At 47.4% G+C, this 144,179-nt stretch overlaps 1 protein-coding gene across 4 annotated transcripts; it reads right to left on the bottom strand.

The window, feature by feature from the left end:
* Positions 1 to 33,806: 33,806 nt before the first annotated feature.
* aadat (aminoadipate aminotransferase) lies at positions 33,807 to 119,496 on the bottom strand. 4 transcript variants are annotated; one of them, XM_078215122.1, is made up of 14 exons: positions 119,274 to 119,496; positions 105,194 to 105,265; positions 95,124 to 95,292; positions 92,627 to 92,759; positions 86,559 to 86,633; positions 83,615 to 83,824; positions 71,909 to 71,974; positions 69,186 to 69,268; positions 67,379 to 67,475; positions 55,425 to 55,486; positions 54,551 to 54,615; positions 44,031 to 44,137; positions 40,161 to 40,262; positions 33,807 to 34,036 (listed from the first exon to the last, which is right to left on the bottom strand). In XM_078215122.1, exons 1-14 carry the CDS (start codon positions 119,284 to 119,286, stop codon positions 33,995 to 33,997), a joined length of 1,296 nt encoding a protein of 431 aa, XP_078071248.1. In that variant the 5' UTR covers positions 119,287 to 119,496; the 3' UTR covers positions 33,807 to 33,994. The 4 variants fall into 4 exon arrangements, with proteins under 4 accessions (XP_078071248.1, XP_078071249.1, XP_078071250.1 ...); XM_078215123.1 differs by lacking the exon at positions 119,274 to 119,496 and adding an exon at positions 118,901 to 119,027; XM_078215124.1 differs by lacking the exon at positions 86,559 to 86,633 and having other exon boundaries at positions 119,274 to 119,427.
* Positions 119,497 to 144,179: the final 24,683 nt, after the last annotated feature.

Here is a 144,179-nt window from a genome sequence, read left to right as displayed (position 1 = left end):
TTCAGTTTCTATGTTTCTATGACTTTATTCGATAAAGGCAGATTATTTGGTCAGGATTTCAATCAATGTTTGTGAGATCTTGCTTTGTACCAATTGGCTTGGCATTTCCAACATTAAAGCAGTGACTACATTTCAAAAGTATTTATTTATCCCACAAAGCCTCGTTCAACAGCACTTTCCAAACTCATGACCACTACCACCTAGGAGGACAAGGGCAGCAGACATATGGGGAACACCACCACCTCGAAGTTCCCCTTCAAGTCACTCACCATCCTGACTTGGAAATATGTCGCCGTTCCTTCACTGTTGCTGGGTCAAACTCTTGGAATTCCCTCCCTAACAGTGCTGCAGGTGTACCTACATCACAGGGACTGCAGCAGGTTCAAGAAGGCGGCTCACCACCACCTCCTTCAGGGCAATTAGGGATGAGCAATAAAATGGCAGCCGAGCCAGTGACACTCATGACAGGCATGTGCCTGTAAAAAAGAAGGATAGGAAGGGTAGGATTCGAGAACCGTCGATAACCAGGGAAATTGAGGGATTGATCAAAAAGAAAAGAGTGGCGTACGTTAGGTCCAGGCAGCTAAAAACGGAGGGAGCTCTGAAGGAATACAAAGAAAGTAGGAAAGAACTCAAATGAGGAATTAGAAGGGCAAAAAGGGGTCACGAAATGTCCTTGGCAGACAGGATTAAGGAGAATCCCAAGGCATTTTATTCATACGTTAGGAACAAAAGGGTTGTCAGGGAAAAAATCGGACCTCTCAGGGACAAAAGTGGGGAATTATGCTTACAGCCCAAAGAAGTAGGGGAGATCCTAAATGAATACTTTGCATCGATATTCACAAAGGCGGGGGATGTGTTGACTGGGAGTGTCTCAGAGGGGAGTATTGACCCGTTAGAGAAAATCTCCATTACAAGGGAGGAAGTGTTAGGTTTTTTTTTAGGGAATATAAAGACTGACAAATCCCCAGGGCCTGATGGAATCTATCCCAGGATGCTCGGGGAGACGAGAGATGAAATCGCTGGGCCTCTGATGCAAACCTTTGTCTCGTCACTGGACACAGGTGAGGTCCCAGAGGATTGGAGGATAGCTAATGTGGTCCCGTTATTTAAGAAGGGTAGGAAGGATAACCCGGGAAATTATAGGCCGGTGAGCTTGACGTCCGTGGTTGGGAAGTTGTTGGAGAGCATTCTTAGAGATAGGATGTATGCGCATTTGGAAAGGAATAAACTCATTAACGATAGTCAGCATGGTTTTGTGAGAGGGAGGTCCTGCCTCACTAACCTGGTGGAGTTTTTTGAAGAAGTGACTAGAATGGTTGACGAGGGAAGGGCCGTGGATGTCATCTATGTGGACTTTAGTAAAGCGTTTGACAAAGTCCCTCATGATAGGCTGGTGCAAAAGGTTGGATCTCATGGGATAAAGGGGGAGGTGGCTAGATGGGTGGAGAACTGGCTTGGTCACAGAAGACAGAGGGTGGTAGTGGAAGGGTCTTTTTCCGGCTGGATGCCTGTGACTAGTGGTGTTCCGCAGGGCTCTGTATTGGGATCTCTGCTGTTTGTGATTTATATAAACGATCTGGAAGAAGGTGTAACTGGGGTGATCAGTAAGTTTGCGGACGACACAAAAATGGCTGGACTTGCAGATAGTGAGGAACATTGTCAGAGGCTGCAGAAGGATATAGATAGGCTGGAAATTTGGGCAAAGAAATGGCAGATGGAGTTCAATCCAGATAAATGCGAAGTGATGCATTTTGGTAGAACTAACGTAGGGGGGAGCTATACGATAAATGGCAGAACCATAAAGGATGTCGATAGGCAGAGGGACCTGAGTGTGCAAGTCCACAGATCCTTGAAGGTGACATCACAGGTGGAGAAGGTAGTGAATAAGGCATATGGCATGCTTGCCTTTATAGGATGGGGCATAGAGTATAAAAGTTGGGGTCTGATGTTGCAGTTGTATAGAACGTTGGTTCGGCCGCATTTGGAATACTGCGCCCAGTTCTGGTCGCCACACTACCAGAAGGACGTGGAGGCTTTAGAGAGAGTGCAGAGGAAGTTTACCAGGATGTTGCCTGGTATGGAGGGGCTTAGTTATGAGGAGAGATTGGGTAAAAACTGGGGTTGTTCTCACTGGAAAGACGGAGGATGAGGGGTGGCCTAATAGAGGTGTATAAAATTATGAAAGGCATAGATAGGGTGAACGGTGGGAAGCTTTTCCCCAGGTTGGTGGTGACGTTCACGAGGGGTCATCGGTTCAAAGTGAGGTGGGGGAGGTTTAACACGGATATCAGAAGGACGTATTTTACACAGAGGGTGGTGGGGGCCTGGAATGCGCTGCCGGGCAAGGTGGTGGAGGCAGACACACTGGGAACATTTAAGACTTATCTAGATAGCCACATGAACGGAGTGGGAATGGAGGGATACAAAAGAATGGTCTCGTTGGGACCAGGGAGCGGCACGGGCTTGGAGGGCCGAAGGGCCTGTTCCTGTGCTGTATTGTTCTTTGTTCTTTGAAAGAATGAAAGGCGATGTCTGTGAAATGTTTTGAGACATCCTGGGGATTTTAAAAAAAATGTCAAATTGCCTGGTTTTTTGACATTGACTTGAGTGGATACAAGAATTATTACAATTAAGATTATTCGGTGATTAGTAATGCTGGTTAGGAGAAGTCATAATAAGATTTTTAAGTCTATTTATTAGTGTCACAACTGGACTTGCATTAACACTGAAATGAAATTACTGTGAAAATCCCCCAGTCGCCACACTCCGGTGTCTGTTTGGGTACATGATGTGGAGATGCCGGCATTGGACTGAGGTGGGCGCAGTAAGAAGTCGCACAACACCAGGTTCAAGTCCAACAGGTTTATTTGGTAGCACGAGCTTTCGGAGCGCTGTTCCTTCATCAGATGAGTGGAGTCATGGTGTTGTGAGACTTACACTTTGGGTACACCGAGGGAGGATTTAGCATGGCCAGTCCACCTTAGCAGCACATTTTGTGGACTGCGGGAGGAAACCGGAGCACCCGGAGGAAACCCACGCAGACACGAGGAGAACGTGCAGACTCCGCACAGACAGTGACCCAAGCTGGGAATCGAACCCGGATCCCTGGCGCTGTGAGGCAGCAGTGCTCACCACTGTGCCACCGTGCCGCCCTCACAAGAGTTGTGAGGAGCAGAAAAATAGCATTTATTTTCATGGCGAGTGGTAATAATCATAGTAGGAGATGGTCGCAGCTGTCAGCAGTAATATTAGCATTTAGTAATATTGCCGTGGCTTCAAATTTAAAAAGAAGGAATGTGGGTTAAAGACAATGAATTGCTGCAGTTAAAAAAAGAGTTCAAAAGCTGAAAGAGATGCCTGTCAGTAGAAAGCAGTGCTGCAGCTTTAAGTGTAAGCAGAAATGAAACAGCTTGGAACTCTCAGTATCTGCAGTCATACGCTTGTTGCAAGATACAGCTGCAAAGGGAAGCTTACTGTATCATAGCAACGACAGCCTGAGTGGGAAAAAAATTACTACTACAGTCTTAAAATGGCAATACCCTTATGGTGCCAGGACACATGAAGCATCAAAGACAAAAAGAAACCCATGGCTGTAGTCAGGAATGTTAGATACAACCCCAGCTGGAGGGCAACTCTCAAAAAAGGTCCAGAGGCAACTAAAGACCTCAAACAAAAAGGCAGTGGGTGGCACAATGGCACAGTGGTTAGCACTGCTGTCTCACAGCGTCAGGGACCCAGGTTCGATTCCCGCCTTGGGTTACCGTCTGTGTGGAGTCTGCATGTTCTCCATGTGTCTGCGTGGGTTTCCTCCGGGTGCTCCGGTTTCCTCCCACAGTCTAAAGATATACGAGTTAGGTGGATTGGCCATGCTAAATTGCCCCTTAGTGTCCAAAGATGTGCAGGTTAGGTGGATTGGCCATGCTAAATTGCCACTTGGAGTCCAAAATGTGTAGGTTAGGTGGATTGGCCATGCTAAATTGCCACTTGGAGTCCAAAATGTGTAGGTTAGGTGGATTGGCCATGCTAAATTGCCCCTTAGTGTCCAAAGATGTGCAGGTTAGGTGGATTGGTCATGTTAAATTGCCCCTTAGAGTCCAAAATGCGTAGGTTAGGTGGATTGGCTATGGATTCGTGTGATAACCCCCAGGACTTGTATGGGGAATCACTGATTGCCATCCTGCAGGACCCGTTGAATACAATCTCCCTGGTGATTGGTAATTACCTTACCAGGTGGAGCTCGTTTACCGAGTACTGTATAAAGCAGGCCCCTGAGTGGGCCCATTATTGTGCTGTCCCAGTTGGGACCTGTTTGTGTTCGCCACAGGCTTGTGGTTTTTGCTTTACTTTACCTTGTGCAATAAAGCACTGTCCCTTTACAGCCGGCTCCTGGAGTTATTATAGTGAGTCACATGGGTACATTGAGAGTGCTTGATGCTGATGCGCGAGGCAGCTGAGAAAAAACGGTTCATTGTCCAAACCCTTTCAACTTGACAGCCTTCAAAAATTCTACAGATATGTGAAGAATGTTCCAGCAAATAGGTGGGCAGTCCAGCGACTGCGCAGTCCTGGGGCAATGAGGCAGTAATATATCTTGTCCTCTCTTTGTTTATGTACATCCTGTTTGTGTAACAGCATTAAACCCATCCATTCATGTCGACTTAAACTGAAAAGGGACCTGCTGATTGCAGGGAAAGAGAGATTGATGCTATTTATAGGAAGCTTTGATTACTGGTCTCCAATATTACTTCACTCTGTGTTGCATGAATAAGTTATTAATAGCAACTTGAATCAGACCAACAAGCTGCTGCCACTCAAGAGATCTGTAGGCACGCAATGAGGACGTGAACCTTCTCTAGCATATGTATATATATATATTATGACCAGCCACTATTGTGTTCGCATGGAGGGAAATGTCCATAGTGAATTAAAATTATTTCCCCACTACTAAACAAAATGATCTGCAGGCTGATGCGCGATTAATCCACTTGAGAGGCTAGATCGTACTCGGGAACTAAAGGCTTTTATTCGCAACAAGAATAGAGCACACTGCTTAACAGTACTATCCCAAACTAAGGGTCACTAGGAAGTGCAGTGACCTTTATACTCCTGTAAGAAGGCGGAGCCAAACGGAGTGTACCACAGAACAATGCTAACAGGTGGAACACCCCAACCCTAACCCCAACAGTAACAAGAGTAACATATGTACAAGTACCCATAGTGGTAACCATCTATGGTTCAGTACCCATAGTGATAACCATCTATGGTTCACCACGTTCACCCCTCCTTTAAAAACAAAGGCCGGTGGGGTGAAAAAAACCATACGAACTGTCCATATGTTCACAAGTTCAGTCGTATCGGAGGTCCGCACCGTCTCTGGCTCCAGTGCCGGTTCTGGTGACCGTGGTGTCCCTCTCTCCAAGGTGGTGTCCAGTGACTCCTCCAGTTCCTCATGCACCTGTGGACCTCGAGGTGGCGACAATCTCCTGGGCTCAGGCAAGCTGTACACGGGAGTAAGAGGATTAAGTGGAGGCCCCGATGCAGCCCGTGCCGTGTCAGGAGGGGAGAGAATGGGCAAAGGAATCCTAACCAGGGGTGCGGGAGTGACGGGGGTTTCCAGGTCCCCTGCAGGCGCCAGATCTCTGATAGAGACCGTGTCCACTTGCCCGTCAGGATATGCCACATAGGCATATTGAGGGTTGGCGTGGAGGAGATGGACCTGTTCAACCAAAGGGTCGGACTTGCGGGCCCTAACATGCCGCCGCAGGAGGACAGGTCCTGAGTACGTCAACCAAGATGGCAGTGAGGTCCCAGAGGAAGACATCCTAGGGAAGGTAAACATCCGCTCATGTGGGGTAGCATTGGTTGCCGTACACAGGAGGGACCGGATTGAATGGAGCGCATCAGAAAGTACCTCTTGCCAACGGGAGACTGGAAGACCCCTAGACCTTAACGCCAGTAAGACAGCCTTCCAGACTGTAGCGTTTTCTCTTTCGACCTGCCCGTTACCTCTGGGGTTGTAACTCGTAGTCCTACTTGAGGCAATTCCTTTAGAGAGCAGGTATTGCCTCAAGTCGTCGCTCATAAACGATGAACCCCTATCACTGTGGATATAACTGGGGTAACCGAACAGGGTAAAGAGACCCCGCAGGGCTTTGATGACCTTGGCAGCGGACATGTCAGAACAGGGGATGGCAAAGGAGAATCGGGAGTACTCGCCAACCACGTTGAGGAAATACACATTCCGATCTGTCGAAGGAAGGGGGCCCTTGAAATCGACCCTCAGTCGTTCAAAAGGGCGAGTGGCCTTAATGAGGTGTGCTCTGTCAGGCCGGTAGAAGTGCGGCTTGCACTCTGCACATACCTGGCAGCTCTGAGTTATCGACCTGACATCTTCTACGGAGTAGGGCAGATTCCGGGCCTTTACAAAATGGAAGAGCCGAGTGATCCCCGGATGGCAGAGATCATTGTGGAGGGCCTGTAGCCGGTCCTCCTGCACACTGGCACATGTTCCACGCGACAGGGCATCTGAGGGCTCATTGAGGTTCCCTGGACGGTACATGATATCATAGTTGTAGGTGGAGAGTTCGATTCTCCACCTCAAGATTTTATCATTCTTAATTTTTCCCCTTAACGTGTTGTTGAACATAAAGGCCACGGACCGCTGGTCCGTGAGCAGGGTAAATCGTTTTCCAGCCAAATAATGGCGCCAATGCCGTATGGCCTCCACAATGGCCTGAGCCTCTTTTTCCACAGAGGAGTGCCAAATTTCAGGGCCTTGGAGGGTGCGAGAGAAAAAGGCGACGGGCCTGCCCGCCTGGTTAAGTGTGGCGGCCAGGGCGAAATTAGATGCATCGCTCTCCACCTGGAAGGGGATGGACTCATCGACAGCGTGCATCGTGGCTTTCGCGATGTCGGCTTTTATCCCTTCAAAGGCTAGGCGAGCCTCTGCTGTCAGGGGAAAAGAGGTAGACTTTATGAGCGGACGGGCTTTGTCCGCGTAATTGGGAACCCACTGTGCATAATACGAGAAGAAGCCTAAGCATCTTCTCGCGGCTTTGATGCTAGTGGGTAGGGGAAGTTCAAGGAGGGGACGCATACGGTCTGGATCGGGGCCGATGACCCCGTTTTCCACCACGTATCCGAGGATTGCTAGGCGGTGCTTGCTGAATACGCACTTCTCCCTGTTATAGGTCATATTCAGGAGAGACGCAGTGTGTAAAAACTTCTGGAGGTTGGCGTCGTGGTCCTGCTGGTCATGGCCGCAGATAGTGACGTTGTCCAGGTACGGGAAGGTAACCCGTAGCCCGTTTTGGTCCACCATTCGGTCCATCTCACGCTGGAAGACCGAGACCCCATTAGTGACGCCGAAAGGGACTCTTAAGAAGTGGTAGAGACGGCCATCCGCCTCAAAGGCCGTGTATTTTCGGTCCTCTGGGCGAATGGGGAGCTGGTGGTAGGCTGACTTCAAGTCGATGGTGGAGAACACCCGGTACTGCGCAATCTGGTTGACCATGTCAGATATGTGCGGGAGAGGACACGCGTCCAGCTGCGTGCACCTATTAATGGTCTGACTATAGTCTATGACCATCCGGGGCTTGTCTCCAGTCTTGACCACCACGACTTGTGCTCTCCATGGACTAGTGCTAGGTTGAATGACCCCTTCCCTGAGGAGCCGCTGAACCTCAGATCGAATAAAGATCCGATCCTCAGCGCTGTAACGCCTGCTCTTAGTCGCGATGGGCTTGCAGCCTGGCACGAGATTTTCAAATAAGGAAGGCGGGGTAATTTTGAGTGTCGAGAGACTGCATGTGGAGCGCGCTGGGCAATTTGGAGGCTGCTGTTCTCCCACTGAAAGTGGAGGGAGTGGCCCATCATACTGCAGGGTCACACTCTTCAGGTGGACCATAAAGTCTAGCCCCAGGAGTACCTGAGTGCAAAGGTGCGGTAACACGAGGAGCCTGAAGTTCTTGTAAACTGTGCCCCACACCGTTAAGGTTACCACACAGCTCCCAAGACCAATAACAGATCGGGACCTCGACGCCATAGAGATTGTCTGCCTGACAGTTTGCACGCGGAGAGCGCACCGTTGCACTGTATCCGGATGGATGAAACTCTCCGTGCTCCCACTGTCAAACAGACAATGTGTCAGGCGCCCGTTTACCTCTATGTCCATCATGGACTTGTCGAGTCTGTGAGGCTTGGCCTGGTCCAGGATGATTGACGCCACTGTTGGATCCCGAGTGTAACTGCAGGCAGCTGAGATAGTCGACGATGAGGACCCCTGCTGGTCTGCTGCGGCCGGTGTCGACCAAAATGGCTGCGCCCACAGATCGCACGTGGTCGATGGCGTTGAAAATGGCGGCACCCGCAGGTCGCACGTGTCTTGCGTCGTCGTCATCCGAAATGGCGGCACCCATGAATCGCACGTGGTGGAAGACATCGACAAGGCCGGAGACGAGGAGACGGATCCTGGGGAGTCACATGCAGCACTACTTGGCTTGGAAGGGGTCTTTGCTTAGCACACTTTTGCATAATGCCCTTTCTTCCCACAGGCGGAGCAAAATACCGTCCTTGCTGGACACCTCTGACGAGGGTGCTTCGCCAATCCACAGAAATAGCACCGTGGGCCTCCTGGAGCTGCCGCAGCCGTCAGGTCTGACGTTGAGAGCATGATTGCGCAGTTCCGAGGAGCCGCCGGGTACAGTTGAGGCGGTGGCTGTACTTGCCACGATGTTCCCACGTGGTCGGTGGGGTAGGTTTCAAGACTTCTGGAGGCCATTTCCATCGCATGGCCAATTCTACCGTCTTGGCCAGGTCCAAGTTACCTTGCTCTAGCAGCCGCAGGCGAATATAGAATGAGCCGATTCCCGCCACGAACGCATCTCGGATCAGATCGTTGGTATATTGAGTAGCCAACACCTCCTTGCAATTGCAGGCTCTGGCTAGCTGTTGAAGTTCGCGCAGGTACTGTGCCGTCGTTTCGCCGGGCTGCCGCCGTCGAGTGGCTAATAGGTGACGAGCGTGGATTTCGTTTGGCGGTTTATGATACAGCTTCTTGAGTAATTCGATGGCTTCTTTGTAATTTTGGGAATCACGGATTGTTGCGTACACAGTGTCGCTCACCCTTGCGTGGAGGACCCGCAATCTGTCGGCGTCGGTCTGGACTGCTGTCGAGGCGTCGATGTAATCCTGGAAACACTTCAACCAATGGTCGAAAGTGTTCGACGCTCCCGCGGCACGCGGATCCAAGGTTAGCCGATCGGGTTTAAGCATCTGCTCCATTTTTTTTTGAACAAAATTTGTTGCGAATAAAATTGATGCGCGATTAATTCACTCGAGAGGCTAGATCGTACTCGGGAAATAAAGGCTTTTATTCGCAACAAGAATAGAGCATACAGCTTAACAATACTATCCCAGACTAAAGGGTCACTAGGAAGTGGCAGTGACCTTTATACTCCTATAAGAAGGCGGAGCCAAACGGAGTGTACCACAGAACAATGCTAACAGGTGGAACACCCCAACCCGAACCCCAACAGTAACAAGAGTAACATATGTACAAGTACCCATAGTGATAACCATCTATGGTTCAGTACCCATAGTGGTAACCATCTATGGTTCACCACACAGGCTAGGCGTGATCTTGATTTAGAAACAGTGCTGTTAACTGTATCTTTTTTGTTTATTCATTCATGGGACATGGGGGCGTCACTGGCTGGGCCAGCATTTATTGCCCATCCCAAGTTGCCCGAGGGCAGTTGAGAGCTAACCGCATTGCTGTGGCTCTGGAGTCACATGTAGGCCAGACCAGATAAGGATGGCAGATTTCCTTCCCTAAGGGACGTTAGTGAACCAGATGTGTTTTTCCAACTGGGATAAAAGCAAATTACTGCGGATGTCGGAATCTGAAACCAAAAGAGAAAATGCTGGAAAATCTCAGCAGGTCTGGCAGCATCTTTAAGGAGAGAAAAGAGCTGACGTTTCGAGTCCAGATGACCCTTTGTGACAAAGGGCTGGACTCAAAATGTCAGCTCTGTAAATGCTGATATGAGGGCCTGTAAATGACCCTTCCTGCTTTTCCTCAATTTAACTGAAAAGACAGGGTTCACAAAACTGCTGCAGCCTTTGTGACTCCAACCTTGAAATCCTCAAAACGAATTAGCGTGAAAAGCTGTATTATTAAGATGATACGCAAGTGAGGACTATTAGTTTTTTTAAAAAGTTTATTTATTGGTGTCACAAGTAGGCTTACATTAACACTACAACGAATTTACTGTGAAAATCCCCTAGTCGCCACACTCCGGCGCCTGTTCGGGTACACTGAGGGAGAATTTAGCATGGCCAATGCACCGAACCAGCACGTCTTTGCAACTGTGGGAGGAAACCGGAGCACCCGGAGGAAACCCACGCAGACACTGGGAGAATGTGCAGACTCCACACAGACAGTGACCCAAGCCGGGGGTCGAACCCAGGTCCCTGGGGATGTGAGGTAGCAGTGCTAACCACTGTGCCACTGTACCTAGAATCCCTACAGTACAGAAAGAGGCCATTCGGCCCATCGAGTCTGCACCGACCACAATCCCACCCAGGCCCTACCCCCATATCCCAACATGTTTATCCACTAATCCCTCTAACCTATGCATCTCAGGACACTAAGGGCAATTTTAGCATGGCCAATCAACCTAACCCGCACATCTTTGGACTGTGGGAGGAAACCGGAGCACCCGGAGGAAACCCACGCAGACACGAGGAGAATGTGCAAACTCCACACAGACAGTGACCCAAGCCGGGAATCGAACCCAGGTCCCTGGAGCTGTGAAGCAGCAGTGCTAACCACTGTGCTACCGCGCCGTCCCATTGTCAGACAATGGACTCCATTGTCTGACAATGGCCTAACCACCAGTAACTATTAATGAGGGCAAGGCGAAGAGATGTTCTGATCACATGACAGGGACAAGGTCACTGATAAGAGTTCTGATAAGGCATATTATGGTCAGACAGGCAGGAATATCTTGGTCAAAGAAGGGTAAAGACCCGAGCTAGAAACAGCTGCTCTTAAGCCATGTGCAGGCAGAGACACAAGTTGGCCTTCTCTACCTGAGGAACTGTATCAAGACATTGCTATTGTGCCTGCGCTGGAGTATAATAAGAGAAATCCACCACTGTGAACATAAAGCAACAGTGAATCCATCCTCATCTACTCTGGCTTCACTTCAGTGGACCACAAGGATTAGAACATAAGAACATAAGAACATAAGAAATAGGAGCAGGAGTAGGCCATCTAGCCCCTCGAGCCTGCCCCGCCATTCAATAAGATCATGGCTGATCTGACGTGGATCAGTACCACTTACCCGCCTGATCCCCATAACCCTTAATTCCCTTACCGATCAGGAATCCATCCATCCGCGCTTTAAACATATTCAGCGAGGTAGCCTCCACCACCTCAGTGGGCAGAGAATTCCAGAGATTCACCACCCTCTGGGAGAAGAAGTTCCTCCTCAACTCTGTCTTAAACCGACCCCCCTTTATTTTGAGGCTGTGTCCTCTAGTTTTAACTTCCTTACTAAGTGGAAAGAATCTCTCCGCCTCCACCCTATCCAGCCCCCGCATTATCTTATAAGTCTCCATAAGATCCCCCCTCATCCTTCTAAACTCCAACGAGTACAAACCCAATCTCCTCAGCCTCTCCTCATAATCCAAACCCCTCATCTCCGGTATCAACCTGGTGAACCTTCTCTGCACTCCCTCCAATGCCAATATATCCTTCCTCATATAAGGGGACCAATACTGCACACAGTATTCCAGCTGCGGCCTCACCAATGCCCTGTACAGGTGCATCAAGACATCCCTGCTTTTATATTCTATCCCCCTCGCGATATAGGCCAACATCCCATTTGCCTTCTCGATCACCTGTTGTACCTGCAGACTGGGCTTTTGCGTCTCATGCACAAGGACCCCCAGGGATTACAACCCTGCATCATTACACAGCTTCAAGCAGGGGAAAAGCAAATGTAGCAGCGAGCTCTTGACATCATAAAACGTTAACCTTTGCTACTTTCATAATTACAGTCTTTTCCTCAGTGTATGTGTATCTGTGCGAGTGTGGATGTGGTTGAACAATAAACATTGATCTTTCCTCCAAAAGTTGCAGAAACCTTTCACTTTCCTGTTAATGACAATGAAAGGATTCAGGAATTGAAACACCTTTTCAAAGCACCTTGACTTTGGATGGCACGGTGGCACAGTGGTTAGCATTGCTGCCTCACAGCGCCAGGGACCCGGGTTTGATTCCCAGCTTGGGTTACTGTCTGTGCGGAGTCTGCACCTTCTCCCTGTGTCTGCGTGGGTTTCCTCCAGGTGCTCCGGTTTCCTCCCACAGTCCAAAGATGTGTGGGTTAGGTGCATTGTCCATGCTAAATTGCCCCTTAGTGTCAGAGTGACTGGCTAGGCTTATGGGGGTAGGGGTTGGGTGGGATTGTGGTTGGTACAGATTTGATGGGCTGAATGGCTTCCTTCTGCACTGTAGGGTTCTATGAGTAGGTAGGTGAAAAGGGAAGAGGAGCCAGGCCCTCTTGACCTTGACACAGTGTGCCTACTAGAACGCTGAACACCCTTGTGTTCCTGCAGGCATTACAGCCATGCTAGTGTTTTCCCCAATCTCAGGAGCCCTAATGTTGTGTAATAATCTCATGTTGCACCTTATTGAATGCTTTCTTTGAGAATCCAAAATCCACTGGCTAACCGTCCCCTCAACACCCCCCTGCCCCCCTCCCTCCCATCTTCCCTGCTAGATCGAGACATCATGAGGCAGAGAGGTTTCAATAAGGAACATAGAACATAGAACAGTACAGCACAGAACAGGCCCTTCGGCCCATGATGTTGTGCCGAGCTTTATCAGAAACCAAGATCAAGCTATCCCACTCCCTACCATCCTGGTGTGCTCCATGTGCCTATCCAATAACCGCTTAAATGTTCCTAAAGTGTCTGACTCCACTATCACTGCAGGCAGTCCATTCCACACCCCAACCACTCTCTGCGTAAAGAATCTACCTCTGATATCCTTCCTATATTTCCCACCATGAACCCTATAGTTATGCCCCCTTGTAATAGCTCCATCCACCCGAGGAAATGGTCTTTGAACGTTCACTCTATCTATCCCCTTCATCATTTTATAAACCTCTATTAAGTCACCCTTCAGCCTCCTCCGCTCCAGAGAGAACAGCCCTAGCTCCCTCAACCTTTCCTCATAAGACCGACACTCCAAACCAGGCAGCATCCTGGTAAATCTCCTCTGCACTCTTTCCAGCGCTTCCACATCCTTCTTATAGTGAGGTGACCAGAACTGCACACAATATTCCAAATGTGGTCTCACCAAGGTCCTGTACAGTTGCAGCATAACCCCACGGCTCTTAAACTCCAACCCCCTGTTAATAAAAGGAACATTACCTGTTGGTTTCATATCAGTCTATTATTAATCTTGGGATGTGGGCATCACTGGCAAGGCCAACCTTTATTGCCCAACTCTAGTTGAGCCTAGAGGAGCTTTTGTTTATTTGTAGAACATGGGCGTCGCTATCTGGCCAGCATTTATTGCCCATCCCTAGTTGCCCGAGGGCAGTTGAGAGTCAACCACATTGCTGTGACTCTGCAGTCACATGTAGGACAGACCAGGTAAGGATGGCAGATTTCCTTCCCATAAGGACATTAGTGAACCAGATGGGTTTTTCTGACATTCAGAAAACAATACTAAAGCCTGAGGTCACATACTGACCGACTCAAGAACAGTGTTTTATTCTGCTAAATTTTTTTGGCGCATCCGTGGTGATTATGATGCATATATATGCTTATGCTGTATTTAATATGTGCTCAGACTCACAGACGCTCTTCCACCTTCTTCCGCCGGGAAAAAGATACAAAAGTCTGAGGTCACGAACCAACCGACTCAAGAACAGCTTCTTCCCTGCTGCTGTCAGACTTTGGAATGGACCTACCTCGCATTAAGTTGATCTTTCTCTACACACTAGCTATGACTGTAACACTACATTCTGCACCCTCTCGCTTCCTTCTCCCCTATGTACTCTATGAATGGTATTCTTTGTCTGTGTAGCGCGCAAGAAACAATACTTTTCACTGTATACTAATACGTGTGACAATAATAAATCAAATCACATGAAATCAATGGTTTCATGGTCATCAACAGGTCCTCTTCTGGAATCATTACAGTCTGTGCGGTGAGTTTTGTCAATGGTAGTTTAATGGACCACTGACTTGCACCTTTCCTGAGATATATTCTTGCTAAGAAAGAATTTTAAGTAGTAATTATGCTGACAGAATCACAAGGCTGGCTGCAAATTAAATGGAGGCGCACGTTTTGTCAGCCAGACAGTCTCCGTGCACTCCTCTGATGTGAGATTATTTTCAGTTCAAAGTGTGGCAAGTTAGCTGGAGCCGTTCACAGACACTGAGGAGGAAAATTTCCTGTCCCACCTGCTATGGGAATCATTGTGGGCGGGGGGTGGGTGGCGGACCATGTAAAAGGTCCATGACCTCGGGCGGGATTTTCCTGTTTTGGGGTGAGCACGGCCAGAATATCTCACCCCGAAAGGTGAAATGTATCACAGTTAAAAAAAAACTTAGCTCGAAATGTATCACAAGAGGCTCAGGATTTTGAGCCAGTTATGTGGGGCTAAAGGAAAAATAAACCGATTAAAGGATCACCCCGTGAAATGCCAATGATAGGCAGTCACAAGCTCTGGCAAAGTTAAAAACCTAAAAACCCGCCAGTGTGTGAAATATAGGCAGCAAATACACAGCAGCTCTGACAAAATGTGTGAGGTATCAGCTGGGCTGTGTTTCTCACCATGGTAACTACATTGCAAAATGCTTCATTGAATGCAAAGTGCTTTGGGACCTTCTGAGCCTCCGAACCTGGACTTGGGTTCGAATCCCGGCTTGGGTCACTATCTGTGTGGAGTCTGCACATTTTCCCAAGTCTGTGGGGGTTTCCTCCGCGTGCTCCGGTTTCCTCCCATAGTTTGAAAGATGTGCTGAGTAGGTGCATTGGCCATGCTAAATTCTCCCTCAGTGTACCCAAACAGGCGCCAGAGTATTTCGATGAGGGAATTTTCACAGTAACTTCATTGTAGTGTTAATGTAAGCCTACTGATATAGTAAATGGCAGAACCCTTAAGAGTATTGATAGGCAGAGGGATCTGGGTGTACAGGTACACAGGTCACTGAAAATGGCAATGCAGGTGGAAAAGGTAGTCAAGAAGGCATACGGCATGCTTACCTTCATCGGCCGGGGCATTGAGTTTAAAAATTGGCAAGTCATGTTGTAGCTTTATAGAACCTTCATTAGGCGGCATTTGGAATATAGTGTTCAATTCTGGTCACCACACTACCAGAAAATGTGGAGGCTTTGGAGAGGGTACAGAAAAGATTTACCAGGATGTTGCCTGGTATGGAGGGCATTAGTTATGAGGAGAGGTTGGAGAAACTTGATTTGTTCTCACTGGAACGACGGAAGTTGAGGGGCGACCTGATAGAAGTCTACAAGATTATGAGGGGCATGGACAGAGTGAATAGTTAGAAGCTTTTTCCCAGGGTGGAAGAGTCAATTACTCGGGGGCACAGGTTTAAGGTGCGAGGGGCAAGGTTTAAAGATGTACGAGACAGATTTTTTACACAGAGGGTGGTGGGTGCCTGGAACCCGTTGCCGGGGGAGGTAGTGGAAGCGGATACGATAGTGACTTTTAACGGGCGTCTTGACAAATACATGAATAGGATGGGAATAGAGGGATATGGTCCGTGGAAGGGTAGGGGGTTTTAGTTATGTCAGGCAGCATGGTCAGTGGAGGCTTGGAGGGCCGAAGGGCCTGTTCCTGTGCTGTAATTTTCTTTGTTCTTTGTTCTTTGTACTTGGTGACATGAATAAATTAACTTAAAGAAGGGAGTGGTATATCCTGAAAGTCCGACTTTTCGGCTAAATTGTCCTACCATCACGGTGTGGCAAGTTGGTACGTGACTGGAGGTACTCATCAGGCCTGAAATAGAATTAACCTTTAAGCAATGAACATGCAAATTAGGGGTAGGCCATTTGGCCCCTCCAGCCTCCTTCGCTATTTGATAAGCAGGTCTGATTGTGGTCTCTCTTTCCCTGTATATCCTTTGACTGCCTTGTTAGTCAAAAATCTATCGAACCCGCCCTTAAAATGATTCACTGACCCTGCCTCCGCGGTCTTTAACCTTTCGTGACGGACCTGAACCGTTAACACCAGCCCAGGTTTCCATCATGATAACAATCCAGGAAATGGATGGAAATCCTAAGTCCAGCCCCTGAACGGGCATTTTTCATTTTCCGACTGAAGCCGGGTTTGGGTTTGCACGGTGCGGAGACACCTGGACATTTAGAACACCAACTGGCATCACTGGAGAGGGAGCATAGAATCCCTACAGTACAGAAGGAGGTCATTCGGCCCATCGAGTCTGAACTGACTCTCCGACAAAACATCTTACCCAGGCTCTTTCCCCCACCCTATTCCCATAATCCCCACATCTCCCATGGCCAATCCATCTAACCTACACATCTTGGGGACACTAAGGGGCAATTTAGCATGGCCAATCCACCTACCCTGCACATCTTTGGGAAAGTCCGTTGACCTCAGGCGGGATTTTCCGGTCTCATGTCGAGCAAGGCTGTAAAATCCCGCCTATTGAGTCTGCACTGACAACAATTCCGCCTCGGCCCTATTCCAGTATTTACCCTGCTAATCCCCCTGACACTAAGGGGCAATTTTTCATGACCAATCCACCTAACCCATAGTAAAAATTTACTTATTAGTCACAAGTAAGGCTTACATTAACACTGCAATGAAGTTACTGTGAAATTCCCCTAGTCGCCACACTCTGGCGTCTGTTTGGGTCAATGCACCTAACCAGCATGTCTTTCGGACTGTGGGAGGAAACCGGAGCACCCGGAGGAAACCCATGCAGACATGGAGAGAACGTGCAGACTCCACACAAATAGTTACCCGAGGCTGGAATTGAACCCAGGTCCCTAGCCCGGTGAGGCAGCAGTGCTAATCACTGTGTCACCATGCCACCCGAATGGGGTGTTGGTGGGCCAGGAGTGTGAAACTTGGAGTGTGAAGATTAGATGAGGTAAGAGGAGGTCTGGACTTGGTGGATTTGTTCGGATAGCCAGGGAAACCCACTGGAGAGATAGGGACCCCTTTGGATCTGGTTCCAGGGCACCTTTAATGGGTGCCAAGGGACACTTTGTGGGAGGGAAGGTCATTTGATTCATTTTGTAATGGTTCAGGTCAGAAAACCGTCTGAATCATAAGTTTTGCATTTTGAATGTGGCTAGGATAAGCATGAGATGTCATTCAAAAGACCCACTGGGGAGCTTTTATCAAGCAAAGTTTATTTAAGAAAATAGTCAACATGTATAGTAAGAAAATTAGCAAGAACTTTTGTCAATTACAAGCGCAAACAAAACAAGTACAATAATGTATAATCCTTAAACCAATATATATCAGATGTTCCAATCAAAACCAAAATCCAATAGACAAAACCCTTTAAACAGATTTATCACTGCACAGGCTAAAACTCACATGATACTGGTATGCAGTTCCCTGGGTTGAATGCTGATTCCAAATGATCTTGAAAACTCAGAGCAGTTTGTGGTTGTATCAGCTCCACAAAACACAGATTCTTTACTGCAGCATGGCAGCAAGCCTTTCTCTCAGCTAAGTGGCAAAATTTTCAAAGCAAAACAGAGAGGGAAAGAGGCTTCTTTTTCAGCTTGCTTCTAAGACTGCCTCTAACACTGCATCCAAAACGAAACTGAAAGCTAAAAAACCTCGGTCATCTGACCTGCCAGCAATGACATCACCCAAGGCTGTGAACATAATTTAAAAAACCTTTTAATGGTACACTTACATCACAATTTTCACACGCCTTTGAGTCATGCTTCCATTTGTTAACAACTTTGGATGCTTTGGCTTTGTCTCATTCTTTCTGAGGGAAATGTGAACTCCATTCACTCCTTGAGTGGACTTGAATTTTCTTTTTTGTGGTGTCTGCCATTTTCTCCCTGGGCACATACATTTTGCAAAGGGAACCTTCATTTCTATTTGTTTCACAATCTCAGCCAAACATTTGCTGTTTTTTAAAATTCATTTGTGGGACATGGGCGTCGCTGGCTGGCCAGCATTTATTGCCCATCCCTAGTTGCCCTTGAGAAGGTGGTGGTGAGCTGCCTTCTTGAATCGCTGCAGTCCACGTGCTGTGGGTTGAGCCACAATGCCGTTAGGGAGGGAATTCCGGGATTTTGACCCAGCGACTGCGAAGGAACGGCGATATATTTCCAAGTCAGGATGGTGAGTTCATGTAAGTTCATCTAAGTTTCATTTGGGATTGTTAGAAGTAAACATGTTGTGTGTAGAATGTTCACAAACCGATTGGAACTGTCAGATGAAGGATCGATAGATGGTTCAGAGAATCCTACAGTGCAGAAGGAGGCCCATCGAGTCTGCACCGACCACAATCCCATCCAGGCCCCATCCCCACAATCCCATGCAGTTACCCCAGCCAGTCCCACTGACCCTAAAGGACAATTTAGCATGGCCAATCCACCTAATTCACACATCTTTGGACTGTGGGAGGAAACTGCAGCACCCGGAGGAAACCCACGCAGTCACGGGGAGAACATGCAGACCCCACACAGACAGTGACCCAGACCGGTCCCTGGCGCAGTGAGGCAGCAATGCTAACCACTGTGCCACCGTGCCACCCCCAAAGTAGATAGAAATTAAGATAGAAGGTTCAGAGGGGAGGTGAAAGAGGAAATGAGAAGCAATGAGGGAGCATGAAAACAGACTGGCAACTAACATAAGGCTATTCCAAAGTCTTCTATAGGTGTATAAATGTTAAACGGGCTGTAGAAGGTGTCGGGTGATGGGGACATGAAAGAGGATTTACACATTGGGGCGAATTTTCCCATCCGTCTGTCATGGGAATTGGAGTGGGCGAGGAGCGGACCATGGAAAGATCTGTTGACCTCGGGTGGGGTTTTCCAGTTTTGGAATGAGCGCAGCTGGAAAATCCCACCCAGAGAGGCAGAAGTATTAAATGAATACTTTACAATGGAAGGTTAAGGTTAACGTGTAGATTCAGCCGGCAGTTAGGAAGGCAAATTCAATGTTAGCATTCTTATCTAGAGGGCTAGAATACAAGAGAGCAGGGATATACTGCTGGGGCTGTATAAGGCTCTGGTCAGACCCCATTTGGAACATTGTGAGCAGTTTTGGACTCCATACCTAAGGAAGGATGTGCTGGACTTGCAGGGTGTCCAGAGGAGGTTCATAAGAATGAACCTCCAGGAATTAAGGGTTTGTCATATGTGGAACGATTGAGGACTCTGGGTCTGTACTCGATGGAGTTTAGAAGGATGAGGGGGGATCTAATTGAAACTTACAGAATACTGAGAAAGCTAGATAGAGTGGACGTGGAGAGGATGTTTCCACTAGTGGGAGAGACTAGAACCCGAGGGCACAACCTCAGAGTGAAGGGACGCTCCTTTAAAACTGAGATGAGGAGGAATTAATTCAACCAGAGGGTGGGGAATCTGTGGAACTCTTTGCCGCAGAAGGCTGTGGAGGCCAGGTCATTGAGTGTCTTTAAGGCAGAGGTAGATAAGTTCTTGATCAATAAGGGGATCAAGGGTTACGGGGACAAGACAGGAGAATGGGGATGAGAAAAATATCAGCCTTGATTGAATGGCAGAGCAGACTTGAGGTCCAAATGGCCTAATTCTGCTCCTATATCTCATGCTGTTATGGTCTTATGGAGATGCTACCCAGCCCATGGTAAAGAAGGAGAGACACTAGAAGGGTTTGAAAATGAAGAAGAGGAGGCATTGGAGAGGGTTAGATCTATCTGTACTTAAAGTTGATAAGGCACCGGGACCAGATAGGATGCACCCATTAACATGAGAAGTGAATGGAAATTGCAGAGGGCCTGGCTATAATTTTCAGTCTTCCTTAGTCTCAGCTGGTGGTGCCAGAGGACTGGAGAATTGCAAATGTTACACGCTTGTTCAAAGAAGGATATAAAGATAAGCACAGCAACTACAGGCCAATCAGTCTAACTTCAGTGGTGGGGAAACTTCTAGAATCAATGATTTGGGACAAACTTAACAGTCACATGGACGAATATGGATTAATTAAGGACAGGCAGCATGGATTTCTTCAGGGAAAACCATGTTTAACTAAGCTGCTGGAGTTCTTTGAAGAGGTGACAGAGAGGGTTGATGAGGGCAATGCAGATGATGTGGCGTACATGGACTTTCAAAAGGTGTTTGATACAGTCCCACGCAACAGACCTGTGAACAATGTTATAGCTCGTGGAATGAAATGGGATAGCAGGAACACGGATACAACATTGACTGAGAGGCAGGAAGCAGAGAGTCATGGTTAATGGATATTTCAAAAAAACATAAGCAAATTGGTTGAATGGGCAGATAGGTGGCAGATGAAGTTCAATGTGCAGAAATGTGAAGAGATTAATTTTGGTCAAAAGAATATGAAGAGACTGTATAAAATAGAGGGTATAATTTTAAAGGGGATGCAGGAGCAGAGTCAGTGCGTAAGTCATTGAAGATAGGAAAGGTTGAGAGAGCATTAATGAAGTGTACCTCGGTTTGGTCGCATTTGGAATATTGCGTGCAGTTCTGGTCGCCACACTACCAGAAGGATGTGGAAGCTTTGATTTGATTTGATTTATTATTGTTACATGTATTAGCATCCAGTGAAAAGTGTTGTTTCTTGGGCGCTATATAGACAAAGCATACCATTCATAGAGAAGGAAAGGAGAGAGTGCAGAATGTAGTGGTACAGTCATAGCTAGGGTATAGCGAAAAGATCAACTTAATGCAAGGTAGGTCCATTCAAAAGTCTGACAGCAGCAGCGAAGAAGCTGTTCTTGAGTCGGTTGTTATGTGACCTCAGATTTTTGTATTTTTTTCCCGAAGGAAGAACGTGGAATAGAGAATGTCTGGGGTTCGTGGGGTCCTTAATTATGCTGGCTGCTTTGCTGAGGCAGCGGGAAGTGTAGACAGAGTCAATGGATGGGAGGCTGATTTGCGTGATGGATTAGGTTACATTCACGACCTTTTGTAGTTTCTTGCGGTGTTGGGCAGAGCAGGAGCCATACCAAGCTGTGATATAACCAGAATGAATGCTTTCTATGGTGCATCTGTAAAAGTTGATGAGAGTCGTAGCTGATATGCCAAATTTCCTTAGTCTTCTGAGAAAGTAGAGGCGTTGGTGGGCTTTTGTAACTATAGTGGTGATGCGCGACAATTAAGCACGTGGAACCAAGGCTTCGATATTGAAGGCTTTTATTGTGTAACAATGGAACTACTAACACGAATACACCAGTTCAGACTGAAGGGGTCCTGCCGGAGCAGGGGGTCTTATACCTCGCCACCGGAGGCGGGACCCCACTGGAATGTGCCATGATAACTCTTATAACAGGTAAACACCCTAACCCAACAACATTGTACAACCCCCACAGTAACAACACCCTAGCCCAACAGTAACATAATAACAACCCCCAGTGGTGAACCAACGATGGTTCACCACAAGTGGCGGCATGGGGGGACCAGGACAGGTTGTTGGTGATCTGGACACCTAAAAACTTGAAGCTCGCGACCCTTTTTACTTTGTCTCCGTTGATGTAGACAGGGGCATGTTCTCCTTTACGCTTCCTGAAGTTGATGACAATCTCCTTCGTTTTGTTGACATTGATGGAGAGATTATTGTTGCCGCACCAGTTCACCAGATGCTCTATCTCATTCCTGTACTCTGTCTCGTCATTGTTTGAGATCTGTCTCACTATGGTGGTGTCGTCAGCAAACTTGAAAATCGAGTTTGAGGGGAATGTGGCCACACAGTCATAGGTGTATATGGAGTATAGTAGGGGGCTGAGAACATAGCCTTGTGGGGCACCGGTGTTGAGGATGATCGAGGAGGAGGTGTTGTTGCCTATCCTTACTGATTGTGGTCAGTGAGTTAGGAAGTTTAGGATCCAGTCGCAGAGGGAGGAGCCGAGGCCCAGGCCATGGAATTTGGAGATGAGTTTCGTGGGAATAATGGTGTTGAAGGCTGAGCTGTAGTCAACAAATAGGAGTCTGACATAGGTGTCTTTGTTATTCTAGGTGTTCCAGGGTTGAGTGCAGGGCCAGGGAGATGGCATCTGCTGTGAACCTGTTGCGGCGGTAGGCAAACTGTAGTGGATCCACGTAGTCCGGGAGGCTGGAATTGATTCGTGCCATGACTAACCTTTCGAAACACTTCATAATGATGGATGTCAGAGCCACCGGCCGATAGTCATTGAGGCACACTGCTTGGTTTTTCTCAGGTACCGAGATGATGGTCGTCTTCTTGAAGCAGATCGGAACTTCAGATTGTTGTAAAGACAAGTTGAAGATGTCTGCGAATACCCCCGCCAGCTGATCCACGCAGGATCTGAGTGCTCATCCGGGTACCCCATCCGGGACAGTCGCTTTCCGTGGGTTGACCTTCGAGAAAGCTGATCTGACATCTGCAATGGTGACTCCAGATACAGGTTCATCCAGGGCTTCCAGAGTGGAGGGCATGCTCTCGCTGACCTCTTGCTCAAAACGGGCGTAGAATGCATTGAGCTCATCAGGGAGGGGTGTATTGGAGCCGGCGATTTTACCTGCTTTCATCTTGTAGCCTGTTATGACTTGCAGACCTTGCCATAGCTGGTGGAGGTCTGTGTGGCTAGCCTGGGACTCTAGCTTGCTGCGGTACTGTCTTTTGGCATCTTTGATGGATCTCCTTAGATCGTTTCTGGCTTTCTTGTACAGGTCAGTGTCGCCTGACTTGAACTCCTCAGACCCGGACTTCAGCAAGCAGTGGATATTCCTGTTCATCCATAGTTCCGGTTGGGAAAGACGTGGATTTGCTCCTTGCTTTGGAGAGAGCGCAAAGAAGATTCACCAGGATGTTGCCTGGTCTCGAGGGCATTGGCTATGGGGAGAGGTTGAATAAACTAGGATTGTTCTCACTGGAAAGACGGAGGCTGAGGGGAGACCTGATAGAGGTCTACAAAATTATGAGAGGCATAGACAGGGTGGATAGTCAGAGGCTTTTTCCCAGGGTGGAAGTGTCGATTACAAGAGGGCAAAGGTTCAAGGTGAGAGGGGGAAAGTTTAAGGGGGATGTGCGGGTGGGGGAAGTTTTTCACATAGAGAGTGGTGGGTGCCTGGAATGTGCTGCCAGAGGAGCTGGTGGAAGCAGGTACATTAGCAACATTTAAGAGGCATCTGGATGGGTCCATGAATAGGGAGGGAATAGAGGGATATGGAGCGAGTAAAGGCAGAAGGATTTTTTTTAGTTAGTTAGGGCATCATGATCAGCACGGGTTTGGAGGGCCGAAGGGCCTGTTCCTGTGCTGTACCTTTCTTTGTTATTAATAGGGGCATGGAATACCAGAGCAAGAAGATTTTGTTGAACATGTATAAGTCATTAGTTTGGCCCCAACTGGAATACTGCATTCAGTTCTGGGCACCGCAGTTTAGAGAGGATGTTAAGCCTTAAGTGAGAGTCTAGAAAAGATTCACGAGAATGGTTCCTGGGATGAGGAATGACAGTTACGCAGAAACGTAAAATTCTAACAGGGTTAGACAGGGTAGATTCAGAAAGAATGTTCTCGATGGTGGGGGAGTCCAGAACTAGGGGTCATAGTTTGAGGATAAGGGGAAAACCTTTCAGAACTGAGGTGAGGAGAAATTTCTTCACCCAGAGGGTGGTGAGCGTGTGGAATTCACTACCACAGAATGTAGTTGAGGCCAAAATTTCAGGAAGAAATGAGATATAGCTCTTGGTGCTAAAGGGATCACGGATATTGGGGGGAAGGTGAGATCAGGATATTGAATTCGATGGTCAGCCATGATCCTAATGAATGGCGGAGCAGGCTCAAAGGGCCGAATGGGCTCTTCCTGCTTCCCGTTTCTACGTTAAGGTTGGAGAAAAGATGGCTGCAAGGAGATTTGATAGAGGTATTTAAAATCATGAGGTGGTTAGACAGATTGGCTTGCGAGAAACTGTTTCCACTCTTGAAGGGATGGAGAACAAGAGGGCAGATATCCGGAGTAATTATTAAGGGAAGCAAATATGATGTGAGGAAAAACACTTTCATACAGCAAGTTTTGATTTGATTTAATTTATTATTGTCACGTGTATTAGTATACAGTGATACATATTAGTATACACTCACTTGATGAAGGAGCAGTGCTCCGAAAGCTCGTGATTCCAAATAAACCTGAAAAGTATTTCTTGCGCGCCATATAAAGCATACCATACATAGAGAAGGAAAGGAGGAGGTGCAGAATGTAGTGTTACAGTCAAAACTAGGGTGTAGAGAAAGATCAACTTAATATAAGGTAGGTCCATTCAAAAGTCTGCTGGCTGCAGGGAAGAAGCTGTTCTTGAGTTGATTGGTACGTGACTTTAGAGTTTTGGATCTTTTTCCCAATGGAAGAAGGTGGAAGGGAGTATGTCCGGGGTGCATGAGGTCCTCAATTATGCTCACTGCTTTTCCGAGGCAGCAGGAAGCGTAGTCAGACTAAATGGTTGGGAGGCTGGTTTGTGTGATGGACTGGACTATGTTCACAACCCTTGTAGTTTCTTGCGGTCTTGGGCAGAGCAGGAGTCGTACCAATCTGTGATACAACCAGAAAGAATGCTTTCTATGGTACATCGGCACAAACTGGTGAGAGTTGTAGCAGATATGTCAAATTTCCTTCGCCTCCTGAGAAAGCAGAGGTGTTGGTGGGCTTTCTTATCTATAGCATTGGTATGGAGGGATCAGGACAGGTTGTTGGTGATTTGGACACCTAGAAACCTGAAGCTCTTGACCACTTCCACTTCATCCCCATTGGTGTAGTCAGGGTCATGTCTTCCACTACTCTTCCTGACGTCGATGACTATCTCCTTCATTTTACCAACATTGAGGGAGAGATGATTGTCCCCACACCAGTTCACCAGATTCTCTATCTCATTCTTGTACTCAATGTTGTCATTGTTTGAGATCTGACCCACTACAGTGGTGTCATCAGCAAACCTGAAAATGGAGTTGGAGGGGAATTTGGCCGCACAGTCAGAGGTGTATAAGGAGTATAGGAGGGGGCTGAGGACACAGCCTTGTGAGGCACCGGTGTTGAGGATGATCGTGGAGGAGGTGTTGTTGCCTATCCTTACTGATTGTGGTTTGTGGGTTAGGAAGTTCAGACTCCAGTCGCAGAGGGAGGAGCTGAGCCCCAGGCCACAGAGTTTGAAGATGAGTTTTGTCGGTATAGTGGTGTTGAAGGCTGAGCTGTAGTCAATAAGTCTGACATTCGGGTTTGGATTCTCTGCTGATGGTCTGGTGGAGGCAGGTTCAACTAAAGCTCTGAGATGGAAACTAGATTGTTATCTGAAAAGGAAAAAATATACAGGGTAAAGGAAAAAGGTGGGAGAATGGTTCGGGGTTGCGCAGGTGGGTGAGTGTATGCATGTGGCTAGCTAGTAGAAAACAGGGATTTGGCATAAATGGGTCTTTTCCTGGTTAGCAGGACGTGACCAGTGTCATTCCACAGGGATCAGGGCTGAGGTCTCAACCTTCTACAATTTATATAAATGACTTGGACGAAGGGGCTGCAGGTATGGCTGCTAAAACTGCTGACAGCACAGAAATGAGAGTAGGCAATTCAACCCTTTGAGTCCGCTCTGCCACTCTGTATGATTTCTGAGCTCCATCTCACCCTAACTCCACTTCCCTGACTTTTCCCCTTTATCCCGCTTTTGATCAAATATTTATCTATCTCTTTCTTGAATCCATTGATTGATGCTGCATCCACTGCACTCCGGGGCAGTGAGCTCCATAGATTCACAACCCTCTGTGAGAAGTAGCTCTGCATGTTCTCCCCGTGTCTGCGGTTCTATCGAGCCTCCCATGTTCTGACCTCCATAAACCTGAGGTTATCCAAATCTCTGCTGCCTGGCTCAAAGGTCGCCAAGTCCTTTCAGAAGGGTAAAGCTCCTGGAAGCGACGGCTTACCTGCTGAGTTTTACTCGGGGTCGTGGGAGTTGACTGGCCCAGACCCACTGGAAGTATAGGAGAATATGCTTCGGGAAGGCAGCATGTCAGAATCCATGAGGAAAGGCATCATTACCTTCATCTACAAGAATAAGGGGGAAAGGGAAGAAATTAGAAATTGGCGACCCATTTCACTGTTGAACGTGGATTACAAAATTCTAGCCAAGGTCATCGCCAACCGGGTCAAGTCTTCTCTGGGGTCAGTGATCCATCCTGTTCAAACCTGTGCTGTACCCGGCAGGAAGATTTCTGATGGCCTTGCGCTACTCAGGGATACGATTGCCTACATGTAGGACAGGCAGGTGGACACCTGACTCATCAGCCTAGACCAGGAGAAGGCGTTTGACAGAATATCGCACAGCTACATGATGGATGTGCTCTCCAAAATGGGCTTTGGGGAGGGAATCCGTAATTGGATCCAACTGCTCTACACAGACATCAGGAGCACAGTCTCAATCAATGGGTGGGGATCAGATAGGTTTCAGATCAGGTCTGGAGTCACACAGGGCTGCCCTCTCTCCTCCGTCCTTTTTTTTTTGTTGCATTGAACCCTTTGCCGAGTCCATCAGAAAGGACCCAGGTATTAAAGGGGTTACCATCCCAGGTAGCAGAGGCACGCAGGTCAAAGTGTCCCTGTACATGGATGACGTGGCTGTCTTCTGCTCGGACCCGTCGTCTTTTCGGAGGCTCCTCCAAGTCTGTGAGCAGTTCGAGCTGGCCTCAGGAGCCAAAGTCAACCGGAGCAAGAGCAAAGCTATAGTCTTCGGGAACTGGGCTGACTGATCCAGTGTCCCTTTCACCATCAGGGCAGATTACCTTGAGGTGCTGGGGATATGGTTTGGAGCGGTGGGGGCGTGCGCCAAAAACTGGGAAGAGCGCATCGCCAAAGTAAGGCAGAAACTGGGCTTGTGGGAGCAACGCTCCCTCTCTACCACTGGCAAAAACCTGGTCATCCGGTGCGAGGTACTGTCCGTGTTGTTGTAGGTGGCGCAGGTCTGGCCCATCCTCAAATCCTGCGCAGCAGCAGCCATCTTCAAATTTATCTGGAGATCTAAGATGGATCGTGTCTGGAGGGAAGCGATGCATAAATCTCTGGAGAATGGAGAGAAAAATGTTCCCAACGCCGCCCTCATCCTGATGGCCACCTTTGTGTGCGGCTGCATCAAGCTGTGTGGAGATTCTTGGGACGCTAACACCAAGTGCCACTGCTTTTTGAGGCTCTACCTGTCCCAAGTGTTGCAGAGGATGGGTCTAGCCACACTGCCGCTCCAAGTAGTTGGACCGTACCGCAGCACCTATACTTCGTGGAGAAATCTTTCCGGAAACACACCTTTGACCACATGGCGATCAAGCAGTGGTCAGCGCGTAATGTCCTCGAGGCCCTGAGGGGAAAGGAGATGGCGGATCCTGTCGGATGGTTCCCTGAGCGGACTGTCAGTATCATCTGGCAGAATGCCTCATCATCAGAGCTCACAAACAAGCACCAAGACCTGGCTTGGCTGGTGGTGAGATCGGCACATCCCGTCAGATCCTTCATGCACGCTCGAGGTCTCAACACCACCGCACGCTGCCCTCGAAGCGGCTGCGAGGGTGACGAGACGGTCGCACACCTCCTTGTGGAATGTGCCTTTGCCAAGAAGGTCTGGAGTGAGATGCAGTGGTATTTGTCGCGGTTCGTCCCGAGCAGCTCGGTGACGCAGGACTCTGTGCTCTATGGGCTGTTTCCGGGGACGAACACCGAGACAATTATCAACTGCTGCTGGAGGGTCATCAACCCAGTGTAGGACGCACTTTGGTCCGCCCGAAATTGTTGATCTTCCAGTGCAAAGAATTGTCCTTGACCGAGTGTTGCAGACTTATGTAAGGATGAGACGTGAAGGCTCAGTTAGGGAGCTTGAAAGTTACAAGTTAGCCAGGAAGGATCTAAAGAAAGAGTTAAGGAGAGCCAGGAGGGGACATGAGAAGTCTTTGGCAGGTAGGATCAAGGAAAACCCTAAAGCTTTCTATAGGTATGTCAGGAGTAAAAGAATGACTAGGGTAAGATTCGGGCCAGTCAAGGACAGGAGTGGGAAGAGATAGGAGAGGCACTAAATGAATATTTTTCGTTAGTATTCACACTGGAGAGGGACAGTGTCGAGGGGAGTACTGAGATACAGGCTGTTGGACTGGATGGGATTGAGGTTCAGAGGGAGGAGGTGTTAGCAATTCCGGAAAGGGTAAAAATAGATAAGTCCGCTGGGCCGGATGGGATTTATCCTAGGATTCTCTGGGAGGCTAGAGAGGAGATTGCAGAGCCTTTGGCTTTGATCTTTGGGTCGTCATTGTCTACTGGAACAGTGCCAGAAGACTGGAGGATAGCAAATGTTGTCCCCTTGTTCAAAAAGGGGAGTAGGGACAGCCCTGGTAATTATAGACCGGTGAGCCTTACTTCTGTTGTGGGCAAAGTATTGGAAAGGATTATAAGAGATACACGGAGTTAGGGGTAAGGTGTTGGCGTGGATTGGGGATTGGCTATCTAACAGGAAGCAGAGAGTTGGGATAAATGGGTGCTTTTCTGGTTGGCAGTTGGTGACCAGTGGCGTGCCGCAGGGATCGGTGCTGGGGCCTCAATTGTTTACCATTTACATAGATGATCTGGAGGAAGGGACTGAATGTAGGGTATTCAAGTTTGCTGATGACACGAAGGTGAGTGGGAAAGCGAATTGCGTGGAGGACGCGGAAAGTCTGCAGAGAGATTTGGATAGGCTGAGCGAGTGGGCGAGGATCTGGCAGATGGAATATAATGTTAGCAAATGTGAGGTTATCCACTTTGGAAGAAATAATAGTAAATTGGAATATTATTTAAATGGAGAAAAATTACATCGTGCGACTGTGCAGAGGGACCTGGGGGTACTTGTGCACGAATCGCAAAAGCTCAGTCTGCAGGTGCAGCAGGTGATCAAGAAGGCGAATGGAATGTTGGCCTTTATCGTGAGGGGGATAGAATATAAAAGCAGGGAGGTCTTGCTGCAACTGTACAAGGCACTGGTGAGGCCGCAACTGGAGTACTGTGTGCAGTTTTGATCCCCTTATTTGCGAAAGGATATATTGGCCTTGGAGGGAGTGCAGAGAAGGTTCACCAGGTTGATACCGGAGATGAGGGGTGTAGCTTATGAGGAGAGATTAAACAGATTGGGTCTGTACTCGTTGGAGTTTAGAAGGATGAGGGGTGATCTTATAGAGACATATAAGATAATGAAGGGGCTGGATAGGGTAGAGGTGGAGAGATTCTTTCCACTTAGAAGGGAAACCAGAACTAGAGGGCACAGCCTCAAAATAAGGGGGGGCCGGTTCAGAACAGAGTTGAGGGGGAACTTCTTCTCTCAGAGGGTAGTGAATCTCTGGAATTCTCTGCCCATTGAAGTGGTGGAGGCTTCCTCGTTGAATATGTTTAAATCACGGGTAGATAGTTTTCTGATCGATAAGGTAATTAGGGGATATGGGGAGCAGGCGGGTAAGTGGAACTGATTCGCTTCAGATCAGCCATGATCTTGTTGAATGGCGGGGCAGGCTCGAAGGGCCAGATGGCCTACTCCTGCTCCTATTTCTTCTGTTCTTATGTTCTTATGAGATAGGATTTATAATCACCTGGAAAGGAATAATTTGATTAGGGATAGTCAGCACGGTTTTGTGAAGGGTAGGTCATGCCTCACAAACCTTATTGAGTTCTTTGAGAAGGTGACCAAAGAGGTGGATGAGGGTAAAGTGGTTGATGTGGTGTATATGGATTTCAGCAAAGCGTTTGATAAGATTCCCCATGGTAAGCTTTTGCAGAAAATACGGACACATGGGATTGAGGGTGATTTAGTGGTTTGGATCAGGAATTGGCTAGCTGTAAGAAAACAGAGGGTGGTGGTTGATGGGAAATATTCATCCTGGAGTTCAGTTACTAGTGGTGTACTGCAAGGATCTGTTTTAGGGCCACTGCTGTTTGTCATTTTTATTAATGACCTGGATGAGGGCATAGAAGGATGGGTTAGTAAATTTGCGGATGACACGAAAGTCGGTGGAGTTGTAGACAGTGTGGAGGGAAGTGGCAGGTTACAGAGGGATATAGATAAGCTGCAGAGCTGGGTTGAGAGGTGGCAAATGGAGTTTAATGTGGAAAAGTGCGAAGTGATTCACTTTGGAAGGAGTAACAGGAATACAGAGTACTGGGCTTATGGTAAGATACTTGGTAGTGTGGATGAACAGAGGGATCTGGGTGTCCATGTGCATAGATCCCTGAAAGTTGGCACCCAGGTTGATAGGGTTGTTAAGAAGGCGTACGGTGTGTTAGCTTTTATTGGTAGAGGGATTGAGTTTCGGAGCCAGGAGGTCATGTTGCAACTGTACAAAACTCTGGTGCGGCCGCACTTGGAGTATTGCATACAGTTCTGGTCGCCGCATTATAGGAAGGATGTGGAAGTGTTGGAAAGGGTGCAGAGGAGATTTACCAGGATGTTGCCTGGTATGGTGGGAAAATCGTATGAGGAAAGGCTGAGGGGCTTGAGGTTGGTTTCGTTAGAGAGAAGGTTAAGAGGTGACTTAATAGAGGCAAACAAGATGATCAGAGGATTAGATAGGGTGGATAGTGAGAGCCTTTTTCCTCGGATGGTGATGGCTAACACAAGGGGACATAGCTTTAAATTGAGGGGTGATAGATATAGGACAGATGTTAGAGGTAGGTTCTTTACTCAGAGAGTAGTAAGGGCGTGGAATGCCCTGCCTGCAGCAATAGTGGACTCGCCAACATTAAGAGCATTCAAATGGTTATTGGATAAACATATGGATGATATTGGAATAGTGTAGGCTAGATGGGCTTTAGATTGGTTTCACTGGTCGGCGCAACATCGAGGGCCGAAGGGCCTGTACTGCGCTGTAATGTTCTATGTTCTATGACTGGCACATTCCAAGGTCCAGGACTACGTGGTGAGGGACGCTCTCAAGATTGGGGCAGCCGCCGCAAAGGCACAATGGGGAAAGGCCACCGTTTAAAGTCTTTCAACCGAGGCAGACCGAGGGACCAGTAACTGTAAAAAACCCTCAGACTGCGTAACTGTGTGCAATTCTGTAAAAATAGCACACCGTGAAATGTGAGGAATGTATATAGTTTGTTGAAGAACTGAACTGTAATAAATGTAATGTCTTGGAACAGAGCACCGTATTGTAAATATGACTGATTTTTTTGCACTGTTTGTAATTATTGGAAATGTTGTTTTGCAATGGCTTATTTCAGGGTATTTTTAAATAAAATATATTTTTGAAATAAAAAAAAAAAATTTCTGCTGCCTGGCTCCAAACTGGAAGCTAGGCCCATTTCTGGGCTCTCACAACTACACTGACTCCCAGTTAAACAACACATTGATTTTTAAAGTGTGGCATTTGGGCTTCCAAAAGGCATTTGACAAGATGCTGACAACAGATTGCGAGCAAAATTAGAGTAATACGGATAAGAACCTTCCTGAGTGGCTGGAAACAGAGATGATGAACGGTTGTTTCTCAGACTGAAGAAAGCTTGACATTGGAGTTGCCAAGAGTTGGTGCTAGGCCCTTACTCTTTCTTATGTATTTATTAATTTGTGCAACAAGTAGGCTTACATTAACACTGCAATGAAGTTACTGTGAAAATCCCCTAGTCGCCACACTCCGGCGCCTATTTGGGTACACTGAGGGAGAATCTAGCATTGGCCAATGCACCAAACCAGCACATCTTTTGGACTATATTAATTACCAAGACTTTGGCGCACAATTTCAAAATTTTCAAACAACGTGAGCTGTGAGGGGGATAGTGCCACCTCTCCTCCCGCACGGTCCACCTACCCCACGTGTAACTGGTGTAATCAGCAAGTTTGCGGATGACACGAAGATGGCTGGACTTGCGGATAGTGATGAGCATTGTCGGGCAATACAGCAGGATATAGATAGGCTGGAAAATTGGGCGGAGAAATGGCAGATGGAATTTAATCCAGATAAATGCGAAGTGATGCATTTTGGAAGAAATAATGTAGGGAGGAGTTATACAATAAATGGCAGAGGCATCAAGAGTATAGAAACACAGAGGGACCGAGGTGTGCAAGTCCACAAATCCTTGAAGGTGGCAACACAGGTGGAGAAGCTGGTGAAGAAGGCATATGGTATGCTTGCCTTTATAGGATGGGGTATAGAGTATAAAAGCTGGAGTCTGATGATGCAGCTGTATAGAACGCTGGTTAGGCCACATTTGGAGTACTGCGTCCAGTTCTGGTCGCCGCACTACAGGAAGGACGTGGAGGCGTTAGAGAGAGTGCAGAGAAGGTTTACCAGGATGTTGCCTGGTATGGAGGGTCTTAGCTATGAGGAGAGATTGGGTAAACTGGGCTTGTTCTCCCTGGAAAGATGGAGAATGAGGGGAGATCTAATAGAGGTGTACAAGATTATGAAGGGGATAGATAGGGTGAACGGTGGGAAGCTTTTTCCCAGATCAGAAGTGACGATCACGAGGGGTCACAGGCTCAAGGTGAGAGGGGCGAAGTATAACTCAGATATTAGAGGGATGTTTTTTACACAGATGGTGCTGGGGGCCTGGAATGCGCTGCCAAGTAGGGTGGTAGAAGCAGACACGCTGACATCGTTTAAGACTTACCTGGATAGTCACATGAGCAGTCTGGGAATGGAGGGATACAAACGATTGGTGTAGTTGGACCAAGGAGCGGCACAGGCTTGGAGGACCGAAAGGTCTGTTTCCTGTGCTGTACTGTTCTTGGTTCTTATCCCCACTCCCCCGCCCCTTCCTGCGGCAGTATTCGAGCTGGCAAAGGCGACCCACCTTTGGTCGGTTGTGTGGTCTTCCTGTCTTGCCACTGTCAACAGGTTTTCCCATTGTTCTCACCCTCAGCTGCTGGGCTACTCATGGCGGGGCGTCGCTGCCGGCGGGACTGGAAGATCCCGTCAGCGGGAATGGCCAGAAACTTTGGCCAGGATTTGTGGGATGGCTGATAAACCCAGATGGCGCCGGAGGAAGGTGACTTCTTGCAAGCTGTGCCCAGCATACCTTCAAATTCTTTCTTTTACCCTCGTTCCATTCTTCTAAAACTTTATTCTAACACTTTTAAACTGCGACTGTAACACTACATTCTGCACCCTCTCCTTTCCTTCTCTATGAACGGCATGCGAATGAAACCCAGTTTACCACGCAAGCCAGCCTCCCATCCATTGACTCTGTTTACACTTCCCGCTGCATCGGAAAAGCAGCCGGCATAATCAAGGACCCCCCGGACATTCTCTCTTCCACCTTCTTCTGTCGGGGAAAAGATACAAAAGTCTGAGGTCACGTAACAACTGACTCGAGAACAGCTTCTTCCCTGCTGCTGTCAGACTTTTGAATGGTTCTATCCCGCAATAAGTTGATCTTTCTCTACACCCTAGCTATGATTGTAACACTATATTCTGCACTCTCTAGTTTCCTTCTCTATGAACGGTATGCTTTGTCTGTATGGGACGCAAGAAACAATACTTTTCACTGTATACTAATACATCTGACAATAATAAATCAAATCAAAGTGGCAGGTGGAATTTGATGCAGAGAAATGTGAAGTGTTTCGTTGCCGAGAAGAAAATGGAGAGACATTATGAAATAAAGGGCATAATTTGATAAACCTGCTTTTTTATTAAGGCCTTTATTTGTGGCTTAACTTGGAACAGCTATGCAAGAACATACAACACAACTCAGTTAATAAAATCATTTTAAAATAAAGAGGATGTTAATTGTTGATTCAGTCAGCTGAATGATCAATCTTGTGCGTATCCTATCCAGTCAGTGGTTCTACACAGATTCTTTGATAAGCATGGCCAGCCTTTGAAGACCCTGGAAGGAAGAAGAAAAACACCATTGAGAGAGGCTCACTCCATCAGTTTTTGGGATGACAGTGTACCCTCCGGTCTCTCACTGTCCTACTTTTATACCCTTGTGTCAGGAGCTGGTGTCCATGTTGCTGTCCTGTTTCACGGAGAAACAGGCCATTTGGCCCAACCGGTTTATGCTTCACATACAGACCCTCTAAAATTTGGCATGTTAGCTACGACTTTCACCAGCATTTACAGACGCACCATAGAAAGCATTTTCTGGTTGTATCACAGCTTGGTATGGCTCCTGCTCTGCCCAAGACCGCAAGAAACTACAAAAGGTCATGAATGTAGCCCAGTCCATCACGCAAACCAGCTTCCCATCCATTGACTCTGTCTATACTTCCCGCTGCCTCGGCAAAGCAGCCAGCATAATGAAGGACCCCACGCACCCTGGACATTCTCTCTTCCACCATCTTCTGTCGGGAAAAAGATGCAAAAGTCTGAGGTTACGTACCAACTGACTCAAGAACAGCTTCTTCCCTGCTGCCATCAGACTTTTGAATGGACTTACCTTGCATTAAGTTGATCTTTCTCTACACCCTAGCTATGACTGTAACACTACATTCTGCACTCTCTCCTTTCCTTCTATATGAATGGTATGTTTTGTCTGTATAGCGCGCAGGAACAATACTTTTCACTGCATACTAATACATGTAACAATAATAAATCAAATCAAATCTAACCCATCAGTAAATCTGCATATTCTCTTACTTCTGCGCCTGGAAATTCAAGACCCACTTTAGGATTTCAGTGCAAAAGAAATCAAAGCTGAAACTTCTTGAGTGCAGACCTGAGTGAGTGCTGGGAGGTGCTGTCACTCAGAGGAGACACTAAGTCCAGACCTTGCCCTCTCAGGTGGATATAAGAGATTCCATGGTACTCTATTCAAGATGTGGAGATGCTGGCGTTGGACTGGGGTAAACAGAGCAAACAGTCTCACAACATCAGGTTAAAGTCCAACAGGTTTATCTGGTAGCACAAGCCACTGGCTTTCAGAGCGCTGCCCCGTCATCAAGTGAGTGGGAGTTCTGTTCACAAACAGGGCATATAGAGACACAGACTCAATTTACAAAGTCTTGATTACCTGTAAAGACTCGCATTCCAACCATTATTTTGTAAATTGAGTTTGTGTCTTTATATGCCCTGTTTGTGAACAGAATTCCCACTCACCTGACGAAGGGGCAGCGCTCCGAAAGCTAGTGGCTTGTGCTACCAAATAAACCTGTTGGACTTTAACCTGGTGTTGTGAGACTTCTTACTCTGTTCAAGAACAGCAGGGGAATCAACTCTGATTTCTTGCCCAGAATGTATTCCATAGAACCATAGAATCCCTACAGTGCAAAACAAGGCCATCCGGCCCCTGAAGCCTGTGCTGACTCTCCGAAAGAGCATCCCTTCCACCCTATCCCGTAACCCCCACACATTTACATTGGCTAATCCACATCTTGCATATCTTGTGACACTAAGAACCAATTTAACATGGCCAATCCACTCAACCTGCACATCTTTGGACTATGGGAGGAAACCAAAGCATCCAGAGAAAACCCATGCAGATATGGGAAGAATGTGTAAACTCCACACAGACAGTGACCCGAGGCCGGAATTGAACCCGGGTCCCTGGTGCTGTGAGGCAGCAGTGCTAACCACTGTGCCACCGTGCCACCCTCAATCATAGGTATAGGTTGAGAGGTGGCAGATTTAAAACTGAGATGAGGAAGAAGTACTTCACGCAGAGGGTGGTGAATTTGTGGAACTCGCTGCCCCATAGCGCGGTGGAGTCGGAATCATTAAATGGTTTCAAGAAGGAGATAGATATATTTCTAATTTTAAAAAAGGGTTGAAGGGAAATGGGGAACAGGTGGGGAGGTGGATTTGAGGCCAGGAAGAGATCAGCCATGATCTGATTGAATGGCGGAGCAGGCTCGAAGGGCTGAATTGCCAACATCTGCTCCTAATTCCCATGTTCCTAACATTTCAAACACCAATTGGTTTGCTGGTCTCCCGATGGGAACACAGATTCCGAATTTTGCTCAGATTAGATGAGGTTATCTGCTGCACTTAATCATAGAATCCTACAGAGCAGAAGGAGGCCATTCGGCCCCTTGAGTCTGCCACCAACCACAATCCCACCCAGGCCTCATCTCTATGACCCCATGCATTTACCTTAGCTAATCCCCCTGACACAAAGGGGCAATTTAGCATGGCCAATCCACCTAACCAGCACATCTTTGGATTGTGGGAGTAAACCGGAGCACCCGGAGGAAACCCACGCAGACACGGGGGGAACTCCATACAGACAGTTACCCAAGCTGGGAATCGAACCCGGGTCCCTGGCGCTGTGAGGCAGCAGTGCTAACCACTGTGCCGTCTTCTTTTGATGGCTGATTAAGCCAATTGAAGTTGGCCACGAATGCCACATACGAAGTGGTCCCTGGCTGGCGCCTGCTTTGCAGCTTCTGAAACCACATCCTGGCAGTGGCAAATTCCAGCACACAGCTGGCGTCGCCAGTATGCTTGGTATGTTTGTCCTGGGAAGGACTGCTTCCCTGCTGACTTTGTCATTATCACACTGTGGGAGCTTGCTGTGTGAAAAATTGGAGACTAGTTTTAAAGTTTGTTTATTAGTGTCACAAGTAGGCTTACATTAACACTGCAATGAAGTTGCTGTGAAAATCCCCTTAGTTGCCACACTCCGGTGCCTGTTCGGACACACTGAGGGAGAATTTAGCATAGCCAATGCACCTAACCAGCACGTAGATTATTGTAAATTATTAGACACTCCAGCACTGATCCATGTGGCCCTCCACTAGTTATGACTTGCCAACCTGAGAAAGATCCATTTATCCCGATTCTTGCTTCCTGTTAACTAGCCAATCCTTTATCCAAACTAACATGTTATCCTGTTATACCATATGCTTTTGTCTAGAATCATAGAATCCTACAGTGGAGAGGGCGGCCATTTGACCCATCAAGTCTGCACCGACCACAATCCCACCCAGACCCTATCCCCATAACCCCATGTATTTACCCTAGCTAGTTCCCCTGACACTAAGTGGCAATTTAACATGGCCAATGCACCTAACTCGCACATCTTTGGACTGTGGGAGGAAACTGGAGCACCCGGAGGAAACCCACACAGACACAGGGAGAACATACAAACTCCACACAGACACTGACCCAAGCCGGGAATCGAACCTGGATCCCTGGCGCTGTGAAGCTGCAGTGTTAACCACTGTGCCGCCCGAGAAGGTGAGAAACGGCCCTTAAATGGCCATCAGCCAGGTAAGGGCCCCAATTGCGGAAAGGGCTGGTGGAGCGCCCGAGGCCTCGGTTGCCCAATGTATAATTGCGGACATGTTGTGAGTGGGTAGGAGGGCAGCAGGAAGGCCCTCTGGGAAATTCTGTGTCCCCCCCCCACCCACTCCCCCAGTTGGCAGGGGATCATAAAATTGTGGCCAGCCATTTTGAAATTAAATTTGAAGGGAGGAGCAGCATGGTGAGGTATTTGATGGTTGAACTGTGATGGGAAATTCAATAACGATTGTATTTCAAGAAGAAATGCGTTCTGCTGATAGAGTTTCTACACGATAACTGTGGCTACACTTCAAACTTACTTCATTGGCTGTAACCTGCTTCGGGAAGTCCTGTGGTCATGAAAGGTGCTATATAAATGCAAGTCTTTTTTCTTTATACTCACCTCAACTGCTCCACATAGCAGTGAGTTACAGATTCCCACCATCCCCTGGGTACATAAGAACATAAGAGCTCGGAGCAGGAGTAGGCCATCTGGCCCCTTGAGCCTGCTCCGCCATTCAATAAGATCATGACCCCGGGTTCTGGTCTCTCTCACAAGTGGAAACATCTTCTCTATATTGACCCTATCTAACACCTTCACAGTTCCAAAGGCCTCCATCGGTTCGCTGCACACTCGGTCTTCCTCTACCCTGAGCCTGTTCAGTCTTTCCTGATAGCTACACTTTCTCAGAATAGAACATAGAACATAGAAAGCCACAGCACAAACAGGCCCTTCGGCCCACAAGTTGCGCTGATCATATCCCTACCTCTAGGCCTATCTATAGCCCTCAATCCCATTAAATCCCATGTACTCATCCAGAAGTCTCTTAAAAGACCCCAACGAGTTTGCCTCCACCACCACCGACGTCAGCCGATTCCACTCACCCACCACCCTCTGAGTGAAAAACTTACCCCTGACATCTCCTCTGTACCTACCCCCCAGCACCTTAAACCTGTGTCCTCTCGTAGCAACCATTTCAGCCCTTGGAAATAGCCTCTGAGAGTCTACCCTATCCAGACCTCTCAACATCTTGTAAACCTCTATCAGGTCACCTCTCATCCTTCGTCTCTCCAGGGAGAAGAGACCAAGCTCCCTCAACCTATCCTCATAAGGCATGCCCCCCAATCCAGGCAACATCCTTGTAAATCTCCTCTGCACCCTTTCAATGGCTTCAACATCTTTCCTGTAATGAGGTGACCAGAACTGCGCGCAGTACTCCAAGTGGGGTCTAACCAGGGTCCTATAAAGCTGCAGCATTATCTCCCGACTCCTAAACTCAATCCCTCGATTAATGAAGGCTAGTACGCCGTACGCCTTCTTGACCGCATCCTCCACCTGCGAGGCCGATTTAAGAGTCCTATGGACCCGGACCCCAAGGTCCTTCTGATCCTCTACACTGCTAAGAATGGTACCCTTCATATTATACTGCTGCTTCATCCCATTGGATCTGCCAAAATGGATCACTACACACTTATCCGGGTTGAAGTCCATCTGCCACTTCTCCGCCCAGTCTTGCATTCTATCTCTGTCTCGCTGCAACTTCTGACATCCCTCCAAACTATCCACAACACCACCTACCTTGGTGTCGTCAGCAAACTTACCAACCCATCCCTCCACTTCCTCATCCAGGTCATTTATGAAAATGACAAACAGCAAGGGTCCCAGAACAGATCCCTGGGGCATTCCACTGGTCACTGACCTCCATGCAGAGAAAGACCCCTCCACAGCCACTCTCTGCCTTCTGCAGGCAAGCCAGTTCTGGATCCACAAGGCAACAGCCCCTTGGATCCCATGCCCTCTCACTTTCTCAAGAAGTCTTGCATGGGGGACCTTATCGAACGCCTTGCTGAAGTCCATATAGTCCACATCCACCGTTCTTCCTTCGTCAATGTGTTTGGTCACATTTTCAAAGAACTCAACCAGGCTCGTAAGGCACGACCTGCCCTTGACAAAGCCGTGCTGACTACTTTTGATCATACTAAACTTCTCTAGATGATCATAAATCCTGTCTCTCAGGATCCTCTCCATCAACTTACCAACCACTGAGGTTAGACTCACCGGTCGGTAATTTCCCGGGCTGTCCCTGTTCCCTTTCTTGAATATAGGGACCACATCTGCAATCCTCCAATCCTCCGGAGTAGAGATAGCTCTACTTTCTCAGAAGACTAAGGAAATTTGGCATGTCAGCTACGACTTTTCCCAACTTTTACAGATGCACCATAGAAAGCATTCTTTCTGGTTGTATCACAGCTTGGTATGGGCTCCTGCTCTGCCCAAGACCGCAAGGAACTACAAAAGGTCATGGATGTAGCCCAATCCATCACGCAAACCAGCCTCCCATCAATTGACTCTGTCTACACATCCCGCTGCCTCGGCAAAGCAGCCAGCTTAATTAAGGACCCCATGCACCCCGGACATTCTCTCTTCCACCTTCTTCCATCGGGAAAAAGATACAAAAGTCTGAGGTCACATACCAACCGACTCAAGAACAGCTTCTTCCCTGCTGCTGCCAGACTTTTGAATGGACTTACCTTGCATTAAGTTGATCTTTCTCTACACCCTAGCTATGACTGTAACACTACATTCTGCACTCTCTTGTTTCCTTCTCTATGAATGGTATGCTTTGTCTGTCTAGCGCGCAAGAAACGATACTTTTCACTGTGTGTTAAAACATGTGACAATAATAAATCAGATCAAATCAAAAACAAAAAAAAATCAAACAACCTCTCAGTTCTGGTGTTATCACTGTAAGCACAAAAATGGCTCAGTGAATGATGGAAGCATTTACCAGATCTATTTGTTCGGGTGTAGCAAGGGAAAAGGCAGCACGGATGTACGAAGAAGGAACCGAGCTGTCAGCTATGAATGCGTTTCCAGGAACGAACAGCACCTGAGGAGAGACAGACATACACACAGTTAGCCAGGGCTAACTTCCAGCACACTCAAAATACTATTAACTACATCTTCAAACCTGGACAAAGATGAAAAAGTGGGGACTGAGGGAGCAAAGAATAGACTTTTTGCACGTCGTCCCAGTCCTGGCCACTGCCACTGTTAGCCAGTCATATTGGCTATCAGCTGACCGGGCCTGGACTTCCAGGACGGCACGGTGGTTAGCACCGCTGCCTCACAGCGCCAGGGACCTGGGTTTGATTCCGGCCTCGGGTCACTGTCTGTGCCGAGTCAACATTCTTCCCGTGTCTGCGTGGGTTTCCTCCGGGTGCTCCGGTTTCCTCCCACAGTCCAAAGATGTGCAGGTTAGGTGGATTGGCCATGCTAAATTGCCCCTTAGTGTCAGAGGGACTGGCTAGGGTAAATACATGGGGTTATGCGGATAGGGCCTGGGTAGGATTGTGGTCAGTGCAGACTCGATGGGCCGAATGGCCTCTTTCTGCACTGTAGGGATTCTATGATTTAAACTTTAGAAGGATGAGAGGGGATCTGATCGAGGTATATACAAATTTGAAAAGAGATTGATAGAATAAATGGAGACCAAATGGAAGTGTAGACAGAGTCAATGGATGGGAGGTTGGTTTGCGTGATGGATTGGGCTACATTCATGACCTTTTGTAGTCTCTTGCGGTCTTGGGCAGAGCATAAGTTTTCTCTAATGGGCAATCTCGAACAGGAGGTCACAGGTATAGGCTGAGAGGCGGTAGAATTAAAACTGAGATGAGGAGGAACTACATCTCGGGTGGTAAATCTGTGGAACTCGCTGCCCCATAGCGCGGTGGAGTCTGAATTGTTGAATGGTTTCAAGAAGGAGATAGGCATATTTCTGAAAAAAAAGGGATAAAGGGATATGGGGAACAGGTGGGGAGGTGGATTTGAGACCAGGGAGAGATCAGCCATGATCTGATTGAATGGCGGAGCACGTTCGATGGGCTGAGTTTGCCGACTTCTGCTGCTAATTCCTATGTTCCTAAACACATGAGGCAGGATGTTTTGAATGGCGGGGTTTCCCGCGCTGCCCCCTTAAGAGTTGGTGGGGAATGCATCCTTGGCAAGCCCAGCAGCCCCGCTGCTGTTTAATTCTCCCTGGGGCATGAATTGGCCAGAGAGGGGGACTTCTGCCCTTCGATCAGGTGGATGTCCTGACCTGGTCAGCTGATAGCCAATTTGACTGGCTAGCAGTGGCAGTGGCCAGGACTGGGGCGACATGCCATCCCCGGGTTCCAGGTCCCAGAGTCCAGAAGCAGGCAGGAACAAGGAAATTCACCACCGGGAGGGGTGGTGAGGCCCGGGAGTGTGGGATTGGGGGTCTTGATGGAGAGGCGGCAGCTGGGAGGGAGCACCAACTGGGTGGCAGATCTTGGAGGGGAGTGGGGAGAGTGCCCAATGTGGTAGGGGATCCAATGAATGAGGTAACACCTTCGCCTACAAAACCTGAGCAGGATGACCTGTTGGGTCTCCTACTCCCTCTGAATTCTTCCCACTACTAATTGAAGTTAGGCGAGAAGTGGTCCTTAAAGTGATCAATAATTAGCCATTTAGGGTCTCAACTGGTGGGGTGGGGTGCCATAGGCCTCGGCTGCCCTTTGTATACTTGAGGACATGTTGGGGATGGGTTGGAGAGTAGGAGGAAGATTCTCTGGGAAATTCCCCCTTCCCCCCCCCGACATTGCTGGGCCTCTCTTTTGGCCCTCCCTTTTGTCCATAGAATCTTTGCAGAGTAAACATATAAGGACACACAGGCCTTTTAGAAATAGATAAATTAAGTCTGAAGGTAGGAACAGCACAATGAGGCATTTTAACAGGAACCTTCATGGTTAAACATTGGTGGGAAATTCAGCAACTGTAACATTTCCAGCAGATATGCCTCTCACAAGAAACTGGCGGTTGGCTGGGATAGAAATTGGTCCTCATCATAAGGGTTTTTCGGCATGTCCGCTACGACTCTCACCAACTTTTACAGATGCACCATAGAAAGCATTCTTTCTGGTTGTATCACAGCTTGGTATGGCTCCTGCTCTGCCCAAGACCGCAAGAAACTACAAAAGGTCGTGAATGTAGCCCAATCCATCACGCAAACCAGCCTCCCATCCATTGACTCTGTCTACACTTCCCGCTGCTTCGGCAAAGCAGCCAGCATAATCAAGGACCCCACGCACCCCGGACATTCTCTCTTCCACCTTCGGGAAAAAGATACAAAAGTCTGAGGACTCATACCAACCGACTCAAGAACAGCTTCTTCCCTGCTGCTGTCATCAGACTTTTGAATGGACTTATCTTGCATTAAGTTGATCTTTCTCTACACCCCAGCTATGACTGTAACACTACATTCTGCACTCTCTCATTTCCTTCTCTATGAACTGTATGCTCTGTCTATATAACGCGCAAGAAACAATACTATTCACTGTATGCTAATACCTGTGACAATAATAAATCAAATCAAATCAAAAATCAAAAAAGGGTTTGAACTTCTTGGAACTATATCCCAAGTTCAATGCTCCTGAAGGAATGGGCGATATTTAGACATGTCCCACAATCTCTTATCACAAACATTTGCCCCCTGGGTATGTCAATGGGGAGCCGAGTGACACTCTAAGGGCCGCTTCTGGAAGTCTGTTAGCATGCACCTTATCTAGCTTTTTTTGGCACTTTGGTAAAAAAGTCTATTTATCTGTTTTTTTCCAGGTGCACCTATAAATGGAGCCGGGATTGGGGTGGGTTTGGGTTGAGGGCAGGCTTTTGGACGTGTTCTTCTCGCCTCTGCAGCATTACTGTCAGCCTCTGCCAACCCTCCAATCTCCTCCTCCTGCGGGATCTACACTAAAGTAAGAAGTTTCACAACACCAGGTTAAAGTCCAACAGGTTTATTTGGTAGCAAAAGCCACACAAGCTTTCGGAGCCTTAAGCCCCTTCTTCAGGTGCTCTACACTAAACCAGGTCTCTTCAACAGTGGCACGCTGCCTCTGGATGCCTGATGAGGATGGAGGCCCAACTCAGGGAAGGAGCCTTGGGCCTCCAGCCTAGGACGAAGGGATGGAAAGGGTGAAGGAAGGAGGTGAGGATGAAGATGAAGCGGAGAATGTAAATAAAGCAAGGATGTAGAGGAGTGAACTGTGATGAGGAGGAGAGGGAGAATGAGGAGGGCGGAGTGATGAGAGAGAGAGAGAGTGTGAAGAGGGTAGAGTGATGAGGAGAGAGAGAGTGAGAGAGAGAGAGAGAGAGTGAAGAAGCAGGTGGAGTGATGAAGAGAAGAAGCTGAAATGGAGGAGAAAAATGAAGAAACCAGTAACAGTTTCTGTCCAGATTGTAATTAGTTTTCTTAATTCATTCGTGGGACATGGTTGTCACTGGCTGGCCAGCATTTATTGCCCATTCCTAGTTGCCCTTGGAGGGCAGTTGAGAGTCAACCACATTGCTGTGGCTCTGGAGTCCCATGTAGGCCAGACCTGGTAAGGATGACAGATTTCCTTCCCTGAAGGACATTAGTGAACCAGATGGGTTTTCCCAACAATCGACAATGGTTTCATGGTCATCAGTAGATTCTTAATGCCTGATAATTTTTATTGAATTCAAATTCCACCACCTGCCATGGCAGGATTTGAACCCAGGTCCCCAGAACATTAACTGAGTTTCTGGATTAATGGTCTAGCGATAATACCACTGGGCCATCGCCTCCCCGAGTTGCTTTCATCATTCACGCCATTACCTCTTTTTGCACGGCCTTCTCCGAGATTAATTGATGAGTGTCTGGGATTCCTTTCAGTTTCATCCAGAAGAACATACCAGCAGTGGGCACGTGCCATTCAACTAGACCTGGAACACAAGGAGCAAGGATTATGGAGACGTATTCATGAAATATTAACCAAAAACACATATTATAAAGCTGCCTCAATTTCAAGGGCAGTCACTCTCCCCGTGCCTCTGGCATTCAGCTCTTTTGTCCATGTTTGAACCAAGGCGGTAATGAGGTCAGGAGCTGAGTGACCCCGGCAGGGCCCAAACTGAGCATCCGTGAGCAGGTTATTGCTGAGTAAGTGCCGTTTGATAGCGCTGTTAACGACATTTTCCATCACTTTAGTGATGTTGGAGAGTAGGCTGATGGGACGGTAATTGGCCACTGTGTGCTCATTGTCTGTGCTTCTTCTTTACTCAGAAGCAGTCTTCAAAAGTGTTTCAGGGCTGCGATTCAGCTTGGGATGTCCTTGTGTTGCCAAAGACATATATCTGCTTCCTGGTGTGATGATACTGTGCCTTTAAGAAATGTATTTTTATCATGTTTCTTCTAAGGGGTATGTTTAAAATTCAGCTCAGGATTACACGGTGCCAATTTGTCTGCACCAGACAGCTCCAAACTGAGAATGCAGGAGAATAATTGATTTAAGAGAATGGGGTGTTTGCTTTAATCGGAGTTGATGCATTTTTGTTTATTTTGGTTTATCCCCAGGGTTTTGCTGTTGTAGTTTGATTCGGATGATTAACAGAGGCTGAGTGATGTGAATGGGTGGAGTTAAGCTGGCAGGGAAAACACACAGTTCTCTTTGATTTTTGAAACAGTCAGTTGCCGCCTGTTCCTGGAAGAAGCAAGGGATGTCTTCCTGTCTCTTTTTGGGGGCTGCTGTTTGGGTTGTCAGAAGACAGGTGTTTCTTTCTTTCCAGAGGTGTTCAAAGACTGTTAGCAAGTAAAAAAACACATAAGACCATAAGATATAAGACATAGGAGCAGAATTAGGCCACTCGGCCCATTGAGTCTGCTCCACCGTTCAATCATGGCTGATATTTTTCTCATCCCCATTCTCCTGCCTTTTCCCCATAACCCCTGATCCCCTTATTATTCAAGAACCTATCTATCTCTGTCTTAAAGACACCCAATGACCTGGCCTCCACAGCCTTCTGTGGCAAAGAATTCCACAGATTCACCACTCTCTGGCTGAAGAAATTCCTCTTCATCTCTGTTCTAAAGGATCAAATCTTTAGCCTGAGGTTGTGCCCTCTGGTTCAAGTTTTTCTTACTAGTGGAAACATCCTCTCCACATCCACTCTATCCAGGCCTCGCAGTATCCTGTAAGTTTCAATAAGATCCCCTCTCGTAAGCCTATGTTGTTTTCCAACTAGTTTTGAAGAGGAGTTTAAATCTATGAGGAATATTGCTTCAATTGGAACTAATAGAGATAGTTAAGCAGTTAAGATATGTATCTTGTTGTGTTAAAGTATTTCAATTGGTAACAGTTCAGCCAATTCATTCATTATAGTTAAACTGTGTTGGCAAAATAAAGTTTGTTTTGATAAAAGCATCGTAGTGTGTCAATAGAATCACACCTGGAGTGAAACACCTTACCCTCACACTAATGCCAAAATAGAAAAACTATTGAGGTCTTGTCGGGCTTCACAACATACCTTGGAGTTTCTGTTCTTGTACCTTAACTTTGGCAATTAGCAACTGAATGTGTTAGATTGTTGACTGTGGGATCTTGCTGTGTGAAAACTGGCTGCTGCATTATCCTACATTTCAATAATGACATCTCTTCAAATAGGAAAGGTACTTCATTGGCTATGCGAGACTTTGCGGCGTCCGGAGATAGCAGAAGATGTTACAAAAAGTGTAAGTCTTTGGACTGAATATTACAGGGTGAAGGGGGGAGGGGGAAGGGCAGATGACTCATCACCCCCCCTCCCTGCCCAGAGGCAAAGTCAGGTTGGTGTGGAGTTGACCCGTCTCCGCTTGTCTGCTTGCCAGCCACGGCGTGTTGCTGGTGGGCTCAACAAGTGCCGAGTGGGAATTCAGACAGGATCCTCACCAGGGATGAAGTCCCACCCTCGGGAGCACCAAGACTGTTTTAGTGGGCGATGCCAGGGCTGCAAGAGGATGAGGGAGAAGGCCTATGGATTTCGGAAACAGATAAGTCTGGGGTCTTGGCCAGGGAGCGTTTGTGGATATTGGGGAGGGGGATGGGTTTATGTCAGCTGGCAGGGTAGGAAGAAAGGTGGGGGGGTGGGGTGGTGCATCCTCCAATTGGTAAAGGGCAGCCTCCAAAGATAGAAACCTTCCCCTACCCCTCCCCGCCCCCACCTTCTTTTCTGCCCTTTGAAGAGATTATTTAAAACATCAGACTCTACACTCCTGCCCAACAGCGCATGCCAACTGTTCCATGGCACGGGCAGTGTATCATCGGGGTCAATCTGCTAGGTAACAACCCTGATTGACCCTTGATCATCTATTTAAATATGGCGGGCAGGCTTCCGAACTCGGCACCTGCCCACCCAGTTGCCACATGATGTGGATGGGCAGTGGTTGGGTGCCCAGTGCCCCCACCCCAACAAAAACACCTCTGGCAGTAAAATGCAGCCCTTTATTTTTAAAAAAAATTTTCTTGCTTCTGTTTAAGGGCAATTAGGGATGGGCAACAAATGTTGGACTTGGCAGCAACACCCATGTCCGATGAAGGAATAAAGAAGAAAAGTGCAATCCACATAGTGCTGGGGTGATACTGGTTAGGCAGGCCAGCATTCAACAACTCCAGAAGGTCGTGCCAGATTCTGCCACGCTAAGGGTGTCTTCTTGCTGCTTTTTTTTAGGGCCTAGGGGGAGGAAGTGGCGTAGTGGTATTGTCACTGGACTAGCAAGCCAGAGGCCCAGGGTAATGTCCTGGGGACCTGGGTTCAAATCGAATCTGAATGCAATAAAAAACATCTGGAATTAAAAAGGTCTACTGAGAACCAACCCATTGTCGATTGTTGTAAAAACCCATTTGGTTCACTATTGCCCCATAGGGAAGGAAATCTGCCATCCTTAGGTGGTACAGTGGTTAGCACTGCTGCCTCACAGCACCAGGGTCCCAGGTTCGATTCCCGGCTTGGGTCACTGTCTGTGCGGAGTCTGCATGTTCTCCCATGTCTGCGTGGGTTTCCTCCGGGTGCTCCGGTTTCCTCCCACAGTCTGAGAGATGTGCTGATTCAGTGCATTGGCCATGCTAAATCCTCCCTCAGTGTACCCGAACAGGTGCCGGAGTGTGGCGACTAGGGGAATTTCACAGTAGCTTAATTGCAGTGTTAATGTAAGCCTACTAGTGACACTAATAAATAAACTGGACCTGGTCTGTCTTGCACGTGACTCCAGAGCCACAGTAATGTGGTTGACTCTTACATTCCCTCAAATGATGTGGAGATGCCGGCGTTGGACTAGGGTAAGCACAGTAAGTAGTCTCACAACACCAGGCTAAAGTCCAACAGGTTTATTTGGTAGCACAAGCTTTCGGAGCGCTGCTCCTTCATCAGGTGAAAGGGCAATGCTCCGAAAGCTCGTGCTACCAAATAAACCTGCTGGACTTTAGCCTGATGTTGTGAGATTATTTACTGTGCCCTCAAATGGCCTAGCAAGCCAATCAGCTTTAAGGGCAATTAGGGATGGGCAATAAATTCTGGCCCAGCCAGCAAGACCCATATTCAGTAAATAAATTAAAAAGTCAATTTATGGGTTTTGAGAGCTGTTTTCTCTTGTCTAAAACAGAATTTGACCGCATGTCAATTATTCTGACTGATACAGTGGACAAAATGGGAGAAGTGACATTGGCAGTAACTGGTGGGCATGTTGGACATTATTCAAACTCCTCGACCTCAGACAAATGGTGAAAGCATGCATCAGGTCAGGTAACATCTAAGAAGATTGAAAGAAAAGGGAAGGTTGATATTTTGGATGAAGCGCACCACTTGGATGTGCTAGCCAGTCTTCATTATTTATTTATTAGTGTTACAAGTCGGCTGACATTGACACTGCAATGACTTTACTGTGAAAATCCCCCAGTCGCCACACTCCGCCGCCTGTTCGGGTACACTGAGGGAGAATTTAGCATGGCCAATGCACCTAACCAGCACGTCCTTCCGACTGTGGGAGGAAACCGGAGCACCCAGAGGAAACCCACGCTGACACGGGGAGAACATGCAGACTCTGCACAGACGGTGACCCAAGCTGGGAATCGAACCTGAGTCCCTGGCACTGAGAGGCAGCAGTGCTAAACACTGTGCTCCCGTACTGCCCAGCTGAAGTGTTAAACCTAAGACCTGCCTGCTTTCTCAAAATACCCCAAGGCACGATTAAACAAAGGGGTGTTCCTTTTGTGCTTTGACTCATCTTTAGCCCTTAACCAACTACTTTCTCAGAAGACGAAGGGAATTTGACATGTCAGCTACAACTCTCACCAACTTTTACAGATGCACCATAGAAAGCATTCTTTCTGGTTGTATCACAGCTTGGTATGGCTCCTGCTCTGCCCAAGACCGCAAGGAACTACAAAAGGTCGTGAATGTAGCCCAATCCATCACACAAACCAGCCTTCCATCCATTGACTCTGTCTACACTTCCCGCTGCCTCAGCAAAGCAGCCAGCATAATTAAGGACTCCACGCACCCCGGACATTCTCTCTTCCACCTTCTTCCGTTGGGAGAAAGATACAAAAGTCTGAGGTCACGTACCAACCGACTCAAGAACAGCTTCTTCTCTGCTGCTGTCAACCTTTTGAATGGACCTACCTTACATTAAGTTGATCTTTCTCTACACCTAAGCTATGACTGTAACACTACATTCTGCACTCTCTCGTTTCCTTCTCTATGAACGGTATGCTTTGTCTGTATAACGCGCAAGAAACAATATTTTTCACTGTATGTTAATACATGTCACAATAATAAATCAAATCAAACACCTACTCATTTTTTTATATTCGTCCAAAGGAACTTGGCTTAGACAGCATTTATAGCCCATCCGCAATTGCCTTTGAACTGAGTGGCTTGCTAGGCTGCTTCAGAGGGCACTTAAGAGTCAACCACATTGCTATGGCTCTGGAGTCACATGTAGGCCAGACCTGGTACGGACCTGGTTCCTTCCCTAAAGGGCATTAGTGAACCAGATGGGTTTTTCCGACAATCGACAATGGTTTCATGGTCATCAGTAGATTCTTAATTCCAGATTTTTAAAAATTGAATTCAAATTCCACCGCTTTGTCGACTTTTAATTGCAGATTTTTGATTTGATTTGACTTATTGCCACATGTATTGGCATACAGCGAAAAGTATTGTTTCTTGCACACTATACAAAGCATACCATTCATAGAGTACATAGGGGAGAAGGAAAGGAGAGGGTGCAGAATGTAGTGTTACAGTCATAGCTAGGGTGTCGAGAAAGATCAACTTAGTGTGAGGCAGGTCCATTCAAAAGTCTGATGGCAGCAGGGAAGAAACTGTTCTCGAGTCGGTTGGTATGTGACCAGCGGTGTGCCTCAGGGATCAGTGCTGGGTCCACTGTTATTTGTCATTTATATTAATGATTTGGATGAGAATATAGGAGGCATGGTTAGTAAGTTTGCAGATGACACCAAGATTGGTGGCATAGTAGACAGTGAAGAAAGTTATCTCCGATTGCAATGGGATATTGATCAATTGAGCCAGTGGGCTGACGAATGGCAGATGGAGTTTAATTTAGATAAATGCGAGGTGATGCATTTTGGTGGATTGAACCAGGGCAGAACTAACTCAGTTAATGGTAGTGCGTTGGGGAGAGTTGCAGAACAAAGAGATCTAGGGGTACATGTTCATAGCTCCTTGAAAGTGGAGTCACAGGTGGACAGAGTGGTGAAGAAGGCGTTTAACATACTTGGTTTCATTGGTCAGAACATTGAATACAGGAGTTGGGATGTCTTATTGAAGTTGTACAAGACATTGGTAAGGCCACACTTGGAATACTGTGTACAGTTTTGGTCACCCTATTATAGAAAGGATATTATTAAACTAGAAAGAGCGCAGAAAAGATTTACTAGGATGCTACCAGGACTTGATGGTTTGAGTTATAAGGAGAGGCTGGATAGACTTGGACTTTTTTCTCTGGAGCATAGAAGGCTGAGGGGTAATCTTATAAAAGTCTATAAAATAATGAGGAGCATAGATCAGCTAGATAGTCAATATCTTTTCCCAAAGATAGGGGAGTCTAAAACTAGAGGGCATAGGTTTAAGGTGAGAGGGGAGAGATACAAAAGTGTCCAGAGGGGCAATTCTTTCCACATAGAGGGTGGTAATTGGACCAAACTGCCAGAGGTAGTAGTGGAGGCGGGTACAATTTTGTCTTTTAAAAAGCATTTAGACAGTTACATGGGTAAGATGGATATAGAGGGATATGGGCCAAATGCAGGCAATTGGGATTAGCTTAGGGGTTTTTAAAAAAAAGGGCGGCATGGACAATTTGGGCCGAAGGACCTGTTTCCATGCTGTAAACGTCTGTGACTCTATGACCTCAGACATTTGCACTTTTTCCAGGTGGAAGAGAGTATGTCCAGGGTGAGTGGGGTCCTAGATTATGCTGGCTGCTTTTCTGAGGCAGCGGGAAGTGTAGTCAGAGTTAATGGATGGGAGGCTGGTTTGCGTGATGGACTGGGCTACATTCACGATCTTTTGTAGTTTCTTGCGGTCTTGAGCAGAGCAGGAGCCATACCAAGCTCTGATACAACCAGAAAGAATGCTTTCTGTGGTGCGTCTGTAGAAGTTGGTGAAATTTGTACCTGACATGCCAAATGTCATTAGTCTCCTGAGAAAGTGGAGGCGTTGGTGGGCTTTCTTAACTAAAGTGTCCACATAGATTGTTATGGAATTCAAATTTTACCATCTGCCATGGTGGGATTTGAACCATCTCTCCAGAGCATTACCCTGGGATTACTTGTCCAATGACAACATCACTATGCCACCACATTTGTGGGGTTTTCTTTAAGTTATTCATTCACGGGGTGTGGGTATCACTGGCTAGGTAGAAGCGACTTCTGGAGAACAGAAGAACCATTAAGAATTAAGGGTGGTTGCTGCTGCGAGGCCATTGCTGTGGAGGGGGAACCCTATCATTTGAAAGGAGGAATCCCACCCCTCGTTAATAAGCACCCTGAAGGTGCAGTCTGCTGAAACCGCCAACCCAGAGGTGGACGTGGAGATGTGGATATTGTAAATTCATTCCAGATTTGCCTGTTGCTAATTCCCATCATTCTCTTCTCCAGAAGATTAGAAGGAAGCCAGGAGACTGGAAATTATCCCTGTTTAAATAGCAGCTGGTTTCTGTTTTTAGTTACTGCTTATTTCCGCAGTCCAATAATCCAAGTTATAGACTTTGTCTGGTGTTCATTTGATTGGGTCAGTGTTCAGAATAGAAGGAAAAGGTTTGTTCAGGACGAAGACAGAAACAGGTCCATATATTCTCCGCAGCTCAAAAAGATCTGAGCAATGGGTAAACATAGAGTTATGTATAATTTACAGTGCAGAAGCAGATCCTCTCGCCCAATAATTCTGTCCCAGTGTTTATGCTCCACATGAGCCCCCACCCACCCCCTTGTCACCTCGCCCCATCAGCATTTCCTTCTGTTCCTGTCTGTCTTGTGTGTGTACCGACGGTGCAAAGATGTGCAGGTTAGGTGGATTGGCCATGTTAAATTGCCCCTTGGTGTCCCAAGATGCGAAGGATAGGTGAATTAGCAGGGTAAATACGTGGGGTTACGGGGATAGGGCCTGGGTAAATCAGCCCTAAACCTAAAACCATGGTGTAACCTAAGACTAGCCTCCCATCCATTGACTCTGTCTACACTTCCCACTGCCTCGGCAAAGCAGCCAGTAGCCAAAGGACCCCACGCATCCCGGACATTCTCTCTTCCACCTTCTTCCATCGGGAAAAAGATACAAAAGTCTGAGGTCACGTACCAACTGATTCAAGAACAGTTTCTTCCCTGCTGCCATCAGACTTTTGAATGGACTTACCTTGCATTGAGTTGATCTTTCTCTGCACCCGAGCTATGACTGTAACACTACATTCTGCACTCTCTTGTTTCCTTCTCTATGAACGGTATACTTTGTCTGTATAGCGCGCAAGAAACAATACCTTTCACTGTTTGCTAATACATGTGACAATAAATTAAATCAAATCAAATCAAAATGGGTAAGATGAACTGTTGGAGACTCAGTGCAGACTCAATGGGCCGAATGGCTTCCTTCTGCACTGTGGGGATTCAGTGAAAGACAAGAAATCAGACAGCGTTTAAAACAGGGCTTCCTAAACACTGGATTACGATCCTAGGGTGAGCAGTAAGGCTTGCGAGCTCTGAGGTTGCAATGGCAGCTGTGGGTTGCAGACTCAGATTTGACAATAAACATGCGTGACTTTTCCTTTGCCTGTGACCGTGGTCTAATCCGATGAGTTCTGAGGCCCGATCGCCGACAGCAACAGAGCCTGCAAAATAGTAAGTGACTTGGTGTCTTTTTAGCTCTCGCTGTCTCATTCGTACATTGGCAGCACACGCCTTCCCCGTGGAACCGCCAGCTCATCCACAGTCTCCGGTGATCTGACTGGCCCTCCTGTCTGTAGAACCCATCCCTTCATCTGTCCTTATCCCTGTGCTCTCTGACCGATATCGACTCTTGGCTAAAATCCTCATCCTTGTTCTGAACTCCTACTATGATCTTGCTTCTCTCCATCTCCCCAACCTCACAACCTCCCCAGTCATCTGCTTTTCTCTCATACTGGCCTCTTGCCTTCCCTAATTTTAATCACTCCACGATTGGTGGCAGTGTCTTCAGTCACCAAGATTCTGAAATTCCCTCCATAAATCTCTCTGCCTCCTCCTTTAACATACTCTTTAAAGCCTTTATCTATTCGAGTTCTTTGAGGTAGTAACAAGCAAGGTGGATAAAGGGGGACCAGAAGATGTGGTGTCCTTAGATTTGCGAAACACATTTCCTCAGGTACCACATCAAAGGTTACTAGGTGGCGCGGTGGCACAGTGGTTGGCACTGCTGCCTCACAGCGCCAGGGACATGGGTTCGATTCTTGGCTTGGGTCACTGTCTGTGTGGAGTTTGCACATTCTCCCCGTGAATGTGTGGGTTTCCTCCGGGTGCTCCGGTTTCCTCCCACAGTCCAAAGATGTGTAGGTTAGGTGGATTGGCCATGCTAAATTGCCTTTAGTGTCAGGGGGACTAGCTAGGGTAAATGCATGGGGTTGTGGGGATAGGGCCTGGATGGGATTGTGGTCGGTACAGACTTGATGGGTCAAATGGCCACCTTCTGAACTGTAGGATTCTATGATTCTAGACGAACGCATATGGTACAACAGGATAACATGTTTGTTTGGATAAAGGACTGGTTAACCAACAGGAAGCAAGAATAGGCATAAATGGATCTTTCTCAGGTTGGCAAGCCATAACTAGTGGAGGGCTACACGGATAAGTGCTGGAGTGTCTAATAATTTACAATCCATATCAATAACTTGGATGAAGGGATTTGCCGATGACACCAAGATAGGTGAGTTGTCAAGAGGAGGTAAAGCATCTGTAAAGGGTTGTGGATAGGTCAAGTAACTGGGTAAAAACTTTCGACCATAAAACCTTGAGAAATCGGAACACGAGTAGGCCATTCAGTCCTTCGAGACTGCCCGGCCATTTAATAAGATCAAGCAGATGGAGCATTATGTGGGAGAATTATGTGGTGGATTTGTCCACTTTGGCAGGAAGAATGGAAACGCAGTATGTTATTTAAACGGAGAGAGATTGCAGAACTTGGTGGTACAGTGGGTGCCCTGATTTAGAAAGGTGAATGGAAGGTTGGTGTTTATTGCAAGAGGAATGAAATATAAAAGGACTTTTTGCTGCAGCTGTACAGGATTGACCACACCTGGAGTACTGTGTAGAGTCTCAGTGTCCTGGGCTGGTCACGCTGTGGTCAGCCAGCAGTCGAGGTGGTTCTTTGGACCCAATTACTCCCCCCGCCTCCCCCCACCCCACCCTCACCTCCCCCCTTCATGGCGATGCTCAGACCTGTGTTTCCCTGAAGTGGGATCATGTCGTGCCTATGTGTCCGCCAGCCACTTTCCCTGCTGCGAGGGACTGCAGTTCATCATCGACATTCGCAACCAAATTCGAATTTAATTTGATGGAGATATCCGACTAATTCCGGTTTTATTGACGTTCAAGTGTTGGTGCCCCTTTCAGTAGGATGAAGTGCCCCCACCCCTCCCACCCCCCCCCTCCCATCCCCACTCTGCCAGTCATCCCGCCCTCCTGGGGGTTGGGGTCGGAGGAACCGGTTAAAGTGACAGCGATTGTTCAGATGTAACTCTGAATTCTCTACGGAGCACCATGGGGTGCTTTAGACATTAACGGAGTTGTGTCGATGTTCATGATATTTCGCGCGGTGGTCGTGTAACTTTGCAGGTTTTACCTTTCAGCCACCTTTCAGCAGACAACTGCATGGCATCTCGCTGCTTGGCATAAAACTCCACCACACTGTCGTAAAACAATGAGAAAAGGAACAATTCAAATCACTCAGTAACATGTTGGGTATTTTAAATTCTCACAAAAATAACCCTCAAATTATTCTACAGCACACACAACATACACACACACAAATGCACACACACAAATGCACACACACAACTCGCAACACACTCAACATGCAAACATGCACACAACGCACAAACATTCACACCATATTCACACACACTCGTGCGCTCACACACACACACGCACACTCGCTCACACACGCGCACTCACTCGCACACACTCTCTCTCAAACACACACACTCTCTCTCAAACACACACACTCTCTCTCAAACACACACACTCTCTCTCAAACACACACACTCTCTCTCAAACACACACACTCTCTCTCAAACACACACACTCTCTCTCAAACACACACACACTCTCTCACACTCACTCAGCTCCTCATTCAACTATTTCTTCAAAAAAATCTCCCTCATCTTTGCTTGAAACAAATCTCAGACTAACTATTCTTTCTGGAGTCTCGAGCGTAACTGATAACTCGCACTGACTAACCATAAACCAGCATCAATCTGTGTCCCCTAGTTACCAATCCCTCTGTCACTGGAATCAGTTTCTTCTGATTAATTCTATCAAAACTATTCATGATTCTGAAAACATCCATCAAATATTCTCTCAACCTTCTCTGTTCAAAAATTAACGTTTCTTTTGGCTTTTTGAAGCTGGAAGAAAGTGGAATGAAATATAAACCCCTGGCGAATTCACTGATCGTATCCCATCACCGAGAGAAACATTAACGCTGTCATTCTTACCTGTCAACATGCTTCAGGAAGCCATCCTGTCCCCACTGCTGAAGTAACTGCAGAACCATGAGCTAGAAATGGAGCACAGATTAATTGTACACACTCTGTCACACTTAACCAAGCAGAAACACCTAGAATTCAACATTATCATAGAATCCCTACAGTGCAGAAGGAGGCCATTCGGCCCATCATGTCTGCACCGACCACAATCCCACCCAGGCCCTATTCCCATAACCCCACATATTTACCCTGCTAATTCCCCCGACACTAAGGGTCAACTTAGCATGGCTAATCAACCTAACCCGCACATCTTTGGACTGTGGGAGGAAACCCACGCAGACACGAGGAGAACGTGCAGACTCCGCACAGGCAGTGACCCAAGTTGGGAATCAAACCCGGGTTCCTGGCGCTGAGAGGCAGCAGTGCTAATCATTGTGCCACTGTGCCGCCCTAATTCCAACTCCAACCTGAAAGGATAAGGCATTGCACCCCATCTTGGGCTTCCCATCCAGGCCCCATCTTTGATCTTAGCCAAAAGGCCAAGTTGGGAGATTTGCTGCTATGGATGCTGATTACATAAAATCCTGCAGTGCAGAAGGAGGCCATTCGGCCCATCGAATCTGCACCGACCACAATCCCACACAGGCCCTATCCCCATAACCCCAAGCATTTACCCTAGTTAGATCCCCTGACACTGATGGTCAATTTAGCATGGCCAATCCATTACCCATCTCCAACCCTACCTCATCTGCTGCTGAAGCCCTCATCCACGCCTTAGCTACTCCTAGACTCCACTACCCCAGCACACTCGAGGCTGACCTCCCAAATCCTCTACAAACTGGAGGCCATCCAAATCTCTGCTGCTGGTGTTTTAGCAAGTTCCCGTTCAACCCTCTCACCCTTGCGCTCGCTGACTTACACTGGCTCCTGATTTAAACATTTTCATCCTTCCTTTTCCCAAGTTCCTGCCTGACCTCAACCCTCCCCAAGCTCCGAATCTCTTCCAGTTCCACAATCCTCCGAGGTATCTGCGTCCTTTAATACTGACTCCCTGAGCATTGCCCAATTTCAATCACCCAGCCGTGGCTCACTGAGCTTCTGGTTGCCCAGGCTCTGAATTCCCTGTATCTCTCTCCCTCTCTTTCCTTTCCATTTCTTGAGACCTCCCTCTTTGACCAACCTTTGCCTTACAATCTCTTTATATGGCTTGATGCTAAATTGCCCCTTAGTGTCAAGGGGGCTAGCTTGAGTAAATACATAGGGTTATGGGGTTGGGTCTGGGTGGGATTGTAGTGGGTGCAGACTTGACGGGTCGAATTGCCTCCTTCTGCACGGTAGGATTCTATGATTCTATATGGTGTTCTGTAATGCCCCTGTGAAATGCCTTGGGATTATTTGAAATGCCTGTATTATTTGAAAGGTGCTATATAGATAGATGCTGTTGTTGTACGTCTGGTAGAGAAGGCGGGTGTCGACAACAAGACCTGATGTGATTGTGAAGAATCAATCCTTCAGCCTGGACATCTGCTTCTTTGAGAAAACTGATTTAAGTGTTTGACCTTCACACACGGACTCTGGAAATTTTCCAAATCTTCCCACCAATTCAACTGTTACAGAAGAGGTCTAGTCATAGCGATGTGTCGATATTATTGTCGATTATTGAAACAAGAAAAGTTTAAACGTTTATTTATTAGTGTCACAAGTAGGCTTACATTAACACTGCAATGAAGTTACTGTGAAAATCCCCTCGTTGCCACACTCCGGTGCCTGTTCGGGTACACTGAGGGAGAATTTAGCATGGCCAATGCACCTAACCAGCACGTCTTTCAGACTGAGGGAGGAAACCGGAGCACCCGGAGAAAACCCACGCAGACATGGGGAGAACATGCAAACTCCGCACAGACAGTGACCCAAGCCAGGGATTGAACCCAGGTCCCTGGCACTGTGAGGCAGCAGGGTTCACCACTGTGCCACCATGCTGTCCTCTGCTTAGTTCTTAATTATTTTACAAATTCAACAAACATCATGCTGCGCAATTCCCTCATTTTATCCTCAAGTCTATCTCAGCCTCAATCATAGAATCCCTACAGTGCAGAAGGAGGCCATTTGGCCCATTGAGCCCACACCTACAACAATCCCACCCAGGTCCTATCTCCGTAACGCCATGTATTTATCCTAGCTAATCTCCTTGACACTAAGGGGCAATTTACCATGGCCAATCCACAACACGTCTTTCGGACTGTGGGAGGAAACTGGAGCAACCAGAGGAAACCCACGCAGACACGGAGAGAATGCGCAAGTTACATGCAGGCAGTCACCCGAGGCTGGAATTGAACCCGAGTCCCTGGCGCTGTGAGGCAGCAGTGCTAACTGTGCCACTGCGCCACCCCTCATGTCTACCTCAGGCTAAAGTCAAAGTCAGCAATGAAATATAAACCGTTGAGGTAACGATCAGACTGTGCAAGTTACAGTAACTAATGAAACAAACTGAGAAAGGCAGAAAGGGGTCTAGTAACCAGGGCGGAAAAGAATGGTAGAGTTTGAGTCAAGTTCCCTGACACAATCCAGAAGGACTGTTGACACAGGGGCAGAACTGATAAAGATCCCCAAGCTCAGCACAGATCAAGAACTAAAAGAAATTTGGATTTATATCGTATCTTTCATGGCCGGAGGAATACTTTACAACCAATGAAATATCTTTGAAGAGTGGTTTAGTTGAAGTTTATTTATTAGTCTCACAAGTAAGGCTTACATTAACACTACAATGAAGTTACTGTGAAAATCCTCTAGTCACCACACTTCGGCGCATGTTCGGGTACACAGAGGGAGAATTTTGTATGGCCAATGCACCTAACCAGCGCATCTTTTGGACTGTGGGAGGAAACCGGAGCACCCGGAGGAAACTCTCGCAGACACAGGGAAAATGTGCAAACTCCACACAGACGGTGACCCAAGCTGGGAATCGAACCTGGGTCCCTGGCGTTGTGAGTCGGGAGTGCGAACCACTGTGCCACCATGCCGCTGCCCCTTTACTTTCACAGAGATTGTATGAATGGTAATGGAAGAACATGGTAGATGCAGGGAGGATGTTCTTGATGGTGGGGGAGTCCAGAACCAGGGGTCACAGTCTGAGGATTCGGGGTAGACCATTTAGGACTGAGATGAGGAGACATTTCTTCACCCAGAGAGTGGTGAGTCTGTGGAATTCATTACCACAGGAAGTAGTTGATGCCAAAACATTGAATGTATTCAAGAGGCGGCTGGATATAGCACTTGGGGTGAATGGGATCAAAGATTATGGGGAGAAAGCAGGATTAGGCTATTGAGTTGGATGATCAGCCATGATCGTAATGAATGGCGGAGCAGGATCAAAGGGCCAAATGGCCTCCTCCTGCTCCTATCTTCTATGTTTCTATGTAACATCTCATTTTCTAAACATGGGTTAATCATTTGAGTAATTCTACTTGTTGCAAATGTCTATTCTAATTAAACCGGCAGGGGGAGGAATTTTCACAATAAACATTTGAGATAAAATGATGTGATGTGCAAATAATCAAGCACCTTATTTAATATGAAGGAATGAATTGTTTGATGGGGCGGTTAAATGGTCTGTCAAGTGAGATTATGTATTCATGGCAGATTGGTTCTTCATCTACTCCATCACTCAAACCAACCAATCATTTTAATCAATTGATTATTTAGCAAAGCAATTTGTCAATGACAACTCTAATCTACAATTTGCAGCATCAGGCTGAGATACTAATTTATCTTTTGAGGCAATCGATTCCTTGCTCCCTTGCACTTTCGATATTGCAGTCTTTTTACTCGAGCCTGTCCATCAGGTTTGAATAAAAATCCAGCAACATTTCTGCATCCACTTCTTGTAGCTACGTAAATCATCCCGTTTCTGGCCCTTCGAGATGAAGATCACCTCATTCATCATCCATATGACCATAAGATGTCGGAGCAGAAGTCGGCCATTGGGCCTATTGTGTCTATTCTGCCATTCAATGAGATCATAACTGATCATAGGACCATAGAATCCCTACAATACGGAAGGAGGCCAATCGACCCCTTGAGTCTGTACCAACCAGAGTCCCACACAAGCCTTATTCCCGTAACCCCATATATTTACCTTGCTAAACCCTCTGACACTCAGGTCAATTTAGCATGACCAATCAACCTAACCCGCACATCTTTGGACTGTGGGAGGAAACCAGAACACCCGGAGGAAACCCACGCAGACACGGGGAGAACATGCAAACTCCACACAGTGATCTGATGTGATAGTCCTCAACTCCATTTTCCCGGCCTATCTCCTTGATTCCCTTACTGATTAACAATCTGTTTATCTCAGCCTTGAACAAACTTAATGACCCAGCCTCGACAGGTAAAGAATTCCACTGATTCACTACCCTCTGAGGGAAGAAATTCCTCCTCATCTCTGTCTTAAATGGGCGACGCCCTTACTCTGAGATTATGCCCTCTGGGACTCTCCCACAAGGGGAAACAACCTTTCAGCATCTACTTTGTCACGCCCCCTGAGAGTCCCATATGTCATTTTTCCCGTGTCTGCATGGGTTTCCTCCGGGTGCTCCCACAGTCCAAAGATGTGCAGGTTAGGTGGATTGGCCATGCTAAATTGCCTGTTTGTGTCAGGGGGACTAGCTAGGGTAAATGCATGAGGTTATGGAGATAGGGCATGGGTGGGGTTGTGGTCGGTGCAGACTTGATGGGCCGAATGGCCTCGTTCTGCACTGTAGGGATTCTATGTAAACAACATCCATCGTGGCAAATCTCCCAACTTGGCTTTTTGGCTGAGATCAAGCATCAGACCGATTCCAAGATGGAGTGCAATGCCTGATCTTGTCAGCTTGGATCTCGTTTATCTCTCTTATGGGGACCTCAAATTGGATTCAGCTGGATTTTGAAGCAAGCAAGGAATGGATTTGGGTTTGGCCACTCCAGTCTGAGCATTGGCTTTGTAACTTTAAGAATGGAGTTTAAAAAAATAAGGTCGCTTCTCATTCTTCTGAATTCCAGTGAGTACACGCCCAACCTACTCAACCCCCTCCTCATAAGAAAATCCTCGGGGTCAACCTCGTGAACCTTCTCTGGACTGCCTTCAATGCCAGTATATCTTTCCTGAGATAAGGCAACTAATACTACATAGTAGTACAGAGTAGTAAGGGCGTGGAATGCCCTGCCTGTAGCAGTGGTGGACTCATCAATGTTGAGAGCGTTCAAGTGGTTATTGGATAAACATATGGATGATATTGGAATAGTGTAGATTAGAGGGGCTTTAGATTGGTACCACTGGTCGGCGCAACATCGAGGGCTGAAGGGCCTGTACTGTGCTGTAATGTTCTATGTTCTATAATAGGGCAGCATGGTGGCACAGTGGTTAGCACTGCTGCCTCACAGCCCCAGGGACCACAGTTCGATTCCCGGCTTGGGTCACTGTCTGTGTGGAGTCGACACATTCTCCCCTTGAACTGAATGCTTCGCTGGGCTATTTCAGAGGCCATTAAGAGTCAACCACACTGCTGTAGCTCTGCAGTCACATGTAGGCCAGACCAGGTAAGGATGGCAGATTTCCTTCCCTAAAGGACATTAGTGAACCAGATGGGTTTTTACAACAATTGATGAAAGGTTCATGGCCACCATTACTGAGACTGACTTTGAATTCTATATTCATGATTTGTTTTTCAACCCCGTGTCGGCGTGGGTTTCCTCCGGGTGCTCCGGTTTCCTCCCACAGTCCGAAAGATGTGCTGGTTAGGTGCATTGGCCATGCTAAATTCTCCCTCAGTGTACCCGAACAGGTGCCGGAGTGTGGCGACCAGGGGATTTTCACAGTAACTTCATTGCAGTGTTAATGTAAACCTACCTGTGACACCAAAAAATAAACTTTTAAATGTTAAGTATTCCAGGTGTGGTCTAACTAATGTCTTGTATAGTTTTAGCAAGACTTCCCTATTTTTACACTCCATTCCCTCCCGTTCACGGTGGGTACGTAGGTGACTGCTATTATTAAAGTATTCTGATGACAACTTATTGAGATTTTCCTCTTTAAATAAACCTGGAACATGTATGGATAATAACCTCAAACATTTTTCCATGTTGGGTTCTCAAGTCTACAGACCCTGTCTGGGTGATGCCATGTTTCAGAATGGATCACCAGCTTTTGTGGAGGTGGTTGGTTTGGGGGTGGGGGGGTTGTTGGAAGGGAGGGATTCCAAAATATATTTTGGACTGAAAAGTACATCACGTCTTGGAGCTCAATGAATGAAATGGCATTGGAAATCGAGGAGGGATTAGATTTGACTGAGAGAGCTTAGGGAACAAAACAGGGTTTAGAAACATAGAAAAACTACAGCACAAACAGGCCCTTCGGCCCACAAGTTGTGCCGAACACATCCCTACCTTCTAGACCTACCTATAACCCTCCATCCTATTAAGCTCCATGTACTCATCCAGGAGTCTCTTAAAAGACCCTATTGAGTTCGCCTCCACCACCACTGACGGCAGCCGATTCCACTCGCCCACCACCCTCTGTGTGAAAAATTTACCCCGAACATCTCCCCTGTACCTACCCCCCATCACCCTAAACCTGTGTCCTCTCATAGCAGACATTTCCACCCTGGGAAAAAGCCTCTGAGAGTCCACCCGACCTATGCCTCTCAACATCTTATACACCTCTATTAGGTCTCCTCTCATCCTTCGTCTCTCCAAGGAGAAAAGACCGAGCTCCCTCAGCCTATCCTCATAAGGCATGCCACTCAATCCAGGCAACATCCTTGTAAATCTCCTCTGCACCCTTCCAATCTTTTCCACATCCTTCCTATAGTGAGGCGACCAGAACTGAGCACAGTACTCCAATTTGGGTCTGACAAGGGTCTTATATAGCTGCATCATTATCCCCGGACTCCTAAACTCAATCCCTCGATTGATAAAGGCCAGCACACCATACGCCTTCTTAACCACCTCCTCCACCTGCGGGGCCGATTTTAGAGTCCTATGGACCCGGACCCCAAGATCCTTCTGATCCTCTACAGTACTAAGAGTCTTTCCCTTTATATTGTACTCCTTCATCCCATTTGACCTACCAAAATGGACCACGACGCATTTATCTGGGTTGAAGTCCATCTGCCACTTGTCCGCCCAGTCTTGTATCCTATCTATGTCCCTCTGTAACTTCTGACATCCCTCCAGACCCCACCAACCTTCGTGTCGTCGGCAAACTTACCAACCCATCCCTCCGCTTCCTCATCCAGGTCATTTATGAAAATGACAAACAGCAAAGGTCCCAGAACAGATCCCTGGGGCACACCACTGGTGACCGACCTCCATTTAGAAAAAGACCCATCTATACCCACTCTCTGCCTCCTTTGGGCAAGCCAGTTCTGGATCCACCGGGCAGCAGCCCCTTGGATCCCATGCCCTCTCACTTTTTCTAGAAGCCTTGCTAAAATCCATATAAACCACATCTACCGCCTTCCCTTCGTCAATGTGTTTAGTCACATTTTCGAAGAACTCCACCAGGCTCTGCCCTTGACAAAGCCATGCTGAGTATTCTTGAGCATACTAAACCTCTCTAAATGCTCATACATCCTGTCCCTCAGGATCTTCTCCATCAGTTTACCAACCACTGAGGTTAGACTCACCGGTCGGTAATTACCTGGGCTATCCCTATTCCCCTTCTTGAAAATAGGAACCACATCCGCAATCCTCCAATCCTCCGGCACCTCTCCCGTCTCCATCAACGACGCAAAGATCATTGCCAGAGGCTCTGCAATCTCTTCCCTCGTCTCCCACAGTAACCTGGGGTACATCCCATCCGGACCCGGCGACTTATCTATCTTGATGCCATTCAAAGATTCCAGCACAACCTCTTTCTTTAAGTCCACATACTCAATCCTTTCAGTCCACCGCACGCCCACAGTACATCCACCCAGGTCCTTCTCCTCTGTGAAAACCGAGGCAAAATACTCATTGAGTACCTCTGCCATTTCTACTGGTTCCGTACAGACTTTCCCGCCTTCACCTTTTATCGGCCCTATTCCGTCACGTCTCATCCTTTTACTCTTCACATATTTTTAGAACGCCTTAGGGTTCATGGACAAGTTGGGCCGAAGGGCCTGTTTCCATGCTGTAAACCTCTATGACTATGAGGACTGGAGTACTATTTTGTGAAGATATGGAACTTTATGTAGATGGTATGAGGCACTTCATCCAGGGAGCGGTGATGATGCCCAGACTAAGTCGATGGCACCATGCAAATTCTCAGTCAGAAGTCTGAAAGCTTGGAGAAGCGTCAAGAATCACAACAAACTAAAAGGTAGACAAATTATATTTGTCTACCTTTTGGTATATTTATATTAATGATTTGGATGAGAATATAGGGGGCATGGTTAGTAAGTTTGCAGATGACACCAAGATTGGTGGCATAGTGGACAGTGAAGAAAGTTATCCCCAATTGCAGCGGGATCTTGATCAATTGGGCCAATGGGCTGACGAATGGCAGATGGAATTTAATTTGGATAAATGTGAGGTGATGCATTTTGGTAGATTGAACCAGGGCAGGACTTACTCTGTTAATGGTAGGGCGTTTGGGAGAGTTACAGAACAAAGAGATCTAGGGGTACATGTTCATAGCTCCTTGAAAGTGGAGTCACAGGTGGACAGAGTGGTGAAGAAGGCATTCGGCATGCTTGGTTCCATCGGTCGGAACATTGAGTACAGGAGTTGGGACATCTTGTTGAAGCTGTACAAGACATTGGTAAGGCCACACTTGGAATACTGTGTACAGTTTTGGTCACCCTATTATAGAAAGGATATTATTAAACTAGAAAGAGTGCAGAAAAGATTTACTAGGATGCTACCGGGACTTGATGGATTGAGTTATAGCGAGAGGCTGAATAGACTGGGACTTTTTTCTCTGGAGCGTAGGAGGCTGAGGGGTGACCTTATAGAGTTCTATAAAATAATGAGGGACATAGACAAGGTAGATAGTCAATATCTGTTCCCAAAGGTAGGGGAGTCTAAAACGAGAGGGCATAGGTTTAAGGTGAGAGGGGAGAGATACAAAAGTGTCCAGAGGGGCAATTCTTTCACACAGAGGGTGGTGAGTGTCTGGAAGAAGCTGCCAGAGGTAGTAGTAGGGACGGATACAATTTTATCTTTTAAAAAGCATTTAGATAATTACATGGGTACGATGGGTATAGAGGGATATGGGCCAAATGCGGGCAATTGGGATTAGCTTAGGGGTTTTTAAAAAAAAGGGCCGCATGGACAAGTTGGGCCGAAGGGCCTGTTTCCATGCTGTAAACCTCTATGACTCTAAATGAATGGGGGGGGGGGGGGGGGGGGTAGTGCTGATGACACTTGTTACTGTAATCTCCCGAAGATCACTTGGCTACCATGAAGAGTTGGAGAAAAATTTCCCAAGGTGGCATTTAATGATTTAGTGCCCTCTGCATTGGTGAGGTTAGGGTGTGTGTGTGTGTGGCACCCTGTATTTACCCACGCGGGGAACGGGATAAGAAAACCCTTGTGGTGTGGCTCGCAAGCTTTCAGTGAGGTGGATGGTGGTGGGTGGGTGTTCCTCCTTGAAAAGCACACAATGCCTGGCTGACTGGCCCGGGTATTAGGAGGCAGAGAGAGAGAAGTCCCCACTTGCTGCTGAACTCCTTCCTGAGCGACCCTCTCCCATCCCAACATAATTCACCTCTGGCCTGGGTCCATGACGATTCTGAGCCTCAGGTGGCTAGCAGCTTTTGGGGGTGGGGCCTTGGTCCCAGGTATATTAGGAAGTGGCGATGCGAGGGGGTGTTGCCAGCTCTCCAGCCAGCTGGCAAGGTGCCCCTGGCTTCCATTAAGTCCAGTCCTGAGTGTTTATTGAGGAAATGTTCCACATTGAACAGTGACAGCACATCCAAAGCACTTCATTGGCTGGGAAGTGTTTGAGTCACCTAAGCGTTTGCAGATTCTCTTTCAACAGGTAGCATGTATTGATGCACCATAGAAAGCATCCTTTCCGGTTGTGTCATAGCTTGGTATGGCTCTTGCTCTGCCCAAGACAGCAAGAAACTACAAAGGGTCATGAATGTAGCCCAATCCATCACGCAAACCAGCCTCCCATCCATTAAATCTGTCTACAATTCCCGCTGCCTCGGGGAGAAGCAGCCAGCACAATGAAGGACCCCATGCGCCCTGGATATACTCTCTTCCATCTTCTTCCGTTGGGAAGAAGATACAAAAGTCTGAGATCACGTACCAACCGACTCAAGAACAGCTTCTTCCCTGCTGCCACCAGAATGGACCTACCTTGCACGGGATAGTGTCATCTATATGGACTTTAGTAAAGCGTTTGACAAAGTACCTCATGGTAGGTTGGTGCAAAAGGTTGGATTTCATGGGATAAAGGGGGAGGTGGCTAGATGGGTGGAGAACTGGCTTGGTCACAGAAGACTGAGGGTGGTAGTGGAAGGGTCTTTTTCCGGCTGGAGGCCTGTGACTCGTGGTGTTCACAGTAAGATGTTTAACAACACCAGGTTAAAGTCCAACAGGTTTATTTGGTAGCAAAAGCCACACAAGCTTTCGGAGCTGCAAGCGAAGGGGCTTGCAGCTCCGAAAGCTTGTGTGGCTTTTGCTACCAAATAAACCTGTTGGACTTTAACCTGGTGTTGTTAAACTTCTTACTGTGTTTACCCCAGTCCAACGCCGGCATCTCCACATCATGACTAGTGGTGTTCCGCAGGGCTCTGTATTGGGACCTCTGCTGTTTGTGATTTATATAAACGATCTGGAAGAAGGTGTAACTGCGGTGTCAGTAGGTTTGCAGACAACACGAAATTGGCTGGACTTGCAGATAGTGAGGAACATTGCCAGAGGCTACAAATGGATATAGATAGGCTGGAAATTTGGGCAAAGAAATGGCAGATGGAGTTCAATCCTGATAAATGCGAAGTGATGCATTTTGGTAGAACTAACATAGAGGGGAGCTATACGATGAATGGCAGAACCATAAAGGGTGCAGATACGCAGAAGGACCTGGGTGTTCAAGTCCACAGATCCTTGAAGGTGACGTCACAGGTGGAGAAGGTGGTGAAGAAGGCATATGGGATGCTTGCCTTTATGGGACAGGGCATAGAGTATAAAAGTTGGGGTCTGATGTTGCAGATGTATAGAACGTTGGTTCGGCCGCATTTGGAATACTACGTCCAGTTCTGGTCGCCACACTACCAGAAGGACGTGGAGGCTTTAGAGAGAGTGCAGAGGAAGTTTACCAGGATGTTGCCTGGTATGGAGGGGCTTAGTTATGAGGAGAGATTGGGTAAACTGGGGTTGTTCTCCCTGGAAAGACAGAGGATGAGGGGAGACCTAATAGAGGTGTATAAAATTATGAAAGGCATAGATAGGGTGAACGGTGGGAATCTTTTCCCCAGGTCGGTGGTGACATTCACGAGGGGTCATAGGTTCAAGGTGAGGGGGGGCGGGGGGGGGGGGAAGTTTAACACGGATATCAGAAGGACGTATTTTACACAGAGGGTGGTGGGGGCCTGGAATGCGCTGCCGGGCAAGGTGGTGGAGGCGGGCACACTGGGAACGTTTAAGACTTATCTAGATAGTCACATGAAAGGAGTGGGATTGGAGGGATACAAAAGAATGGTCTAGTTTGGACCAGGGAGCGGTGCGGGCTTGGAGGGCCAAAGGGCCTGTTCCTGTGCTGTATTGTTCTTTGGTCTTTGCATTAAGTTGATCTTTCTCTACACCCTAGCTATGACTGTTACACTACATTCTGAACTCTCTCCTTTCCTTCTCTATGAACGGTATGCTTTGTCTGTATGGCACGCAAGAAACAATACTTTTCATTGTATACTAATACATGTGACAATAACAAATCAAATCAAAACTTACCCCTCTGATTTAAATTTGATATTAATCAGGAACAAGCTTACCTGTGTGAAGGAACTGACGTGCATCGTGGAAACCTGAATATGTAAAACCACTTGGTCTATGAGTGGCTTAGGACCAGTTACGAATCCTATTCTCAGCCTATTAAAACACAGAATGGCCTGATTATTTTTTTGAAGGTTCCTTTCCTTTCCATATATGGGGGTGAATTTTCCTGTTCCATCCACCACGGGAACCGTAGCAGGCGCGGGGTGGGTGGGGTAGGGGGGGGGGGGGGCGGGGGATAGTGGACCAGAGAAAGGTCGGGCAGGATTTTTAGGCCAAGCGCGGCTGGAAAAACCCACTCATAGATCACAGAATTGTTATGATGCACAAGGAGGCCATTCAGCCCATCATGTCCGTACCGGCTCTCCAAATGAGCATCATGACTTGGTGCCATTCCCTTGCCTTTTCCTCGTACCCCATGTACAAAAGCATCTAATGCCCTCTTGAAAGCCTCGATTGAGGCTTGAGTATTTAGCACGTCTTAACATTCAAGGCTATGGGCCAAGTTCTGGCAAGTGGGATTAGGTGGGCAGATCAGGACCTTTCATGCGTCGGTGCTGTCGGTGAGCCGAAGGGCCTCTTCTGCACTGTAGTATTCTGTGATTCTGTGAACCTGCCTTCAGGCACTTCCAGATAGTGCATTCCAGGCCCCAAACACTCACTGTGTCAACAAGCTTTTTCTCGCATCATATTTGCTTCTTTTGCAAATCACTAAAATCCACTGGCTGTTGTCAGAAGCTTCTTTTGGATGGGCACACAGTGGTGGTAGTCCTGGCTGCCTGGCATACAACAGGTGAGGAGATGCCGGCGTTGGACTGGGGTAAACACAGTAAGGAGTCTAACAACACGAGGTTAAAGTCCAACAGGTTTATTTGGTCGTAAACGCCACTAGCTTTTGGAGCGCTGCTCCTTCGTCAGGTGAGTGGGTCAGGTCAGGTCAGCGGTCACGGGCATTCGGCCTCTGATCTCCGGGTAAGCGTTCTCCAAGGCGGCCTTCACGACACACGACAGCGCAGAGTCGCTGAGCAGAGACTGATAGCCAAGTTCTGCACACATGAGGACGGCCTCAACCGGGATCTTGGGTTCATGTCACACTATCTGTAACCCCCACAACTTGCCTGGACTTGCAAAATCTCACTGGCTGTCCTGTCTGGAGACAATACACATCTCTTTAACCCATGCTAAATGCTCTCTCCACTCACATTGTCTGTACCTTTAAGACTTGATTAGCTGTGAAGACTCGCATTCCAATCATTATTCATTATTCTGTAACTTGAGTTTGTGTCTTTATATGCCCTGTTTGCTAACAGATCTCCCACTCACCTGACGAAGGAGCAGCACTCCGAAAGTTAGTGGCGTTTGCTACCAAATAAACCTGTTGGATTTTAACCTGGTGTTGTTAGACTCCTTACACAACAGGTGGGCAGCTTAAGACAGGTACCCATAGTAAAGTTATTATTAGTTATTTATTTATTAGTCACAAGTAGGCTTACATTCACACTACAATGGAGTTACTGTGAAAATCCCCTAGATGCCACACTCTGGCGCCTGTTCGGGTACACTGAAGGAGAATTTAGCATGGCCAATTCACCTAACTTGCACATCTTTGGACGGTGACAGGTAACCGGAGCACCCGGAGGAAACCCACGCAGACACAGGGAGAACGTGCAGACTCTGCACAGACAGTGACCCAAGCTGGGAATCGAACCCGGGTCCCTGGCGCTGTGAGGGAGCAGCATTAACCACTGTGCCACCCCCACGCCCCCAACCTTCACTAACAACAGTAAAGAGAGACAACGTCCTTACCCTGAAGACAAGATCTTGGAGAAGGAATCTGTCCTGATTACCCGACCATCAACATCCAAAGAAAGAAACGAGGGAGCCCAAGGCTGAAAGTCAAATGAAAAACACAACAGTCATAATCAGCCGTTCAGAACAAAATGAATACCCGTCATGGCATCTCAGCTGTGGGAAGTGGGTAGCGCTGTCTCTCCTCCGAGTCAGGTAGTTGCAGGTTCAAAGTCTAGATCCAGAAATATGAGCACTGATATATAGGCTGGCACTCCCACTTTTCAAGGTATTGTCTTTCAAATGAACTGTTAAAAATAGGATTTGCCTAAGCTCCCATGTGGACATAAAAAGATTCCATGGTACCCTTGTACATAGGGTGGCACAGTGGTTAGCACTGCTGCCTCACAGCACCAGGGACCCAGGTTCAATTCTGGCCTCGGATCATTGTCTGTGTGGAGTTTGCATGCTCCCCCCCTTGTCTGTTTGGGTTTCCTCCGGGTACTCCGGTTTCCTCCCATGGTCCGAAAGACGTGCTGGTTTGGTGCATTGGTCATGCTAAATTGCCCCTTAGCATCCCAAGGTGTAGGTGAGAGGGATTAGTGAGGTAAATATGTGGGGTTATGGGGATAGGGCCAATGTAAGATGCTCTGTTGGAGAGTCAGTGCAGACTCGATGGGCCAAATGGTCTCATTCTGCACTATACAGATTCTATGATTCTAAGAAAGCATTATTAATTTAACGCCATAGTTTGCAACAATCTATATTATGAACTCAGTTTTACTTCTTTACATTCCCCTGCTCCCCCAACTCAAGAACCCGACTCAAGAACAGCTTCTTCCCTGCTGTCATCAGACTTTTGAATGGATCTACCTCACATTAAGTTGATCTTTCTCTACACCCTAGCTATGACTGTAACACTACATTCTGCACTCTCTCTTTTCCTTCTCTATGAACAGTATGCTTTGTCTGTACAGCACCCTAGAAACAATACTTTTCACTGTATACTAATATATGTGACAATAATAAATCAAATCAAAATCAAATCAAGAGTTTCCTTATCATGTGAAATCTTGAAGTTTCATTCACTTTTCCTGGACCGAGCAAAAAGCCCTCCAGAATTCATTTTAATTCTCCTTAGTATTCCAGCTATTCACCGAGGGGAAAAAGAATCAGATGGAGATCCTTCCATCATCTTTTAGCTCAGAAATCCTCCAGAAATCAATAGATTTCGCCATATTGAAGCTATAAAGGGATATAGGGATAGGGCAGGAACATGGGGATGAGGTAGAAGATAAGTTTAAGACTTTGAATTAGTAAGTGTTTGAAGGGCTATGGTGAACGGGCAGGAAAGTGGAGTGGAGGCCGAGATGAGATCAACCATGACCGTATTAGAGGCGCAGCAGGTGCGAGGGGCTGAATGGCCTACTCCTGCTCTCAGTTCTTGTGATTTCTTATGATCTAGTTGGATAGTGAAGCAGGCTCAAGGGGCTGAATGGCCTAGATCTGCTCCTACTTTCTTTGTTCCTGGTCCTGGGTAGCAACTCATTGCAGGAACATGGTAACAAGGGCCTAGCTATATCTACATCAAGGGAAGCCTCATCATTTAAATAATGGCATCTAACTACTGAAGGAGACATTGCATCCCACAACCAAAGATTTGGTCCGAAGGATGTCCCCATCTGTCAGAGATACCTTTCTTTAGATGAGCTTAAAATTGAGAACCTCTCTGCCTTCTCTTAAAAAATACATTCATGGGGTGTGGGTGTTGCGGGCTAGTCCAGCATTTACCACCCATACCCAAGTGTCCTCGAGAAGGTGGTGGTGAGCCACCTTCTTGAAGTGCTGCAGTCCCTGTGGTTTAGGTGCACCCACAGCAGATCTAAAGGATCCAGCTGGATATAAAAGATCCCATAGCACTATTCCGAAGAGAAGGGGAAATGTTCTGGTGCTTAATCAACATCAGGCTGTTTGGGGGGTTTGCTACCGTGTTTCCTGCATTACAACAGTGACTACACTTCCAAAGAACATAACAGGCCATAACAACCCGCAGTCCAAAGATGTGCGGGTTAGGTCAATTGGCTGTGCTAAATTGACCCTAGTGTCGGGAGGTTAGCAGGGTAAATATGTGGGGATATGGGAATAGGTCCTGGGTGGGATTGTTGTCAGTGCAGACTCGATGGGCCGAATGACCTCCGTCTGCACTGTCGGGATTCTATGGAATGTCCTGGGATTATCATAGAATTCCTACAGTCCATTGGAGGTAGTCCTGAGAAGGTTCACAAGGAGGTCATTCCGCACATTCACCGGAATTCTATCGCACAGCCCGCCACAAGAATTGGAGCGGGTGAGGAGCAGACAATGGGAAGGTCCGTTGACCTCAGGCAAGATTTTTCGGTTTTGGGTCGAGCGAGACCGTGAAATCCCCCCCATTGAGTCTGCACCAACAGCAATCCCACCTAGGCCCTATCCCGGTATTTACCCTGCTAATCCCCCTGACACTAAGGAGCAATTTAGCGTGGCCAATTCACCTAACCCAGACATCTTTGGAATGTGGGAGGAAACCGGACCACCCGGAGGAAACCCACACAGACACGGGGAGAATGTGAAGACCCTGCACTGACAGTCACCCGAGGCCGGAATCGAACCTGGGTTCCTGGCGCTATGAGGCAGCAGCGCTAACCAGTGCACCGTGCCGATTTTATGGAAAACAATATATAAAAGTAAATATTTTCTTTTACCTTTTCAAACTGCAGAAAGTAATAAGGATCATCTTCAATTATCAGTAAATTATATTTCCTGGCAATCTGCGAAAATAAAAAGAATTTATTGAATTTATACAGTGGCTGTTCTTATTTTCCTAATGTTTACAAATTGTTCCTCTAGTTTTACGACAATTTCAATCTACAAGAGTTCAGATTTCACCCATGGAAACGGTGAATATCCTCACTTCTGACCTTATGATGGAGGGAAGGTCATTGATGAAGCAGCTGAAGATGGTTGGGCCGAGGACACTACCCTGAGGAACCCCGGCAGTGATAACCAGGAGCTGAGGTGATTGACGTCCAAGCAACACAAACATCTCCCTTTGTGCCAGGTATGACTCCAACCAGTGGAGAGTTTCCCCCTGATTCCCTTTGACTCCTGTTTTGTTGGGGCTCCTTGATGCCGCAGTCGGTCAAACGCTGCCTTGTTGTCAAGGGCAGTCACTCTCTCCTTGACCTGGTGAACAGCTGCTGTCCAAAGCAAAGGAAATGGAAACCAAGTGATGCAGAGCTTACACCAGGTTGTCGATGCACTCCCCTACCCCTTTATGTGGTCCCTGGGTATTCGAAATACTGGTACGGCAGGTAAGAAAATTTCTAGATATTGCAAATGCATTGCTCCCTCAAACACCAACTGTTCCCTTCCCACATTTGTTTCTGACAGATTGAGGGAGAGAAAGGATCTCTGATTGGGGAAGCAGTGAACACTGGTGGCAGTGAGTGTGCTGAGGGGACCAGATAAGCGATGAGTGGGAGGCAAAGGCACAGCAAGGCAGGGGGGAGAAAGCGTTGCAGTGAATGCGTGGAAGAGCGAATGAGCTTGAAAGAGCATGTGGAATCCAGACGGTCACCCAGGCTGGGAATCGAACCCTGGGTCCTTGGCTCTGTGAGGTAGCACTGCTAACCTCTGTGCCAACGCGCCGCCAATGGTTTAACCAGTTTGCGGCTGGCTAGAAGATACCAGCATGGCTTTCAGAGAGGTAGAGCATCCTGACAACTGCTTTCAAAGGGTTCACGGGTGGCACAGCGGTTAACACTGCTGCCTACAGTGCCCAGGACCCAGGTTCGATTCCCAGCTTGGGCCATTGTCTGTACAGAGTCTGCGTGTTCTCCCCGTGTCTGCATGGGTTTCTTCTTGGTGCTCCGGTTTCCTCCCACAGTCTGAAAGACATGCTGGTTAGGTACATTGGCCACGCTAAATTCCCCCCCAGTGTACCCGAACAGGTGCTGAAGTGTAATCGAATAATCAGTCGTGGGAGACAAGGGTGAAGTTTGAGAGCTGTGTAGGAAGCTTGCTGGGGCTCAATTAGTTCCTGTCACTTCACAGTGTTCCTCACCTTTCACAATTGAGCCAGAAACAGTGAGTCTCTCTGGTCAGCTCAGCTCGCTGATCCTTGAGACAGAGAGCCGGGGGCTCAAATCCCACGTTTGGAGTTGGGAGCAAAGATCTAGGCTGACACAATACTGCGATCAAAACAGAAATAACGCTGGATAGACTCAGCAGGTCTGGCAGCCATCCATGGAGAGTTTCAAGTTTATTTATTAGTGTCACAAGCAGGCTTACATTAACACTGCAATGAAGTTACTGTGAAAATCCCCCAGTTGCCACACTCCGGCGCCCGTTCGGGTACACTGAGGGAGAATTTAGCATGGCCAATGCACCTCGTCAGCACGTCTTTCAGACTGTGGGAAGAAACCGGAGCACCCGGAGGAAACCCACGCAGACACGAGGAGAACGTGCAGACTCCACACAGACAGTGACCCAAGCCAGGAATCAATCCTGGGCCCCTGATGCTGTGAGGCGACAGTTGATTGACACATTGAAGACGAGAAGAGGAGAGTTGGTCATCAGCCAAGCAAAGGGATGAGGCACTGGCACATAAAGGTAGATAAAATGGTTCAGAAGGAAGGGATATTTGCCTTTATTAGCCGAGGCATAGAATATAAGAGCAGGGAGGCTACAATGGAGTTGTATAAAACCCTCGTTGGGCCACAGCTGGAGTACTGTGTGCCATTCTGGTCGCCACATTATAGGAAGGATGTGATTGCACTGGAGAGGGTGCAGAGGAGATTCACCAAGATGCTGGAGCGTTTCAGCTATGAAGAGAGGCTGATTAGTCTGCGGTTGTTTTCCTCAGAGCAGAGAAGGCTGAGGGGGGGAACCTCATTGAGGTGTACAAAATTATGAGGGACACAGATAGGGTGGATAGGGAGAAACGTTTCCCCTTAGTAGAGGGACCAATGACCAGGGGACATCAAGGGGCAGGAGAGTTAGAGGGGAGTTGAAGAAAGTTTTTTCCACCCAGAGAGAGGGTGGTGGGAATCTGGGACTTGCTGCCTGAAAGGGTGGGAGGGGCGGGAATACTCACAACATTTAAGAAGCAATTAGATGAGATACTTGAAATACCACAGCATACAAGGCTACGGACCAAGTGCTGGAAAATGGGATTAGAAGAGATAGGTGCTTGATGGCCGGCACAGCTATGATGGGCCGAAGGGTCTCTTGCTATACTGTAAGACTCGATGGGAAAATCCCGCTGGTGTGAACGGCCGTAACATTCCAGCCTATGACTCTATGACAGTTATCCATGCATTGGAAAACAAGGCGAGGGCGGGGACCCAAGGGGGAACATGAAATATTCGACACATCCCACAAGGAATATCGTTCAGACCCATGCAGGCACCCACAGCAACACCTTCTATTTTGAGGAAGTGAGTGAAGTTAAAAGGGTATTTGTTGAGTGTAAGAATAGGTTCAGACAGCTGGGGTAATGTGATATGTGGGAGAAAGATGGCTGAGCCTCTATTCAGGGAAGATGTGGAGAATGGAAGTGCAGAGAACCTGAAACTTGAGGGTAAAAACAGTAGCCTGGCTCTGAAACCTGTCAAAGATAATCTTTCTTTGGACGCAGAAGTCAGTCACAAAGCATAGAAAGTAAGCAGAAAGATCAGAAAAAGGACCCGGAAAGGATTTTAGGAAGTGGTGGAGAGAGGTTCAAGAGCTTCACCAACTGGACAAAGTTAGTAATTCGAACATACAAAATAGAAGCAGAAGTAAGTAGGCCATTCAGCCCCTCGAGCCTACTCTGCCATCCAATAAGATCATGGCTGATCTGCTTCCCATCTACCCCAGATAACATTTGATTCCCTCGCCTTAGAAATAATCCGTGACTCTGCTTCCACCGCCTTCTGTGGCACAGAGTTCCAAAGCAGCACAACCTTCAGAGGAATAAATTCTCCTCATCCTCAGTCCTATAAGACAACCCATTCATTCCAGGTATCAGCCTGGTTAACCTCCTCTGAATCAAATCCAATACATTCACATCCTTCCTTAAATAAGGAGACAGAAACTGCACACAGTATTCGAGATGAGGTCTCACCAATGTCCTGTGTAACTAAAGCATAACATCCTTACTTAATGTTCAATTTGCCTCGCAATCAAAGGTAGCGTTCCATTAGCCCTCTTGATTACGAGTTGTCTCTGAGTATCAACATTTTGAGACTCATAAGACACAGGAACAGAAGTAGGCCATTCAGCCTATCGAGTCTGTTCCGCCATTCAATGAGATTATGACTGATCTGATGTGATAATCCTCAACTCCACTTCCCTGCTTTATCCCCAAACTCTTCATTTCCCCCTATCAGGGAGGTGATGGCCTAATGGTATTATCGCTAGACTATTAATCCCGAAACTCAGCTAATGTCCTGGGACCCGAGTTCGAATCCTGCCGCCGCAGATGATGGATTTTGAATTCATTTTGTGATTTGATTTATTATTGTCACATGTATTAGTATACAATGGAAAGTATCTTTCTTGCGTGCTATACAGGCAAGGCATACCGTTCATAGAGAAGGAAGGGAGAGAGCGCAGAATGTAGTGTTACAGTCATAGCTAGGGTGTAGAGAAAGATCAACTTAATGCAAGGCAAGTCCATTCAAAAGGCTGATGGCAGCAGGAAAAACGTCGGTTGGTACGTGTCCTCAGACATTTGTATCTTTTTTAGGATGTGGAGATGCCGGCGTTGGACTGGGGTGAACACAGTAAGAAGTCTCACAACACCAGGTTAAAGTCCAACAGGTTTATTTGGTAGCAAATACCATAAGCTTTCGGAGCGCTGCTCCTTCGTCAGATGGAGTGGAAATGTGCTCTCAAACAGTGCACAGACACAGAAATCAAGTTACAGAATACTAATTAGAATGCGAATCCCTACAGCCAGCCAGGTCTTAAAGGTACAGACAATGTGGGTGGAGGGAGCATTTTAACCACAGGTTAAAGAGATGTGTATTGTCTCCAGACAGAACAGCTAGTGAGATTCTGCAAGTCCATGGGGCAAGCTGTGGGGGTTACTGATAATGTGACATAAATCCAACATCCCGGTTTAGGCCGTCCTCATGTGTGCGGAACTTGGCTATCTTTTTAGGACACAGAGAAAAAATTCCTCTTCATCTCTGTCTTAAATTGGCAAACCCTTAATATTTTGAGTCCATATGATTCTTCTTCAGAGTTAAAGAGAGGGAGAAATGTGAAGGGTTTTAAACTGTATAAGTGATGGTGGGGCAGAGTAGGAAGTCAGTGATAGGTGGGAACTAAGGGAGGGTGGACAAAGATGTGTAGACATGATGTGGAAATGCCGGCGTTGGACTGGGGTGGGCACAGTAAGAAGTCTCACAACACCAGGTTAAAGTCCAACAGGTTTACTTGGAATCACGAGCTTTCAGAGTGCTGCTCCTTCATCTGGTGAGTGGAGAGGTAGGTTTCACAAGCACGGCATATTTGGACAAAGACACAGACCCCCACGAACTGCAAGACATAACAGGCTACAAGATGAAGACATGTAAAATCGCTGGCTCCAATACACTCCTCCCTGATGAGCTCAATGCATTCTATGCCCGTTTTGAGCAAGAGGTCAGCGAGAGCATGCCCTCCACCCTGGAAGCTCTGGATGAACCTGTATCTGGGGTCACCACTGCAGATGTCAGAGCAGCTTTCTCGAAGGTCAACCCACGGAAAGCGACTGGCCCGGATGGGGTACCCGGACGAGCACTCAGATCCTGCGTGGATCAGGTGGCGGGGATATTCACAGATATTTTCAACCTCTCTTTACAACAACCTGAGATCCCTATTTGCTTCAAGAAGATGCCCATCATCCCGGTACCCAAGAAAAGTCAAGCAGCGTGTCTTAATGACTATTGTCCGGTGGCTCTGACATCCATCATTATGAAGTGCTTCGAAAGGTTAGTCATGGCACGAATCAATTCCAACTTCCCGGACTACCCGGATCCACTACAGTTTGCCCACCGCTGCAACAGGTCCACAGCAGATGCCATCTCCCTGGCCCTGCACTCAACCCCAAAACACCTAGATAACAAAGACACCTATGTCAGACTCCTATTGATTGACTACAGCTCAGCCTTCAACACCACGAAACTCATCTCCAAACTCCGTGGCCTGGGCCTCGGCACCTCCCTCTACGACTGGATCCTGAACTTCCTAACTCACAGACCACAATCAATAAGGATAGGCAACACAATCATTCTCCACGATCATCCTCAACACTGGTGCGCCATAAGGCAGTGTTCTCAGCCTACTATTAAACTGCCTATACACCTATGACTTTCTGGCCAAATTCCCCTTCAACTTGATTTTCAAGATGGCTGCTGCCATCACCGTAGTGGGTCGGATCTCAAACAATGACGAGACAGAATACAGGAATGAGATAGAGAATCTGGTGAACTGGTGTGGCAACAATAATCTCTCCCTCAAGAAAACGAAGGAGATTGTCATCGACTTTAGGAAGCTTAGAGGAGAACATGCCCCTGTCTACATCAATGGGGACGAAGTAGAAAGGGTCGAGAGCTTCAGGTTTTTAGGTGTCCAGATCACCACAACCTGTCCTGGCCCCTCCATGTCAACACTATAGTTAGAAAAGCCCACTGATGCCTCTACTTTCTCAGAAGGAAATCTGGCATGTCAGCTACGACTCTCACCAACTCCTACAGATGCAGAATAGAAAGCATTCTTTCTGGTTGTATCACAGCTTGGTATGGCTCCTGCTCTGTCCAAGACCGCAAGGAACTACAAAAGGTCGTGAATGTAGCCCAATCCATCACGCAAACCAGCCTCCCATCCATTGACTCTGTCTACACTTCCCGCTGCCTCAGCAAAGCAGCCAGCATAATTAAGGACCCCACGCACCCGGACATTCTCTCTTCCACCTTCCTCTGTCAGGAAAAAGATACAAAAGTCTGAGGTCACGTACCAACCGACACAAGAACAGCTTCTTCCCTGCTGCTGTCAGACTTTTGAATGGACCTACCTCACATTAAGTTGATCTTTCTCTAAACCCCAGCTATGACTGTAACACTACATTCTGCACTCGTTTCCTTCTTTTTGAACGGTATACTTTGTCAGTATAGTGTACAAGTAACAATACTTTTCATTGTATGCTAATACATGTGACAATAAATCAAATCAAATCAAAAAGGCACAATTGCAAGATAACGGTTGGAATGCGAGTCTTTTCAGGTAATCAAGTCTTTACAGGTACAGACAGTGTGAGTGGAGAGAGGGATAATCACAGATTACAGATAACCTGTGATTATCTCTCACTCCACTCGCATTGTCTGTACCTGTAAAAACTTGATTACTTGTAAAGACTCGCATTATCATAACCATTATCTTGCAATTGTGTCTTTGTCTACATATGCTGTGTTTGTGGCACCTACCTCTCCACTCACCTGATGAAGGAGCAGTGCTCCAAAAGCTCGTGATTCCAAATAAACCTGTTGGACTTTCACCTGGTGTTGTGAGACTTCTTATAGATGTGTGGAGCATGACACAGAGCAAGTGTTAATGGAAGGACTATGGAAGGTGCTGGGGGTAGTGGCATAAAGGTAAGGTCTTAAAAGTTGTGAACTGTTTATTTCTTCGCCAGATTTTTGGGTTTAATTTCCTCTGGTTACACATCACATAAAATCTTTTCGCATGCTGTTGAAATCCCACTGATTTTAAACAAGTTAATGGCTGGCTACAAACACAGTGGAGAATTTTCCCTGGGCACATTAATACCAGATGAAATTAGTCCCTTTAATTCCGTTCACTATTTTTTTAATGGCTGCTGTCTCCAGAATATTTTTGCATCAAGTAAATAGCATGCAGGTAAATAGCAAATGGCCATTCAGTCCCACCACTTGTTTCCTCTTTCAGTTCGATAATGGCCTATCCACCCACCTTTTGGTCCATTTCTCTGGATATCCTTACCCAACAGAAATCAGGGTAAAATGAAAGGGTGGTTTGGGTTCAGTTACAAAGTTGACCAAGGTTCTTATCCCAGAACATCAGCCTACAAATAAAATGGAATTCTATTTTGCTGCCTCTTACAAAAAAATTAAACATTCCCAGATTAACTGACAAGCCAGACAAAAATAAAATTTAACTTGTAAAACTTGTTTCGCGGTTCACAGCTCCCAGAGTTCCTTCGTTCCAGATTATTAGGAACCCAATTGGATGTGGCATCCAAATGAGTCCAAGTTAAGGAGTGGACTCAGTGGGTTAAATGGGCACGTTTTAAATTACTTTCTTTTGCAAGGTTGATTAATAATTACTCAGGTTCCCTGAGTCGTCTCTCTAGGTCATAGGCTGGGGTTTTCGGAACTGGCCTTGGGGCAGGAATCTCCTGTCTGGAGTCAACATAACTGATTAGAGTTCAGGGCTGGCAAATTTCAGTAAGGAAGGCAAGGTAAGGGGTCCTTGGATAATGAGAGAGGTTGTGAATTCAGTCAAAAGGCAAAAAGAAGCATATGTAGGGGTTAGGAAGCTAAAATCAGACAGGGCCCGCGAGGAATATGAAAAATGCAGCAAAGAACTGATGCAGGGAATTAAAAAGTTAGATTAATTTATTAGTCATAGAGGTTTACAGCATGGAAACAGGCCCTTTGGCCCAACTTGTCCATGCCGCCCTTTTTTTTAAACCCCTAAGCTAGTCCCAATTGCCCATATCCCTCTATACCCATCTTACCCATGTAACTGTCTAAATGCTTTTTAAAAGACAAAATTGTACCTGCCTCGGCTACTACCTCTGGCATCTTGTTCCAAACACTCACCACCCTCTGTGTGAAAAAATTGCCCCTCTGGACACTTTTGTATCTCTCCCCTCTCACCTTAAACCTATGCCCTCTAGTTTTAGACTCCCCGACCTTTGGGAAAAGATATTGACTATCTAGCTGATCTGTGCCCCTCATTATTTTATAGACCTCTATATGATCACCCCTCAGCCTCCTACGCTCCAGAGAAAAAAGTCCTAGTCTATCCAGCCTTTCCTTATAACTCAAACCATCAAGTCCCAGTAGCATCCTAGTAAATCCTAGTCACAAGTAAGGCTTACATTAATACTTCAATGAAGTTACTGTGAGATTGCCCTAGTCACCACACTCACCACACTCCTGACTCGGGTCAATGTCCCTAACCAGCATGTCTTTCAGACTGTGGGAGGAAACCAGAGCACCCCTGGAGGAAACCCACGCAGACACGGGGAGAACGTGCAACCTCCACACAGACAGTGACCCAAGCAGGGAATCGAACCCGGGTGCCTGGCGCTGTGAGGTAGCAGTGCTAACCACTGTGCCACCGTGCTGCCCTGAGGAGAGCAAGGAGAGCAAGGAGGGGCCATGAAATGACCTTGGCAAATAGGGTTAAAGAGAATCCCAAGACATTTTAAACACCCATTAAAAACAAGCAAACAATTAGGGAGAGGGTGGGACCACTCAAGGAAAAAAGGAGGGAACTTGTGCTTGGAGGCAGAGAATGTGGGCGAGATTCTAAATGAATTCTTTTGTCAGATAGAACTGACAGAATCGTTTTCCCAGAGTTGAAATGTCAAATACCAGCGGGCATGCTGTAAGGTGAGAGTGGGAAAGTTCAAAGGAGATGTGAGGGGCAAGGTGTTTTACACAGAGAGTGGTAGGTGTCTGGAAGGTGCTGCCAGGGGTGGTGATGTAGGCATATATGATAGGGGCGTTTAAGGGGCGTTTAGATAAGCACATGCCTATGCAAAGCATAGAGGGATATGGACCAAGGGCAGGTAGAAGGGACTAGTTTAATTTGGCGTCATGTTTGGCACAACATTATGGGCCGAAGGGCCTGTTCTTGTGTTGTACTGTTCTATGTTACTGATTGGAGGATTGTTAACGTAACCCCACTATTTAAAAAGGGAGGTAGAGAGAAAACGGGGAATTACAGACCAGTCAGACCTGATGTTGGTAGTGGGGAAAATATTAGAGTCCATTATAAAATATTTGATAGCAGAGCATTTGGAAACTGAAGGGGGAAAAATATACAGATGGGTACACATAAGATGGCTGCCTGGCACACAAACAGTCACCTGGGAAAGAGACATCAAACGGGCACTGACTTTCAGTACAGACAGCCACCTGAGATTAAAACATAAAGGACAGACAGCTATTCAAAGTTAAACATGCAGGAATCAAATCCTACAGGAAGCCAGCCAGGGCTTAAGGATAAGGACAATAGGGATAGATAATGAGATTAGCTACAGATGGGATCGGGAATACATAACTGCAGGAAAACCAATTACTGTAAATTACTATATGAATAGGCCGAAACTAAAACCATTGATAGCCACTGATGTAGGAAATGTATCCATTCATAAGACAATGCGATGTTAACATGCTCATGTCTGTATCTGTCTGTATTTGTCTGTAACGATGTGTTTAACGATCGATCACCTACTTGATTACAACGATGTGATAATGGCTAGATGTCCGGTCCATCTATTGTGTAAAGGGTATAAAGATGGACTGTTCCTATCGTCTCACTGAGAGAAGGTTTGCTGCTTCTTAGTGCCTTTTCTCCACAAAGCTTCATTAAAATAAACTGTATTCTTGAAACCTTCAAGCCTGACTCAGTGGTACATTTCCCACAACAGAAACCAGTTGTAAAATCGGATAGAGTCAGCATGGATTTACGAAAGGGAAATCATTCTTGACAAATCTATTGGAATTCTTCAAGAATTTAACGGGTAGAGTTGATGAGGGGAAGCCAGTGGATGTGGTTTATTTGGACTTTCAGAAGGTTTTAGACAAAGTCCCACATAAGAGATTAGCGTGTAGAATTAAAGGCAAGGGATTGAGAATAATGTATTGAGATGGATAGAAAACTGGTTGGCAGACCTTTTTCTAAAAGGCCGGGAGCCACTATTGGGGTATCGCAGGGATCAGTGCTGGGGCCCCAGCTATTCACAATATACATTCATGGTTTAGATGAGGGAACTAAATGGAATATCTCCAAATTTGCAGATGCCACACAGCTGGGTGGGACGGTGAGCTGTGAGGAGAAGGCGGAGCTGCTTCACTGTGATTTGGACAAGCTGAGTGATTGGGCAAATGCATGGCAGATGCAGTATACTGTGGATAAATGTGAGGTAATCCACTTTGGCAGCAAAAGCAGAAAGGTAGGTTGTTAACTTTTTATTTATTCGTGGGACGTGGGCGTCGCTGGCTGGCCAGTATTTAGTGCCCTTCCCTAGTTGCCAGAGGGCAGTTGGCTCTGGACCAGACCGGCTAAGGACGGCAGATTTCCTTCCCTATAGGGCATTCGTTTTTATGATAATTGACATTTCTTAACTCCAGTTATTTTTTATTGAATTCAAATCCCACCATCTGCCGTGGCGGGATTCGAACCCGGGTCCCCAGAACATTAGCTGAGTTTCTGGAATAATAGTCAAGCGATAATACCACTAGGCCATCAAATCACATAACAGGCTCTTAAAGCAATCATGCAACCACTTCCATGTATTACAGGCACAAAGCCACAGAGGGAGATATTAGGGCAGATGACCAAAGGCTCGGTTATAAAGATAGGTTTTAAAGGATTGTCTGAAAGGAGGACAGAGAGATGGAGGTGTTGGGAGCGATTTCAATAGCTTAGAGCCTAGACAGCTGAAGGCATGGCTGCCAATACTGAAGTAATTAAAATTGGATATGCTCCAGAATTAGAGGAGCACAGATATTGTGTAGGGTTGTAGGGCTGGAACTGAATACAGAGATAGAAAGGGCGCGGCTATGGAGAGACGTGAAAGTTGATACGTGGAATACTTTTAAGCAAATTTGGTTGAATGCAAATAAAAATGTCTTTACTTTCCTATTTCCTATGCACCATTGAGCTCATTCACAAGAACAATAATGGGAGTTTTATTCAGGTGCCTGTTGGAGCTGGGAATGGTCATGTGATAAAACCTCCAAGAGTATCTCCAAAGCATTGAAACATAAAGGATTCTTGAGGGGCTTGACAGGGTAAATGCTGAGAGGACATTTCTCCCCATCGGAGAGTCTCGGACCAGGGGCAGAGACTCAGAATAAAGGGGGCACCAATTTAAGACTGAGATGAGGTGGAATTTCTTCTCTCAGAGGGTTGAGTGTCTTTGGAACTCCTTGCCATAGAGAGTTGTGGGGGCAGAGCCATTGTGTTTATTTAAGGCTGAGATAGATAGATTATTGATCAGTACGGGAATCAAGGGTTACGGGGAAAGGGTAGGAAAGTGGACGTGAGGGATGTCGGATCAGCCACGATCCTACTGAATGGCTGAGTAGGCTCGAGGGGCCAAATGGCCTATTCCTGTTCCTTGTTCTTACTACCATCGATAAAATATTCTGCTTGTTGCGTACCTGATAGACCTCCTTCTTCCGGTCAGTAGTCATGGAGGCTCCAGTTGGGTTCCCGCCATTTGGAATTGTATACAGGACCTTTGGAATATCAGAGAGTGGGTTCTTCGCATCCTCTGGCTTCCACTTTGAAAGGGCATCTGACAGGGATTGTGGGATGAGTCCATGCTGATCACTTGAGATGCTGAGGATCTTGCAACCCAGTGGCTGGAGCTGTACCAAAACAAAGGTCAACTGATTGTAATCCATACTGTACTGTACTTCAACTGGATGGAAGAGGGAATGACCAAAGTTAAAGTTTATTTACTCATGTCGCAAGTAGGCTTACATTAACACTGCAATGAAGTTACTGTGAAAATCCCCGAGTCGCCACACTCCGGCGCCTGTTCGGGTACACTGAGGGAGAATTTAGCATGGCCAATGCACCATGCCAGTACGTCTTTTGGATTGTGGGAGCATCCGGAGGAAACCCACGCAGACACGGGGAGAACGTGCAGACTCTGCACAGACAATGACCCAAGCTGGGAATCGAACCCGGGTCCCTGATGCTGTGAGGCAGCAGCGTTAACCACTGTGCCACCGTGCCGCCCCAGTATAATTACCAGTCAGTCATTGCATTTCCTGACAGCAGTGGCCACTAGTGTTAAAGAAACCTTTTGCTGAAATAGGAGGCACTCCCTGTGCTTCCATTAGTAAGAGCGCTGATTAATAGGAGTTACGATGGTTCCTCGACTCAACTCAATCCTGTGGCTCTGCAATTTGCTGATCTTAGCCAGCGTGGTGTTACAGCTTCCCTGACTCCGAGGGTAGGAAAATACTGGTCTATAAAATAACGAGGGGCACAGATTGGCCAGATAGTCAACATCTTTGCCCAAAGGTAGCGGAGTCTAAAACTAGAGGGCATAGGTTTAAGGTGAGAGGGGAGAGATACAAAAGGGTCCAGAGGGGCAATTATTTCACACAGAGGGTGGTGAGTCTCTGGAACAAGCTGCCAGAGGCAATAGTAGAGGCGGGTATAATTTTGTCTTTTAAAAAGCGTTTAGACAGTTACATGGGTAAGATGGATATAGAGGGATATAGGCCAAATGTGGGCAATTGGGATTAGTTTAGTGGTTAAAAAAAAAGTGCTGCATGGACAAGTTGGGTTGAAGGGCCTGTTTCCATGCTGTAAATCTCAATGACCCTATGGTGGTTGTTGGGGTGAATGGGAGATGAACTGGTCAAAGTTCTGATACAGGATCTGGATTCAGGGACTGTACTGGGAACTGTGGTTGTGTGAGTGCCAGGGAGGCAAGGGCAGACTCAACACTGAGGAGCGAAAGTGAAATAACTCCTCAGAGGCCATTGTCGCTTCACCAGATTCCCTTTAGTTACAAACCTATTCCACTCCGAGGGTGCTCAGTACAAAGTCAGAATCCGGAGTGCCAGAGGATCCGACACTCCCATTTTTATATACAGGTGAGGCACTCCCTCGTTTCTGTAATGACTTCAACGGGCCCCAAGTGGTTGGGTTCTTGGAGTATGAGCTCCCTGATTGAGGTCACAATCGCCTGTCCAATCAGGAAGCTCCTACTACAAGAGCCCAACCTCGTGTCCCGTTGAAGTCATTACAAAAATGAGGGAGTGAGTGTGTGCAACATGAGCCCGAGTGAGAGCACAGGCGCATGCCCAAGGGCACAGGAAACGCGGGAATAAGCACGAGCGAGATGAAGTAGAAATGGTCGAGAGGTTCAAGTTTTTAAGATGTCCAGATCACCAACAACCTGTCTTGGTCCCTCCACGCCGACACTATAGTTAAGAAAGCCCACCAATGCCTCTACCTTCTCAGAAGATTAAGAAAATTTGGCACGTCCACTACGATTCTCACCAACCTTTACAGATGCACCATAGAAAGCATTCTTTCTGGTTGTATCACAGCTTGGTATGGCTCCTACTCTGCCCAAGACCGCAAGAAACTACAAAAGGTTGTGAATGAACCCCAATCCATCACACAAACCAGCCTCTCATCCATTGACTCTGTCTACACTTCCCGCTGCCTCGGAAAAGCAGCCAGCATAATCAAGGACCCCACGCACACCGGACATTCTTTCTTCCACCTTCTTCCGTTGGGAAAAAGATACAAAAGTCCGCGGTCACGTACCAACCGACTTAAGAACAGCTTCTTCCCTGCTGCTGTCAGACTTTTGAATGGACCTATCTCGTGTTCAGCTGATCTTTCTCTACACCCTAGCTATGACTGTAACACTACATTCTGCACCCTCTCGTTTCCTTCTCTATGAACGGTATGTTTTGTCTGTATAGCGCGCAAGAAACAATACTTTTCACTGTATGTTAATACATGTGACAATAATAAATCAAATCAAAATCGAACAGAGAGAGCTTGCGAGCAAATGACTGAGTGAGCGAGCGAGTGAGGCACTTCCAACTTATTAGGATATCCAGCCAATGAAGTACCTTCGAAGTGTAGTTACTGTCATAATACAGGGAAAGATGGCAGCTTGTTTATGCACAGCAGGATCCCATAAGTAATTACGTGATGACTTGATAAATCGCCTGTTTATAGAGATGTTTGCTGTGGGATAAATATTGACCAGGGCAACTCTGTGGGCAGAGCAACCCCATGTTTCTCTGAATAGTGCCATGGGATCTTTTATGTTCACCTGGGAGGGCAGAGGGAGCATTGCTTCGATATCTTATCCGGAAGACTGCACATCTGACAGTGGAGCATTCGCTTGCTCAGGTGTCAGCTGAGACTTTTGCATTTGAGTCCCGGGGTGGGCTTGGAACCCACCACCTTCAGACTCAGAGTCAGGAGAGCTACCACTGCCACACAGATCGTGCAGGCCTCATGTGGATGCTATCCATGGAATGAAAAGTGGAATGGCCTTTCGGAACAGGCGGGGGACAGGAACAGTCTCTTTCCAAGCAAACTCTAAGCAAACTTTACCGTGATTAATGTCCCCGGATATGTCGGAGCGTCTAGAAGAATGGTGTCACCAGAACTGATGAGCATCTCAAATACCTGGAAGAGAGAAATCCATTGTTTAAACTGCAGGTTTGAGAATGTGTATCCCCCAAGTGCTACGTATTGCTATTGGTAATCACTCGGTAGCCTTGGAGGATAACTGGGCAAAGATCAAAGCAAAGTAATGCTGGAATCGGAAAAAAAAAATGCTGGAAAATCTCAGCAGGTCTGACAGCATCTGTGGGGAGAGAATAGAGCCAACGTTTCGAGTCAGGATGACCCTTTATCAGAGCGAAGAGCAAAGATCATAAGACATAGGAGCAGAATTAGGCCACTCGGCCCAACGAATCTGCTCCGCCATTCTATCATGGCTGATATTTTTCTCATCCCCATTCTCCTGCCTTTTCTCCATAACCCTTGATCCCTTATTAATCAAGAATCTATTTATGTGTGTCTTGAAGACACTCAATGACCTGGCCTTCACCAGAGGCCAAGTGAATCAGCGGAGGTTTATACTATGAGGCTGGAGGGATGGGGGCAAAGAGGTTTCTCCCGAGTTCCACGGTGAAGTTAGTAGGGAATATCTTACACTCGCAGAGACCCATAAAGCTATTGTGGAGAAATTGGTTTTGTTATTGCACCAGTTTTCCACTGAATTCTGAGCCGGTGCCATTCCATCCGTCTCACACAATCCCCAGCCAATTCCTTTGACCCCTTTTATGTTGTCCCCATTCTCCCACCCTACTCCTCCTTCCTGCGCCACCTCCATTCCATTCTTCCTGAGCTATTTCGGCACCAACACCCCCACCCCTCCCACCATTCTGCCCAACCTGCCCACCCACACAGCTCCCGTGCCATGAAAACATTAGAAATGCAGAGGGACAGTGGGGCGGGAGACCTGCATGTAAACCTGCTCTTGGGCCTGGTCGAGGTGGCTGTTCAGAGGTCCAGGAAGCAGATGGTCGAGGGGGACTATCTGCCTCTTTTCCCAGCCTATGTTCGTGACCATGTGTCCCTGGGATAATCGTAGTGTCCACTGGTATGTTTGAGGCCTGGCATGACCTGTGGGCATGGTGAAGGCTGGAGTGTGTCATAGAAACATAGAAACTAGATGTAGGAGTAGGCCATTCGGCCCTTCAAGCCTGCTCCACCATTCACCTTGATCATAGAATTCAATATCCTGATTCCTCCTTCCTCCCATATCCCTTGATCCCTTTGGCCCTAAGAGCTATATCTAATTTCTTCTTGAAATCACACAACGCTTTGGCCTCAACTAGTCTCTGTGATAATGAATTCCACACATTCGCCACCTTCTGGATGAAGAAATTTCTCCTCACCTCAGTTCCAAAAGGTTTACCCCTTATCCTCAAACTATGAGCCCTAGTTCTGAACTCCCCCACAATTAGGAACATTTTTTCTGAATCTACCCTGTCTAACCCTGTTAGGATTTTATAAGTTTCCATGAGATCCCCTCTCACTCTTCTAAACTCCAGTGAATATAATCCTAACCGATTTAGTCTCTCATTAGCCCCCAAAAGCACATTTTGGTTGAGTTATATAGCTTTCCTGTGGAGATTTGCTTCTATTACAGTGCCCCTTTAAGGGGCTATCTCATTACCCTAATTAATTAGTTAAAACATGGATGAGAAGAATATTAGAAATAAGAACAGGAGACGACCATATAATCCACTGCGCCTGCTCTGCCACTCAATATGGGTGTAGCTGATAGTCAGCCTTATCTCCATTTTCCCACCCGCTCTGCACATCTCTTGATTCCCCGAGAGACCAACGGCAAATTTTCCTGTCCCGCCCACCACGGGAAGCATAGCGGGCGGGACACGGACCGTGGAAAGATCCGTTGACCTTGGGTGGGATTTCCCGGTCTTGGGGCAAGCGCGGCCAGAAAATCCCACCCCAAACATCTGTCTATCTCAGCTTTAAGTGCATTAATTGATAACATGTAAAAAGCTCTGGGGTAGGGAATTCCAACGATTCATAACCCTCCTCCCACCTGGTTGTAGAAATTTCTCATCTCAGTCTCTTATCCAGAGACTGTCCCCCCCCATGTTCTAGATAACCCAGCCAAGGTAAACAATTTTTTGTCCTCTCTTTATTCTTTCGTGGGATGCGGGCTTCACCGGCAAGGCTAGTATTTGTCATCCAACCCTACTCGCTCCTCAACTCAGTGGCTTGTTGGGCCATTTCAGAGGGCAGTTAAAAGTCAACTGCACTGCTGTGTGTCTGGAGTCACATGTAGGCCAGACTAGAACAAGGTGGCCTATATCCTTCCCTCAAGGACATTAGTGCACCGGATAGGTTTTTATAACAATCAATGCTAGTTGTCACGGTTACCATTAGTTCCGTTACTCAGACTAGCTTTCAATTCCAGACTTCTCTTTATGGGCGGCACGGTGGTTAGTACTGCTGCCTCACAGTGCCAGGGACCCTGGTTGGATTCCCGGCTTGGGTCACTGTCTGTGCGGAGTCTGCACGTTCTCCCCGTGTCTGCATGGGTTTCCTCGGGTACTCCGGTTTCCTCCCACAGTCTGAAAGATGTGCTGGTTAGGTGCATTGGTCATGCTAAATTCTCCCTCAGTGTACCGGAACAGGCGCCGGAGTGTGGCAACTGGGGGATTTTCACAGTAACTTCATTGCAGTGTTAATGTAAGCCTACTTGTGACACTAATAAATAAACTTTAATCAATTGAATTTAAATTCCACCAAATACTGTAGTGGGATTTGAACTTATGTCTCTTTAGCTTCAACCTGGGCCTTCGATTACCAGTCTAGTAACATGACCACTTTACCGCTATCTTTCCTATTTGCCAATCTCTGAGTGTATACCCTGACAAGCTCCTTCAGAATTTTATATCTCTTAATGAAATTACTTCCCATTCTCCTGAATTCCAGAGAATATAGGCCCAATTTACACTGCAGCTGCCCCTGTAATACCCCCCTCCCTGTAATACCCCCCTCCCATTATTTCTGCCCTCCAATTGCCTTACCTCACTACACTTGCCGCTCCACCTTATTCCCCCAGCTATGTTATTGGGTTCCGCTCACCTTCTGACCTTCTTATCTGGTGTGGTGAAATTATCATCACAGCAGTACGTTATAAAATCCCCATCCCGGTTATTGGGTGGCACGGTGGCACAGTGTTCAGCACTACTGCCGCACAGCGCCAGGGACACGGGTTCAATTCCAGCCTTGGGTCATTGTCTATGCGGAGTCTGCATGTTCTCCCCATGTCTGTGCGAATTTCCTCCGGGTGCTCCGGTTTCTTCCCACAATCCGAAAGATGTACAGGTTAGGTGGATTGGCTGTGGTAAATTGCCCCTTAGTATCCCAAGATGTGTGGGTTAGAAGGGTTAGCCATGGGAAATGTGTGGGGTTACGGGGATAGAGTGGGGGAAAAGGGCCTGGGTAAGATACAAAAAACAATACAGTACAGGAACAGGCCCTTCGGCCCTCCAAGCCTGCGCCACTCATGTGCCCAACTAGATTATTCGTTTGTATTCCTCTATTCCCAGTCTGTTATAAGAACATAAGAAATAGGAGCAGGAGTAGGCCATCTAGCCCCTCGAGCCTGCCCCGCCATTCAATAAGATCATGGCTGATCTGAAGTGGATCAGTTCCACTTATCCGCCTGATCCCTATAACCCATAATTCCCTTACCGATCAGAAATCCATCTATCCGTGATTTAAACATATTCAACGAAGTAGCCTCCACCACTTCAGTGGGCAGAGAATTCCAGAGATTCACCACCCTCTGAGAGAAGAAGTTCCTCCTCAACTCTGTCCTAAACTGACCCCCCTTTATTTTGAGGCTGTGCCCTCTAGTTCTAGTTTCCTTTCTAAGTGGAAAGAATCTCTCCATCTCTACCCTATCCAGCCCCTTTATTATCTTATAGGTCTCTATAAGATCCCCCCTCAGCCTTCTAAATTCCAACGTTCATGTGGCTATCTAGATAAGTCTTAAACGATCTCAGCGTGTCCGCCCCAATCACCTTGCTTGGCAGTGCATTCCAGGCCCCCACCACCCTCTGTGTAAAATACATCCCCCTGACATCTGTGTTGAACCTTGCCCCCCTCACTTTGAACCCGTGACCCCTTGTGTTCGTTACCTCCGACCTGGGAAAAAGCTTCCCACTGTTCACCCTATCTATGCCCCTCATAATTTTATACACCTCTATTAGGTCGCCCCTCAGCCTCCGTCTTTCCAGGGAGAACAACCCCAGTTTACCCAATCTCTTCTCATAGCTCAGACCCTCCGTACCAGGCAACGTCCTGGTAAACCTTCTCTGTACTCTGCCAGAGAGTTGGTGCAGAATCAACGGGCCGAATAGCTTCCTTCAGCACTGCACTGATTCTATGACTCAATGATATTAACTCCTTCCCGTATCATCCCTCACAGCCCTACCCTTTTCATTCTTCCCTTCCCATCCCCATTACAGATCCTCCCACCTCCATGCCTCCTCCCTACACATCTTCCCAGGCCACCCAGCCATGCAGAAATTGCCTTATGATTGGGGAGACTGTTCTGTAAACCTCTGCACCTCTGGGGTGACAGCTGCCTTATTGGATATTTAAAACATTACTTTAACATTCCATTGCTGAGTGTATCCTAATGCCACCCATCAGATAAACCAAACTCCTTAAACTGACCAATTAAAATGGTCCGGACAGATAAAGAACTGTGTATCATTCTTATTATACATTTACGGTCCCTAGTTTTGGACTTACAAGTTGTAACATTTTTGCTACATTTGGGGTAGCATGGTGGCACAGTGGTTAGCACTGCTGCCTCACAGCGCCAGGGACCCGGGTTCAATTCCAGCCTCTCTCTGTGCGGAGTCTGCACGTTCTCCCCGTGTCTGCGGGGGTTTCCTCCGGGTACTCCGGTTTCCTCCCAAATTCCAAAGATGTGCGGGTTAGGTGGATTGGCCATGCTAAATTGACCCTCAGGGTCCCAAGATGCGTAGGTTAAGGGGATTAGCAAATCCATGGGGTACGGGGATAGGGCCTGGGTAAGATGTTCTGTTGGGCAGTCGGTGCAGACTCGATGGGTCAAATGGCTCTGTACTGTCGGGATTTTATGATTTGCCCTAATGCAAAATGGCATCCACCTTCCCCAAATTATCTTTAATCTGCAGACAGAAATGAAGAACGTGCCTGAGAAATTACTCAGAAAAACTGTGTTTTTTTAGACCATTTAGCATGGGTGAACGGTGGGAAGCTTTTCCCCAGGTCGGTGGTGACGTTCACGAGGGGTCATAGGTTCAAGGTGAAGGGAGGGGGAGGTTTAACACAGATATCAGAAGGACATATTTTCCACAGAGGATGGTGGGGGCCTGGAATGCGCTGCCAGGCAAGGTGGTGGAGGCGGACACACTGGGAACGTTTAAGACTTATCGAGATAGCCACATGAACGGAGTGGGAATGGAGGGATACAAAAGAATGGTCTAGTTTGGACCAGGGAGCGGCACGGGCTTGGAGGGCCGAAGGGCCTGTTCCTGTGCTGTATTGTTCTTTGTTCATTTGTTACTCATCTTTTTGTTACTCATTATATTTGTCAGTCATCTTTCAGTTTTCATAGAACAAAAGCCTCTTACAACAATGCTTTTGTTTAATCTAGTGTTTTTTTTAATATTCACTCATAGGATGTGGGTGTCAGTGGTTGGCCAGCATTTATTGCCCATCCCTGAGGGCAGTTGAGAGACAATTACATTGCTGTGGTTCTGGAGTCACAAGTAGGCCAGACCAGGTAAGGACGCCAGATTTCCATCCCTAAAGAACATTAGTGAACCAGATGGGTTTTTCCGACAAATCGACAATGGTTTCATGGTCATCAGCAGATCCTTAATTCCAGATATTTTTTTATTGAATTCAAATTCCACCATCTGCCGTGGTGGGATTCGAACCCGGGTCCCCAGAACATTAGCTGAGTTTCTGGATTAATAGTCTCGCGATAATACCAGGCTGCCATCGCCTCCCTCCCAAGGCGGCTGCTGGGTCAAGTGCGGTGATTGGTTCAACCCGCCCCTCCTCACCTTACTGAGTCCGTCCTGACTGCCGTTGGTAACACACAGGGCCATCTGTCCTCGTTCAGGGCTGTAGTTGATGGTTGGAGGATTATGAATGTGTTTTTGCAGGTCCTTCATCCAGGAGATCAACTCTGGAATTCTGCAACACACAAAGTGACACTTGATCACTACGTTGGAGATCTAGCTGCGGCCGTTCTGAAGGGGTATGGCTCAGAATACAAGGTGAATAAAGTAAGTCGTGAAATTCACCCTCCTCATCAAAATGCAATCTGGGCCTGGTATAATTTCCCTGCAATTGATGACTTGCCGTTGAAATTACATTCTTCCAGCTTCAATATTGATTCATGAATGACAAGAGATATGTGGAAGATCTTTCACTGTTCATTAACAGAGACCATAATGACAGCGGGCAAAATGATACGCCGGCGGCCAGCGATCTTACACAGGGCAACCCACCAACAGGGCAGGCAAGGCTCAGGGTAGCCCACCCGCAGGGCAGCCCACCGGCAGGGCAGGCAAGGCTCAGGGTAGCCCACCCGCAGGGCAGCCCACCGGCAGGGCAGGCAAGGCTCAGGGTAGCCCACCCGCAGGGCAGCCCACCGGCAGGGCAGGCAAGGCTCAGGGTAGCCCACCCGCAGGGCAGCCCACCGGCAGGGCAGCCCACCCACCCTCGCCCCTCAGAGTCACTTCCTGCCCAGTTGCAATCCTTAGACTGCGGCTGTTCAGGCCACACCCTGCCCCAAAGGCCTCACAACCCAACTCTTAGCCCACTCCCTCACCTCTCTCTCTCCCTCCCTCCCCCCAATCCCGGTGCCTGCTCCCCTGGCCCTGCCAATATGCCCACGGACTTACCTGTTGGCTGGCCTCCCAGCACTTTGCTCTGTGGGACGTTGATGCAATCCCGGCAGTGGCTACTGTACCTGGTGGTGTCGTTGCCAATCAGATTAGCTGGCCTGAAAGCTGGCAAGCAACTCCAACACGTCATTAAGGCGGCAAATGGCGTTTTGGCCTTTATTGCAAAGGGGTTGTCATTTAAGAATAGGGAGATTTAGTTGCAATTGTATAGGGTGACTGCATTGAGCTTGGTAAAGATTGTATCCTTCAAAGGTTTGGCTAGGCTCTCAGCCACCTATGCCATTTGATGAGTTGCTCGATCCACCGCCTTGTTCAGGTTGCATATAACCTACACGGGAATGCAGGTGACCAACAGGCCACGCACAACAAGCAACACGACAATCTTAAAGGGCAAGAAACGGGCTGTGAGCAATGGGCTGTGGGTGGCACAGTGATTAGCACTGCCTTCTCACAGTGCCAGGGACCCGGCTTGGGTCACTGTCTGTGTGGAGTCTGCACATTCCCCCGTGTCTGCTCCAGTTTCCTCCCACACTCCAAAGATGTGCAGGTTAGGTGGATTGGCCAAGTTGAATTGTCCATTAGTGTCAGGGAGATTAGCAGGGTAAATACGTGGGGTTACGGGGATCGGGCCTGGGTGAGATTGTTGTCAGTGCAGTCTCGATGGGCCGAATGGCCTCCTTCGTACTGTAGAGATTCTATGAAATGAATATTCGAGGGAACATTGGTTACAACTGCAGGTTTTCTTTCCCTTAAACGGACCTTAAATGAACCAGTAGAGTTTTGAGGGCAATCCAACAGCTTCATGGTCACTTTGACTGACACCAGTTTTTTGAGGAACACAGGAATTAGGAGCAGAAGTCGGCAAATTCAGCCCTTTGAGCTGCTCCGCCATTCAATCAGATCGTGGCTGATCTCTCCCTGGTCTCAAATCCACCTCCCCACCTGTTCCCCATATCCCTTTTATTTATTAGAAATATATCTTTTATAAGCTTATTTATTAGTGTCACAAGTAGGCTTACATTAACATTGCAATGAAGTTACTCTTGAAACCATTCAATGATTCCGACTCCACCGCGCTATGGGGCAGCGAGTTCCACAAATTCACCACCCTCTGCGAGAAGTAGTTCCTCCTCATCTCAGTTTTAAATCTACCGCCTCTCAGCCTATACCTGTGACCTCTTGTTCTAGATTGCCCCATCAGAGGAAACATTTGGTCAACATTTACTTTATCAATCCCTTTTAGTATTTTATATACCTCGATTAGATCCCCCCTCACCTTTCTAAACTCCAGCGAGTATAAGCCTCTACCCGTGTCTACGTGGGTTTCCTCCGAGTGCTTTGGTTCCCTCCCACAGTCTGAAAGACGTGCTGGTTAGGTGGATTGGCCATACGAAATTCTCCCTCGGTGTACCTGAACAGGCGCTGGAGTGTGACGACTAGGGAATTTTTACAGTAACTTCACTGCAGTCAGCCTACTTGTGACACTAATAAATGAACTTAACAAATTGTTTAATCTCTCCTCATACGTCAACCCTTTCATCCCCGGAATCAACTAAATATATAACCTGAATTAAAATTCTGTGCCTCTAATTATAGCCACAGGGTGAGTAATTCAGTGAGAATAGGTGATAAGTAAGTTTCTCATTACCCTGATGAAGCAGAGTACTGCAGTGCCCTGTTCATTATATCTGGACCAAAGGTTATTTTCAGGCCACCCTTGATGGTGAAGCTGGCCTTCTCAAAGGGGAACATGTTGGGGTTTGGCATTCCAGTGGCCAGAGAGATCATGGTTGGTGGGCTCTTTAGCAACACCTCAGCTGGAAAGAAGCAGAAACACCTGGGTCACAACTGCAAAGTCAGGAGTTGAGAAAAGAAAGGTTAGGTGGACTTACATTGATGTATGAACCCTGTTCATGTGGGTGGCACAGTGGGCACAGTGGTTAGCACTACTGCCTCATGGCGCCAGGGACCTAGGTTCAATTGGGTCACTGTCTGTGCGGAGTCTGCACGTTCTCTCTGTGCATGGGTTTCCTCCGGGTGCTCTGGTTTCCTCTCACAGTCCAAAGACAAACAAAAAGAACAAAGAACAAAGAACAATACAGCACAGGAACAGGCCCTTCGGCCCTCCAAGCCCGCGCCGCTCCCTGGTCCAAACTAGACCACTCTTTTGTATCCCTCCATTCCCACTCCGTTCATATGGCTGTCTAGATAAGTCTTAAACGTTCCCAGTGTGTCCGCCTCCACCACCTTGCCTGGCAGCGCATTCCAGGCTCCCACCACCCTCTGTGTAAAATATGTCCTTCTGATATGTGTGTTAAATCTCCCCCCCTTCACCTTGAACCTATGACCCCTCGTGAACGTCACCACCGACCTGGGGAAAAGCTTCCCACCGTTCACCCTATCTATGCCTTTCATAATTTTATACACCTCTATTAAGTCTCTCCTCATCCTCCGTCTTTCCAGGGAGAACAACCCCAGTTTACCCAATCTCTCCTCATAACTAAGCCCCTCCATACCAGGCAACATCCTGGTAAACCTCCTCTGTACTCTCTCCAAAGCCTCCACGTCCTTCTGATAGTGTGGCGACCAGAACTGGACGCAGTATTCCAAATGCGGCCGAACCAACGTTCTATACATCTGCAACATCAGACCCCAACTTTTATACTCTATGCCCCGTCCTATAAAGGCAAGCATGCCATATGCCTTCTTCACCACCTTCTCCACCTGTGACGTCACCTTCAAGGATCTGTGGACTTGCACACCCAGGTCCCTCTGCGTATCTACCCCCTTTATGGTTCTGCCATTTATCGTATAGCTCCTCCCTACATTATTTCTACCAAAATGCATCACTTCGCATTTATCTGGATTGAACTCCATCTGTCATTTCTTTGTCCAAATTTCCAGCCTATCTATATCCTTCTGTAGCTTCTGACAATGCTCCTCACTATCTGCAAGTCCTGCCAATTTTGTGTCGTCCGCAAACTTACTGATCACTCCAGTTACACCTTCTTCCAGATCATTTATATAAATCACAAACAGCAGAGGTCCCAATACAGAGCCCTGCGGAACACCACTAGTCACAGGCATCCAGCCGGAAAAAGACCCTTCCACTACCACCCTCTGTCTTCTGTGACCAAGCCAGTTCTCCACCCATCTAGCCACCTCCCCCTTTATCCCATGAGATCCAACCTTTTTCACCAGCCTACCATGAGGGACGTGCTGGTTAGGTGCACTGGCCATGCTAAATTCTCCCTCAGTGTACCCGGATAGGCGCCGGAGTGTGGTGACGAGGGGATTTTCACAGTAACTTCATTGCAGCGTAATGTAAGCTGACTAGTGACACTAATACATAAACTTAAACTGTTCAGTGAAATTTGTCATTAATTAACTAAAAGATAACGGGTGGGATTTCGCACCCCTTCCCCCCGCCATATTTTTTGGTAACCTGCCATTGGCCGGTGATCTATGGGTTTGTGTTACGCCCCACCATCCGGCAGCAAGGAATCATAGAGTCCTTACAGTACAGAAGGAGGCCATTCGGCTCATCGAGTCTGTACTGACCACAATCCAGCCCAGGCCCTATTCCCGGAACCTTCATTACTCTGCTAATCCCCCTGGCACTAAGGGGCAATTTATCATGGCCAATCAACCTAACCCCGCACGTCTTTGGAGTGTGGGAGGAAACAGGAGAACCCGGAGGAAACCCCCATAGACATGGGGAGAATGTGCAAACTCCACCGCAGGTGGTCACCGTCGGCAGGACCAGAAGATCCGGCCGGCGGGAAGGTACAGGAAAACTTCAGTGAAAGAATCCGCTGATCTTTTAAAAAAAAGTCGCTGTGCCCATCCACTTGTTAAACTGGTGTTACTGGAATAGTCCCAAGTCTAGGGATGTCTCGATTAATTATCCAGAATGCTGCAATGAGTCATTACTGGGGCTCAAGACTGGGTGTTTGTCGTAATGAGCTCATAATAAGATTACATGAAACAGGAGTAGGAAGAGGCCAGAAGAGAAAATGCTGGAAAATCTCAGCAGGTCTGGCAGCATCTGTAAGGGGTGAAAAGAGCTGACGTTTCGAGTCCGGATGATCCTTTGTCAAAAGCTTTTCTCTTTTAGTTTCGGATTCCAGCATCCGCAGTAATTTGCTTTTATTTAGTAGGAGGAGGCCATTTGGCCCATCGAGCCTGCTCTGCCACTCAAGAAGATGACGGCCAATTCGATTGCAGCCTTAACTCCGCTTTCCTGACCACCCACCCTGCCCCATAACCCTTGACAATCAAAAGTCTGCTCTCTGGGGAAAAGAATTCCACAGCCCTGGGAGAAGAAATTCCCCCTCATCTCCATCCTATTTTTAAGCTATTCGCTCATTTTTAATTGAATCAAATTACTGCAGATGCTGGAAATCAGAAACAAAAACAGAAGATGCTGCATAAACTCAGCATCTGAGGAGAGAAACAGAGTTCTGATCTAAATGATGCTTCTACAAGTTAAGGAAATTCCATTGACGGCAGCAAGGCCAGAAGATCCTATCTCTGGCCAACGGCATGTCGCTACCCGCCATGGGAAAAAAACCCAGTGAGGCCAGAGAATCCCGCCCACAAAATGAGCTACTACCAGTTACAATAACGTATCTACTTTCTCAGAAGACTAAGGAAATTTGGCAGGTCTGCCACGACTCTCACCAACTTTTACAGATGCACCACCGAAAGTATTCTTTCTGGGTATGTCATAGCTTGGTATGGCTCCTGCTCTGCCCAAGACCGCAAGGAACTACAAAAGGTTGTGAACGTAACCCAGTCCATCGCTCAAACCAGCCTCCCATCCATTGACCCCGTCTACACTTCCCGCTGCCTCGGAAAAGCAGCCAGCATAATTAAGGACCCCACACACCGCCAGACATTCTTCCACCGGGAAAAAGATACAAAAGTCCGAGGTCACGTACCAACCGACTCAAGAACAGCTTCTTCCCTGCTGCCGTCAGACTTTTGAATGGACCTAGCTCGCACTAAGTTGATCTTTCTCTACATCCTAGCTATGGCTGTAACACTCCATTCTGCACCCTCTCCTTTCCTTCTCTATGAACGGTATGCTTTGTCTCTATTGCATGTAAGAAACAATACTTTTCACTGTATCCCAACACATGTAACAATAATAAATCAAATCAAATCTAATTCAATTCAATTCCACTATTAGCCTTCGAGGGATTTGAATGACTAAGCTCTCCAAATGGTTGGTTTACCAAGCTTCAATGTATTGATCTCTGATCTACTAGATCCTGTTGTTACAGTCCCAGCTGATATCAATACTGGACAAGTCAGATTTCAGAGTGAAACCTGGCAAGATAGATAAAGTTAATTTATTAGTCACAAGTAAGGCTTACATTAATAGTGCAATGAAGTCACTGTGAAAGTCCCCGCCTGTTCAGGTACACGGAGGGAGAATTTAGCATGGCCAATGCATCTAACCAGCATGTTTTTCGGACCGTGGGAGGAAACCGGAGCACCGGAGGAAACCCCCATGCAGACACAGGGAGAAGGTGCAGACTCTGCACTGACAGTGACCCCAAGCCGGGAATCGAACCCAGGTCCCTGGCGCTGTGAGGCAGCGGTGCTGACCACTGTGCCACCCACCAGATCCTAACCTGGTTTTAAAGGAGCCACGGAGGTAAGTTACTGAATGATTTCACAAGTGTCCGCTGACGCACTTTTCATACAAAGAATAAAATACTGTATTTATGAAAACAAGTAAAATGAACTATATAATACCAGAGAAAATAACTGGAAAGATCTCAATACAAACACAAAGAGGATGATTCAAATTCCCACTATTCATTTACCCCATCAATATCATTGCAGACACATAAACCAGTGAAGAGTTACCACTGGCCTGGTGCAGTTGCTCGTGGTTTTCTTCCAGTGAATTCCTGAGCATAAAATTCCGGTTCTCTCCGTTTGACAGACGCCAACTCTTGATCTTTTCTTTGGCCTGAGTTTACCCCTCCCTCACCAATGGGATTCAAGTCGGGGGGGGGGGGGGTTGGTGGTGCTGGTGGGCGTAAATTTGACAGTCCCTCAGGGTTCTCACCCACCCCAATCACATGGTAATTGTACGCTGGGTGGGCAAGGCATTGGACAGGACGCCCGCCCTTGCCCCAGTTGAGGCCAATTACTCTCATCATAAGGAACATTTCCAACCCAGCCTCAATTTTTAGGCAGGCAGGAAGATTAACCTGGCCTAGGGGAAGCCAAAAAAGCTTTAATTTTTTTGGGGGGGCGGGGGGAGCCACCATCCAAGATACCCTTCTGACTCAAGGTCCTAAATGGTCCACCCTGAATCCTCAGACTGTGACCCCTGGTTCTGGACACCCCCACCATCGGGAATATCCTCCCTGCATCTACCCTGCCTAGTCCTGTTAGAATTTTATAACTCTCTATGAGATCCCCCCCCCCAACCTCATTCATCTAAACTCCAGCGAAAATAATCCTAACCCAGTCAATCTCTCCTCATACATCAGTCCCGCCATAGGTGATTAACTTTAAAATTATACATGGTTCACAACGCCTTGTATCAATTTCTTTGCAGTCCCTCAGGGTTGAAGGTGGATGGCCGATTTGTGATGCAGAGTAATGGCAACAGCGCAGGTTCAATTCCTGTACCGGCTGAGGTTATTCATGAAGGCTGCCTTCTCAAACTTGCTCCTCGCCTGAGGTGTGCTGCCCCTCAGATCAAATCACCACCAGTCAGCTGTCCCCATCAAAGGGGAGAACAGCCTATAGTCAGCTGGGACTATGGTGGCTTTACCTTGAGTTAATTATCATTTGAGAGAATGCTGTCACTTGCTGGAAAACAAAGATGTGCGGGCACTAAATCATAGAAATCATAGAAACCCTACAGTGCAGAAGGAGGCCATTCGGCCCATCGAGTCTGCACCGACCACAATCCCACCCAGGCCCTACCCCCACATATTTTTACCCACTAATCCCTCTAACCTACACATCCCAGGACTCTAAGGGGCAATTTTTAACCTGGCCAATCAACCTAACCCGCACATCTTTGGACTGTGGGAGGAAACCGGAGCACCCGGAGGAAACCCACGCAGACACAAGGAGAATGTGCAAACTCCACACAGACAGTGACCCGAGCCGGGAATCGAACCCGGGACCCTGGAGCTGTGAGGCAGCAGTGCTAACCACTGTGCCAACGTGCCACCCATAGAACATTCGCACTCTTCATGGGACTTATCATTTTACTTGGTGGGCAGAAAGTTTCACTCTGGGGGCAGGTGAGTTGAACTCACTGTACAAAAGTCAAGTTTCTCCAAATTCTCTCGGCTATTAATGTTTACCTGGAGATCTATGAATCATTGATGAGCAGAATAGTACAAACCACATAAAACCCAAGGCCCAGGTTAATGTTCTGTGGACAAGGGTTCAAATGCCACTTTGGCTGCTGGTCGATGTTAAATCCAGTTAATTAGCTTCAAAAATCTGTTCAAGTTTATTTATTAGTGTCACCAGTTAGGCTCACCGGGGGAAGAATTTAGCTAACCAGCATGCCTTTCAGACCATGGGGGGAAACCGGAGCATCCGGAGGAAACCCACGCAGACACGGGGAGAACATGCAGATTCCACACGGACAGTGACCCAAGCCGGGAATCGAACCGGGTCACTGGCGCTTAGAGGCTAACTAACCTCTGTGCCACCGTGCCACCCACACTGAATGCTTGTTTCAGTGGTGTTGAGCCATGTAACTATTATTGATTGCTACTGAAAATTAACATTCGCTAATATCCCTTTAGGGAAGAATATCTGTCATCGTTAGCTGGTTGGGCCTACAGGCGACCTCGGATCCACAGCAATGTGGTTGGTTCTCAAAGGCAATAAATGCTTGCCTTGCCATTGACATCTATATATGAATTAAAAAATAATCAGTGAGCATGATGAGGACCAGGACGAGGGGGAATTCCTTCACTCGGAGAGCTTTGAATCTTTGGAATTCTGTATCCCAGACAGCTGTGGATACTCAGTTGTTGCGGGAATTCAAATTACTAGCAGAACACACAATTAGGCCATTCAGCCCACTATGCTTATACAAGCTCTTTGAAAGAGCTATTCAACTAATCCCACTGTCCTGTCTTTCTCCCCTGTAACCTCGGCCTTCCTAAAGTACCTCGGCACTGCCCTGCATAGCCTGCAGGGGGCAGCAGATGAGGTGCGTAGGATACATTACTGGGGTGGGGGGTAGGGTGTGATGTTTGCCAATGATTTAGTGTTAGAGCATGTGATCTGTAATATCAAGGAATGGGATATAATTCCAAATCAGGGTGGTAAGAGGCTTGGAGGGGGACTTGTAGGAGATGGTGTTTCTGGACCTGCTGCCATCATCTTTCTGGGTGGTACAGGTTGCAGGTTTGGAAGGTGCTGTTGAAGGAGCTTTGGGAGTTGCTGCAGTGCATTTTGTAGATGGCACGCACTGCTGCCACTGTGCATCTGTAGTCGATGTTGAAGCTCCTGGATGGCGTGAATCAAATGGGCTGCCTTGTCTGTAGAATACCTGGTCTCTGACCTGCTCTTGTAGCGCTATAGTTAAGAAAGCTCACTAACACCACTGCTTTCTCAGGAGGCTAAGGAAATTCGGCATGTCTGCTATGACTCTCACGAACTTTTACAGATGCACCACAGAAAGCATTCCTTCTGGATGTATCACAGCTTGGCCTGGCTCCTGCTCTGTCCAAGACCGCAAGAAACTACAAAAGGTTGTGAACAAAGCTCAGTCCATCACGCAAAACTCAGCCTCCCATCCATTGACACTGTCTACACTTCCCGCTGCCTCGGCAAAGCAGCCAGCATAATCAAGGACCCCACACAACACGGACATACTCTCTTCCACCTTCTTCTGTTGGGAAAAAGATACAAAGTCTGAGGACACGTAACAACTGACTCGAGAACAGCTTCTTCCCTGCTGCTGTCAGACTTTTGAATGGACCTACCTTGCATTAAGTTGATCTTTCTCTACACCCTAGCTAAGACTGTAACACTACATTCTGCACTCTCTCCTTTCCTTCTCCCCTATGTATTCTATCAATAGTATGCTTTGTCTGAACAGCGCGCAAGAAACAATATTTTTCACTGTATCCCGATACATGTGACAATAATTAATCAAATGGTTAGATTCTCTCTTGTTGGTCATGGTCATTGCCTGGCATTGGTGTAGCGTGAACATTACTTGTCAATTGTCAGCCCATGCCTGGATATTGTCCAGCTTTTGTTGCGTTTGGAGATGGACAACAGAGGAGTCGTAAATGGTGCAGTCATCAGTGAACACCCCCATTTCTGACCTTACAATGGAGGGAAGCAGCTGACGATGGTTGGGCCTAGGACACTACCCTTGCGTGTCAACATTTTATACAAAACTGCAGCCTCTACACTGGAACTCCTCGCTGATCATGCAAGGAATTGAAGGGGCGGCACGGTGGCACAGTGGTTAGCACTGCTGCCTCACAGCTCCAGGGTCCCTCGTTTGATTCTCCCAGTGTCTGCAGGGGTTTCCTCCAGTGCTCTGGTTTCCTCCCACAATCTGAAAGATGTGCTAGTTAGGTACATTGGCCATGCTAAATTGACCCTTAGTGTCCCGGGATGTGCAGGTTAGAGGGATTAGTGGGATAAATATGATGGTGGTGATGAGGCCGAGGTGGGATTGTTGTCGATGCAGCCTCAATGGGCCGAATGGCCTCCTTCTGCACGGTAAGGATTCTAAGGACTACAACTGAAAGTAGAAAGAAACTTAAGCAAGGAGTAAGGAGGGCTAAAAGGGGTCACGAAAAAGCCTTGGCCAACAGGAATAAGGAAAATCCCAAGACTTTTTATACATATATAATGAGCAAGAGGGTAGCCAGGGAGAGGGTTGGCCCACTCAAGGACAAGGGAAGGATCCTATGCGTGGAGCCAAAGGAAATGGGCGAGGTGTTAAACGAGTACTTTGTGTCAGTATTCACCAATGAGAAGGACTTGGTGGATGATGAGTCTGGGAAAGAGTGTGTAGATAGTTTGAGTCATGTTGATATCAAAAAGGAGGAGGTATTGGGGTTCTTTAGAAACATTAAGGTAGACAAGTCCCCAGGGCCTGATTGGATATACCCCAGAATACTGAGAGAGGCAAGGGAGGAAATTGCTGGGGCCTTGAGAGAAATCTTTGTATCCTCACAGGGGAGGTCCCAGAGGATTGGAGAATAGCCAATGTTGTTCCTTTGTTTAAGAAGGGTAGCAAGAATAATCCAGGTAATTACAGGCCGGTGAGCCTTACATCAGTGGTCGGGAAATTATTGGAGAGGATTCTTCAAGACAGGATTTATTCCCACTTGGAAATAGGTGGACGTATTAGTGAGAGGCAACATAGTTTTGTGAAGGGGAGGTCGTGTCTCACTAACTTGATCAAGTTTTTCGAGGAAGTGAGGAAGATGATTGAAGAGGGTAGGGCAGTGGATGTTGTCTACATGGACTTCAGTAAGGCCTTTGACAAGGTCCCTCATGGTAGACGGGTTCAGAACGTGATGTCGCGTGGGGTCAGAGGTGAGCTGGCTACATGGATACAAAGCTGGCTCGGTCAAAGAAGACAGAGGGTCGCAGTGGAAGGGTGCGTTTCTGAATGGAGGGCTGTGACAAGTGGCGTCCCTCAGGGATCAGTGCTGGGACCTTTGCTGTTTGTAATATATATAAATGATTTGGAGGAAAATGTAAGTGGATTGATTAGTAAGTTTGCGGTCGACACAAAGGTTGGTGGATTTGCAGATGGCGATGAGGACCATCAGGATATAGATCAGTTGGAGACTTGGGCGGAGAGGTGGCAGATGGAGTTTAATCTGGACAAATGTGAGATAATGCATTTTGGAAGGTCTAATCCAAATAGAAAATATACAGTAAATGGCAGAACCCTTAAGAGTATTGATAGGCAAAGGGACCTGGGTGTGCAGGTACACAGGTCACTGAAAGTGGCAATGCAGGTGGAGAAGGTAGTCAAGAAAGCATATGGCATGCTTGCCTTCATCGGCCGGGGCACTGAGTTTAAAAATTGTCAAGTCATGTTGAAGCTTTATAGAACCTTAGTTAGGCCTCACTTGGAATATAGTGTTCAATTCTGGCCGCCACACTAGCAGAAGCATGTGGAGGCTTTGGAGAGGGTACAGAAAAGATTTGCCAGGATGTTGCCTGGTATGGAGGGCATCACCTATGAGGAGAGGTTAGAGAAACTCGGTTTGTTCTCACTGGAACGACGGAGGTTGAGGGGAGACCTGATAGAAGTCTACAAGATTATGAGAGGCATGGACAGAATGGATAGTCAGAAGCTTTTTCCCAGGGTGGAAGAGTCAATTACTAGGGGGCACAGGTTTAAGGTGCGAGGGGCAAGGTTTAAAGGAGATGTACGAGGCAGATATTTTTACACACAGAGTGGTGGGTGCCTGGAACACGTTGCCGGGGGAGGTAGTGGAAGCGGATAGTGGAAGCAGTGAGTTTTAAGGGGCGTCTTGACAAATACATGAATAGGATCGGAATAGAGGGATGTGGTCCCCGGAAGGGTAGGGGGTTTTAGTTCAGTCGGGCAGCATGGTCAGTGCAGGCTTGGAGGGCCGAAGGGCCTGTTCCTGTGCTGTAATTTTCTTTGTTCAATGTGGAAATACAGTCGAAGATGACCGGTAGTGACAGATTAGTTCCTTGACTCACTCAGCCCTCGAATTGGTGATGGTTTCCGTGCTGCACTGACTGCATTGATATATCGGGCATAATTCATGATGCCTGCAAGAAAAAATTATATATTTTTAATACATGGGAAACAATAGCAAGGCAGTCTAAAGATGTGGAGGTTAGGGGGATTAGCCATGGTCAATCCTAGAAACCTTACTGTGCAGAAAGAGGCCATTCGGCCCATCGAATCTGCACCGACAACAATCCCACCCCAGGTCCTATCCCTACAACCTCACACATCTACCCCGCTAGTCCCTCTAACCTACACATCCCAGGAAACTAAGGGTCGATTTAGCACGGCCAATCCACCTAACCAGCATATCTTTGGAGTGTGGGAGGAAACCGGAGCACCCGGAGGAAACCCACGCAGACATGGGGGAGAGCATGCAAACTCCACACAGACAGCGACCCAAGGCCGGGAATTGAACCCGGGTCTCTGGTGCTGTGAGGCAGCAGTGCTAACCACTGTGCCACTGTGCTCCCAAATACGCAGGGTTGCAGGGATAGGGTGTGGAGGTGGGTCTGGGTAAGATGTTCTTTCAGTGAATCAGTGCAGACTTGACGGGCCGAATGGGCTCTCCGGTGCACTGTAGGTATTCTATTGTTTTAAATGATGGTTTAATGAAAATTTTATACATCATGCATTTCATGAGCACACGAGTTGCCAACATGAAGTGTTTGTATAAAATGTTCCAAGTCTTTTGACATAATTTGAATGTTGGTACTTCCACAGGAGCAGGCTGAGGGTAAGGGAGCTGTTTGTGCATTTTATTTATTTATTTATTTTTCAGTTAAATTAGTGAAAAAAATCGGAGGTTTTTTTTTTCAAAACAGGAAGTAGGCCCAGCAGCAGCCTGGGAAGGTTTTGGAGGGTTTAAAAGTAGGCCGCATCTTTGAGCGGGCAGCGTCGTTAGTGGGCAGCAGAGTGAGCAGGGGACAGAGTGAGAGCTGAAGGGCTTTGGCTCAAAACGGGCTTCGGCGAGAACAGGCAGAGGCGAGAGTAGGTTTTTTCTTTCCCAGAAAGTTTATTCTTGTTTTAGAGTTAAAAAAAATGCCAGGCAGGATGTTGGAATGCTCCTCTTGCAGGATGTGGGAGATCAGGGAGACCTCCGGTATCCCTGACGACAGCACCTGCAAAAGATGCATTCAGCTGCAGCTGCTAGCAAAGCGTGTTAGGGAACTGGAGAAGGAGCTTGATGGCCTCCATCAAATCCGGGAGAATGAAAAGTTTATAGACAGTAGCTTTAGGGAGATAGTTACACCTAAGCAGCAGAGCACAGGAAATTGGGTTACTGTAAGGAGAGGAAATGGCAGTGTGAAAGGACAGGCAGAGCAGGGTTCCCCTGTGGCCATACCCCTCCACAACAGGTATACTGAATTGGATATTGTTGTGGGAGATGCTTTACCTGGGACAAGCTGCCACACCCGGAACTCTGATACTGAGTCTAGTTCTACAGCGCAAAAGGGTGGGATGAAGATGAGAGCAGTAGTGATAGGGGGCTCAATGGTCAGAGGTACGGACAGGAGGTTCTGTGGTCGGGACAGAGACTCCCGCATGGTTTGTTGCCTCCCAGGTGCCAAGGTCAGCGATGTCTCTGATCGCGTGCACAGTGTTCTAAAGTGGGAAGGTGATCAGCCAGATGTCGTGGTACACATCGGTACCAATGACGTGGGAAGGAAGAGTGAGGAGGTCCTAAAGAGTGAGTACAAAGAGCTTGGAAGGAAGTTAAAAAGCAGGACCCAGAGGGTAGTAATCTCAGGATTGCTACGTGAGCCACATGCCAGTGAGGGCAGGAGTAGGATGCTTGGGCGGATGAACACGTGGCTGAGGAACTGGTGTAGGGGGCAGGGTTTTCAATTCTTGGATCATTGGGAACTCTTCTGGGGCAGGTGGGACCTGTACAAGAGAGACGGGTTACACCTAAACTACAAGGGGACCAATATACTTGCAGGGAGATTTGCTAGTGTTATTGGGGAGCGTTTAAACTAGATTTGCAGGGGGGTGGGAACCAGAGTGCCAGAGCAGATAGTGGAGCAGGGGTAAAGAGACAGGTTAGTTCAAGCAAAATCACAAATGGAAGGGTAGAGTGTGGTGGAAATAATGTTTTGAGGTGTGTCTATTTCAATGCCAGGAGTATTGTGGGGAAGGCAGATGAGCTGAAGGCGTGGATAGACACGTGGAAATATGACATTATAGCCATGAGTGAAACTTGGCTACAGAAGGGGCAGGACTGGCAGCTCAATGTTCCAGGGTTCCAATGTTTCAGACGGGATAGAGGCAGAGGGATAAAAGGTGGGGGGGTGGCATTGTTGGTCAGGGAAAATGTTACAACGGTACTCAGGCAGGATAGATCAGGGAGCTTGTCTACAGAGGCCCTATGGGTGGAGCTGAGAAACAAGAAAGGTATGACCACATTAATGGGGTTGTATTATAGACCACCCAATAGCCAGCGAGAATTGGAGGAGCAAATCAGCGGAGAGATAGCTGACAACTGCAAGAAACACAAAGTTGTGATCGTAGGGGATTTTAATTTTCCACATATAGATTGGGACTCGCATACTGTTAAAGGTTTAGATGGGGTAGAGTTTGTAAAATGTGTTCAGGAGAATTTTCTACATCAGTATATAGAGGTGCCAACTAGAGAGGATGCGATATTGGATCTCCTATTGGGAAATGAGTTAGGGCAGGTGATGGATGTGAGTGTGAGGGAACACTTTGGATCCAGTGATCATAATGCCATTAGTTTCAACCTGATCGTGGATAAGGATAGATCTGGTCCTCGGGTTGAAGTTCTGAACTGGAAAAAGGCCAAATTTGATTAAATGAGAAGGAATCTGGGAAGTGTGGATTGGCACAGGCTGTTCTCTGGTAAGGATGTAAATGGAAAGTGGGAAGCCTTCAAAGGAGAAATTTTGAGAGTGCAGAGTTTGTATGTTCCTGTCAGGATTAAAGGCAAAGTAAATAGGAATAAGGAACCTTGGTTCTCGAGGGAGATTGTAACACTGATTAAGAGGAAGAGAGAGTTGTACGAAATGTACAGGCAGCAAGGAACAGATCAGATGCTCGAGGAGTATAAAAAGTGCAAGAAGCTACTTAAGAGGGAAATCAGGAGGGCTAAAAGAAGACATGAGGTTGCTTTGGCAGACAGAGTGAAGGAAAATCCAAAGAGCTTCTATAGGTATGTTAGGAGCAAAAGGATAGTGAGGGATAAAATTGGTCCTCTTGAAGACCAGAGTGGTAGACTGTGTATGGAACCAAAAGAGATGGGGGAGATACTAAATGGTTTTTTTGCATCCGTATTTACTGAGGAAACGGGCATGGAGTCTACGGAAATAGGGCAAACTGGTAGGGAGGTCATGGAACCTTTACAGATTAAAGGGGAGGAGGTGCTCGCTGTCTTGAGGCAAATCAGAGTGGATAAATCCCCAGGACCGGACAGGGTATTCCCACGGACCTTGAGGGAAGCTAGTGTTGAACTTGCAGGGGCCCTGGCAGACATATTTAAAATGTCAGTATTCACGGGGGAGGTGCCGGATGATTGGAGGGTGGCTCATGTTGTTCCGTTGTTTAAAAAAGGTTCCAAAAGAAATCCGGGAAATTATAGGCCAGTAAGTTTGACGTCGGTGGTGGGCAAGTTATTGGAAGGTGTGATAAGGGATAGGATCTACAAATATTTGGATAGACAGGGACTTATTAGGGAGAGTCAACATGGCTTTGTGCATGGTAGGTCATGTTTGACCAATCCATTAGAGTTTTTCAAGGAGGTTACCAGGAAAGTGGATGAAGGGAAGGCGGTGGATGTTGTCTACCTGGATTTCAGCAAGGCCTTTGACAAGGTCCCTCATGGGAGGTTAGTTAGGAAGGTTCAGTCGCTAGGTATACATGGGGAGGTAGTAAATTGGATTAGACACTGGCTCAATGGAAGAAGCCAGAGAGTGGTTGTGGAGGATTGCTTCTCTGAGTGGAGGCCTGTGACTAGTGGTGTGCCGCATGGATCGGTGTTGGGTCCATTGTTGTTTGTCATCTATATCAATGATCTGGATGATAATGTGGTAAATTGGATCAGCAAGTTTGCTGATGATACAAAGATTGGAGGTGTAGTGGACGGTGAGGAAGGTTTTCAAAGCTTGCAGAGGGATTTGGACCAACTAGAAAAATGGGCTGAAAAATGGCAAATGGAAGTTAACGCAGACAAGTGTGAGATATTGCACTTTGGAAGGACGAACCAAAGAAGAACGTACAGGGTAAATGGTAGGACTCTGAAGAGTGCAGTTGAACAGAGGGATCTGGGAATACAGGTACAGAATTCCCTAAAAGTGACGTCACAGGTGGATAGGGTCGTAAATAGTGCCTTTGGTACATTGGCCTTTATAAATCGGAGTATCGAGTATAAAAGTTGGAGTATTATGGTAAGGTTATACAAGGCATTGGTGAGGCCGAATTTGGAGTATTGTGTACAGTTTTGGTCACCTAGTTACAGGAAGGATGTAAATAAGATTGAAAGAGTGCAGAAAAGGTTCACAAGGATGTTGCCGGGACTTGAGAAGCTGAGTTACAGAGAGAGATTGAATAGGTTGGGACTTTATTCCCTGGAGCGTAGAAGATTGAGGGGAGATTTGATAGAGGTGTATAGATTTTGATGGATATAGATAGAGTGAATGCAAGCAGGCTTTTTCCGCTGAGGCTAGGGGAGAAAAAAACCAGAGGGCATGGGTTAAGGGTGAAAGGAGAAAAGTTTAAAGGGAATATTAGGGGGGGCTTCTTCACGCAGAGAGTGGTGGGAGTGTGGAATGAGCTGCCGGATAAAGTGGTAAATGCGGGGTCACTTTTAACATTTAAGAAAAACTTGGACAGGTTCATGGATGAGAGGGGTGTGGAGGGATATGGTCCAAGTGCAGGTCAGTGGGACTAGGCAAAAAATGGTTCGGCACAGACAAGAAGGGCCAAAAGGCCTGTTTCTGAGCTGTAATTTTCTATGGTTCTATGGTACATTACAGCAGTGGCTACACTTCAAAAGTGCTTCATCTGAGGCAACACAGACATCCTGAGGTCATGTCAGAAACTAAAGAAATGCAAATTTTCCTAATTGGAAAGGCATCAAATCTTATTTGCTGATGCGCGATTAAATCACTCGGGTGGCTAGATTGTACCCGGGAAATAAAGGCTTTTATTACTAACAAGAATGGAGCACACTATATACAATACAATCCTAAACTAAAGGGTCACCAGGCAGTGCAGTGACCTTTATACTTCCCCAGGTAGGCGGAGCCAACTGGAGTGTACCACAGAACAATATCAACAGGTAGAACAGCCCAACCCTAACCCCAACAGTGACAACAGTAACATATCTACAAACACCCATAGTGCTGACCATCCATGGCTCAGCACTCATAGTGGTAACCAACTATGGTTCACCACATTCACCCCTCCTTTAAAACAAAGGCCGGCGGGGCAAAAACAAAAACAGAACAACTGTTCATATATTCACAAGTTCAGTCGTATTGGAGGACCGCACCGTCTCTGCGACCTCCTCAACACTGGCGGTAACGCCGGTTCTGGTAACCGTGGTGACCTTCTCTCCAAGGCAGTGTCCAGTGACTCCTCCAGTTCCTCACGGGCAGGTGGACCACGAGGTGGCGACAATCTGCTGGACTTGAGCACGCCTCGAGGTGGTGACAATCTCCTGGACTCAGGCAAGCTGTACACGGGAGTAAGAGGATTAAGTGGTGGTCCCGATACTGCCCGCACCATGTCAGGAGGGGAGATAAGGGTCGGGGGGTCCCTAACTAGGAGTGTGGAAGCGACTGGGGTTTCCAAGTCACCTGCAGGCGCCAGATCTCTAATAGAGACCGTGTCCTCCCGCCTGTCAGGATATGCCACATAGGCATATTGAGGGTTGGCGTGGATGAGATGGACCTGTTCAACCAAAGGGTCGGACTTGCGGGTCCTAACATGCCGCCGCAGGAGGACAGGTCCTGAGTGCGTCAACCAAAATGGCAATGAGGTCCCAGAGGAAGACTGCCTAGGGAAGGAAAACATCCTCTCATGTGGAGTAGTGTTGGTTGCCGTACACAGGAGTGAGCGGATAGAATGGAGCGCATCAGAGAGTACCTCTTGCCAACGGGAGACTGGAAGACCTTTAGACCTCAACGCCAGTAAGACGGCCTTCCAGACTGTAGCATTTTCTCGGTCAATCTGTCCGTTACCCCGAGGGTTGTAACTCGTAGTTCTACTTGAGGCAATCCCTTTTGAGAGCAGGTATTGCCTCAAGTCGTCACTCATGAATGACGAGCCCCTATCACTGTGGATATAGCTGGGGTAACCGAACAGGGTGAAAAGATCCCGTAATGCTTTGATAACCGTGGCAGTGGTCGTATCAGAACAGGGAATGACAAAAGGGAATCGTGAGTACTCGTCAATCACATTGAGGAAGTACACATTCTGACCTGTCGAAGGAAGGGGGCCCTTGAAGTCCACACTCAGTCTTTCAAGAGGGCAAGTGGCTTTAATGAGGTGTGCCCTGTCAGGTCGGTAGAAGTGCGGTTTGCATTCAGCACATACCTGGCAGCTTCGGGTTATTGACCTGACATCATCCACTGAGTAGGGTAGATTCCGGGCCTTCACGAAATGGAAGAGCCGAGTGACCCCCGGATGGCAGAGATCATTGTGGAGGGCCTGTAATCGATTGTCCTGCACACTTGCACATGTTCCACGCGACAGGGCGTCTGAGGGCTCATTGAGCTTCCCTGGAAGGTACATGATATCATAATTGTAGGTGGAGAGTTCGATTCTCCACCTCAAGATTTTATCATTTTTGATCTTAGCCCGTAACGTGTTGTTGAACATGAACGCCACGGACCGCTGGTCCGTGAGCAGGGTGAATCGTTTTCCCGCCAAGTAATGGCGCCAATACCGAACGGCCTCCACAATGGCCTGGGCCTCCTTTTCCACCGCAGAGTGCCGAATTTCGGGGCCTTGGAGGGTGCGAGAGAAAAAGGCGACGGGCCTGCCCGCCTGGTTAAGTGTGGTGGCCAGGGCGAAATCAGATGCATCACTCTCCACCTGAAAAGGGATGGACTCATCAACAGCGTGCATCGTGGCTTTCGCGATGTCGGCTTTTATCCCTTCAAAGGCTAAGCGAGCCTCTGTTGCTAGGGGAAAGGAGGTAGACTTGATGAGCGGACGGGCTTTGTCCGCATAATTGGGAACCCACTGTGTATAGTATGAAAAGAAGCCTAAGCATCTTCTCAGTGCTTTGATGCTAGTGGGCAGGAGAAGTTCAAGGGGGGGACGCATACGGTCTGGATCAGGGCCAAGGACCCCGTTTTCCACCACGTATCCGAGAATTGCTAGGCGGCGCTTGCGAAATACGCACTTTTCCCTGTTGTAGGTCAGATTCAGGCGAGACGCAGTGCGTAAAAATCTAAGGAGGTTGGCATCGTGGTCCTGCTGGTCATGGCCGCAGATAGTGACGTTATCCAGGTACGGGAAGGTAGCCCGCAGCCCGTTCTGGTCCACCATTCGGTCCATTGCACGCTGGAAGACCGAGACCCCATTCGTGACACCAAAGGGAACCCTTAAAAAGTGATAAAGACGACCATCCGCCTCAAAGGCCGTGTATTTTCGGTCCTCTGGGCGAATGGAGAGCTGGTGGTAAGCTGACTTCAAGTCAATGGTGGAGAACACCCGGTCCTGCGCAATCTGGTTGACCATGTCAGATATGCGCGGGAGAGGATACGCATCCAGCTGCGTGCACCTATTAATGGTCTGACTTTCGTCTATGACCATCCGGGGTTTGTTTCCAGTTTTAACCACCACTACTTGCGCTCTCCATGGACTAGAGCTAGGTTGAATGATCCCTTCCCTGAGGAGCCGCTGAACTTCAGATCGAATAAAGATCCGATCCTTAGCGCTGTAACGCCTGCTCTTGGTTGCGATGGGCTTGCAGCCTGGCACGAGGTTCTCGAATAAAGATGGTGGGGTGATTCTGAGTGTCGAGAGGCTACACGTGGAGCACGCTGGGCAATTTGGAGGCTGCTGTTCTCCCACTTAAAGTGGAGGGAGTGGCGCATCGTACTGCAGGGTTACACTCCTCAGGTGGACCATAAAGTCTAGTCCCAGGAGCATCGGAGCGCAAAGGTGCGGTAACACAAGGAGCCTGAAGTTCTCGTAAACTGTGCCCCGCACCGTCAGGTTGACCACGCAGCTCCCTAGCATGGTAACAGACCGGGACCTCGACGCCATCGAAATTGTCTGTCTGACAGTCCGTACTCGGAGACCGCACCGTTTCACGGTGTCAGGGAAGCTCTCCATGCTCCCGCTGTCAAACAAACAATGAATTTGGCGTCCATTTACCTCTATGCCCATCATGGACTTGTCGAGTCTGTGAGGCTTGGCCTGGTCCAGGATGATTGACGCCACCGTTGGGTCTTGGGTGCAACTGCAGGCAGCTGAGATGGTTGATGAAGATGACCCCTGCTGGTCGTCTGCGGTCGGTGCTGACCAAAATGGCTGCGCCCATGGATCGCACGTGGTCGGAGCCGCTAAAAGTGGCGGCCCCTGCAGGTCACACGTGTCTTGCGTCTCCGTCGTCAGGAATGGCGGCGCTCTGGAATCGCACGTGGTGGAAGACCTCGAAGACGCTGGAGACAAGGAGCCAGGCTCTGGAGAATCACACGCCGCGCTGCTATGTTTGGAGTGTGGTTTGGTCCTGCAGACTTTGGCATAATGCCCTTTCTTTCCACACACGGAGCACAATACCGTTCTAGCTGGACATCGCTGCCGAGGGTGTTTCGCCAATCCACAGAAGTAACACCGCGGGCCTCCTGGAGCTGCCGCCGTCATCAGGTCCGAGGTTGGAAACACAATTGCGCAGTTTTTCGGAGCCGCTGAATAAAGTAGAGTCGGTGGCTGTACTTGCCACGATGTTCCCACATGGTCGGTGGGGTACGTTTCTCGACTTCTGGAGGCCGTTTCCATGGTGTCAGCTAATTCTACTGTCTTAGCGAGGTCTAGATTACCTTGCTCTAGCAGCCGAAGGCGAGGGATTGAGTTTAGGAGTCGGGAGATAATGCTGCAGCTTTATAGGACCCTGGTTAGACCCCACTTGGAGTACTGCGCGCAGTTCTGGTCACCTCATTACAGGAAAGATGTTGAAGCCATTGAAAGGGTGCAGAGGAGATTTACAAGGATGTTGCCTGGATTGGGGGGCATGCCTTATGAGGATAGGTTGAGGGAGCTTGGTCTCTTCTCCCTGGAGAGACGAAGGATGAGAGGTGACCTGATAGAGGTTTACAAGATGTTGAGAGGTCTGGATAGGGTAGACTCTCAGAGGCTATTTCCAAGGGCTGAAATGGTTGCTACGAGAGGACACAGGTTTAAGGTGCTGGGGGGTAGGTACAGAGGAGATGTCAGGGGTAAGTTTTTCACTCAGAGGGTGGTGGGTGAGTGGAATCGGCTGACGTCGGTGGTGGTGGAGGCAAACTCGTTGGGGTCTTTTAAGAGACTTCTGGATGAGTACATGGGATTTAATGGGATTGAGGGCTATAGATAGGCCTAGAGGTGGGGATGTGATCGGCGCAACTTGTGGGCCGAAGGGCCTGTTTGTGCTGTGGCTTTCTATGTTCTATGTTCTAATATACGATGAGCTGATTCCCGCCACGAACGCATCTCGGATCAAGTCGTTCGTATACTGGGCCGCCGACACTGGCTTGCAATTGCAGGCTCTGGCTAGCTGCTGGAGTTCACCCAGGTACTGTTCTGTCGTTTCGCCGGGCTGCCGCCGTTGAGTGGCTAGAAGGTGTCGAGCATGGATCTCGTTTGGCGGTTTGTTGTACCGTTTCTTAAGTAGTTCGATGGCCCCTTTGTAGTCTTGGGCATCGCGGATTGATGAGTATACAGTGTCGCTTACCCTCGCGTGGAGGACCCCAGTCTATCGGCGTCGTTTTGAATGGCTGTTGAGGCATCGATGTAGTCTTGAAAACACTTTAACCAATGGTTGAAAGTGTTCGACGCTCCTGCTGCACGTGGATCTAAAGTAAGCCGATCGGGTTTCCACATTTGCTCCATGGTTTTTTAAAATTTTGTTCGTAATAAAATTGATGCGCAATTAAATCACTCGGGAGGCTAGATTGTACCCGGGAAATAAAGGCTTTTATTACTAACAAGAATGGAGCACACTATATACAATACAATCCCAGACTAAAGGGTCACCAGGCTGTGCAGTGACGTTTATACTTCCCCAGGTAGGCGGAGCCAACTGGAGTGTACCACAGAACAATATCAACAGGTAGAACAGCCCAACCCTAACCCCAACAGTGACAACAGTCACATATCTACAAACACCCATAGTGCTGACCATCCATGACACAGCACTCAGTGGTAACCAACTATGGTTCACCACATTTGCCCTAACGATTCTTTGTGGTAGCAAGTTCCACAGTCTAACTACTGGCTGAAGAAGTTTCTCTAGAATTCCCTATTTATTTCACTGGAAATTAATTCTGCAGGCTTAGCGTGCAGGGTCGTCATTGTGAATTATGCATCTGTACCTTCTTGACCAACCTGGGGTTTTGACCAGGGTTTACTGGGCAGCAGTGATCTCTGTACCTCGGGAAGTTGGGAGTCACAGGCAATCTACAGCAGGCCCCTGGAAGCACAGGAGACGTATCATCAGCCCGGGACCTTCACAAATCCAGGGGCAACAAATGTGGTCCAACAGCAGTGTCCTCTCCCAAGACAACTTGCCCAACATTGAGGCACAAATCTCTTCAAACCAGCTCTGCTGGACGGGTCATGTCCTTGGTCTGCCTGACACCTGACGCCCAAAACAACTGCTCTACATGGACCTTTGTCACGGCAGGAGATTCCCAGGAGGACAGCTAATATGTTTTCGAGACCTCCTCAAAGCATCCCTGAGGAGAAAGGAACATCCCCACCAACACATCAGTGCCCCTAGCTTGTGACTGGCCACTTGAGAAGACACCAAGCTCATTGAGAGACTTCATCACAGAATCTGGGGGAGGCGATGGCCTAGTGGTATTATCGCTAGGATTAATCCAGAAACTCAGCTAATATTCTGGGGACCTGGGATCGAATCCCGCCACAACAGAGGGTGAAATTTGAATTCAATAAAAAATATATATATGCCTGGAATTAAGAATCTACCGATGACCATGAAACCATTGCCAATTGTTGGAAAAACCCATCTGGTTCACTAATGTCCTTTAGGGAGGGAAATCTGCCATTCTTACCTGGTCTGGCCTACATGTGACTCCAGAGCCTCAGCAATGTGGTTGACTCCTAATTGCCCTCTGAAATGGCCTAGCAAGCCACTCAGCTCATGGGCAACTAGGGATGGGTAATGAATTCTGGCCAGTTAGCGATGCACATGTCCCACGAATGAATAAAAAAAAGAATTGTTAAGAGGCAGACATGCAGATGCTGACACGATGGGTCAAATGTCTCCCCCTTCTGCGTCGTAACAATTCTGTGATTAGAAAAGTGAAAAAGCGAAGTTGAGGTGTTGGAGGGAGCGCACAAACCTTGACACAAACCCATCTACACAGCCCTTCAAACACCACCTGCCCGGCATGTGACAGTGTGTGCAGTCTGCGCACTGGACTAATCTCAACCAAATCAGGAGCCAGACTGGAAGCAAATCATCGAGGGACTGCCCAAGGAGAAGGAAGGACGACCCCCCATGATCCCTCAAAACCACCTCCCCACCCCTCATTTTCTGAGGAGTACGCCTCTTCATACATTCGACCAAAACACACAATTTCCAAAATTACCGGCATTGAAACTCATTATTAAAATAACGAGGGGCACAGATCAGCTAGATAGTCAACATCTTTTCCCAGTGGTAGGGGAGCCTAAAACTAAAGGGTATAGGTTTAAGGTGAGAGGGAGAGATACAAAAGGGTCCAGAGGGGCAAGTTTTTCACACAGAGAGTGGCGAGTGTCTGGAACGAGCTGCCAGAGGCAGTAGTAGAGGCGGGTACAATTTTGTCTTTCAAAAAGCATTTAGACGGTTACATGACTCGGATGGGTATAGAGGGATATGGGCCAAATGCGGGCAACTGGGACTAGCTTATTGGTTAAAAAATGGACAAGTTGGGCCGAAGGGCCTGTTTCCATGCTGTTAACCTCTATAGCTCTAAATATACATCCACAAGGAGCAGATCTTTGAACCTTCTGTACGCATAATGAGGAGGCATTGAAAATGGGGCTGGTTAACTCAGTTGGTTGGATGGCCGACTTGTGATGTGGAACGATGTTAACGAAATGGGTTCAATCCCCGTACCAGCTGAGCTTATTTATTGTTTCATTAAGGATCACTCATGAATATGTGGTGACCCTGAGGGGAGGTGATGGCCCAGTGGTATTATCGCTAGATTATTAATCCAGAAACTCAGCTAATGTTCTGGGGACCTGGGTTCGAATCCCGCCACGGCAGATGGTGGAATTTGAATTCAATAAAAAGAAAATATGGAATTAAGAATCTGCTGATGACCGTGGAACCATTGTTGATTGTCAGAAAAACCCATCAGGTTCACTCATGTCCTTTAGGGAAGGAAATCTGCTGTTTTTACTTGGTCTGGCCTACATGTGACTCCAGAGCCACAGCAATGTGTTGACTCCCAACTGTCCTCGGGTGACTAGGGATGGGCAATAAATGCTGGGCAGCATTGAATGAATAAAAGAAAACACCACCTCAAAAGGGGAAAGCAACCTATGGTCATCTGGGACTATGGCAACTTTACCTTTTATTCATTGAAGCAACTCAACCTTGCCCCTCGCCTGAGATGTGGTGATCCTCGGGTCAAAATCACCGCCAGTCAGCCTATGGTCATCTGGCATGGCGGGGACTTTACCTTCCCTTTTAATGTTTTAAAGCTTTTACTGCTTCCTTAAAGTACCAAACTTGCTCCCAAAACCAAATTCAAAATCCAATCTAATCCAATTCATGCATTCCTACAAGATGAGACATTGCACCCCATCTATGGCTTGCTAATAGCCAAACTATTTGTTTAAAGTTTATTTATTAGTGTCACAAGTAGGCTTTCATTAACACTGAGGGAGAATTTAGCAAGGCCAATGCACCCTAACCAGCACCTCTTTCGGACTGTGGGAGAAAACTGGAGCACCCGGAGGAAACCCACGCAGACACAGGGAGAACGTGCAAACTCCACACAGACAGTGACCCAAGCCAGGAATCGAACCCAGGTCCCTGGAGCTGTGAGGCAGCAGCGCTAACCAGAATCAAAGGGTGGGATTTTCCAGCTTGCCCCAAAACCGGAAAATCCTGCCCGCGGTCAATGGACCTTTGCACAGCGGGCGTAACAGGGAAAATTCATCCCATAGAATCCATACAGTGCAGAAGGAGGCCATTCGGCCCATTGAGTCTGCACTGACCACAATCCCACCCATGCCCTATCCCCGTAACCCCAAGTATTTACCCTGTTAATCCCCCTGACACTAGGGGACAATTTAGCATGGCCAATGCAGCTAACCTGCACATCTTTGGACCGTAGGAGGAAATCGGAGCACCCGGAGAAAACCCCCGCAGACATGGGGAGAATGTGCTAACTCCGCACAGAGTCGGGAATCGAACCCGGATCCCTGGCGCTGTGAGGCAGCGGTGCTAACCACTGTGCCACCCAAAGTTAAAATAAAATCCTCACCTGGGTAAGCACTTCACAATGGACAGTAGTAACAGCTGTGCCTTGGTCAGAGTGTATGCAACCCCCTCCCACTGGCCAAACTTTCTCTGCTTCTCAACGCATTGCAATGATTCCCTTTTCAATGCCAGGCGGGGAGCCCTCCCCCTGTGAGAGTGGGTAGTGATTGGGCAGAGGGCTGAATCCTCCCTCCCCCGCACACACTCAGCCATTGCCAGCCTGTGTTTGTGGGGATGTGCTGCCGAGTCTGGTTACTGGTGCCCTGAGCTGTCACTCACACACACACTGAGACACCCAGAGACTGACCTCTCGTCCAAACAGGAGCTTTCACACCGAGGCCACCTTCCCCAGTGCAGACAGACACTGTTTAACTCACCGTTCCGCGACATTGCGCTGCCTCTCTGGCTGAGCGTCCACCTGGACAGAGGGAGGGGGGAAAGGTACAGCGAGTCCCGGCCGCAGCGAAGCTCTGCTCGGCGCTGCGCTGCCTCATCCGCTCCGCTCCGACTGCGCTCCAAGCGGGCAATCGCTGCTTCAACACCCAAAGCTCGACTCACAATGGTTACTTCTCCCTTCCATTGACTTATCCCTGCAATCCGCACAGCACAGATTTGGGTGGAGCAAATGCTTTATTCTTAAAAAAAGACCTTTAGAATCAAATATTTGTTTTCTACTTTATCTTTCAGGACTGAGATCAGGAAGAATTTATTTACTCAAAGAGAGCTGCGAACCTGTGGAATTTTCTACCACAGAAAGCTCTTCGGGCAGCAGGGTGGCACAGTGGTTAGCACTGCTTGCCTCACGGCGCCAGGGACCCGGGTTTGATTTCTGGCTTGGGTCACTGTGCGGAGTCTGCGTGTTCTCCCCGTGTCTGCGTGGGTTTCCTCTGGGTGCTCCGGTTTCCTCCCACAGTCCGAAAGACGTGCTGGTTAGGGTGCACTGGCCATGCTAAATTCTCCCTCAGTGTACCCGAACAGGCGCCGGAGTGTGGCGACTAGGGGATTTTCATAGTAACTTCATTGCGGCATTAATGTAAGCGTACTTGTGACTAATAAATAAACTTTACATAGAGTCATAGTGGTTTACAGCATGGAAACAGGCCCTTTGGCCCAACTTGTCCATACCACCTTTTTTTTAACCACTGAGTCAGTCCCAATTGCCCGTGTTTGGCCCACATTCCTCAATACCATCTTACCCATGTAACTGTCTAAATGTTTTTCAAAGACAAAATTATACCCGACTCGACTATGTTCAAGAGGGAGCTGGACTTGGCCCTTAAAGGGATCAAGGGGTATGGAGAGAAAGCGGGATATATTGACTGGGACTCACTTAGTGCTAGGGGCATGGATGAGACAGAGTTTGTAAGGAGCATCCAGGAGGGCTTCTTGAAACAGTATGTAGATAGTCCAACTAGGGAAGGAGCCACACTAGATCTGGTATTGAGGAATGAGCCTGGCCAGATGGTTGATGTTTCAGTAGGGGAGCAGTTCGGGAACAGTGACCACAACTCAGTAAGCTTTAAGGGTACTGATGGATAAGGAAAAGTGTAGTCCTCAAGTTAAGGTGCTAAACTGGGGGAAGTCTAATTACAACAATGTTAGGCAGGAACTGAAGAATGTAGATTAGGGGCAGATGTTCGAGGGCAAATCAACATCTGGCATGTGGGAGGCTTTCAAGTTTAAGTTGATAGGGATTCAGGACCGGCACATTCCTGTAAGGATGAAAGATAAGTATCGCAAGTTTTGGGAACCTTGGATAACAAGAGATATTGTGAACTTAGTCAAAGAGAAAAAGGGAGCATTTGTCAAGGCTAGAGGACTGGGAACACATGAAGCAAGTGTGGAATACAAGGAAAGTAGAAAGTAAGGAGGGCTAAAAGGGGTCATGAAAAATCATTGGCCAGCAGGATTAAGGAAAATCCCAAGGCTTTTTATACATATATAAAGAGCAAGAGGGTAGCCAGGGAGAGTGTTGGCCCACTCAAGGACAGGGGAGGAAATCTATGTGTGGAGCCGGAGGAAATGGGCGAGCTATTAAATGAGTACTTTGCATCAGTATTCACCAAAGAGAAGGACTTGGTGGATGATGAGTCTGGGAAAGAGTGTGTACATAGTTTGAGTCATGTTGAGATCAAAAAGGAGGAGGTATTTGGGTACTTGAGAAAATTAAGGTAGACAAGTCCCCAGACCCTGATGGGATATACCCCAAAATACTGAGAGAGGCAAGGGAGGAAATTGCTGGGGCCTTGAAATAAATCTTTGTATCCTCACTGACTACAGGGGAGGTCACAGTAAGAAGTCTCACAACACCAGGTTAAAGTCCAAAAGGTTTATTTGATAGCAAAAGCCACTAACTTCCGAAAGCTTCTGAAAGTTTACCCCAGTCCAACGCCGGCATCTCCACATCATACAGGGGAGGTCCCAGAGGATTGGAGAATAGCCAATGTTGTTCCTTTGTATAAGAAGGGGAGCAAGAATAATCCAGGTAATTACAGGCCGGTGAGCCTTACATCAGTGGAAGGGAAATTATTGGAGAGGATTCTTCGAGACAGGATTTATTCCCACTTGGAAATAAGTGGACGTATTAGTGAGAGGCAACATGTTTTTGTGAAGAGGGGGTCATGTCTCACTAACTTGATTGAGTTTTTCGAGGAAGTGATGAAGATGATTAATGAGGGTAGGGCAGTGGATGTTGTCTACATGGACTTCAGTAAGGCCTTTGACAAGGTCCCTCATGGCAGACTGGTGCAGAAGGTGAAGTCGCATGGGATCAGAGGTGAGCTGGCGACGTGGATACAAAATTGGCTCGGTCAAAGAAGACAGAGGGTAGCAGTGGAAGGGTGTGTTTCTGAATGGAGGGCTGTGACAAGTGGTGTTCCTCAGGGATCAGTGCTGGGATCTTTGTTGTTTGTATTATATACAAATGATTTGGAAGAAAATGTAACTGGTTTGATTAGTAAGTTTGCGGATGACACAAAGGTTGGTGGATTTGCGGATAGTGATGAGGACCACCAGAGGATACAACAGGATATAGATCAGTTGGAGGCTTGGGTGGAGACATGGCAGATGGAGTTTAATCCGGACAAATGTGAGGTAATGCATTTTGGAACGTCTAATACAGATAGGCAATATACAGTAAATGGCAGAACCCTTAAGAGTATTGATAGGTGAAGGGATCTGGGTGTACAGGTACACAGATCACTGAAAGTGGCAACACAGGTGGAGAAGGTAGTCAAGAAGGCATACGGCATGCTTGCTTTCATCAGCCGGGGCACTGAGTTTGCAAATTGGCAAGTCGTGTTACAGATTTATAGAACCTTAGTTAGGCCGCACTTGGAATATAGTGTTCAATTCTGGTCGCCACACTACCAGAAGAATGTGGAGGCTTTGGAGAGGGCACAGAAAAGATTTACCAGGATGTTGCCTGGCATGGAGGGCATTAGCTATGAGGAGAGGTTGGAGAAACTTGGTTTGTTCTCACTGGAACGATGGAGGTTGAGGGGCGACCTGATAGAAATCTACAAGATTATGAGAGGCATTATGATTATGATTATCCAGAGTGGATAGTCAGAAGCTTTTTCCCAGGGTGGAAGAGTCAATTACTCGGGGGCACAGGTTTAAGGTGCGAGGGGCAAGGTTTAAAGGAGATGTTCGAGGCAGGTTTTTTACACAGAGGGTGGTGGGTGCCTGGAACTCGCAGCCGGGGGAGGTAGTGGAAGCAGATATGATAGTGAGTTTTAAGGGGCATCTGGACAAATACATGAATAGGATGGGAATAGAGGGATATGGTCCCCAGAAGTGTAGGGGGTTTTAGTTCAGTCAGGCAGCATGGTCGGTGCAGGCTTGGAGGGCCGAATGGCCTGTTCCTGTACTGTAATTTTCTTTGTTCTTTGTTCTTTGAGTGGGGTGGCACTGTGGTTAGCACTGCTGCCTCACAGCGCCAGGGACCCGGCTTCAAATCCCGGCTCGGGTCACTGTCTGTGCGGAGTCTGCACGTTCTCCCCGTGTGTGCGTGGGTTTCCTCTGGGTGCTCCAGTTTCCTCCCACAGTCCAAAGATGTGCAGGTTAGGTGCATTGGCCATGCTAAATTGACCCTCGTGTCAGGGAGATTAGCAGGGTAAATATGTGGGGTTACGGGAATAGGGCTTGGGTGGGATTGTAGTCAGTGCAGACTCGATGGGCCGAATGGCCTCCTTCTGCACTGTAGTGATTCTGTGATTCTATTCTATGACTACTTTCGAAAAGTAGAGCATTCCCCTTGGGGTGCTGGCCAGTAGTTACACCTCGCTTCACTTCACAAAGACAGATTAGAGATGTGATGCCGGGAATCTGAAATAAAAAGTGAAAAAGCTGGGAGTAGTCAGTGGGTTTGTGCAGAGAGAAGCAGAGTTAAATTGTTTCAGTTTAACAGCTTTTAGTTACCGTTTCTGACGACAGGCCATTGGCCTGAAACATTAACTCTGGTTCGCTCTGCACTGAAACAGATCATTTGTGCATTGACACGTAGCGTGTTTGTGGTACCGTTTCTCACGCCCCCACACCCCCCCAGTTCACATCTCAGACATGTTTCAACGGAAGTAAAATGCATTAGGATGTCCCGAAGGTGCGTCAGGTGCTATATAAATGCAAGTTCTTTCTTTTTTAAAATCTTTTTATTTCAAAATATTTATTCCATCCAGGTTAGGCGGCTTTGGTCATGCTAAATTCTCCCTCAGTGTGCCCGAATAGGTGTCGGAGTGTGGCGACTGAGAGATTTTCACAGTAACTTCATTGCAGTGTTAATGTAAGCCTACTTGTGATATTAATAAATAAACTTAAAACTCATGAAGTGAAAATGAAGTATGGTTCACAAATGCATAAAGGGCAAGGGGATAATTGGGGCTCATTGGAAACTGAAAAGGAAACCTGTGCGCAGAGATGGAAGAGCTGAAGATTATGTTGGACAGGACACCACCCCCCCCTCTCCCCTATAGAGTACTTGGTGGTGATGGAGGTAGTTTGCCATTAGCCGCTGGCGAAATATTCCAGTGCTGCTGATGTATCAGGGATTTGTGTGGCTTGTTCCCGCTGCCATTGGGGAACTCACAACTGGGGTCGAGGAGGGGGGGGCGGTCACCATCAGCAGGACCAGAAGGCCTGGCAGGAAGGGCCAGAAAATTCAAGCTGGAGGTTACAAGTTGGAAAGCCGACTAGAAGGGCGGCATGGTGGCACAGTGGTTAGCACTGCTGCCTCACAGCGCTCGGGACCTGGGTTCGATTTTGGCCTTGGGTCACTGTCTGTGCGGAGTCTGTACTTTCTCCCCATGTCTGCGTGGGTTTCCTCCGGGTGCTCCGGTTTCCTCCCACGCTCCAAAGATGTGTGTCTTAGGTGAATTGTCCATGGTAAATTGTTCCTTAGTGCCCAAAGATGTGCAGGTTAGGTGGATTAGCCATGGTAAATTGCCCCTTAGGGTCCCAAGATGTATAGGTCAGGGGGGAATTAGCCATGCTAAATGTGCAGGGTTATCGGGATAGGGTGGAGGGGAGGGCCTGGGTAGGATGCTCTTTAGGAGTCAATACAGACTCAATGGGCCAAATGGCCTCTTTCTACACTGTAAGGATTTTATGGTTCTATGGAAGAGCATTGGGATAGCCCACTCCTGAGGCAATGAAAGAGTCTCTGCAGTAGCTGAGGTAAAGCAAGCATTCTGGCTGCCTTGTGAGGAAAGGTTAGACAGACTGGGCTTGTTTCCACTGGAATTTAGAATAGTGAGGAGTGACTTGGTTGCAGTCTATAAGATCATGAACCAACTTGACAAGGTGGACGTGGAAAGGGTGTTTCCTCTTGTGGGAGAGTCCAGAGCTAGGGGGACCAACTTAAAATTAGAGAGTCACCCTGTTAGAGCCGAGATGAGGAGAAATTTGTTCTCTGAGCATTTCGCAATTCTCTGCCTCAGCAGGTGATGGAGGCAGGGTCACTCAACATCTTTAAGGTGAATGTCGACAGGTTCTTGTTAAGCAACGGATTCAAAGGTTATTGGGGTAGATGTGAATGTAGAACTTGAAACACAAACAGGTCTTACTGAATGGAGGAGCAGGCTTGAGGAGTCAAATGGGTTTATTTGTTAAAGTTAAAGTTCAAAGTTAAAGTTTATTTATTTGTCACAAGTAAGGCTTACGTTAACACTGCAACAAGTTACTGTGAAATTCCCCTAGTTGCCACGCTCTGGTGCCTATTCAGGACAATGCACCTAATCAGCACGTCTTTCAGACTATGGGAGGAAACCGGAGCACCCGGAGGAAACCCATGCCAACACGGGGAGAATGTGCAAACCCCACACAGTCAGTGACCCAAGCCGGGAATCGAACCCAGGTCCCCGGCACTGTGCGACAAAGAACAAAGAACAATACAGCACAGGAACAGGCCCTTCGGCCCTCCAAGCCTGCGCCGCTCACGTGCCCAACTAGACCATTCGTTTGTATCCCTCTATTCCCAGTCTGTTCATGTGGCTATCTAGATAAGTCTTAAACGATCCCAGTGTGTCCGCCTCAATCACCTTGCTTGGCAGTGCATTCCAGGCCCCCACCACCCTCTGTGTAAAATACATCCCCCTGACATCTGTGTTGAACCTTGCCCCCCTCACCTTGAACCCGTGACCCCTCGTTTTCGTCACCTCTGACCTGGGAAAAAGCTTCCCACTGTTCACCCTATCTATGCCCTTCATAATTTTATACACCTCTATTGGGTCACCCCTCATCTTCCGTCTTTCCAGGGAGAACAACCCCAGTTTACTCAATCTCCCCTCATAGCGAACCACTCATAGACAGCAGTGCTAACCACTGTGCCATCATGCCGCCCATACTAATCTCTCATGTCTCATCTCACTAATGTCTCATCTCTCCCTCATTTTTAAAGATCTTCTCAAAATGTATCCATTGAACTTGTCAGCGATTGTCTTCCTTAACCCTGCCCCCGCTTGGGGTCTCATTCCCTTCATTTGTAAAGCTCCTGGGGCAGTTTTCTGTGCCAACAGCAGACAAGTGCAAGTTCTGTGGTAGTTGGACATCTAGTGGAGAAGCTCTTCGTTACACAATGTGCACCAACCCTGTGAGAGGTTGGATTTTTCTTTTTACTGAATAGGAACTATAAGACCATAAGACCATAGGAACATAGCAACAAGGAGCAGGGGTAGGCCATTCAGCCCCTCGAGCCTGCTCCGTTGTTCAATATGATCATGACTGATTCTCCAACTCAAGTTAATATGCAGTTTCGAGTTAAAGTTCAGTTGAAAGTTGATGTTCAGTTCGAGTTAAAGTTCAGTAAAGAGTTAATGAGTTGCAACTGTTTATGTTTAAGTTGGTACTAGAAGTGTTCAGTAAAGAAATAATTGAATTACTGTCCTTGTTTGTCTCATCAAACTGGAATGTTTGGAAGGTGTTTAAATTAAAGTTGCAGAACAACATCATCCTACAGAAAAGATTTACCAGGATGTTGCCTGGTATGGAGGGCATTAGCTATGAGGAGAGGTTGGAGCAACTTGGTTTGTTCTCATTGGAACGACGGAGGTTGAGGGGAGACCTGATAGAAGTCTACAAGATTATGAGAGGCATGGACAGAGTGGATAGTCAGAAGCTTTATCCCCGGGTGGAAGAGTCAATTACTAGGGGGCATAGGTTTAAGGTGTGAGGGGCAAGGTTTAAAGGAGATGTACGAGGCAGATTTTTTACACAGAGAGCATTGGGTGCCTGGAACTTGTTGCCGGGGGAGGTAGTGGAAGCGGATACGGTAGTGACTTTTAAGGGGCGTGAGTGACTTTTAAGGGGCATCTTGACAAATACATGAATAGAATGGGAATAGAGAGATATGGTCCCCGGAAGGGTAGGGGGTTTTAGTTCAGTCGGGCAGCATGGTCGGTGCAGGCTTGGAGGGCCAAAGGGCCTGTTTCTGTGCTGTAATTTTCTTTGTTCTTTGTTCTCACCACTTGCATTCCCACCACGTTTTGTGTTATCAGAAAACCTGGAAATATTACAAACAAAAACAGAAAATGCTGGAAAATCTTGGCGAGTCTGACAGCATCTGTGAGAGAGAACAGAGCCAACATTTCAAATCAGGATGAACTTACATCTAATGAGTTTTAAAGCTTTTTTATTAGTGTCACAAGTAGGCTTACATTAACACTGCAGCGAAGTTACTGTGAAAATCCCCTAGTTGCCACACTCCGGCGCCTGTTTGGGTACACTGAGGGAGAATTTAGCATGGCCAATGCACCTAACCAGCACATCTTTTGGACTGTGGAAGGAAACTGGAGCACCCAGAGTAAAAACAAGCAGACATGGGGAGAACATGCAGACTCCGCACCAGTGCCGGATTTAGGCATAAGCTAAACAAGCTACAGCTTAGGGCCTCACAATCCGCAGGGGCCTCACAAAATTTTGGAAGGTTTACAATGAAGAGAACATTTAAGAGCCGATACCAGAAAAGAAAAAAAAAGCACCAGCTTGAAGAGCAACTCAAAAAATTACCAAAAGTTGACAGTTACTTTACTCCAGAAACAGATAAGGATCCACAAACCCAAGGTGATCAGAAAAGTCCAAAACAACCACAGCCTAGTGCCTCTGCTACTGAGACAACAGAGTCTGGAATCTCAGCTGAGGAAAACACTGGAAGTGATGCAAATGTGAGCGTTGCAGAGCCGACATCCACAGTTGAAACAACAAATTGTGGCGACCCAAGGTCCTGTTTTGGTGCGCACCTTTGTGAGACCTTTTGGTGTAACTTTTTAACAAGGGGCCTCCAAGCTTTATATAGCTTAGGGCCTCACCAAGTCTAAATCCGGCACTGCTTCGCACAAACAGTGACCCAAGCCAGGAATCAAACCAGGTCCCTGGAGCTCTGAGGCAGCAGTGCTAACCCCTGGTCATCCTGAAGCAAAATATTCGCTATACTCTATCTCCATAGATGCTGTCGCACCTGCTGAGATTTTCCAGCACTTTCTGTTTTTGTTTCAGGTTCCAGCATCCGCAGTATTTTGCTGGAAATGTTACAATTGGTTCCCTCGTCCAAATCATTGCTGTATGATATAAATAGCTGGGGCCCAAGCACTGATCCTTATGGGACCGCAGTAGTCATCAGCTGCCACTTTGAAAAAGACTCATTTATTCTTACTCTATGGACAGAATTTCCCGTCCCACCCGCCATGGGAATCGTAGCGGGCGGGACACGGACCATGCAAAGGTCTGTTGACCTCAGGCGGGATTTTCCGACCTTGGGGGCGAGCGCGGCTGGAACATCCTTCCCTCTGCTTCTTATCTACGAATCAATTCTCAATCCTTGCCAATGTATTACCCCCAATCCCATGCGCCTTCATTTTGCACAGTAACCTCATATTTGGGACTCTATCAAAAGCTTTCTGAAAGTTTGAAAAAGAACTCAACTACGAGAAAACTAATATTGACGCAAGTATTTGGATTATGTTATGTCATAAAAGTATTGAGTTGACGTTTAACTAAAGCAGAGCATTAGGGTGTTGAGGCAGCGAAAGCCACAGATAGAGAACTGAATTCATTGTGATTAGAACATAGAACATAGAAAAGCTACAGCACAAACAGGCCCTTCAGTCCACAAGTTGCGCCGAACAGGCCCCTACCTATTAGGCTTACCTATAACCCTCTATCTTACAAACTTCCATGAACTTATCCAAAAGTCTCTTAAAAGACCCGATCGAATCCGCCTCCACCACCAATACCGGCAGCCGATTCCACGCACCCACCACCCTCTGAGTGAAAAACTTACCCCTAACATCTCCTCTGTACCTACTCCCCAGCACTCTAAACCTATGGCCTCTTGTGGCAACCATTTCAGCCCTGGGTAAAAGCCTCTGAGAATCCACTCTATCGTGTAACGAGTCACTGTGGGTGGAGCTCAGAAACAGGAAGGGCGCAGTCACGATGTTGGGGGTATACTACAGGCCCCCCAACAGCCCAAGGGAAGTGGAAGAATGGATATGTCAGGAGATAATGGATAGGTACAGGAAAAATAGGGTTGTTGTAGTGGGAGACTTCAATTTCCCTGGTATAGACTGGAAATCGTGTAGGGCTGGGAGTCTGAATGGGGAGGAATTTGTAAACTGCGTACAGGAAGGTTCTTTGGAACAATATGTCGATAGCCCGACTAGAGAGGGGGCTATACTGGACCTGGTACTGGGGAATGAGCCCGGTCAGGTCTTCAAAGTTTCGATAGGGGAACATGTGGCAAATAGTGACCACAATTCTGTTAGCTTTAGGATAGTGATGGAAAAGGATGAGTGGTGTCCCAAGGATAAGGTGTTGGATTGGGGGAAGGCTAACTTTAGTGGGATTAGGCAGAAATTGGCAGCTGTTGATTGGGAGAGGCTGTTTGAGGGTAAATCCACATCTGGCATGTGGGAGTCTTTTAAGGAACAGTTGTCAGGGCTGCAGGATAAGCATGTGCCTGTAAAAAAGGATAGGAAGGGTAGGATTCGAGAACCGTGGATAACCAGGGAAATTGAGGGATTGGTCAAAAAGAAAAGAGAGGCGTACGTTAGGTCCAGGCAGCTAAAAACGGAGGGAGCTCTGGAGGAATACAAAGAAAGTAGGAAAGAACTCAAACGAGGAATTAGAAGGGCAAAAAGGGGTCACGAAATGTCCTTGGCAGACAGGATTAAGAAGAATCTCAAGGCATTTTATTCATACATTAGGAACAAAAGGGTTGTCAGGGAAAAAATCGGACCTCTCAGGGACAAAATTGGGGAATTATGCTTAGAGCCCAAAGAAGTAGGGGAGATCCTAAATGAATACTTTGCGTCGGTATTCACAAAGGAGAGGGATGTGTTGACTGGGAGTGTCTCGGAGGGGAGTGTTGACCCGTTAGAGAAAATCTCCATTACAAGGGAGGAAGTGTTAGGTTTTTTAGGGAATATAAAGACTGACAAATCCCCAGGGCCTGATGGAATCTATCCCAGGCTGCTCGGGGAGACGAGAGATGAAATCGCTGGGCCTCTGACTCAAATCTTTGTCTCATCACTGGACACAGGTGAGGTCCCAGAGGATTGGAGGATAGCTAATGTGGTCCCGTTATTTAAGAAGGGTAGGAAGGATAACCTGGAAAATTATAGGCCGGTGAGCTTGATGTCTGTGGTCGGGAAGTTGTTGGAGAGGATTCTTAGAGATAGGATGTATGTGCATTTAGAAAGGAATAAACTCATTAACGATAGTCAGCTTGGTTTTGTGAGAGGGAGGTCCTGCCTTACTAACCTGGTGGAGTTTTTTGAAGAAGTGACTAGAATGGTTGACGAGGGAAGGGTCGTGGATGTCGTCTATATGGACTTTAGTAAAGCGTTTGACAAAGTCCCTCATGGTAGGTTGGTGCAAAAGGTTGGATCTCATGGGATAAAGGGGGAGTGGCTAGATGGGTGGAGAACTGGCTTGGTCACAGAAGACAGAGGGTGGTAGTGGAAGGGTCTTTTTCCGGCTCGGTGCCTGTGACGAGTGGTGTTCCGCAGGGCTCTGTATTGGGACCTCTGCTGTTTGTGATTTATATAAACGATCTGGAAGAAGGTGTAACTGGGGTGATCAGTAAGTTTGCGGATGACATAAAAATGGCTGGACATGCAGATAGTGAGGAACATTGTCAGAGGCTACAGAAGGATATAGATAGGTTGGAAATTTGGGCAAAGAAATGGCAGATGGAGTTCAATCCTGATAAATGCGAAGTGATGCATTTTGGTAGAACTAACGTAGGGGGGAGCTATACGATAAATGGCAGAACCATAAAGGGTGTAGATACGCAGAGGGACCTGGGTGTGCAAGTCCACAGATCCTTGAAGGTGACGTCACAGATGGAGAAGGTAGTGAATAAGGCATATGGCATGCTTGCCTTTATAGGACAGGGCATAGAGTATAAAAGTTGGGGTCTGATGTTGCAGTTATATAGAACGTTGGTTCAGCCGCATTTGGAATACTGCGCCCAGTTCTGGTCGCCACACTACCAGAAGGACATGGAGGCTTTAGAGAGAGTGCAGAGGTGGTTTACCAGGACGTTGCCTGGTATGGAAGGGCTTAGTTATGAGGAGAGATTGGGTAAACTGGGGTTGTTCTCACTGGAAAGACGGAGGATGAGGGGTGACCTAATAGAGGTGTATAAAATTATGAAAGGCATAGATAGGGTGAACGGTGGGAAGCCTTTTCCCAGGTCGGTGGTGACGTTCACGAGGGGTCATAGGTTCATGGTGAAGGGGGGGAGGTTTAACACGGATATCAGAAGGACGTATTTTACACAGAGGGTGGTGGGGGCCTGGAATGCGCTGCCGGGCAAGGTGGTGGAGGCAGACACACTGGGAACGTTTAAGACTTATCTAGATAGCCACATGAACGGAGTGGGAATGGAGGGATACAAAAGAATGGTCTAGTTGGGACCAGGGAGCGGCGCGGGCTTGGAGGGCCGAAGGGCCTGTTCCTGTTCTGTATTGTTCTTTGTTCTTTGTTCTATCAATACCCCTCAACATCTTATACACCTCTATCAGGTCACCTCTCATCCTTCGCCTCTCCAAGGAGAAAATACCTAGCTCTCTCAACCTATCCTCATAAGGCATGTCACCTATTCCAGGCAACATCCTTGTAAATCTCCTCTGCACCCTTTCTGTGGCTTCCACATCCTTTCTGTAATGAGGTGACCAGAACTGGGCACAGTACTCCAGGTGAGGTCTGACCAGGGTCCTATACAGCTGCAGCATTATCTCCCGATTTCTAAACTCAATTCCTCTATTGATCAAGGCCAGTATTCCATACGCCTTAACCACAGCCTCTACCTGCGACGCTGCTTTGAGCATCCTATGAACCCGGACCCCAAGATCCTTCTGGTCTTCCACACTGCCAAGCGTCTTACCCTTAATATTATATTCTTTCATCCTATTCGCCCTGCCAAAATGAACCACCACACACTTGTCTGGGTTGAAGTCCATCTGCCACTTCTCCGCCCAGTCTTGCATCTTATCTATGTCTCGTTGCAACTGCTGACATCCCTCTACACTATCCACAACCCCACCAACTTTTGTGTCACCAGCAAACTTGCCAATCCATCCTTCCACTTCCTCATCCAGGTCATTTATAAAAATCACAAAGAGCAAGGGTCCCAGAGCAGATCCCTGGTGCACTCTACTGGTGACCGACCTCCATGCTGAGAAAGACCCATCTACAACCACTCTTTGCCTTCTGTGGGCAAGCCAGTTCTGAATCCACAAGGCAATGTCCCCTTGTATTCCATGCCCCTTCACTTTCTCAATGAGCCTTGCATGGGACACCTTATCAAATGCCTTGCTGAAATCCATATAAACTACATCTACCGCTCTTCCCTCGTCTGTGTCTAGTTACATCTTCAAAAAATTCAATTAGGCTTGTAAGGCATGATCTGCCTTGGACAAAGCCGTGCTGGCTATTTCTGATCATACTATTCCTCTCCAGATGTTCATAAATCCTGTCTCTCAGGATCTTCTCCATCAACTTACCAACCACTGAGGTTAGACTCACTGGTCTATAATTTCCCGGGCTATCTCTTCTCCCTTTCTTGAATAACGGAACCACATTCACAATCCTCCAATCCTCCGGAACCTCTCCCATCTCCATTGATGACGCAAAGATCATCACCAGAGGCTCAGCAATCTCTTCCCTCGCCTCCCACAGTAACCTGGGGTACATCCCATCTGGTCCCGGTGATTTATCTAACTTGATGCTTTTCAAAAGCTCCAACACATCCTCTTTCCTGATGTCCACATGCTCAATCTTCTCAGTCCACTGCAAGTCTGCACTGCAACTACCAAGATCCTTTTCCACTGTGAATACTGAAGCAAAGTATCCATTGAGTACCTCTGCCATTTCTACTGGTTCTATACAGACTTTCCCACCGTCACATTTGATAGGTCCTACTCCTTCCCATCTTATCCTCTTGCTCTTAACATATTTGTAGAATGCCTTGGGGTTTTAAGAACATAAGAACATAAGAAGTAGGAACAGGAGTAGGCCATCTGGCCCTTCGAGCCTGCCCCGCCATTCAACAAGATCATGGCTGATCTGAAGCGAATCAGTTCCACTTACCCGCCTGCTCCCCATATCCCCTAATTCCCTTATCGATCAGAAAACAATCTACCCGTGATTTAAACATATTCAACGAGGAAGCCTCCACCACTTCAATGGGCAGAGAATTCCAGAGATTCACTACCCTCTGAGAGAAGAAGTTCCCCCTCAACTCTGTTCTGAACCGGCCCCTCCTTATTTTGAGGCTGTGCCCTCTAGTTCTGGTTTCCCTTCTAAGTGGAAAGAATCTCTCCACCTCTACCCTATCCAGCCCCTTCATTATCTTATATGTCTCTATAAGATCACCCCTCATCCTTCTAAACTCCAACAAGTACAGACCCAATCTGTTTAATCTCTCCTTTATCCTGTCTGCCAAGGCCTTCTCATGTCCCCTTCTTGCTCTTCTAATTTCCCTCTTAAGTTCCTTCCTCCGAGTCGTATACTCTTCGAGACTTGTAACATTACCTAGCTCCCTGAACCTTTTGTTGGCTTTTCTTTTCTTCTTGACTAAATTAGTTACAGCTTTCGTGCACCATGGTTCCTGTAACCTACCATAACTCCCCTGTCTCATTGGAACGTTGCTGTGCAGAGCTCCAGACAAATTTTCCTTGAAAATTTGCCACATTTCTTCTGTACATTTCCCTGAGAAAACCTCCTTCTAATTTATGCCTCTAATTTCCTGCCTAATAGCCTCATTATTGCTCTTATTCCAAATAAACACTTCCCTAACTTGACTGATCTTATCTCTCGCCAATGCTAATGTAAAGGAGATAGAGTTATGATCACTATCCCCAAAATGCTCTCCCACTGAGAGATCTGACACCTGTCCAGGTTCATTCCCCAATACCAAATCAAGTACAGCCTCTCCTCTTGTAGACTTATCATTAGTGACAGAGTTACTTGCTTACCCAGATCTCTGCTTTTTAAATGTCTGATTATATAGTTTCAGCACAAAGTTCAATGAGATCCTGGCTGATATCTACTTCTACAACATTTTGGTGCACTCTCCTTGTATCCCTTCAACCTTGTAACATGTAGAAATCTATCAATCTTAAGTCACGAACAATACTCAATGACTGAAACCTCCACAGCCCTCTGAGGTAGAGAATTCCAAAGATCCACTACCTTCTGAGTGAAATTATTCCTCCTCAGCCCAGTACTGAACGGCCTGCCCCTTATTCTGAGACAGTGGGCAGGATTTTCCGGTCACGCTCGCCCCAAGAGCAGAAAACCCTGCCTGAGGTCAATGGACCTTTGCATGGTCCATGCCTGCCCGCTACGATTCCCGTGGTGAGAGGGACAGAAAAATTCCGTCCTATGTCCTCTGGTTCTAGATGCCCCTCTAGTTTCTGATTGAACTACATTACCTTCAAATTAAATGTAAAATTTTATCATGTTATGGTCACTCTTTCCTAAAGGCACCTTTATAATAAGATTATTAATTAGAACTTTTCCTCGCAAAATTGCAGCTTTATCAATTGATTTCAAATTCCACCAGCTGCCGTGGTAGGATTTGAACCCATTCCGCAAGAGCGTTATCCTGGTCTTCTGGGTTACTGGTCTAGTGACGTTACCATTACCCACCACCCCAGAGAATCATAGAATCATACGCCGAATTCTACTGCCTCGCTTGCCGCGGATTCGGAGCGGGTGAGGGGTGACAACGGAAATGTACGTTGCCCTCGGGTGGGAATTTCCGGTCTCACTCGAGCGAGGCCATAAAATCCTGCCCATAGAATCATACAGTGCAGAAGAGACCCTTCGGCCCATCGATTTTGCACCGACACATTAGAAACACATGACTTCCCATCAAATCCCATTTACCAGCACTTGGCCCACAGCCCTGAATGTTCTGATGTGCCAAGTGTTCATCCAGATACTTTTTAAAGGGTGTGAGGCAACCCGCCTCCACCACCCACCCAGGCAGTGCCTTCCAGACCGTCACCACCCTCTGGGTAAAAACATTTTTCCTCAAATTCCGCCTATACTTCCTGCCTCTCACCTTGAACCTATGTCCTCTTATGACAGACCCTTCAACTAAGGGGAACAGCTGGGGAAAACTCCCTCAAGAGGTTTTATATTAGTTTTTTTATTAGTGTAATAAGTAGGCTTACATTAACACTGCAATGAAGTTATTGTGAAAATCCCCTAGTTGCCACACTCCAGCACCTGTTTGGGTACACTGAGGGAGAATTTAGCATGGCCAATGCACCCTAACCAGCACGTCTTTCAGATTGTGGGAGGAGACTGGAGCACCCGGAGGAAACCCACGCAGACACGGGGAGAACGTGCAAGCTTCGCACAGACAGTCACCCAAAGCCGGGAATTGAACCTGGATCCCTGGCACTGTGAGGCAGCAGTGCTAACCACTGTGGGTATCTCGGTGGCATAGTGGTTAGCACTGCTGCCTCACAGCGCCAGGGACAGGGTTCGATGGATTATGTTATGTATGTTGAGCACAAGCCCCTTTAAGCGAAGTGTCACGTGATCTGGGGTACAAGCTCCACCCTGGGTAGAGCTTGTCAAGCCAATCTTGTACTAACTGTACTAGAGATACGATGGGTGCGATTTTGGCGATAAGCCAAATCCCGGGTTCACTGCAGCGGGATGGGAAAATCCCCGCTGGCGTAAACAGTCAGAAAATTCCGGCCAATCTTAAAATAAACAGTTCCAGTAAGTTCACACCCACTTACCTAGTGGTCTGTTTATCTATAATAAGACCTCATATATAATAATTACAATTTATGTGAAATAATCACATTTTGAAAGGCAAACAGAGTTTAACAACATTATGCCCATTATATGCCTGTCTAAAATGGGTGTAATAAACAAGCAAAGCAGTCCATAATCTGGTCTGTTGGGGTATTTGGACTGTTGCTAAATTGGTCAGTTTTTCTTTATGGGTGGTCCTAGTGAAATGAGATTCCTGCCCTCATTTCACAGCAGGACATATAATACGGTCACCATGCGATGGGCAAGTTTCCACTGACATTGTAGTCGTGTAGCCCACGGTGGCACAGTGGTTAGCACTGCTGCCTCACAGCTCCAGGGACCCGGGTTTGATTCACGGCTTCATAGAAATCATAGAAACCCTACAGTACAGAAAGAGGCCATTCGGCCCATCGAGTCTGCACCGACCACAATCCCACCCAGGCCCTACCCCCATATCCTTACATATTTTACCCACTAATCCCTCTAACCTACGCATCTCAGGACATTAAGGGGCAATTTTTAGCATGGCCAATCAACCTAAACCCGCACATCTTTGGACTGTGGGAGGAAACCGTAGCACCCGGAGGAAACCCACGCAGACACGAGGAGAATGTGCAAACTCCACACAGACAGTGACCCAAGCCAGGAATCGAACCCAGGTCCCTGGAGCTGTGAAGCATCACTGTGCTACCGTGCCACTGTCTGTGCGGAATCAGCACCATCTCCCCATGTCTGCGTGCGTTCCCCCCGGGTGCTCTGGTTTCCTCCCACAGTCTGAAAGACCTGCGGATTAGATCCATTGTCCATGCTAACTTCTCCCTCTGTGTACCTGAACAGGCGCCGGAGTGTGGCGACTAGGGATTTTCACAGTAACCTCACTGCAGCGTTAATGTAAGTCTGCTTGTGACACGAATAAGTAAACTTAACCTTACAAGGTCTGCCAGAGGCTCTTGACAAAAAGCCCTAAAAGAAATTGAAGACATTTGGTGGAGTTGGGAGGAACAACATCGTGCCTCCTGGGTTTCACAGAACGATGGTGAGTCTCTGCCTGCTTGTCTTACTCCTTCCTCCTGGTCGCCTCTTCCCCGTCCCTCTCCCTGAGTTCCCTCTGAATCTGAGCATGGGCTGAATTCATCCGGCTTTGGTGCCTGGGGTAGCTATTGACTTATTCCGATGAGGACTCGGGCTGAGTTCACAGGGAATCTCTGTTCTGCCCAAGAATTGCGCCTGGTTTGGGTGCAGCTGCGATCAAGTCCCCCGCCTGCCTCTGGCATGTCTAGAAGATGCCCATGGCACGAATACAATGCCAGCTGAAAGCTTTATCTCATTAGGTGGCAGTGTTGTTACATCGAAACGGAGGATTCTGAAATCATTCTCAACAGCTGGGGAATCTGTAGTTAGTAACTATGGTAGATGTCAAACTTGAATTAACTATAAATGTACTTACACCATTTGTGTCTCTATAATTTTACATTGCATTCTAATTTTTGACAGCCAATATTTTTTTGCCTTTTTCCACAGTGTGGGTGCTAATTGATGCTTCCGATCACCTAGGTGGACATTAAAGTAAAGATATTAGACCAATCTACATTGGTAAATACAGTATAATAATTCGGAATGATAATGGGGCTAATGATATTCCATTCTGAATTTTCTTATTAAGTATCACCTATTTACCTCTAGTTTTAACATTGCAGTGCTTGCTGCGCAGTACTGTGGGAATGCTACACTGTCTGATATATAACGGCAAGTCTTCCAGTTTCGCCCACCACGGGAATTGTCGTGGGTGGGATGGAAAATTTGATGGACCGTTTAAAGACCCGTTGACCTCGGGCAGGAATTTCCAGTCTCGGGGCAGGTGTGACTGGAAAATCCCACCCACTGTCTTTCAGATGAGATCATAGAATCATCGAAACCCTACGGTGCAGAAGGAGGCCGTTCGGTCCATCGAATCTGCACCGACAACAATCCCACCCAGGCCCTATCCCCGTAATCCCACACATTTACCCCGCTAATCCCTTTAACCTACGCATCCCGGGACACGTAGGGGCAATTTAGCATGGCCAATGCACCTAACTCGCACATCTTTGGAGATGTTAAACTATCTATCCTCTTAGGTGGATGTATTATAGAACACTTATTATGGAGGACCAGGGGTGTTCTTCCTTGGCCAATATTTATCCCTCAACCAACACCAAAAGACAGATTTTAAAATATTTGATGTTCTCTGCTTCTATGAGTGTTTCTGTATCTGTCTATTTGTATTGGCACTCTCTCAAATAACACCATGATATTACAGGAGTTTCCAGTCATTCTGACTAGCAATTCTAAAACCAGAGGTAACTGTGGGTGGCACGGTGGCACAGTGGTTAGCACTGCTGCCTCACAGTGCCAGGGACCCGGGTTCAATTCTGGCCTCAGGTGGCTCTCTATGTGGTGCTTGCACGTTCTCCCCATGTCTGCGTGGGTTTACTCCGGGTGCTCCGGTTTCCTCCCACACAAAGGTCCAAAGATGTGCAGGTTAGGTTGACTGGCCATGCTAAATTGCCTCTTAGTGTCAGAGGAACGAGGAGGGTAAGTGTGTGGGGTTATGGGGACAGGGCCTGGGTGAGATTGTTGTCAGTGCAGGCTCGATGGACCAAATGGCCTCCTTCTGCACCGTAAGGTTTCTATAATAACTGCACTTCCAACATGTTGTTGGTTGTAAAGTGCTAAAAGGGGGGTGATCTGATAGAGGTTCGCAAGATCATGACAGGCTTGGACAGAGTGGGTCGTCAGAGTCTTTTTCCCAGGGTCGAAGGGTCAATTACTCAGGGCCTAGGTTGAAAGTGAGAGGAGGAAAGTTTAAAAGAGATGTAAGGCGCAAGTTTTTCACACACAGGGTGGTGAATGCCTGGAACGCGCTGCCGGAGGAGGTGGTGGAAGCAGATTCTATAACAACGTTCAAGAGGCATCTGGATAGATACGTGAATAGGCAGGGAATAGAGAGATATGGACCATGCAGATGCAAGAAAATATTAGATTAGAGAGGCATCTGTGTCGGCACAGACTTGGTGGGCAGAAGGGCCTGTTCCTGTGCTGTACTGTTCTTTGTTCTTTGAGAGGTCATAAGATTGTGGATGCTTTATCTTTTAAAAGTAGTGAAATAGAGGCAGTCACATGCCATGTTGTCTTAGCAACTAGCGAGAACAACTTAGTGCTAGTGGGACCACTCCTGAAGCACTGTGTACAGTATTAGTCTCCTGGTTTAAAGAAGGATGTAAATTCATTGGAAGTAGTTCAGAGGATTTTTAAAAATTCATTTGTGCGACATGGGCTGAAAAATGGCAAATGGAGTTAAACCCTGATAAATGTGAGGTGATTCATTTTGGTAGGACTAATTTAAATGTGGATTACAGGGTCAAAGGTAGGGTTCTGAAGACTGTGGAGGAACAGAGAGATCTTGGGGTCCATATCCACAGATCTCTGAAGGTTGCCACTCAAGTGGATAGAGCTGTGAAGAAGGCCTATAGTGTGTTAGCTTTTATTAACAGGGGGTTTGGAGTTTAAGAGCCGTGGGGTTATGCTGCAACTGTACAGGACCTTGGCGAGACCACATTTGGAATATTAACATAGAAAGCCACAGCACAAACAGGCCCTTCGGCCCACAAGTTGCGCCGATCACATCCCCACCTCTAGGCCTATCTATAGCCCTCAATCCCATTAAATCCCATGTACTCATCCAGAAGTCTCTTAAAAGACCCCAACGAGTTTGCCTCCACCACCACCGACGTCAGCCGATTCCACTCACCCACCACCCTCTGAGTGAAAAACTTACCCCTGACATCTCCTCTGTACCTACCCCCCAGCACCTTAAACCTGTGTCCTCTCGTAGCAACCATTTCAGCCCTTGGAAATAGCCTCTGAGAGTCTACCCTATCCAGACCTCTCAACATCTTGTAAACGTCTATCAGGTCACCTCTCATCCTTCGTCTCTCCAGGGAGAAGAGACCAAGCTCCCTCAACCTATCCTCATAAGGCATGCCCCCCAATCCAGGCAACATCCTTGTAAATCTCTTCTGCACCCTTTCAATGGCTTCAACATCTTTCCTGTAATGAGGTGACCAGAACTGCGCGCAGTACTCCAAGTGGGGTCTAACCAGGGTCCTATAAAGCTGCAGCATTATCTCCCGACTCCTAAACTCAATCCCTCGATTAATGAAGGCCAGTACGCCGTACGCCTTCTTGACCGCATCCTCCACCTGCGAGGCCGATTTAAGAGTCCTATGGACCCGGACCCCAAGGTCCTTCTGATCCTCTACACTGCTAAGAATGGTACCCTTCATATTATACTGCTGCTTCATCCCATTGGATCTGCCAAAATGGATCACCACACACTTATCCGGGTTGAAGTCCATCTGCCACTTCTCCGCCCAGTCTTGCATTCTATCTATGTCTCGCTGCAACTTCTGACATCCCTCCAAACTATCCACAACACCACCTACCTTGGTGTCGTCAGCAAACTTACCAACCCATCCCTCCACTTCCTCATCCAGGTCATTTATGAAAATGACAAACAGCAAGGGTCCCAGAACAGATCCCTGGGGCACTCCACTGGTCACTGACCTCCACGCAGAGAAAGACCCCTCCACAGCCACTCTCTGCCTTCTGCAGGCAAGCCAGTTCTGGATCCACAAGGCAACAGCCCCTTGGATCCCATGCCCTCTCACTTTCTCAAGAAGTCTTGCATGGGGGACCTTATCGAACGCCTTGCTGAAGTCCATATAGACCACATCCACCGCTCTTCCTTCGTCAATGTGTTTGGTCACATTTTCAAAGAACTCAACCAGGCTCGTAAGGCACGACCTGCCCTTGACAAAGCCGTGCTGACTACTTTTGATCATACTAAACTTCTCTAGATGATCATAAATCCTGTCTCTCAGGATCCTCTCCATCAACTTACCAACCACTGAGGTTAGACTCACCGGTCGGTAATTTCCCGGGCTGTCCCTGTTCCCTTTCTTGAATATAGGGACCACATCTGCAATCCTCCAATCCTCCGGAACCTCTCCCGTCTCCATCGACGATGCAAAGATCATCGCCAAAGGCTCCGCAATCTCCTCCCTCGCCTCCCACAGTAACCTGGGGTACATCCCATCCGGTCCCGGCGACTTACCAATCTTGATGCCATTCAATAGTTCCAACACATCCTCTTTCTTTATGTCCACATGCTCGATATTGTGTGCAGTTCTGGTCACCTCACTATAAGAAGGATGTGGAAGCGCTGGAAAGAGTGCAAAGGAGATTTACCAGGATGCTGCCTGGCTTGGAGGGTAGGTCTTATGAGGAAAGGTTGAGGGAGCTAGGGCTGTTCTCTCTGGAGCGGAGGAGGCTGAGGGGAGACTTAATAGAGGTTTATAAAATGATGAAGGGGATAGATAGAGTGAACGTTCAAAGACTATTTCCTCAGGTGGATGGAGCTATTACAAGGGGGCATAACTATAGGGTTCGTGGTGGGAAATACAGGAAGGATATCAGAGGTAGGTTCTTTACGCAGGGAGTGGTTGGGGTGTGGAATGGACTGCCTGCAGTGATAGTGGAGTCGGACACTTTAGGAACATTTAAGTGGTTATTGGATAGGTACATGGAGCACACCAGGATGATAGGGAGTGGGATAGCTTGATCTTGGTTTCAGATAAAGCTCGGCACAACATTGTGGGCCAAAGAGCCTGTTCTGTGCTGTACTGTTCTATGTTCTATGGGTGTCGCTGGCTGGCCAGCATTTATTGCCCATCCCTAGTTACCCTTGGCGGGCAGCTGAGAGTCAACCACATTGCTGTGGCTCTGGAGTCACATGTAAGTCAGACCAAGCAAGGGTGGCAGATTTCCTTCCCTAAAGGACATTAGTGAACCGGATGGGTTTTTCTGAGAATCGACAATGGGTTTCATGGTCATCAATAGATTCTTAATTCCAGATATTTTTTATTGAATTCAAATTCCACCATCTGCTGTGGTGGGATTCGAACCCGGGACCCCAGAACATTTTACCAGACTAATACCTGGAATGGGCGGGTTGTCTTATGAGGAAAGATTGAAGAGTTTAGGTACAATGGTGCATGGCAGCTTCAAGTGAACAATGCGAACATTGCACTTTTCAAACACTAATACCCTTTCTGAGTAAATGAGAGATGTAGCATGTTCCAATAACTTGTCTGTAATTGGGAAGAAAATGACTCAGCCCTAGCTTGCGTGACTTGCTCTCAATTCTAACTGTAAATATTACATTTCTCAAGGTTCACATGGATCTTAATTACTTCATTAGCTCTTGGTCAATGGGGTGTGATTTTTTCAATGAGTTGCAAATTTACTGAACTCATCACCGTTGAATGGTGAAATTTAACTTCAATAAAAATCTGGAATTAAAATTCTAAAGATGACTATGAAACCATTGTCGATTGTTGTAAAAATCCATCTGGTTCACCAATGTCCTTTAGGGAAGGAAATCTGCCGCCCTTACCTGGTCTGGCCTACATGTGACTCCAGATCCATCTGGATAACAAGGACATCTATGTCAGACTCCTATTTATTGACTACAGCTCAGCCTTCAACACCGTTATTCCTGTGAAATTCATCTCCAAACTCTGTGGCCTGGGGCTTGGCTCCTTCCTTTGCGACTGGATTCTAGACTTCTTAACCCTAAGACAATCAGTAAGGATAGGCAACAACATCTCCTCCATGATTATCCTCAACACCAATGCCCCACAAGGCTGTGTTCTCAGCCCCCTACTATGCTCCTTATACACCTATGACTGTGGCCAAATTCCCCTCCAACTCAATTTTCAAGTTTGCTGATGACACCACTGTAGTGGGTCAGATCTCAAACAATGATGAGATTGTTGGAATATAGGAAAGAGATAGAGAATCTGGTGAACTGGTGCGGTGACAATAATCTCTCCCTCAATGTCAACAAAATGAAGGAGATAGTCATTGACTTCAGGAAGCGTAATGGAAGACATGCCCCTGTCTACATAGTTGGGAATGAAGTGGAAATGATCGAGAGCTTCAAGCTTCTTGATGTCCAGATCACCAACAACCTGTCCTGGTCCCTCCATGCCGACGTTATAGTTAAGAAAGCCAATGGGCAAAGGGAATTTAGCATGTGCGCTATGACTCTCACCACGTGCACCACATAAAGCATCTTTTCTGGTTGTATCACAGCTTGGGATGGCTCCTGCTCTGTCCGAGACCGCAAGAAACTACAACGGGTGATGAATGAAGCCCAGTCCATCACGCAAACCAGCCTCCCATCCACTGAATGAATTGAATGTTTGCCATTACTGACGTGTGACTGGGGGCAGATTGAGGTCAATTTGTTGATACCAGTGTAGTAGCTCTATTGCAGAGTGGAATCTGAAAAAACGGGCTGTGTTCTCCAGATATGACAGGAAATGGAACCTTTGATCTGGTGTCTTTGAACAAGATTGCCATTCCAAAAGTGCTGAGAATTTTCCCCAGTTCGTCACTGTTGTTAATGAAAATTTTAGCATTCCCTGGTTGGCAGAGAATGGGAAAATCCTAAAACAAAGACAGAAGATGTCGGAAAATCTCAGCTGGTCTGACAGCACCTGGAGAGAGAATGAAGCCAATGTTTCGAGTCTGGATGACCCTTTGTCAGAGCTGATTCAAGATCGTTTTCACATTACTGAAGGTTAAATCTCAGGATGAAACTTAAAACGAGACTGCAGACATCCAAACTAATCACTGAACGAGGTTACTGAATCATTAACCACCCCTCATGCATCACCCTGAGGTTGATGCTGCCAAAGCATTCAGCATCAACATGGACAATGTTTGGGCCACATGTCTAATGATGTGCTGGCCTTGTAAAGGGTCCAGAGAAGGTTCACACGAATGATCCCTGGAATGAAGAGCTTGTCGTATGAGGAACGGTTGAGGACTCTGGGTCTGTACTCGTTGGAGTTTAGAAGGATGAGGGGGGGATCTTATTGAAACTTACAGGATACTGCGAGGCCTGGATACAGTGGACATGGAGAGGATGTTTCCACTAGTAGGAAAACCTAGAACTGGAAGGCACAAGCTCAGGCTAAAGGGACGATCCTTTAAAACAGAGATGAGGAGGAATTTCTTCAGCCAGAGAGTGGTGAATCTGTGGAACTCTTTGTCGCAGAAGGCTGTGGAGGCCAAGTCATTGAGTGTCTTTAAGACAGAGATAGATAGTTTCTTGATTACTAAGGGGAATCAGGAGTTATGGGGAAAAGGCAGGAAAATAGGGATGAGAAAAAAATCAGCCATGATTGAATGGCGGAGCAGACTCTATGGGCCGAGTGGCCTAATTCTGCTCCTATGTCTTATGTTCTTATGGACAAGGCCTCGAGACGGATGATGAAGGGTCATCCAGTGTCTCTATTCTCTCTCCACAGATGCTTTCAGACCTGCTGAGATTTTCCAACATTTTCTGCTTTTGTTTCAGATTCCAGCATCTGGAGTATTTTGCTTTTCTCGTA

The sequence above is a fragment of the Mustelus asterias genome, chromosome 6 (genome assembly GCF_964213995.1).
Source record: "Mustelus asterias chromosome 6, sMusAst1.hap1.1, whole genome shotgun sequence".
Taxonomy (NCBI): Eukaryota; Metazoa; Chordata; class Chondrichthyes; order Carcharhiniformes; family Triakidae; genus Mustelus; species Mustelus asterias.
The sequence above is the reverse complement of the archived record's forward strand: the minus strand, read 5'-3'. Positions and strand labels throughout refer to the sequence as shown.

Excerpts from the sequence above, each read along its gene's own strand:
- aadat (XM_078215122.1), bottom strand. Across the intron at positions 44,138-54,550 it reads TGCTGAAAGGTGGCTGAAAG|GTCTAGTTGAATGGCACGTG; the intron begins GTAAAACCTGCA and ends CTTGTGTTCCAG. Across the intron at positions 34,037-40,160 it reads CACCCGAACAAATAGATCTG|GGTCTTCAAAGGCTGGCCAT; the intron begins GTAAATGCTTCC and ends TCTTCCTTCCAG.